Here is a 141,635-nt window from a genome sequence, read left to right on the forward strand (position 1 = left end):
TGTGGGACAAATATAAAGCAGAAAAGCAACTCAATCAGTGGTGCAATAATTGGTCATACACTCATACCACTGGAGGACTGCCTCTTGCACTTGACCTCCCCACCCCCTACCCCCTACCCCTATTCCCTAATATATATAGATACATACATACACAAAATTTGCTTCAAAGTGGGACTGTGGATGCAGCTATCTTCATGCCAATGATTGCTCTAGTTGGAGACTTGTCCCCTTCACACTGTGCATCACTTTGCCCCACACTTCACATGCTGCATCTGCATCCATGTCCATACCCATACCCATACCCATACCCATACCCATACATACATGACATACATATGTATACATAGCCCTTTGCATAATTTCCGGTGTCTATATTGAATGGTCTTGTGGAATTTTCTTTTTCAACTATTTGTAATTAGGTTGATGCCTAAATCCAAATGGCTCTTGAAGTATTTTTTTTTCCTTGTAAGGGCATCCACAATGGATGCCCTAGTGGAAGCCCTAGTGGTTGCCACGTCAGCATGCCCTATCTTTCTGCAATGGTGAAGCCCTAGTGGATGATGCCCTATCTCTTATCCACTTTTCATTTCAATTTTAATGTTATTTTTTTATATTTTCACATATTATAAATAGAAAAATTAAATACTAAATTAAATGAAAATCATGCATTACTTAATTTTAAAAAAAAATTATAAATTATATATTTAATTTTAATTAAATAAAAAATAGCAAAATATAAATACAATATTATAGAACACAATAAATTTAAATAAAACACTTGCATTAATCGAATAAAATGAGTAAAGTATAATAAAGGTCAAAATAAAAAAAGTATGTTGAGTTTGGGACTTGAACACACATTCTCTATAATTTTCCCATATACATTTACCATTTGGCTAAATATAGATTATACTTTGAAATCAAACAAATTTTTACATAAAGCAACAAAAAACTCTCTTTTAAGTGTAAAACTAATTGTCCCACATCGAAATCACAAAGAAATTTGGAGTTGAAAACTTATCTATAAAATTGTCATTTGTCCCACATCGAAGTCACAATGAAAGTTGGAGTTGAAAACTTATCTATAAAAGGTTTACTCAAGTAATGCAAAACTTGCTCATTTAGTGTGAAGGATTATATTCTATAAATATATTCTTTCACTAATTCACGGATCCTTCTTTTAGTATGGATCGTTGTGAAATTATAGTTTTTATTTCAAGTTAAAAAATGATTTTTTAATTTAAAAATTGATTTTTTTGAATTAAAAATCGGTTTTTATAATTAAAAATCAATTTTTAAATTTTTTTTTTTTTAAGATCGGGCTCGGGCGTTTGGTCGCAATGGGCGCCCGATCTCGCGCCCGATCGATCGGGCTCGGGATCGGGCGCGACCGAGGGCTACAATGGATGCCCGACCGCGCCCGAGCCCGATCTCGGCCGATCGGGCGCGCGATCGGGCATCCATTGTGGATGCTCTAATGAGTTGAATGTCATTGCTTTTCGTCTACTTTAAGATTGACAAAATGTTATTACAGTTACACAATCCAAATGAATATGGGTACATCTATGTTTTAGTTAACATTTATATAGTATTTTCTCGCCCAACTTTATGTTTCTATTTGCTTTACTGAAAAAAATTAAAATATTTGCAAATTGATTACATTCGCTTACCTATTTGCATACATTTAGTGGAAGTGGTGGGATTAAAATCCTTTAATATTTGTATATATTTATTAAAAAGTAAAAGAGAAAAGGTAGTACCACATTTGGAAGAGATTAAAAACAAAGTACCCATTTTGGCAAAAAAAAACAAACAAATGAAAAGTAAAATAAAAAAAGAAGAAGAAAATACTACGAATATCAAAGAAAAATATATTATCACTCATGTGACATGTGTGGCAGAGTGCCCAAAGTCAAAGAAAACTTTAATTGAGAAAGTGGGTAGAGCATGTTTGATGTGGCTATGCTTTTGGATTTATTGCATTTATAGTTCAAGTTTGCATTCAAAGAGTGAAGCATCATTTGCGGGCAAACATGGTTTTTTTACGAACAAAAGTTAAGTTGTAATTATTGTTTATTTTCACGGATTTATCCACATATAATGTAGTACTCGCAAATATGTTTACGTTTATAGAGAGTGCACATTTTAATTTGTTGGAACGGAGTTAGAATCAAATTTATAGAGTAGTATTACGTAACATGATGTGTTAATTTTATTCTTCTTGTGAAAAATAATACTAAAACATATATTGAATATTTATTAAATTAATATTCTAGTAAAAGTTTATACTAATAGAAAAAAACGTAAATGGTGAGAGGTCAAATTTTGTTAGTGGTTTGGATTCCTCATTCGTGACAGTGATCGTCGGCACTCGCACCCTAACTATTCCACCGAACAATTTATGCTATCATTATAGTAGTAAAACTAATCATCATTATTATACTATGAATTTGAATCTCAAATATGGAAATAATACATATCAAAACTTAAAGATCTTGCTAATTGACGTCGTACCAACATATTGTATGCATATAATTGAAATTGTTCTGAGTGCTAACAGTAATGAAAATGAGAAAACGATGGTAAGTTTTTTTTTTTTTTTTTTTTTTTTTTTTTTGAGGGACGATGGTAAGTTGTTATTTTTAAACATTAACACAAAGTATTACTACGGGCCTAAGGCTTTCTTTCCTTTTCCATGTGTGTGTGTGTGTGTGTGTGTGTGTGTGTGTTGAGAGAGAGAGAGAGAGAGAGAGCGATGGGTGTGTGACAAAAGAAGGGGCAATAATGAAGACAATTCATGCTTATCTCTTTGCTTTATGATTCACTCATTATTTATTGACTACAATAATGATGATATCAATAACTGCCCAACTGAATCCCAGGTGTTTTTTCTCCTCGAAATTCTATTATCTACTCACTTTTTTAAACTATTTTTTCTAGTATATATTTCTATTTTACGAACGGTATAAGAGTAATATAATGAATAATTTATTAGAAATTGATGAGGTTGCTGTGAGCACGAAAATCAAGCTATTTTTTCTTTTCTCGCGTCCTGATTCTTGAGCACCAACACCATAAATGAATATTGAAGATGTTTTTTTTCATGAACAAATTCATAATAGCAATCTCCAATGCTACATAGACCAGCAATAGGCCAGCAATAGGCTAGTCATTCTCTTTCTTGTCACGTCAGCAGCACTAAAAATCTACCTGCCACATCAGATTTAGGTAAGCCAAATTTCACCGCAATAAAAATAATTCAAAATATACTACATTTACGGAATTAAAATTACGATTAAATTACGGAATTAAATTTACAAGACATATACGGGGAAAATTCATTAATTGCATTTAAAAAGGTACATAGATAAAAAAAAATTACATTTAAAAAGGTACATAATAAAGAAAAAAACTATCGTCGTGCAGTCCTCCGTGCCCACAACTCTTCAATTATATCCTTTTGGAGTTGAATATGAGCATCCACTTGGCGCATGTCGGCAAATTCCTTGAGGCGGCCGGCTTCATCGAGAGGTACCCCACGTCGTACGTTAGGGGTGGCCGTTCCGTGGCTTGGACCGGCTTCATCGTCATTGGCCCAACTAGTCAATTGTACGCCTTCGTCTTCGACGATCATGTTGTGCAGGATAATGCAGGCGTACATTATTTGGGATATGCATGTGACATCCCACAAACGCGTTGGACCCTTAATTGCCGCCCATCGAGACTGGAGCACACCAAATGCGCGCTCCACGTCCTTGCGCGCCGACTCTGTCGTTCTGCAAAGTAGGCCTTCCTTTCATCACTTGCGATTAAAATAATCAAAAGAATAAGAAATTCGAAACTCTTAAACACAAAATAATAATTATATTTGCTTTCTTTAGGAAGAATCTTGGGCGAAAACAAGAAAATTTGTCTAAGTGTAACATCTAGAGTTATACTAACTAAAGCAATTAACTAAAATTGAACTAAAAAAATGAAGTAGACTGGAAATAGGATCCCCATCAAGTCAGTCGATAAATCTTGAAATGAGATATGCCCTACAATAATCAAAGGAAACTAGACACTTTCGTCAAAATGAATTCTTGTTTTGACTAACCAGTTATCGATGACTTTACAACTTCAATTCGACTCAACCAATCCGGTATATTTTCCACGTTCATAGGAGTGTGTCTATGTTTTTGCTTTACGAATATGATATTTTCCACCTAGGGTATATCCCGTCCGCCAAGTAGTAGCCCATATCATGCCGGTTGCGGGTTGGCCACAAACGAGGACAATTTGGACCGACGCATACGACACTTCTCGTTGAAGAGGGGGAGACGAGTTCGGGACGTTGAGGTCGTTGTTCGACCCGGCTACCCAAAATACGCGTGCCAGATCCACAGCCGTGTCGGCTACGGCCTCGAGGATTATCGTGGGATTCTTTGACTTGTAGCCGGTCGTGTAGGCCCCCTTCCGGGCAGTCGGACAGTTCTTCCACTCCCGATGCATACGGTCCTATGCTTTGCCTAACATCCCGGGGAACCCATGCTTCTCCCTGTGCACCGCATCAAATTCGACAATCTTCGGGAGTAGGGCTTCGAAGAGTACCGCTCACCGAAAGCGTTCATCATGCCCTCACGAAATACTTCGGACATTCCAGGGCTGTCGACTCACCGATGTGGAGGTACTCATCCCACATGTCTCGCCGCGCCTCCGTAGGCCAACCGCACTGATTGCCGCCGTGCATTTTTGAATAGGGGTGTGGCCGGGTCTGCAACCGCATCGTGCCCTGAAGCGGAAACACGTATATCGACGCTCTAATGCGCCAACGATACGCATAAATAACTCCCTGCGCATTCTAAAACGCCGCCGGAACATGTGTGCGGGAAACCGCGGGTTCTCCGAAAAGTAGTTGTCGTACAGCCGCTGATGTGCAGCGGCGTGATCCCGATCAATCACTGCTCGGTGGTGGATAACCCGTGGAGGGCGAGGTATCGCCTTTGTTCCACCCTACGCATGTACCGCTCCATCTCGCGGTTCATGTAGGCCTCCATAGCCTCGTTCATCCTCCGTTCGTACTCCTCGGCATCCCCACCACTACCACCACTGCTACCACCCGCGTTACTCATCGCTCGATGATGCTCTTGTACAGAAAGTTAGAGAGAGAGAGAGAGAAAACTCGTTAAAACAAGTGGTGCAAATGAAAATGAAACTAAAATCGCATTTATATATGTTTTAAAAAAAAATATTAAAAATCGGTGCTGGCCGATCGCTGACCGATCGGGCCGCCACAATGGTGGCCAGCGCATCGGCCAGCCACACGCAATCGGCTAGCCTTGGCCGATTTTTTCGCCGAAATTCGGCTAGCCTACTCCAATGGTTCAGCTAGCCGACCGGTTAGCCACGTCAATCGGCTAGCCGGTGGCTAGCCTACCATTGGAGATGCTCTAATACATCCATACGGTTTTTGTATATTAAATACTACTAGTAGTAGTATATTTCAAACTTTAATTAAATGTGTAATAGTAATTTTATATTTAAAATGGAGAAAAGCTTACGTCTCGGTCTAGCTCCTTTTAGGTGCTGAACGATTATTGGCCGCTAACATTTTTTTTTTTTTTGCAAATCAGTTTTGACTAATATCATTGCATCTTTGCTAAAAACGACAGTGTTTGTGTACGAATCAATTCAAGATTCTCAGATATATATAACTAATTTAATAATAATATTTCAAAATTTTATAATTTTGTTATAAAATTATAAATTATCCATAAAAGAAAAAATATTTGAAGGCACTGGGCCCTCCCTCCACTCCACCATGTAGCTCGCGTAATGAGCTTACTAATTATACACTTTATTTGTAAATAAATTTGAATGGAGTATAATTTGGTAGACAAGTAATTATAATTCGTCATTAAGAAGAAAAGGCGGAATGATTATTATAGTTATAATAATAATTATTATTGTTATTATGAGGTTAGCTTTGAAAACATTTTCCTGGACTTGAAAATTATGGCACTCATTCCACAATGGTGGTCGTCGGTTTCTACAAGCTATAACGACTATTAAAACCATTCAAATATGCACACACTAAAGTATATACATCGACTCTTATTTTTGGTTATTTTACATTACAATTTTTTGTTATTTTAAATTTGATCTTTCAACCTGTTCAAATTCGAAAAGCATTTTCTTTTTAGAATTTTATTAGCACACGCAGTTCGTGCATTTACTACTAGGGAAAGGTTATTTGGCCATAAATCATGGTAGTAAATAGTTATATGCCTAATCATACTAAGGACGTATTTGTAATTTTATGAATAAAGTCATGGAGTAATAATGCTAAATGCTAGAGAGAAAAGTGATAAGTATGTTTGAAATTTTAGAAAGACAAATGATTTATTATGGTTTCCAATTATATCGACAAATAGTCAAATAGCACTACTCTACTATTACCATCAATATTTCTATATCGCAAATTTGGCTATCTTTGTGTTCAAGACTAGTCTATACATTTCAAAAAATATGGATAATATTTGTACTTGTGTTCTAAATCCTTTATTTTTTCAATATTATTATTCATCTTGTATAGTTTAGTTTGGAGGCCTAAACGAATTTGCTTTCAAATTGACAACTATCCATATATATTAATAGTAAAAGTCATTTCAGCGTGTTTTGTCCTCACTTACATCACGAGCAGCGATACGGCTCCTAGATCGACGACTATATGCCCACCGATAAATATTGTCCTCATAAATCAACTACTACTAAACACAAGAAATTAGAATTAAGCAATGGTATTAGTAAAAAGGAGAAGAGAGTAGGTGTGTTTAGAATTTAGGTTTGGAAAGCATGAAAAGTGGATTTAAGCAGGGACCCCCAAAATCTTGAAAGAGGGACATGTCTTGGGCTCTTAAAAATTGGGGTTTCACGTGTGATCTTTGTTTGTCAACATGAGTATGTCGGTCAAACCCTCCATTATGCTAATCATCACCACTAAAATTTTCTTAATCCCCCTAAAAATAAAAACCTTAAAAAGATAGCATAATATCACTAAATAAAATATTAAAGTGAAGGATGAGTTTGGTCTACTTCTACACCCTGTCTCCTCTCTCTCCTCCTTTCTACTTCTACCTGCCATTCTTTGGATTAAAATAAGACAGAGTGGGTTGAATCTTTAAAAGACTGTTTTCTCTCTATATATATTATATCATATCCAAAATCATCAATTTTTTCTCTTCAAATTAAATATGGAGCTGGGGTTGAGCTTGGGAGATGCATCAAAATCTCCAGTTTTGCTGAAAGAGAACAACTCCCCAAATCAGAAGCAAAATCAAAGCGGCCTCGATTTCTGCATGTCTTTGGGGCTCACCTCCAAGTCCAACAATCAAGAAAACGACGACGTATCGGCGAGTACTGATGAAACTCCTCTCCAGTTGAATCTCCTACCTCTTGCTCCTCTGCCTCGCCAGATTTCGTCTCGACTTTGGTGTTCCGATAATGGTAGCTTCTAATTTATGGATTAAATTAGTGATTCCTAATTTATATAGGGATTAATTTTGTGGGTCGTGAGAAAGGGAGCTCGGAAAATGGATTTGACGTGAACCGGACGGAGGAGGCCTCGTCGGCAAACAGCAAGCGAGAATTCGAGGCGGACGACGACGACGGCCTCAACGCTCGCAAAAAGCTCAGATTGTCGAAAGAGCAATCCGCTTTTCTCGAAGACAGCTTCAAAGAACACAACACTCTCAATCCTGTAGCTACTTACCAACTGAGTTACGCTTCATCGTCTTTTTTATTTTTGCTGATCTACTTATTTATTTGTGCAGAAACAGAAAGTGGCGCTTGCGAAACAGCTGAATCTACGAGCCCGGCAGGTGGAGGTGTGGTTCCAGAACAGAAGAGCGAGGTGCGAATAATAATTATTATTATTGAAATAAAAAGTCGGACGCAGCTAATGTGTTTGTGGAATTAATTGCAGGACGAAGCTGAAGCAGACGGAGGTAGACTGCGAGTATTTGAAGAAATGCTGCGAAACGCTAACTGTTGAAAACAGAAGATTGCAAAAGGAATTGCAAGACTTGAGAGCGCTCAAAACTTCTAATCCATTCCACGCAGCCACCACTCTCACCATGTGCCCCTCCTGCTCCGCCGCCAAGGTCATTCCGTTTCCGCTAGCCAGGCCCAGGTTTTATCCGTTTCCGACGCATCCGAATCAGCCCGCCGCCTCCTGATTACTTATATTAGTGCTACTTGTAAATATACATGGAAAAAACTAAATTAGCTACCTAGGTCCTTCATGTGTTTGGTTTGATGGTGATGGATTGAGCAAATTTTTCAGCTCTTACTATGTTGATTCTTGATTGTGTAGGAGAATACAATTATACATAAATTAGTTCCGGACAAAATTCCAGTTGATTGATTACTATTGCCTTGCATTGACTTCTGAATGGAAATAAAACTGCTTTCTCATTTCCCTCTTTGACCGTTACTTATTTTCCCCTCACGAGAATTGAATGGCAATTTATTAATGTCATAGGAATAGAATGGCAATTTGAAATTGTGTATTTCATGATGATTGAACACAAATTTAAGTATCGTCTTTAGTGAGTATTATTATTATTGGAGTAGGGACTTTGTTTTCTCAAGTCCACACGGCATTGTGGTTAAAAACTGACAGATCTTTGAACTAAGATTCTCATTTTGGTAGTCAAACCAATAAATAGATTCACACACGTATTCAGTTACTAAAGAATAGATTCACACAAGATTGAATTGACAGGGACTAATTTTACATTATAATGTCCTCATAGTACTATTAGTTATTGACTTAGGACTCGTTTAATAAAAAAAATGGGATATGAGAAGATATGAAAAATAAGATAAGAAATACGAGCTTCGTGTCAAGATATGCAAAGATATGATTTTTTTTGTGTTATTGTTTGATAGAACAGAAATTATCTAAATTCGTATAGTATATTAAATAATATGGCTTAACTTGACAGATTGGTGGGTTACATAAATAATATTAAAGTTATAATTTTGGTAAGATTGGATAGGACTCTTGTCTTATATTGGCCTTTGAGTTAAGCTTAACTATAATATCAAACAATTAGAAATGTTCATATATAATTTTATATCTTGGTATTACTAACTTATCAAACACGCCCATTGTGATGAATCCATCATATAGAATAACATTATAAAGTTCATGTATAATCCAACAAACCGAGGACACTGTAATATTATAAACTCGATGCCATATATTAGTTGTGACAGAACAAATGTGAAGTTTACGACTTATACCATCTTTTCTTAACATATACTCCTCCGTCCCGGATAATTTGGGACACTTTGACTGATACCAATTTTAAGAAATCTAATGAAAGTGAGTTGAAAAAGTTGATGGGATGTGGGTCCTACTTTTAAAGTATTAGTTTTATAATAAAATGTGAGTAAGAATGAGTTAGTGAAATATGAGGTTCACTACCAAAAATGGTAAAAGTGAAGGAGACAAATTATGTGAGACGGCCAAATGGAATACCGTCGAATTATCCGGGATGGAGTACTATCTCCATCCACTAAAATTTGTCCCACTTTGACCCGACACGAGTTTTAAGAAATGTAATGGAAAGTGAGTCTAAACAGTTAGTGGAAAGTCATAACAATCATGCAATCCATTAAACATTTAACCGATCATCATAAGGGTGTCCACTATAGGAGCGCGCCGCACGAAGAGCCGCGAGCCGCGGCTCCCTATAGGATCGAGTGGCAAGCGGCGGGCGGGGGGTTTGGACGTGGGCGCGCCACGATCGTGGCCCTCCTATTGTATTGGTCACGAGCCGGCTCTCCATATTTTTTGATTTTTTTTTTAAATTTCGTAAGTATACACATTTTTTTACCTCATTCCTACACAAATGCTATAAATATACCCGTTTTTAATTAAAATATATACAAAATAAAAAAAAATAAATTATTTGTGGCTTGGGCATGTCCACTATAGTGTAAAACATGGGCGTTTGTGGCCCTACGATTTTATGGCTTGGCCATGTTTTGTGGCTTAGCCCGCAACTATAGTGGACACCCTAAGGTTATAGTCATAATTGAAGAAAATATTGATGAATAGGCATTATAGGTAGGGAAGTGTATGTTGGGATGTCCCGTGGTTCATGGCATGGTTTAGTGTCAGTCCATTGTCTAATTGATTTTAGAATTGATTGATTAAAATTTTAATAATGTGAGCCACGATAATATAGTCTTTTCTATGAAAGTTAGGATTTGGTCGCACACACAAAAGCTTAGTTAAAATTTTGATTTTATAAAATGTAAAGTATGCTAAATTTATTTAACAATAATAAATGTAACTTACTACAGTACTATTAAACTTTTAAAATATCTTGTTAAAAGTCATGTATGTACTTCATATTATGTGTGCATATTGTAAGTAAATGCACAAAATAATGAGATAAAATCGAGTAAACTAACAGTTTTGCAAATTAGTAGTGCATCTTATATACTATCACCACCTCGTAGATAATTGACATGTTAGTTTGGTAGCCACGTCGATATTTTGACTCCAAGAGATTTTTTATGAGAAGTTTTATTTCAAAAATAAAACAATAGATATTAATAGTACTAGTAAATTAAAAATGATAAGGTATTTTCGAGTAAATGCTTCAACCGTTGGGACAAATGCGGCCATTTGTCCAAATCAAGATTGATAATATGAAAGGTAGTTGCTAGTTAGGGACAAAGTTGGCATATTTATAATAATTTATGAATTTGTATACTAAAGTACGTTCCATTAGTATGTTTCTCTTTCATTTTTCCATGACTCCCGCACGTGATTTGACTCACCGCACGTGACATCATTGCTTTAATTACTTATCTCTTAGATCGCTCTTCCTCACCTTTTTATCTATGGAAGTATCTTTCATAACAATGCTCTTCCTTTCCATCGTTGCATTCTAGACTATCATTTTTATCTGTAAAATGAATTTTCTATTTTATTGTAAATTAGATTCACAATAAAAATAAACTTATATTTTAAAAACACAAAATTAAGATACAATTACTTGAGTTGGAAAATTTTAAAAAATCATAACAATTTAGGATGAAATATAAAGCGTCATAAATAAATAATAATAAATTAATTTAATCTTTTATTTTTTAGAACGCTTTCATTTTCCTCTAAATTTAGTTAGGACACTAACAATAAAGATGTTTTTTCAAGTGTTGGTGAAATTTTTGGAGACACAAAAAATTAACGTCCTCAATTGAATTAAAAAATATCCTAAATGTTTTTTCACATTTAAAGGGGTTTAATAATATTACTACAAGTTTTCAATTTGTTGTGAGTGATTCTTCTATATTTTGCACGGATGTAGAGATGAGATTTAGATATATTCATTTAATATCGAAACTGTAAAATTATATGAGGGCTTCGTAAGCCCATTTCTTGAATTGCTTTTGAATTTAACAGATATTAAAATAATCTAAGAGCATAAAATAATCAACATATAGAATCAATAATTGATTATGAATTTAACAGATATTAAAATAGAAATAAGCTAGACAAACGTTCCACGTACATATAAGACTCATGATAGGTTAAAAGTTTAAACCAAACACATCCTAACATGATAGTACAAATTAATGAAAATGTGAATCATTGTTCTGTTCGATCTATATATCGCTTGTAAAAAGGAACCAACATATTTAAACCTATTTATTGAACATAAAAGTGATGCATGAACACCACCACCCTCATTAAAATCAATGCCGATATAATAATATTAATAAGAAAGACGTACATTTCTGTTCCATATTCATTTATGATCTGTGAAAAATGAATAAAGGAAATTAATTCCAGTCACACACATGGAATTGAAGTAGTGAATTTGGATTGTGGTAACTGGTAACGTATTGAAAGGGCAATTTGATTACCCCACCATATTATTCTACCATGATAAGTCATTTTCTCATCCAATTAGTTATATTTCGATTCATAAATACTCCTATAATTGCCAATTGGGACGTTCAAATTTAATTCACGTGAAAGTCAAAGTATATCTAGAATGGAATAGGATCAACCCAAACTTCAACAACAGCTAGCCTAAACAAAATTACTATTTTGCCAAATTCAGAAAAATGTCGATGTTATTGCTAATTAAGCAAATCTGAACAAACCAGATCAACTATAGTATCATGAATCACGAGATTCATGATACTCTCTAGTAGTAACACTTCACTTTTAAATATAATAGTTGAAATTATCAATATCAAATCATGTTTTCCATTTTTTTGTGAAAGATCATTTTTTTCATGTTAAAACTTTATATATATTCACTATATTCAATACTCCAACCTAAACCTTAATGAGGTTCGTTGAGACTTCAAGCCATCATAATTAACTATAGTTAATACTAATAAAGGCAAAGTTTGTGCAGTAAAAAAAATAAAAAAATAATAAAATAACAATAATAATAATAATAATAATAATAATAATAATAATAATTATTATTATTATTATTATTATTATTATTATTATTATTATTATATCAAGCAAACGGATATATTCAGTGCCATATACAAATCAATCACATGCAATTTTCATAATTATGGTATATTGGTGTGTGATCAATGAACATGATACTATATTATGGAGTAAATCACGACGTTAGGTACTCAATCAAGATCTTTCTCTAAGAATAAGATGCCAATTTCCTTATCACCACTAATATATGTAATCAAAATCAAGATAATTTTACATTAAAAAACATATCAATATGACAATATAACATTATTCATTAACTAATGGTGAGAATCGAAAAATGAAAAATATTGAGGTAAAAAAACGGAATACGGAGAGTACTACTAATTAATCGCAGCGGCTGGCTTGTGTAATCTATTATCGATCGATGGCGAGGAGGGTCATAAAAAATACGAGTAGTAGAAAATAAATCAACAAATACGATAGATGATTGACAATTTAATGTTATAAATAAAATAAAATAAATTATCCATAGAAAGATTTTGATGATTAAAAAATGAAGTAATTAACGGACCGCAGGTCCATTTTCATAAGAAATTATGGATGTATAGATAGATATACTAATAGTTATTATCACGTGACCTAATCACCTAACTAAAACTTCAACTGCCAATATTATATGCCACCCAATGATTTGCGCCACGATTTCTTTGTTACATTATCTGTCTATATCTCATTCAATGCCTAGCCATTGATTAGGCAATAAAAATATAACAAGAAGAATATTAATTGAATGTATATCTTAATTTGAGATAATTTTATACACGGAATAGTTCGCCTACAAGATTACTTAGAATATGAATACTACTACCTCCGTCACTTAAAAATATAGTACTCCTTGTTTTTCCAAAACTATTAAAATTTGGAACTAGTCATAAATAAAATGGAACTAACTGCATTATTGAAAAAAAAAGCAGTATTCCACATGCATGACATGACCCAATATAAAGCGAAGAATCAAATCAAGAATCGAAAGTATATGAGATCCCATTTTGAAAGATTTTGAACGTGACAACTTGTGCTTTTACACCAAAAAGAGTTGGTGCCCACTTATTTTGAGTCATTTGGGCGTGTGTATCAACTCATAATAAAACATCTGAAATAATATTATGTAGGAGTATGTCATAAAACATTATCTGTTCGCAAATTTATATACACTTTTTTCATATACAAGTCAAACTCCATAATAGGAAATTAGGGGATTGATGTTTTATGAAATAATAAAGGATGACGTGGAACCCATTTTTAACACAAAGATTAACCAATCAGAAAAGCTATGACTGTATTTTTATCTGTACAACTTTATAGTTAGTGATGAATTAACAATATCGTTATCATACTTTTTGAAGAATTGAAGATAAGGTTGACTTACATCACTTGGGTTATTTGATTTTGGACATGCACACGCAATGTCTGTGTTGTGACATTTAAGAAACAAAAGTCTATCAACCAAATTTTGTACAACCAAAACTGTTCATTTGAGTAAAAGTAATTTATTTATGCTTTTAATTAAAAAGTATAGACATACATATAATATAGGGAACGTGCATAATATTATGGTTTTTGTGTATAATTTCTTAAAAAATTTGAACCATAAAATGTAATTAATGCATACTTTAATTCAAATTTGAAAAGTAATAGAGAAATAATTCAAATATAGAAATAAAAAATTGAAAATTAGGCCAAAAACTAATAAATTGTTTTTAATTTGTTAACTAACTATATTTATTATTTTAATTTATATTTAACACATCAAAATAGCTAATATAATCTTATTTTAGTTGTACAAAATTTGATTGTTTATCATTACTTTTTAAGAAATACTAACATACTAGTTTGAATACTATTGTGCTATTGTCTTTTTATGTGCAATTGTACAGAGGTCATCACAGGATGTACAACAACATGACAAGAATATGAATTAATTATTACTTCAATTTGATGGTCAATTAGAATAGTTAGAAGAGATCATGAATTTTAATTTGTAGATGTTAGTCGTATTACAAAATTATTGTTCTTATATTTAAAATGGAAAAAACTATTAGATTTAATTAATGTGATGTTGCAGCATGCAATTTTGATGTCTTTTTTTATTATGTGTTACTGTTTTTAATATTGTAACTTTATAATGTACGCTTACTTTGAGATCAAATTTAGAAACAGAGGAGTACTATATTTTTGTAGGAAGCACATCTCATAATCTTTAGGCATTTGTACATCCAAAATGTGTTATCCTCATAAAATAATCTAAAGCCATTATTAGCAGAAGTTAAATCATCAGGTCTTCTACATAATTCAATAATTACAATATAATTGCGAAAAATCCGGTGGTAGCTAGTTTTGAATGTCGTCCCTACAGTCTGAGCCCAGGCTCCGTGTGCAGTCCTCTGGAATAGACGAGGCGCCTTTGACGGAAAAGCTTCTCTCCAATCAGGGTGTCTGATCAAGTAGTTCCACTTCCTGGACAACAAATCAGCAGTTACTTTTTCTGCAATTACTAATGCATTGTAGATACAAGTTTGTTTCAAATTCAACTAAATATTAATTCACCATCCAGGGTTTCTCAAATCATTTTTGGAGGCTTTAAGCTATTATACGCTACGTATTTACCTTCTTTCATTATCGACAAAATCAGGACCCTCAGCAGAGGGTGAAGAAGAACAAGAAAGTAGTATTTCTTCATCAGAAAGGTTTTGCAGGGCCAGGGCGATGTTTTTCTGTCGTATGCTCCTGGAAAAGACACTAAATTATTGATATGGACGGTAACATGACTTAATCTACACCAAAGTGCAGGCAAGACAATGAAGTTACCAAGCGCACGGAGCAATAACAAACTGGTCAGTGCTAGTGTCATATGTATCCAGCAGCTTGCCCCTCCAATTAGGATCCTCAAAAGATGCAGTCACTCGAATTCTACGGATAATATCATCAGGGCATCTTGAAGTTCCATCAAAGCTTGCAGGGCTGATGGATCCATTCGAGGTTTCCACCTGCCGATAACAATCTATCATTATACAAAAAAAATAAAGAAAAGAAACAATGAATTATAACCAAAAAGATACTTTTAGGAAGTATTCAAAATGCACGATGAAATTATCCTACAAAGTTTTCTTTACGAACAATCATAAACAGATTTCTGAGAAAATAAGCTTCAGATAAACACATAGGCAAAATGATATAATTATAGATATTCAATAGCTGAGGCTAACCACAAATCCATGGAAAATGGGGTATCCAATCCCTTCAGAGTCCCATTTGGTGTTATGCCCAAGCACATGGAGAGTTTGGATCTGAAATTTCTCACTCCTATTCCTTAGAGCATCGACTATCTTAGCACACAAAGGATAGGAATAGCCTTCTGATTTGATTCGGCGTTTTGCATCAAGATATGATTGCTGCATTAAAGTTTCAAAAAACAATGTAACTAAATCAATAGTAAATAACACAAGAAGAAGGGGACAGTAAAAAACACAGGAAACATGGAAATGTGGCCATACTTGAGATGAGATGTCGTCGAAACCACCCACCAGATGCACCTGCCAAAGCATGACCTTGCAGAAGTTACACCTAGAGAATGACCGATAGTTCAAATATGAATCCGAAATGAGCACGAAAATGGCATACATCCAACGGAGCATCAGAATCCTCATGGTCGGCAACTAAAGATAGCATCTGATTTAGGCCACCATCAACAACTCTTGGGATATCCATATGAGCAACAGATATCCTGCAAATATCACAATTGCAGATGATATCCACAACAGTACTGGATATGCATATCAGAAACTGGCTTCATGTTAGCACTTACATTCCACTTTTGCTGTTTCTTATGGCAATACCTACACAAGTTGTTGCTTCGTCGGTACCAACTAACTTGAGACAAGGAAAAATTGTGAACAAAGATGTGAGAAGCAGATATCAAAGCAAATGAACAATTGGACAGGAAAATAGAAAGATTTCTGAAACTCTTTTAGGTACAAGAAGAGATATAATAACATGAACCAGGTATTCAAATTTGATAAATTTTATCAAGCGGAGGGCAGAAACACATTGACATCTAGATAAGCATCCCTCTCCCTCACTGATTTAGGATAGAAATGCTCTGTGCATTAAGAATACACAAGAACATATCACAACAATACTCTTTAAGCAAAAAGTAAAAATCAAATGGAAAGAAATTGTTCAACAAGTAAGTTATACTAATTCATAGAACAGAGTGGTAGAAATCTGAAGAGAATACTCCCAAAAGGATATAAAAAGTCAGTCCATCACAAAGAATTAACTACTTGATGTTAAAAATTTCTCTGACTCCTTCAAGCGAAGATCAAAGAATAATTATTGATATTAAGTTTTCTGCACAACAGTTCCCACTCAAGACTATTCGACTTTTGAAATTTCAGTCGCATGCATCAATAGCAAGAATCAACAGCAAAGGATAACGCATACAAAACACTATCGTATTTCAAATTTTAACCAGACCAATAAGAACGACATACATCCACAAGCGCTGGGTCAACAGTTGCAAATTCACTTTGGAAGAGGTAGACCCATTTACTGCTTTTTAGCAAGAGTTTTCAGAAAGTGAGATCCTCTTCTCTTGCATAGATCTGAAGGACTCCGATGCAGACACCAAAAGAGGGGGCTCCATTAGAGCAACTAAAGTATCCATACCCTATTTATTGATTCAAAATATCAGAAACTAATAGTCAGCAAAGGTAGAAGTTAAAGTGTAGACAGACCAACAAATACAAGGACATTGTTCTAGAAAGAATATCAGAAGCAGGTTCATCTTTTACATTCGAGCATTCTTATGTATATAGTGTTAGACGTATAGTATAAAATAATCATTCAACAGCAATGCAAAATCCAACTAGTTAGGATTGTCAGAAATAGTAGCTAATTCTAGACATAAGATTACATAATACATACACATACTTCATTTCTCCCCAGCTTCCCAGTAAGCATAAGCTGAGTATCTACGATAAAAGATACGGGATCAAGGCACATTTAATGTAGTTACTTCATCATGAATATTGGCTAACATTTTCAAGATTGAGTTTCAGCAGGAACTTCAAATTTTCCTTGTACAACATCATCCTTTATTCACTCTGCAATCCAGCATTTCCATGACTATCAAATTCCACACCAGTCTAGATCCCCAACATAGGGTTCACAGTCACAGTTGTTTTTTCAAAAGAAGAAAGATTCACAATCACAATCACAAAACGAAGACAAGCATCAATCTTCTTTCTCAGCTTCTCTTGCACATTAAATCAGAGATTCAGCAATTCAGAAACGACCCAAGTGCAGGAAAAACGTGGAAATGAAATTAAAATTCCCTTGCCATAAACAAAACAAACGCACCACATCTGACATCACGATTAAAAAAAGAGTCCATAACACAATGAAAAGACTGAGTTTTTATCAGACAAGGCATCAATTAAGACTGCGGAACTCATCTGCGGCTGAAAACTAGGAGAATCGAAACTTGTTTTCAGACTAGTTGGTTTGTAATTTTATATAAAAAGAAAAAGGAGGTGGAAAGGAGAGTGATGAAGACCTGGGATGAGTCCTCTGGAGCAAAAGGAACTCCGCCCACAACAATCATGGTGATTGTGTTGAAATGCGTTTGCGTTGAACAAGATTTTGAGTCAGGAAGAAGCTAATCATATACTACCTGATTTATGAATTAGAGAATATGTGCGCAACTTGTGTGTATAGTTAGAGCCGGGGAAAAATCTTAAATCTTAAAATCTGATGCTTATCTTATCGAAAAAATATTAAAAATATCGAATTTTCGTATCCGATTTTCGATCGGTATGTATACGCTACGAAAGATTGTAGGATAGCTATGAATTTTCAAATACGCGGTATACTGCGCATAAAATTGGTATATCCGTAAATTAAGGTATATACCGTAAACTAGGTATATACCACAAAAATATAAACACAATTATATATAAAATATATTTCATATATTTTTAAATTATAAAATCTATTGTGAAATATAAATATAATTATGAATAAATTATACTCCTACTATTTAATTCATTTTTAAAATTATAAAATATAAATAATATTCTAAAAACTCTAATTTTCTATTTGAATTGATGTTGAAAGTCGGATTTACCAAAGTAAGATATACAAAACTTTGGTAAGGTAAATGTATGACTTTTATTATACCGTATTCTGATTAGGTATACGGTATGAGTGGTTTCGTAAGGTATACCGTACCTACCCACCCCTATGTATAGTAGTACTACTGCATACATGATGACCGGGTTTCAACTTTTGTAATCGAATACGTATTTGTTAGTATTTCCCATATTTAAATGTGTCTTTAAAAATAAAAATATTTGTATAATACTCTCTTCATATTTTATAAAAATATGAGCAATATTGATATGACACAAAAATTAAGGCAAAATTGATAAGCAAGAGATGATGAGAAAGTAGTTAAAGCAATAGTATTAGTTGATAGTGAGACTCTCATTATTATAAGTGTTTAATAGTGGTATAAGTTATAAATAAGTTGATGTATAAGAAAAATAAATTGAGATGACTTTTCAAAAGTGTGATACAATATTTTTGTAAGATGAACGAAAATAAAAATGCTCATATTTTTATAGGACGGATGAAAGTACACTTTTTGGCCGCTCAATCATAGCCGGAAACACTTGTTATGGGGAATCGCAAAACTTTTAAAATTGAATTTCAAAATTTACCAAAGTTAATAGTAAGAGCATCTCCAAGAGGAGAGGTAAATGGAGAGGTAAAGTTAGATAACTACCATATTTACTTTTTTTGCATAAACAATCATTCTCTAATGGGAGAGGTATTTGAGAAAGTATTATACCTTTTTTCCCATTTTGAATAGGTATCTTTTACCTCTCCATCAATGGAGAAGTAAAATCTTATAATTACCATATTTGCCTACTTTTCATAAAAAATCATTCTCAAGGAGGAAGGTATTTGAGATGGTATTACACTTTATATTTTTTAATGTATTTTGTAGTATTATTTTATTTTTAAAAAATCATTTACCTTCCTATATACCTTTTTCGTTGGAATGAGTTACTTTTGAAAGGATATATTTTACATTTTGGGAAGGTAAATAGATGATATACCTCTTCCATTTATCTTTCCTTGTTGGAGATGTTCTAATAGTATTTCGACCAATACCCCCTTAAACAGATTGGATTAGGTGATGAAATTCATCAAACTACATCAATTCAATCATTGCATTGATTCTTGACCGAAGATGGTCATACCTTCAAACACCCCGGAACAAATTGAGGTCCTTGTTTGACTTCGATTTACCAATTACATATTGACCAAATAAATTACTACTAGTACAAAACAATGTCCGAATCACTAGATGGTGAACATATGAAGACCTGCAACCATATCACATAATGGCCCTCAATTTCATCAGCTTTCACCTAACATTCGAATAATCGCTGGCAACTATGGAAAATAAACGGTTGCATATTTCAACATAACAAACCGTGACAAATCAATAGTTGCATTCTGGAGCACCCCCCTTCACTAGCCAAGCATTCAGATACGATAAGTGGCGAAAACATCATGAAAGCCGCATATAAAAAACCTTATCTATCCTTTGGCTATTTTTCAATAACAGCCCATCATTGTCGTCCAAAATTTTTAAAAAAGCTAAAACTCAACATGAACACAATTTTTTACATGACTACATCTTAATGACAACTGTTAATGAACATATACGCACACTAGCACTATCCAATTAATAAAGAAAACCGACCTGCTATGGCTTTTGCCTAAACTACAATGCAAATGTTAGGAAGCTTAGCTAAATTATGGTTGTAAAACAAAATCCTAACGTCAAAGCGGGAACTTTACCATGTTGATGCATGACAGTTAGAAAAGACCTTTGTCGCCGCAAGCGGGCAATTCACTATATCTCTTTCTATCCATATCTCCAATAATTTCAATGATTTTTTCTTTCCCCTATCCATTCCTTGTGCATGTGCGCCACCCTCATCTGTAGGATATTAGGAAGAAGTAAGGAAGGGGTAAAATTTTAAAAAAAGGGTTAAAAACCAAAACTAAAACCCCCAAAAAGGCACACATGTACTGGCGAAGAGTAAAAAGGTTAAAAACACAACATTGCAAGAATGAATGACAAAATTCCAAACTATGTCCAAAAAAAAAAAACCGCAGCTTTTTTCAAAATTAACAATTTACTTAACATACCACTTTCACCATCAGATAAATCACGGCCTTGCAATTGCCTCGTAAGAGATTGTTCATGCTCCTGTTTTTTAAAAAGATTAGACTACACTTCTTACATACAGAAACAACTAAAATAACAAACAAAGTATCATTCTCAATTCTCAAACCTTGAGCACTTTTTTTCCCCTTCTCTATCTCTACAGGGTCTGGATGATTAGAACAAAAACTCTCCTACCTGCCACAGTTTAATGCTAGTCAATAAACACAGACCACCATAACAGTGGTTAAGTAGACTCAAACATACCTCCTTAATTAAGTATCATGTGAAGCAACTGAATGTCATCGGGTCCCTTCTTTCCGATGCCATTCTGTGAGGGTTTAAGTCCTTCCTGGATTGACCTTTCACCATTGCCCCCTTTTCCCAGCACCTGGAGCACTACCCCGCCCAAGATGTCTATTCGGTCCATGACCTGGTCCCCATAACCCCATGATGAAAATTCCAGGGTCTTCGCCTTCCCACTTTTTCTTCTGGAGAAATCTGCAAAGATAATATCGATAATATATGACTCTCATTCCAGTGTAAAATATCATTCATCATCCTCCAACATGCAATCGGCAAGATTATCAAAGTCATGTTGCACATGCATACATTGGAACATGTCAGTAATAATACAAGTGTACATTACAAAAAAAACCCGTTGAAAATGATACACAATCATCAGAAACCTTGTGGTACAGCAACAAAGGGCAACTGTGTTGCATTTGTTTCATGGAAAAATCATAAACTAAGAGCAGAAACCTATTACTGGCTTGATCAATAACTTGTATAAACTTAAATTTGGGCCCTGAATGCAACAAATTGATGCATAATAAAAAGTGAAGATTCATGGGGTTTTTTCAACAAAATTCATTTTTAAACATCTATCGATTAGGGGTGTTGAAGATGTTCAGCATTCTTTATTTGCTTCCAACATAAAGTAAAAAGTAGTCTTAAATTAAGCTTACTCAAAGAAAAAGTCTATGTAGCCATTTGATTCTTATCAAATTTTTTCAAAGGAAATGAGAAAATACATGTACCGTTATCATAGTATCAGGTTTTAAAATTTTTACACAAGACTTTTTTTAAAACATCAACGCAAACATTTCCCCTGAAACCTATATAAGGAGTATCTGGTTTCAGTTTAATGTGACATTCTTTTCACAGGTTAAAACAAAAAAATGCCAAAAGGGATATTTAAAATAAATATAACTTTCAAACAAAATAACAAAATGTTATATGAAAGAATACAAGGCATGTATCTACCTCAGTAGGTCAACCCACTCTATTGTCTCATGGTAGTACCTAGATGTAAACAAGACAATTGTCCTGAAGAAAGAGCATATGGAGAAAATTGAGAATCAAATAAATTTAAAGGGAGTTCATATACCATTACAGTTAGTATACCTCAATAGGATTATAATTAGTTATAACAGCTTCATAGAAGTTATTATCATCAGGCCATCTAGTTTTGACTTTCCTTCCGATGAATCAAATGATGCTCCTTCTACAGGTTCAGTTCAAGGCCACCAGCAATACGGTTCTAAATTGACCTCTTCCAGCTGGACGGAAGGATACTGCATTTTTATTGAAGATGCACCAGGGGGCATCTGCAAAGTAGAACATGTTACAAACTAAATTAGGAAAAAAAGATGTCTAACATTAGTAGTTTAACTGTGAAACAAAAACTCACTGATTTATGCTTTTTGCCTTTACCCCTCATGGGTCCAGCTTTGCTGCGATGAAGATGGCTGGTTAGCTGCACCCATTGATTGGGGTGGGAAAAAAGGAGTTGGGCCCCCCAAAAGGGCTGAAGGTATTGAGGGAACCCCTCTTCTGCTTCTTTTAAAACTAGATGGTGGGCTAGGTACTGGTTCACGGCTTGCTTGGTAGCATTTGCACAGAAACACCTGCTGTCTCCATTCCCCGATGTTGTTTAAATTTTGGTGGAAACATAAAAGTCATTTCATCAGATTAATTAACTCATCGTTCATTCAGTAAGTAAACAAAACTCTTTCCCGCATAAAACCTTATTCTTAATTTTTTCATCTGCATTAACCCTGTTTAAAGGGCCCTTTCTCTTCATTTGATAATCTTAATTCTTTCCTAAACTCAGTAATTAAACCTTCCTTCTCCCGAAATATAATTTAAATGTCATTTAAACTGATCTAAAAATATATACTCCCTCCCTTCCACGTAATAGGGGTTTTGTTTTGAGCTCTCGTTTTGAAAAATATAATAAATAGTTAAAGTGGAGAAAAGTAAAATAAGGGGGAATAATGTAGTGAAAAGTCTTACCTACAATATTCTCTCTTTCTTTTCTCTTTCTCCACTTTATATTTTTTTTTTCAAAAAAAATTTTTCTCCATTTTTTGGGGGAAAAATTTGAAAAAATATATTTATAAGAATATAGGAAAAAAATTCACTTGGCTTTAAAAGGGTCTTAGAACTGAACTGTATGCTTCCAAGCTGGTGAATTTTTGCTTCCATATCAGTCTCTTCATACATCCTGGTATATGGCATAGAACCAACAGCAGTAGGCCTTCCATTACCAGAAATGCGACCTCCTCTTGACATTCTATTTTGATGTGGTGGGGGAAATCATCATCAGTTCCTGAAGAAACACCAAAATGAAAAGAAGAGAGGACATTCAGATCCCTCAAATCTCATTTCTAAGACTAAGTCCATAAAAATAGTACTGGCCCTTCGAATACTAATCATAACTGTTGCTCTTGATCTACCCCATTACTTAGAATATAGAACTACAAGGTGAGGAATGAGATTGATGATTGATTGTGTGAATTCTCATCAAAAGGAAAGACAACACACTGATTCCATTATGAAAAGAAAAGAAATTTAATTTTAGCAGTCCATAACTAAGGATTGTAAACTAAAAATTAATGATAAACAACTGGGATAGTCTGTCCATTAACTTGCAGATCACCCCAATACAAATATTAAGTAAAGCCAGCATACCGATCACCAATTTTGAGTTAAAGGTGATACGATGATTCATGTCTCACGTCTTACTATATTTCAGCATCGATGATCCCACAGATGACTGACAAACAAGGATCTGGAAACCTAGTTTTCTAAATCAATAATGGCATTTGCATCTGTGATTACATATCTCTGTACCGTACAACAAAAAATATGTAATGAGCAAATAGTTCCGTTTAAAAACCTGTGCTTGAACCTAATTTTTCATAGACATAGGTAAACAAATAATAATTGGCTGCTACATTTAAGGATTTCAATTTGCATTGCACAAATGGCATTGTGGGATGCATATATAGATGGTAGCTCCTAGATAAATCAACGCTGCTCATAAAACTATTCCTGGATGTGCATTTGGCTTGATAATGGACGGTGACATTTTGTTTCAAATGATGGCAACCAGTTACACTCTAAAATGGAAGAAACACAACCCGAAAAGGATAGTGCAGATAGGGGCATTGACATTGGAGGAAAATTGCACTAGAACTATTAGAATTTGTGCCAAGAGCATAAAACACCCCATCATGTTCATAAATTACAATAACTGCTTGAGACTCTTCAAAAAATAAGTTCAGTACTCACACCTGATACTTTTATCAAATATAAACTTGCTGACTGATATATCATCGCAATAAGGCCAAGTCCATCATGTAGCCAGTTAGACAAAACCAAAAGCAAAAAGTGGGCTCAAAATGCTCCTTATGCAAAATGAGTAACATAATCGCCATTTTTGTTTCTGTACTGGCTTACACTTTCAAAATAAAGCATTGCCGAAGCTGAAGTAATAACCTCAGAATCAAAAATATTCAGACTATGCTGCAGTATATATGCATGAATAATCAGCAAGATACCCGATAAATCATTCTACTGTTTAGATGAATAGAAACCAAATGAAACATTCCCAAAATCCATTCTTTAAAGTAAAAATTCAAGAATAACCATTCCCAATGTGCAATTGTACGAGTTGACTAATCCCAGTCGAATTAAAAGATATCCACACAACAATGCACATAACTTCGCAAACCCAAACCCCCCAACTTGATTTACAAATCCCAATAAAACCAAAACTGATTCCCGATAAACACAGATAAAAACGGAAAGGTGAAAATTTCTACTCAATTACTCACCGCTACTGTCGTAAGGCCCATATTCATCCATAAGTAGCTTCTGGAGATCGAGGATTAGCAATTGGTTATAGCTATGAGCTACGAAACCCTAGAAGCAACTCCAATAATTGCAACCGCCGCGCAGAAAAATCTCGAGAATGTTGCTAATTCGGCGAGTTAAAGCAATAAGCGTATACGAGGGATCGAATTCGGGTGTACAATTAGCGAGCTTGAGAGTGAGTGAGTGCGTGTGTTGGGAGGGAGATGTACGCGGACGTCAAATAGGTTATTGTATTCAATAGAGAACAGGGTTTTGAAATCCGTTTCTGGAGTCGTTTCCACGTGTGGTTTCAAGTACGAGAATCATGGAACTTTTTTTTCTTTTTACCTTTCATCTTTTATCATAACACTCATAACAATTAAATTAATAAAGAAAAAAATTGCTACTTAAATCATAATTAAATTTTGGTTAATTGCATAATTATTGAAAGGAGTTAATTAAATCATAATTTTTATACATTTTTTATTGTCATGGTCGTCTACTATAGTCTAACTTACTACTATTATATCATTATCTATATGTACATCATTTACTATGCATGTCGGATGTATTTTATTAATTACTACTCCATATCATTATCATTTACTCGAATTTATTTTGCTCAGTTATTAAAACCAAGTACGAAACATGATTGAATATCTACCTTTCAATACATTCTACATTGTGAATGTTTAAGCATTTAAGATACATAGTGTGTAGGATTAATTGAAGAATAGATCCAAAAAGTAGTATTCAGATATAATCCTGTACAACGCATTCAAGGAATTGGCAAAATCAACATGTTGATGTTAGCCATTTCTCAATACTTTAATGATTTCTATAATGAAATCTAATTCTAAATTTGAATTAATTCAACCATAGCATTTATACTATAAGTGGAGATAAAATCATCAATTTCCATTCATGCTTCTTCATTTGATGTAGAGTTGAAATTCACCCATTGATGTTCGTCCTATCTTTGATTGGATCTTCCATAATTGATGTTATCCCATCTTTGACCTTTAATCTTTAATTTGATTCTTTTGATGGATAAAGAATTAATAACCTTAGATATAATATAGATCTAGAGTTGTGATCAATGTCGAACCAATTTTAAAGACCGAACTAGAGACCAAATCGGGCCATTAGATCTAGTTTTTTTATGAGATGTCTACTGTGAAATTTTTTCTCGCTCATTACTAGCCCATTTTACTTTGTATAGGTTTATTACTTCATTATGTACGTAATACCTTGAAACTACAACACGTTTTTACTTGCTTCCGATAGGTTTTGAAATGATTCAACATATGCTTCATTCAAATTCATTGACGTGGGTTTTTGCTTGATTAACATTTAAATATGCAATTTATTCAAGTAAGTTTAATACTTCATTCAAACGTTATTACTTCATTGGATAAAATTTTACTTCATTCCAGTAGGACTTCAAATGCTTCTACGCATACTTCATTCCAATAATTTATTATATTATTCCATGTGTTTATTAAACCATATTAGCGCCATGGCGGTGGTGATAGATATTGTAGAGAGAAAGAACGGCACGCGACGGCAAAACCACATTTACGTATCGGAATGAAGTAAAAACCTACCGAAATGAAGTAAAAACCTACTAGAATGAAGTAATATATTCGACGAAGTTAAATCTTCGTAACATGTAAGTATGACTTATTTACCTTCGGATGAATAAAAATAGATCGGTGATGAAGGAGAAAATAATTTATAAATTTGTGAATCTCATCCATAAAGAACTAGATCTAAAAACCCTAATTTGATAGGGTTCATGGTCTGGTCTTATATATATATATGGACCGATAGTAACCTTATATATACATGTGTGTATGTGAATGCCTTAATCACATACATGTAATTGCCGTGAGATTCTTATAACATGCAACTACTTTAAACATGTATTCTCACAGATGTATATATACACCTTACATGTGTAACTACTATTATTTTGCATGCATGAGAATGCAATTACCCCTTTATATAAGAAATATATGGTTGTTCATGAATTGACGCGTCTGTTCAAGTTTAATAACTACATGGTAGTTATTAAACTTCTTTTTATTATGTCCAATTCAACCGCCACTTATTTCATTTAGGGTAAACAGACGGCACACACATAAATATATACACATATATTTATTTCATATATTATTAAATAATAAGGTAAGAGAGGAGGGTTATCAATACACCCGATTCTAATTCTTTAATCAAAACCGATCCATCATGGTATCGTCTTTAATTTTAGAACCTCTTTTAGTTTAATATTATGAACTTAAACTTTAATATTAAACCAATTGATACCTAGGTCACATAAGAATATAAATATTATTGATATGACTTTTACTACCATATGCATATGCTATACTCGAACGTAGCATTATGTCTATGTACAAACATCATTTACATTGCATGTCGGAATGTATTCTGTAATTATATTCTTATCATTTTCTTATTACTACCAAGTACAAAACATGTTTAATGTCTGTTATTCCCTTTCACAGCATCTTTTTATTTTATTCAATTCAATATTAATGATAGGTGGGAACTACATAGAAAAATCATTGGATAATGTAATATGGATTTTTACGGCAACTTGTAAAATGTAATGTCATTGGAGGTCTCTTAAAGATGTTTTAAGTTTTAACCCCGGTCCAGCGAGAGTTGCTGTCAATAATGTAAATAATTATTTTTACATTTTATATGCAGGCGTCGAAACAAATTTTCTCGGATGATTTTTTCGGAGTATATGGTTGACAAGAAGAGATCTTTGTCGTCTGCACAACACAATTCTCATTTCTCACAGTTAAATAAAGCGAGGCACACTTGAATACTTTAATCAAGCACCAACTAAAATCGACATAGCAAAACCAAAACTTCCAAGAGATCAAAGCAGAGTGCAAACACCACTCGCTGAATAAATTGAAGGCAACCATGGAAGATGCATAAGTGTCAGGATCATATATTACAAAACAAAATATTCAACACCAGCAACACAACTCCTGCTCTTTTTCCTTGTCTGTATCACTTTCTTGACATATCAATTTCACTTGTGATATCTCATCTTAATTAACTAGAAACCAGCCCATCCAGCAGGCTGGGAATCAAACTTACTGTCTTTGCTCTTCGATTCACCAAATCGCTGAGAATTATTTAATTCACCAACAGGCACATTAACCTTATTAGAGCTAGCAGCAGCTGGAACCCCCACTCTGAAACTATCAGTTCCAAATCCCCAAGAATTTGAACCTGAATTCAGTTCACCTCCTGCCTGCTTGTTCTGCTGACCGTTTCTCGTTCTAACAGACTTTGAAGTATTATATGTTGCTGCGGCCTGTGGTTTGGGAGCCTCTGCAAAGGCCTGCCACTGCTTAGAATCTGGGCTAGGAGAACTCCGATCAAAGAAACCCTCCTGAAGCTCCCAGACTGTACCTTCTATCTTCTCATTCTACTCAAATGAAGAACATGTAAGAGTAAGGCGCTGAAATTCAAACATGAAAGATCATTCAAGACCAACAAAAAAATACCTGTGGAGTGGTAGATGATTGGCCTCCAGGAGAACTTAGGTTTCTCGAGGAATCCGAACTATGTGATGGAGTTCTTGCAGCTAGAGCATGCTTGAGGTCTTGTATCTCTTGTCGCTGTGACTTACAAATTGCCGAGAGCTTTTCATATTTAGAGGTCACTTCTGTTTTCTCTGCACTCACATTCGCAAGCTGCTCCTTCAGCTTTTCAACCTCAGCCTCTAACATGTCTTCTCTCTCTGGTTTCCGATGGTTATTGTTTGGACTTTGTTTACTAACGTCGAATTCAGCCACAAAAGTATTAAACGCATCATTTTGAAAGGAAGGTGTAACTTCAGCTTTGGATGGTTTTAATCTTTCAGAATTATGGTTCAAACTATCAGGAAACAGATTTAAGTCCGCAGATGGGTAATCACCAGGCCTATTGACTGATTCTCCCTGCACATTCTTCTGAAGAGGAGAACGAAAACTTTGCTCTTTTTGTGGAGTTACACGAGAGGCAAGATGCTCATCAGGACGGACCTTTCTTTTCCAGATGATCTACGGTCAGTTAAGTCTTCATCATACTTTGGCTTGGTCTTTTCGTCTGTGGCTTCTGAATCTTTTGCATGCAGAGTGGCCCAGAAAGAACCCAAAGGTCCATCATTTTCACCAATTCTAGAATTAGCTGGAGCTGACGACACATTTCGGGGTGCTTCAGATGATGGGGAGGAGGAGGACTCCTCCTAGGCATTGGACTAGACTTGTTTACAGGCTTGTTTACAGGCTTTGTCGTGCCTGAAGATGTAGGATAATACAATTAAACCCTAAAATCCAAAGAACCACTAGCAGAACATTAAAACAAATTTTGAAATTTCAGAACTATGCACCTCTATACATGTTGATCAGATTCATTCTGGAGTCAACTAACAGATTGATAGGTGTACACCATCACAGTTCTTGTTTATATTTTTACTAAATTACCAAACACTAAATTCTGTACACTTACCTGTGAAGGTATCAGTACTGTTCTGTAGCATTTCCGGAGGCGTATCAGGTAATGATTTCTGCAGTTCATCTGGTAAAAGATCATTCACACGAAACCACACCTGCAAAAAGCAAGCAGATAACGTTATCAGTAATAATACATGCGACTGCAGCCCTCATGATTGGCACGGGCACAAAATCTACAACTAACCTAGGTTCATGGGGATGAATGGCTAATCAAGCAAAATGCTTGCCTGCGTGATATCTGGTCTGTCGTCAGGGGAAGATTGAAGCATGTCCCTGATAAGGTCTATCAGCAATGTATTGTACTTGGGTTGATCTGGGATGCGATAGTTCCCATTCAGAATTTGGAGCTTTGATTCACCATCAAATGCTAACTTCAAGTAACATATGCGGAAAAGGAGACACCCAAGTGCCTACAGAAAACAAAGCTCCATTACTCCATATCAAGCACTTACCGAGTTCGTGAAGATATGTTCCCAAGTTCCTAACTAATTATTTTGCTGGGTCTAAATCATGTAATTCGGAATTCGTCAACTTACCCATATATCAACCTTCTCGTTTATAAGTTCTCTCCGAAACAGATCCCACATCTAAGCCAATCAATGAGGGAGAAGAATCAATAGTTATACCATAGAGAAGTACAAGAATAAGATCGTGACAGAAGGTCCTCCATCTACCTCGGGGCTCGATATGCAGGTGTTGTGTGTTTCCTTATATTGTCTTCCTCAATTCCCATTTCTTCAGGTTTCTCAAAGCGCTTATGGTTGGTAGAAGTGCTACCGAAATCACACAACTTCCACAGGCCATCAGGCCCCAGCAAAAGATTCTCAGCCTTCAAATCTCTATATGACGCAACTCATAATTATTAGCAATCCAAATTACAGAAATCCTTAAACCTCTTCAGCAACGAAGAACAAAAAAAATTATATGTCAAATTGTCAATAAATAATCAGATAATGAAGCATCATATCAAAATTTTGAAAGATTTTCCTAAAACCAAGGAGGTCATAGCAATACACGATTTAAGCATATTCTTCATAATAACCCTTTCTCAATGCCAACACTAACTATCTTAAAATCCTTATCATATTTTAACATAAATATCTTCTATCTCATCCTCCCTAACTTAATGGGCCTCAAGGCACCAACTCACAGTCTCACATGAAAAAATGAGCCAGCAGAAATAAACAGAAAGATATGTGAATATTGGAAGAAAATCTAAAGAGTCGTCTTCCAGAATATACGGTAGATCCCTCTGCATACAAAAAAGTGAAACAGCAATTACCGGTGAGCAATAGGTGGAGTCTGGCAATGCATTGCAAAGACAGCACTGCATATATCCCTGAAAATTGTTAGGACCTGTTTCTCCTCAAAGTATCCTGCTCCTCTGCTCTCCAGCACATTAACAAGGGACTTCTCACAATATTCCATGAGAAGTAAAGCTTCTTTAGTGCGGCCCATATCAAAGACAGCATGAGCGAGAAGAGTAACAACATTGGGGTGGCCTGTGAGTGTTTTCATAACTGAAATTTCCTTTGTCACTAGCTCCTGGGACTCTTCATCATTACATATGATGTGTTTTAATGCATACTGTTTGAAGCCATTTACTGCATCTCGAGCTAAATAAACACAGGAGAATCCACCCTCCGCAATTAGATTGCGAACCTGAACTTTGAGATTGCCTATGTCAATAACACGGCCTTCAAGCCCAGTTTGTTCTTTGTGTGCAAATGGTTTGAATCTCCACATGGCTCCTTATGATTCTTTACAAAAATTAACAGCTGCAAAGGGATATCATTATTATGAATGGGGAAATTCAGTAAAAAATCAACTCGCATTAAATATTAATTGCAGGGTAGGCACATATTTATAAGGAAAATGAGATTTCAAATACAATCTTTAGAAAAATCAGAACTTCCAGGTTGTTTTCGAACTTAGTACTAGGAATTTCACCTCCACCTTGACCTTCACCAACCCACACATTTAAAATAATCGAGTTCAACAAACTGGACTTGAGAAAAGGAATGCCACATCAACAGAAAGGCATACACGCATATCTTAAGAACCTGATGACTCTTTCTTAACATAACGGTTCACTACACAAGGCCATCACCAATGATAAGATTCCCTAAAGTATAAATCAAATCAACATATACAAATACAACCACATCTGTGGCAGCAACGAGCATAACATGATTGCAAGCATTTGCCAAAAGCACATAAGGAATCCTCCTGACCAACAAGGCAAACCAACACATTCTGTATAAACACACAAATACATTCACTTTCCTATATTTGCAGATCTAAACATACACCCAGTTACAGAAAATATTATCTATGGATCCGCACAAATCTATACCAGCCCAAGTAGATTCTACCACCAAAACTAAACCTTGGATTCCCAACAGGCCAAAAACTGAGAGATACATATAGCTTCCGATTCAATAATTTCCTATCTAGTCCGGCGATGAAGTTACAAACACAGTTACGCTTAGTGGGAAAAAGAGCTACGGAGCGAGATTTCAGCTACATAGCTGCTGATTAATTTAGTACCAGGTAAAAATTGCAGTAAAAACACTAAACGAATAAATCCACAAGATCTAGAACGGAAATCAACTGATCACGAATAGCAGCTATACACCATTTTTTCTTTGCGGGAAATCGTAACATCGCGATATACCTTAGCAGAGACAATTCGATCTGAAACAGTCCGATTAATTGGATGCGATGCAATGGGGGGAATGTGATTTGAGAATTCAATCAATGAATTGAGAGGTGTTTTGTGAGTGCAGAGTGAATAGGGCGAAGATGTATACAATTTTGTACGTATATACTATAACGTGGGGTGAAAGCGTTTACTGGTTTGTTCTTCGCTTTCGGCTGCTCCTTTAAGCACAAATTTTTTTTACTGTTTGCTTGTTGATAAAAAAGTTTAATCCCCAAATTAATTTTAAAATGAGATAAATGGTAAGTACATTTTAAAATTGTTCATTGGTTTTTCTCTCTATTTAAGTAAAGAATGTATACAACTTTGAAATGACAAAACATAATGAAAAATCTTTATATTAGTATCCCTCAAGTCTTAAGATTGACTTCCTTTTTGTTTGTCATTAATAATAACCCTTTTTTTTTTGGTAACTTTATCTCTCCAATACACTCAATCACTTTTCTAACACCTATTAAATATTCATCTTTTTTATCTCTACTTTAATACTTTCATCCCCTCTCTCTCAAAAAACTTTTAACAATAACTCTAAAATCTAGCGGCTAAGAATGTGTCATCTTACGAAAAAAGGGGTAATAAATATTAGTATGTCATTTAGCAAAATCGAAAGTGAATCACATAATTAACTGTCATTAGGAAAAGTGAACTCTATGGATACACCCTCCTCCTCTTTGAAAATATTGCATCTATTTCATTTTGTCATTTTCTTAAAATCTGTCATCTTTTACTTTTATCATTTTGTAATGACCCAGTTTCTACTTACCATTTTCATTTTTATTATAAATCTAATATAGGAGTATAAAAAAAGGGTTACACGCCACTAACTTTTTTAATTCATTTTTTATTATATTTTTTAAAATTTGTACAGAGTAAAATTGTGACAAATTATTAAGGACGGAGAGGTAGAAAATATGAATGTAGTATAAATTGTACAGTATGATATACCAAAAAGAAAAAAAATTGTACAGCATAAGGCTTTCGAAACAAAAATGAAAGTAAGAGGTCTTAGGATGGGATATGTCAGGTGTAAATGATAATTAAAAATTTGATTTATGCATAATTAATCACCATTTCATTTGACTTCCCCAATTAGACTTAATTAATATGTTTCCTTTTGTATCATGTTAGTCACACACACGTTTACACTACAATCTTAATCTTTTAAATCGAAAAAGAAATACTCCTAATGTTTTGTCCTTTGAATAATCATGTTAAACAGAAATGAGACAGGCCTTGGGTAGACGCATGAATTATTACATTTTGTTTCAAAAGTAGAGAAGGTGGGCTGCGTATGAATTATCTGGCATTAGTTTGAGATATTTGTAAATGTTCCATTGCTTTTATCGAATCTTGAATTTGGATCGTTATAATATAATTATATCAATTGCTGGATTTTGTTTCTAAATAAGAGATGGGTGGCTGCATACAAATTTTCACATTGCAGTTTGATATCTACATACATAGATGATAAATTTTGTGTCACTTGAAGAGAATTTATAGATTCATTAGTTGCTACCATGTCAACATGAGAAACTTAAGTTAATTCAAATTCCACACTGAAAAGAAAAATAAAGAAAATATAAGCAAATTTAGTATGGAAATAATTATAATAATCAAATAATGGTGGAGTTATTGTTCATAAAGATCAAATAGAAAAAAGCATAGACCTCACCAATTATTTTCAAGAATAGTGAGAGATGTAACAGAGGTCAACTAGTTTTTTTCCTTAGCAAATAAGTAAAATCACATCATAAAATTTTCCCATTGTTCTGAGTGATTTATTTCACCTAATTGATACATTCATATATCTACCACTATTTATAAGTTAGCAAAAACACGGTAGGATAAATTGTTCATATTTTTGTTATTTTTATGTTATACTATTAAAATTATGAACCATTTATACTTATATATGGAGTATTATACAGTATGCATTTGTAGAGAGAGAGCTGATATACTGCATTATATTTGTGAGCAACTTTGGTGAGTAATTAGAGTGGCACAAACGTGTGTTTTCTTTGAAAGAATACTGAAAACAAAAGTAAATCAAAGTAGTACTTTTTCTTATTTTTCCGAATAAAGTCTATGAATCGTAAATTGAGGACTCTAATTAGTCAACATATCTACAATATTGTTGAAGCATTCACGTGCCCCAAAAACCCAACCTCAACCTTATTTTTTAAACTGTCATGTTAGCTTTTTTCATTTCAGCCCAACACTCAGCGATACAATCTGCCCCAATTTCACTTCTCATTCTTTGCATGGTTTTAGTAATTTAAATAATTGAAAGTTAATTGAAAGCTACATTCATTGCGAAAATAAAAAAATGAGTGTATAAATTTGGGTGTGAAAATGATAGAAATGGATGTATTTATAGATGGAATTGAAGTGTTTAAAATGATGAAATAGATAAAAAAGAAAAAGAAAAAAGAAGCTGCGCGGCGGTGGCTGCAATTGAGGACTACCAGCGGCCGGCAATTCAGCTGCGAGGGGGTGGGTAGTCGGGCGGCCGTGAGGTTCCGGGGAGATGCAGAATGCTCTAGCCTCTAAACATGTATCCAATGGAATGAATTTTTGAAAATTATGGAAATAACATATTTTGTTCATAAAGAAAGACTATGAATTTAATTTCGTAAGGTTATTTCTACATTGCGAATGATATTTGCTGAAATAAATTATAAACTGGTAACAAACCACAAAAACAAAAATGATCTAAGAGAGTTCTACTAAATAAAACATGCTTCTTTATGAAGGATCCAACAGCTCGCAACGTGTGAATTAGAAATATACATAAAACATACACATATACAGAATGCATGGAAATATCTAGGCCTAAAATCTATAGGCAGCTATAATTTTTTAAATCTATTAACATTGTTGTTAAATTTCCCAAAATTATTCCTATAAATCAATGTTTAATAATATTAATTATTTTACAATAACAAAACCTATAATTAGTTTTAAATACTATATGGTGTACACTTATTCCTGGACTGTTTCTCTAGACTCTACTTCTTTAGATAGCTCAACTTATTTCCTGATGAAATGATCAAGATTATATATATTATCTCCGTCCCTGAAAATTTATCTCATTTTTCCATTTTCGTTTGTTCCCCAAAATTTGTCCCATTTCATTTTTACCACCATTTTTGGTAGTGGACCTCATATTTCACTAACTCATTCTTACTCACATTTTATTATAAAACTAATATATAAAAGTAGGACTCATAATCCACTAACTTTTTCAACTCACTTTCCATTACATTTCTTAAAACCCGTGTCAGGTAAAAGTGGAACAAATTTTGGGGGACGGAGATAGTAATTAACAAGGCAAAAGGCTAAGTACTAGAGTACTATGGAGTAATACATTACTGATTTAATGAATTACTGTCGATATGTTTTACTGCTAATGATCTATAAATGAATTGATATTGATTTGACAACTATTATTGTATGAAGATTAATACAGAAAAATCGACATGAAAAATATGACGATGTAGTCCATATTCAGGAGTACAATTTACTCTCAATTACTGAATTACAGCTGTTGGTTGGCGTGCCATTATTATTAAGTCAACTATCTCTCTTGAAAAAGTGAGGTCTTCTGTTACTGTATTTCCTTTTTTAGTAAGTGAGGTGAGAAGTGTATGTGTTGAATCAATGGTGGATCCAGAGAAGAAGAAGAGCTTCGTCAGAATTAGTGGTAAGATCCCTTTGATCTTATCGATCTATGAAGTGAATATTAATCAAGTACTCCTACTATTTAATTAGTCCTCCTTTGGGATAGCAGCGGGGATGATGTGTTCGATCTTGTGCTGTGTAAGTGCAGCTTTGGTGGAGAGAAAGAGGCTTAACATTGTGATGTTAAACCAGATGAAGATGAGTATGTATTGCCTGGTTTTCCAGTTTGTTTTATTAGGAGGGATTGAATCCTTTTTGGATAAGAGTGTGAGTGCATACTACAAAACGATCAGTCGTCCGTATCAGTGCAAAAATACGTCGAAACCGGTTTGGGATACATGTGCAGTTGAGTTTGTTGTGGGGAAGATAATTGAGAGAGGAGGCAAGTCAAACTGGATTCAACATAGCTAGAACCAGAGTCGTCTGGACCGGTACTACTGGTTGCTGGCGGGTTTGAGTTTGCTGAATATGGTGCTGTTCGTGTTTGTGGCCTCGTGTTATAGAGACAAGAACCCAAAAGAAGATATGGCAGGCAGGGAAGCGCATGATGCGGGTGCCGCCTGATTACATGGATGTATGTAATGAAGGATGATCATTTTATTGTTGTACTCTATACAGTAGATGTATCACCAAATGTATTAGATGCTCTTTTCCAATCATAATGTCGTGTTCTTGCTTTTGTTAAGACTTGGATCGGTATAAACAACTCCTATGTTGTTTCTTAGCAGCAGTGCTCATATGTATAAGGATATTGTTCTTGAACTTTCAGTCACCATATTTTTCTGTTTAAGTCTACATTTACATTTACAATAGCTAAAGTTTGCAAAAAGAAAGAAAATATAGCATATTTAATTAGTTTGGCATTTAATTTAGTCCTACTATATATACCCAAACATACGGTCATACGGAGCTTACAAAAGTTCGGAATGGAATTAATTAAAAATTAAAAATATTGGTTAGAATGTGAAATCTGGTCCCAGCGGGGCTCGAACCCGCGACCTTCGGCTCATAAGACCAACGCTCTAACCAACTGAGCTACGGGACCATTGATATTTATGCGTTATGCATACTAATTTTGCCTATAAAAATACGTGATGTTCTGCTGCAGTTTAAATTCGATTTTTGATTATACGAGTCAAACGACGAGATTAAGTCTACTAAGGTCATCTTCAATTATTTACCCCAAATTCAAACTCATTTTTGAGTATATATAATATCACACTAAAAAATAATTTCACTCCAACCATTTACATCAAATTTAAGATTTACATCATTTATGGGATTTTATCTCACAAAACTTTTGCAGTAACACCAAATATGATGTTATTCCTATTACTAAGAATAGGATTCATTTGTCTGAAAACATGTCAGGATTCTTAAATTATTTTCATTCATTCAAATAATCTTTTAAATTGAAAAAAATATACAAGATTGTAAAATAATGTATAAACATTAGATTGAGCATTAGCAGAATCATGAATGTTCATAGATATACTACAAGTAGATTAACTCAGGCATCACCTCTAACAATTGCATTATTCGATGAAAACAATTACTCCTATGAAATTACAAAATTGACGCAGTTAAGAAATAGGAGAAGAAAACAATGATGTTTCCCCAAAATTACAAAATTGATGCAGTTAGAAATTGAGAACAGTTTTCTGTCCTGTGATCTAAATTGATGCAGTTACAAAAATGGTGTTTTCACCGCCAACCCAATAGGCGTAAAATGGATTAACAAATGTTTACATCTTAGATAGAGAACGTATTCATGTTTGATTGGCGGGAAAGTAAAGTTGGCAAGGAAAATGATTCCTGGGAAAATGATTCCCGGGAATATGATTCCTAATAACTTTACTTTCCAGTGTTTGGATAATATCAAAATTTTAAATTTATATTTAATTTAAACACCAAACTAAAAATATAGTTATAATTTTTTTATAAATAAAAAAAATATTGTAAAATTTTTAATAAATTTTTAATTATAAATAATAATAAATATATTATTATATTTATTATTACGATGAATAGTTTAAATATGGATTATCTATCATAATATATGCTAATATAATTAATGGGGAGTGTTATATTGCTAACTCAATACCTAGTTGCTAACTACAACTAAATAATAGCCATTAGATATTCAAATTAAGGGCCTAGATCATCAACCACGAAATGTCAATACGATAAAAAAAAACGTCAATAAAGCCATAGGATTAATTCCATAAAATATCAATAGGGGTATTAATGTCAATTAACTACATGTTTAGTTATAACTAACGTTTAAAAGAAATCCCAAAACGTTAAATTCATATAACATATATCAAATTAAAGATAATTTTATAAGGATTCTAACTATATCATACATGCATATGTTCCGACGTCAAAATTTGAAAAAAAATTCAAAATTTTTTCAATTTTTTCGTAAAGCAGAAATGTCAACATACTATTTAAAATATGTCAATATAATACATGTAGAATGTCAATATAAGCAATGGGTTAACATTCTTAAAGCATCGTGTTGACATTCTCAAAGCATTGTGTTGATATTTCCGAAACACTATATTGACATTTTCATCTAAAACCCTAATTTGGCGTTTTTTTTTTATCTTTTTTTATTTTATTAATAAAAACGAAAATTACACATGACAAATTGTAGACCACACGTTTTCTAAAATCCTATGGCCTTAAATTAGTTGTAGTTAGCAATTAAGTGATGAGTTAGCAATTGATCACTCCCCTATAGTTATAATTATAATTATAATTACATGGAGTATTATACTCATTTATTACAATAATAAATATAATTATTATTATACTATAATTATAATATTTACGGATATTATAATTGAATTAATTTTATAAATCAAAATTGCACTATGACTTTATTGATTAATTATTAATTTATAAAATATAATAATTATTATTTATTATATAATTTATAGTATATAATTATATTTTAATTATTAATTATTATTAAATTATTAATTACTATCATGAATTATTATAAAATATAATTATAATTATGATTAATTTAATTATAGTTATTTATTATAATGAAATTAAGTATGATTTATAATTTTAAATTGTTTTAAAATTATTGTAATTAATAATAATAATAATAATAATAATAATCCTATATTGCATAAATATGTAAGAATCCTAAAACTGGGAAAAAGAATACTTAAGAAAAGTTAGGATTCAGAATCCTGAAAAGTTGTACTAACTTTCCTTGTTCTCGGATTCTGATTACTTTCCCAGTTTGATTAAAAACCGAAACAAACACAGGAATTTAAAATTTAAGGAATCAGATTACTTTCCCATACAGAATCCTGGCAACCAAACATGAGGGATGAGAACAATTGCAGAGTACTGAGGGATGAGAACAATTGCAGAGCATTTTGTTTTGCCAATGGTTGACAAATCGAAGAAGGGGAAGAAAGGCACTATCAACGAAGATGATATGGCTGACGTCTTGCAAAGTTCTCAGTTTTCTACAAGAGGTGGATCAAGTCGCCAAAGTGAAGAACGTATATTTATAAAATCCTAAATCTAGGAAAAATAATACCTAGGTTTATATGAGGAAAAAGAATCCTGAAATTTATATATAACTTTCCCTAAATTTTGGAATCAGATTACTTTCCTTATTTTCTTATAATCTCACCAAACACAAGAATTTAACAATAGGGAATCATATTACTTTCCATATTTTAACCAAACACAGGAATTGAATAATTGGAATCAGATTACTTTTCCAGCATAGAATCCGTGTCAAACAAACATGGCCTTTTATGTCAAGTCAAACCAGATCCATACCTTCCTTTTTAGGTATTATTATTCTTTTTACGAAACATATTTAAAAAAATATGAATTTAATTATCACAATAACTTAGAAAAGAATTAGGAAAAACGTACTCCCTCCGTCTCATAAAAGATGTCACACTTGTGGGACAAACTAAAAAGGAAAGTGTGACAGAGACGGAAGGAGTACTTAAAGATAAAATACGACCTCAATTATAGGAAAAAACAATCCTACAAAGTTAATTAAACATGAATATAACAGAATAAATCTGAATTAAAAAAATAAAAATATTAAAGGATAAACATGAACGGGGAAAAATTGCATAGAACATATTTAAATCTAAAAATCAAATAATATCATAATCCTAACAGAATTAGGTGACCTAAGAATCCTCTATAAATCGACACAACCCCATCACATTCACATCACAATATTGAAATCAGATGAAATCAGCCATGGCCGCTAAGAGTATAAATATCTTCTTCTCTCTCATCTTTCCGATCGCCGTCGTCTTCGTGCTTTCTCTCGCGACTCAAACCGAGGGTATGGTGTTGGCAGAGATGGATGCTCATGCTCCACCCTTTGATTCCAAATCTTATCTTCAAAGATACGGTTATCTGGAATACGCCCGTCTTAATCTCAAAATTGGTGCTTCGGAAGAGCAGATTCTGAAATTAGCCATCAAAACGTATCAGGGAAATTTCGGGATCAGCCCTATCGGAAAATTGGACGTTGAGACGTTGTCATTGATGAAGATGCCGCGATGCGGCAATCCCGATATCTACGGTGCCGTCAACACCATGAAACATAGCCGCGTACAATTTGACGAGAACCGTTACGTGAAATCCCATATTCATCTTCATCTCACTTAAGATGATTGTTAGTAATAGTAGTAGTATTTCTTTATTTCGTGTTTGTTGTTAATTATTTCCAGTTTTGTGTCTATTCATTTTTTATACTTTTAATATCCAATTTATCAATAAATCATACAGTTTTGGCAGGTCTTAGAAACCAACACGTTTTAAAGAGTTACGTTTGAGCTGTGCCAATAATCTCCCTATTAGGATATCTTTTGTATCTCATAATAATAAATACCGGTGCATTATATTTAATCAAAATTAATCAAAAAGTGCGTTATATTATTTTTAGTTAGTAGTAGTAGTATTTCTTTATTTCGAGTTTGTTGTTAATTATTTTTAGTTTTGTGTCCATTCATTATTTATACTTTTAATAGTACCCAATTTATCAATAAATCATACAGTTTTGGCAGTCTTAGAAATCAGCATGTTTTAAAGAGTACGTTAATTGTGCTGTGCCAATAATCTCCCTATTAGGCTATTACTATTACTCTTTAGCTTTAGTTTACGATTTGATTTGATCGAATTTAATTAATTTAGTTTGTTTTAGTAGTATATCTTTTGTAGTATCTCATAATAATAAATAGAGGTGCGTTATATTTAATCAAAATTAATCAAAAAGTGCGTTATATTTTTGTATCTCAATATTTAATCAAAATTAAGAATGAAAATTAATTAATTTTATCGAGTATCTCACTCTGCTTCTCATGGTGGAAATATGGGGCATGGTGTGTGATAGAGAGAATTGATCTACTTTGTTGCTTAGTATTATTGTATAAACAGTAAAACAGGTGCAACGGTCCTATACAGGAGTATGTATAGTACTAATAATTCTTTAATTTATGCTTTATGTTGCATTAAGAGACCTTCTTATACACAATACACATAATAAAAATTGAGTCCTACAAATAGGAGAGCCTGGAGTTGATTGGGAAGTAAGAAACTGGAATTGGAGCCGCTGAGGATTTCTTTTCATTCTTGGGCTTCTTACTGGAGATTTGCGAGCTCGTGTCAGATACACGCGAAGACGAAGGAACAAAACACCCTAGAATACTTGACAAGAAACCCATGCTTCAAACACTAACTCTGCTTGATTTATCTCTTTTTGTTGAATTATCAATACTAATGGTTGTGGAATGCGAGGCTGCTCTCTAGAATGGCTATTTATCCTTATAAGTTAAGGAGTGAATAAATGCAATGCTTGGTGAGCAAGGAATGATAATGACATTAAATTACAGAGATGGTTCCATGTGGTTTCTTTTGTTATTTTATATTTTCTTGTTATTAGATAGGCGAATAAGTGTAGGGCAAGTTTCTCAAAATTTCAACATCAGCCAGAGACGTGCTTGGAATCGCCTTGACTGCTCATTTTCTTTGACCGCTACACTTTTTACACCCGTGTGAATGTGATGCCCGAAAATATTTTACTACTACTATATTTAAATGTTAAATTATTGATACACAGTTTATATTAAATTAAAGTTAGAAAGAAATATACGTAGTATAAAAAAACAGTACACATCTAGTCTCATTATATTACTAGTGAAATGTGATCATCAATCAATTACAATGAATTGAGTATGTTGATCCAATAATGGAATAATAAACGCTTGGGATAAAAAATCTTAGGTTCAAGTCGTTATATCACAATTTCAAATTTGATAAAAAGAGACTTCTATTATCGAATGGCGGGAGGACTAGTTTCATTTTTTATTTGACCAACACATTATTAATATTTGTCACGGGAGGACTAGTTTCTTTTTTTATTTGACCAACACATTTTTGAGGATGAGTTGTTGCGTTAAGAGGAGAAGAGAAACAAAATAGTGAGTTTCTTTCTATTATGATTTGGGCCAACTGTATTGGGCTTTCCAGTTTAATGTACTCGGTCTCAAATCAATACGCATATGCCTATATTCATATTATTTTTTACACAATTTCGGCCCATAATACGCAATCCATATATTTTGTAATTTAATTTGTTTCTAACTAATTTAGATTTGAATCTAATAAAGTATTTTAATAATAATTAACAACACTAGGAGATATTTCATCATCCAATATTTCCACAAATGGACAAACAGAATAAACGGGGACTGTTAGTCCCCTGCGAAAAGTACCGTAAAGTAAAAGCTTTTGAACAACATCATCTTCTTCAACACATCAACATGGAAATCAGAGTACATAACAGATCTGAAAAAGCTAAGGAAAAATAACATAAAAAAACACATAAAACTTAATCTACTCCTAAGATCTAAGCTCCGACTACGTAAAAAACAGAAAACTACCTCATATTCATGCATGAAACGAAACAGAAACTACTAGATCTAAACATACTAAGGACTCTTAAACATAAAACATCAGATCTAAGCAAATATAAACAGAATGAAACATTTCTAAGCTAAGACACGAAACAGAAAAGGGAAAGTGAAAACAGATCCGAAATATATGCACAAGACAGAATACCAAAGCTGGAAATGAAAACATACTTCAGATTTAACTACATCAAAACATCAGAATGTCGATAATACCAAAAGTAAACTGGAAATAAATAGAGAAAGCAGTAGATTGTTTCATCACCCCATCTCGGAGTGGAATACAAAACCGAAACTTGAAAATGCAGAAAACTAACACCAAACACCGATTAAACTAAACTAAACTAGAACCAAGTGCGTGCGGGCGAGGAATCAAGAATAAGAAAGTGAAATGAGCTCCGATTTCAACCCTATAAGAGAGCTGAGATCCCTAATCTACTCTAAGAAAGCTTTGGAGACCCCTTAAACTACTGGCTGAGGCTCCCTTGTTCATGTGTTGGACTTCCTTTATATAGAGAGACGTAGGGCTCCGATTCCTAGGGTATCATCCTCTCTAAAATGTCAATGATGCCCTTCACATTTTGTAGGTGGGGTCTCTCACTTATTCTTCCAATGCAAAACTCCAGTTGCTCCAATTGATTTCTGACTTGATTCGCTCAAAGCTGCAGTTTTCGCATTCTTTTCTTGATTCTTGCTTCCGCCCATCTGATTTGTTCTTTCTTCTGCAAATGACGGATTTCACACACACCTGGCTCAAAATTAGACGTTAGTTTATGGATTTGGGTACAGTTTTACTATGGAACGCATACATGAAACGAGCCTCCTCAACCAACAATCAAATATTTAATTTCATTGCCTATTAGCAACATCAAAGCTTTGCATTGATCTATGTATTTCATCTCGAATGTTGTTTTTGCAGTGCAATTACAGAGTGAAATTTGATGTGCTTTCCCTTCGATCTTCGTAGCTTTCGTGTGCATAATGATTCTCTGGATTGTGCTCTCTCTCTTAAATTTCTGTTTGCGTCACTAGAGATCACATGCCAAATGTGAATGGGTTCGTGCAATTTTTTCTTATTCTTCCTAAAATTTTTGTTAGAAAAAATTTATGTGATTTTACTATGTTCGTAGTAGAAATTTAGATAATGGATAGAAAGCCGGAAAGAAAGTGACATACCTAATTTGAATGGACGAGGAATAGAGGAGGACTCCGACGAGGACATCTTATATTAGGTTGACTTTGTATTAAATTGGCTTTATTTCTATAATGAACATTCAAAATTTTATTTTATTAAATTCTCAAATGTGTGTAAAGGTATTAACTTTTATAATCGAGAATAGTTAGTGATATAAACTTTTCTACAACTAATTGTGAATTAATTTATTACACAAACTCCTACAATAAAGTGGATCAGCTGTAGTCTTGTATAAATTTTTATTTTCTTTTCAGGGATGATATCAGTTTGATATAGAATTTTTTTTTATCGTTGAAAGCATATTATAACTGGAATTCCGATAATTAAGACATAATCAAGAAAACTTTGTTATAACTCTAAAATAGTTACGCACTTTTAGCCATTTATTCTATCTACCCTAAAGTTATAAAATCAAATAAAATTGGAGGTGAAAATAGCTTCCTAAGGTTTTAAGAATCATTAAATCTGACTTTGTATTAAAATTTGATATCGATTACTTATGTATTTAAATAAATTTTCCCTTCACATTATGTATTCCAGAATTAATATAAACAATTATATACGTTTATTACTACTAAATATAATTATAATTTTAAACTCATATAATAATTAATTACTTCTATCAAATGTATAATTGTATACGGCGATCGGAAAGATGAGAGAGAAGAAGATATTTATACTCTTAGCGGCCACGGCTGATTTCATCTGATTTCAATATTGTGATGTGAATGTGATGGGGTTGTGTCGATTTATAGAGGATTCTTAGGTCACCTAATTCTGTTAGGATTATGATATTATTTGATTTTTAGATTTAAATAGATTCTATGCAATTTTTCCCCGTTCATGTTGATTTTTTTTTTTAAATTCAGAAATTCTTCTGTTATATCCATATTAAATTTTTTAGTACGTAGTTACCACTCAATTCATTATCAATTTTACTTATTTAGAATTAATTCAATTAAATGATACTATAAATTACTATATTTAAAATTTTAATTATTAAATAGGATTCATTATTATTCTATATATAATCTTAGTATCTACTTAGCAGCTAATATATTTAAAATTTAAATATGGAAAATTAAAATTTCTTAAAATATGTCGATGTAAAATCTATCGTTATCTAAATCCATATAGATGTAGCAGTTAAATTATCCAAATTCATATAGATCTAATCTACGCAGTTACTTATATATAGGAGCTGTGAGAAATCGAAACAGTTCAAAATTCTTGAATCCCAAATACTAGTGAGAGAGAGAGAGAGTTGGCGAATGGCGAAGATGTGGACTCGAGGCAAAACCCTAGGTTCTGGCGGTTTTGGGTTTGTGTCCATGGCCACAACCCACGGCCACAATTCCCATCTTCCGGCAGTTGTGGCCGTCAAATCCGCCGATATCTCGCAGTCCAAGTCCCTGTCTACGGAGAAGGAGCTTCTCCACAAATTCAAATCATGCCCCTGCATCCTCCGCTGCTTCGGCGACCAGATCACCACCGAAAACGGCCGCAACCTATACAACATCATCCTCGAATACGCCCCCGGTGGCTCCCTCGCCGACAAAGTCCTCTCCGGCAAAGGCCTCCCGGAGGAAATCGTCAGCCACCACGCCAAATCCATCGCCACCGCCCTCGTCCACATCCACAAACTCGGCTACGTGCACTGCGACGTGAAGCCGCACAACGTGCTCCTCGTGGGCGAACATTCAAAACTCGCCGATTTCGGAAGCTGCAAGAAAATAGGAGAGGCTGTTCAAGGGTTTAGGGGGACGGTGCTCTACGCGATATCAAGGCTGGACCACTCAGCGGCCGCGGATGTGTGGGCCCTGGGGTGCACCGTGCTGAACATGCTCACCGGAAGAGCGCCTTGACGGCGACGGATGTGTTGATGATGATTGGTGGCAGCGATGAGATTCCCGAGATTCCGAATGTGTTTTCGGAAGAGGCTAAGGATTTTTTGAGGAAGTGCTTTGTGAAGGATCCGGCGCGGAGAGTCTATTACGTCATCCTTTTTTGAAGATGGCCGACCGCCACCACCACGGCCACCACCTCCATTTGTCGTCAAAGCTGCATTCGCTTTTGCCGCAGTGTTTTCACGTCCCAAAAATCCATGCCCATTGATGATTTCTTCATACTACATAGTACTAATATAGTAGTACTATTATTTTCCTTTGTACACCATTAATTATGTGGTAGGGATGGTTCGAATTTTTGTGAACCAGATTTTATCATTAATCAATAGTATATTATTGTGCTTCTACTAGATCCAGATCCAAAACACAATAGTGTAGTTTTTGTTTGCTAAAATCTTGTAAAAGAATCTGCGGATGATTAGCTAGCCCAAGTTATTGGAAAATTAGGCCTCCGATTGGTCTTAAATATATGCCTATAAATTAATTATGTTCATACAGATATAAATACATTGGGAGATTGGTACCAAGTAATTGCTTCATTTCTCAAACTCAATCAATATCAACAGATCGAGCTTGATGAATTTCATTAATTTCTGGTTTGAGGAGAAACTGCAAAAAGGCTTCGAAATTTTTTACACATTAGTTACTCTATTATAATTAACATGTGTTGTCTAAAATTGTTGAAGTTACTAATGTCAAATTGGTAGATACTTCATTGTCCGCGAATTGGACTCCCGTTTAACCATTTTAGTCCGCAAATTAGACTCCCATTTTATTATTTTAGTCCGTCCACAAATAGAAGCTCTGGTTCATTATTACTCTACTATAAATGGTACTCCATGAGCTTCCACTTTTCATTCACGTGATCATTAAAAACTAAAATATGCAAGTATGACTCATTTTAAACTAACTTTCTTCGATCCATTTTAATAGAAGTATTTTTAAAAACTTGTGTTTGAAAGAAATATGTACCTATTATTAGATAGAGATAGAGGGAGTATCACTTAGCTCAAACACGACCATGTGCATTATCACATCACATCATCATCAACCGTACTAGTACCACGACCGTACAAAAGTACTAAGTACTTATTAAGCTAATTAACTGCATATTGAATGATTAGACGTCACATGTTTTTGTTGTGCAGTGGTGTTATATCTATCACAAGATTGCGTCACGGTTCATATGATCGTGCCACTATATATGTATAGCTAGTTCAGTTATTTTCTTACACGATATAAACTGTAGTACTCCATTAACTAAGAATTGACAAGGTTAAGTCCACACATCTGACATCATCCACAAGGTACTAGGTGTCAAGATTGTTACATAAGCCTAATTGGGAAGCTAATAAGAAAAGTTACTTAACTTATTGCATATGCCATTATTTTATCTTCTATGGCATGCAAAATGTTTCAAACCTATGGCATTAACATGTACAGTAGTTTCTTACTTATAATTATCTGCCCAAATTATATAAAATGCCAAACCCAAATCCAATATCACAAGATACATTCCATTAACAATGACAAACTAAAGTATTTCGTATATTAATTCTAAACAAGGAAGTGGCATAGAAAATTATTGTGATAGAGTAGTTTTTTTTATGAACATTGGAACCAAGCGGCGCAAAGACAACATGCACGAAAGCAAATATGGAGAGACTCGAAATCATCCCCAAATTAAACCTCATTACAAAACAAACACCACCTCTCTGTTTCGTAGAAGTGCTCCTTCGAAACCTGAAGTATTCATTTCGTGCGATGCCTTGGCTCCTCAACTATCACCCAAGTGGATATAGACTCTTCCCGGGTAGAAGCACAAGCACCCATTCCAAAAGCCCAAAGCTAGAAACATCGCCTTTGTAATGTGCTGGAAGGAAAAATCTGTTACTCTCCTCACGGGGTAAAGAAGCAACCGTGCTCAGATTCACGCGCGTTTGATCCTTCGAAGCTGGCAAAGAATTATACTTTATTATCAGCCTTAAGCTTCGCCATCAACTTAGTTTTTGGACGTTCAAAGCAACAAAATTACCCCGCAGCTCCTTCAAGGTTTGATCGCACCTATGATCAGCTTGATCACGCCTCTGATTGGACTCGTCGAGCCTCGTGACCAAATCGCCCATGGCTTGCGAATTGTTTCTTCCAACCGCTGAAGATCTCCCGATCGACATTGGATTGACACAGATTTTCGTTTGTACAAACACGCTAGCTTTGAGCTTAATTTTACTTATTTAGAATTAATTCAGTAAATCATATAGTAAATAATATTTCAAATTTAGTGTACAATATATATATATTTAAAATTTAAATATGGAAATTAAATAGTACTAATGGAGTATACCATAAAAATACTACTATATCAAAATAAGTATTAAATCTAAGATATCTGTTAATCTTTCCTAATGTAAATCTAAAATATCTGTTAATCTTTCCTTTCCTAATGTAAATCTACGATATCTGTTAATCTTTCCTATGTAAATCTAAAATATCTGCTAATCTTTCCTAATGTAAATCTAAGATATCTGTTAATCCTAATCTGTAGCGGATCTATGCATGTATATATAGCCGTTGTGGGATGCTTGAGGATCCCTTAATCCAAAATTCAATACTCCTACAATAGAGAGAGCGGCGAAGATGCATTGGAAGAGAGTCAAAACCCTGGGATCTGGAGGGTTTGGCTTTGTGTCTATGGCCACAACCAGCGGCCACAATCATCTTCCGCCGGTTGTGGCCGTCAAATCTGCTGATATCACGCGCTCCAAATCTCTGTCCATGGAGAAGGACCTGCTCCACAAATTCAAATCGTGCCCCTGCATCCTCCGCTGCTTCGGCGACCAAATCACCACCGAAAACGGCCGCAACCTATACAACATCGTCCTCGAATACGCCCCCGGCGGCTCCCTCGCCGACAAAATCCACTCTGGCAAAGGCCTACCGGAGGACATCGTCAGCCACCATGCCAAATCCATCGCCACCGCCCTCGTCCACATCCACAAACTCGGCTACGTGCACTGCGATGTGAAGCCGCACAACGTGCTCCTTGTGGGCGAACATACAAAACTCGCCGATTTCGGAAGCTGCAAGAAAATAGGAGAGGCTGTTCAAGGGTTTAGGGGGACGGTGCTCTACGCGGCCCCCGAGTCGATATCAAGGCTGGACTACTCTGCGGCCGTGGATGTGTGGGCGCTGGGGTGCACCGTGCTGAACATGCTCACCGGAAAAGCGCCGTGGGAGATCAGGAAAGACGCGACGACGACGGATGTGTTGATGATGATCGGTGGCAGCGATGAGATTCCCGAGATTCCGAACGTTTTTTCGGAAGAGGCGAAGGATTTTCTGAGGAAGTGCTTTGTGAAGAATCCGGCGGCGAGGTGTAGAGCGGAAAGTCTGCTCCGTCATCCTTTTTTGAAGATGGCCAACCGCCACCGCCACCACCTCCATTTGTCGTCAAAGCTGCACTCGCTTTTGCCGCAGTGTTTCCACGTCCCAAAAATCCATGTCCATTGATGATTTTTTTTATCGTTTGTACTTAGTTAGTTAGTTATGTGGCGGGGTGGTTCTAATATTTGTGAACCGGATTTTCCATTATAATCAATGAAATTCTATTTTTGTTACTATTGCTCCTACGTACATCCGATTAATTGTGGTATATATATGTGTGCACACTATTGTGTTTCCGGCCGACGTTATTGGAAAATTAGGTTAGATATGTTATATGCCAATACATTAATTTTGTATACAGATATTAGATATACATCGGGAGTAATTCCTTAATTTCTCAAACTCAAAGACTCAATCAATATCAATAGATCGAGCTTGATGAATTTCATTAATTTTTGTTAAGGAGAAACTGTGAAGAAGCTTCTATATTTGTTATTAGTATATTGAAAACTCGTTGGTACTAGTTCTTAATTAGCATGTGTCGTGTAAAATTGCTGAAGTTATTAATATCAAGTTGGTAGCCATCGGCCATCGCTTAGCTCATACACGACCATGTGCATTACACATCATCAACCGTACCACGATCGTACAAAATTATTAATCTAACTGCATATTGGATATGATCATGTGTCACATGTTTTTGTAATGCAATATGGTGTCACGATTTGTATATGAAAGTTATTTTGCTTGCACGATTTGTAGTAATTCACTAAGAATTGACATGGTTAAGTCCACATCAGCCTCAAGGTACTAGGTGTCAAGATTGCTACATAAGCCTAGCTATAATTGGGAAGCAAAGAAGAAACACTAGTTATTTTGACGTTTTAATTTGATGTGTGGATTAGATGATAGGACCGGCCATTATTGGATTGAGTGGTCTGAGGCTGGAATAGATGTTGAGAACAAGGTATACACGGGTCACGGGGTATGATTCTATGCTTCGTTCTTCTGCTCCCGGAAGGAAACTACCGACCTTAGCGCAGTTATTAACCGATAGGTGACTTTTTTGGAGTTGCCTCTTCTCAAATCAAACTGGCTATGATAAACCTAAGCTAACTGTTTTTATAAATTTTATTCAAGGTTATTTTACTTGGTTCTTATGTAGGAGTACTACTATATTTGTATATAAGGAGCTAGTTTTACAGTACTGCTAACAAAACCTTGACTTCTTGTTAGCCTACATGCACTGCACATGATTATATTTTGTGAAGTAGCCTTCGTGCGGTACTCTTTTATTAGCTTCTACTTATGTTTGAGGATTGATTGTGTTTGTTTTTCCATTGGAGATCAGATTTTCAACATATTCAATAGGGACATGGGTGGGGAAGATGTTAAGAAATTATCAGTTTATGAAACAATTAACACCATACAACTTTTATCTTTCTTTCTTTGGCTGGAGCCTAGTCTAACCAAAATAATAGTACTACATGATTTTGTTCAGCTCTTATTTTTTTTGGTAATGAAAAGGTGTACTATTAATTTGGAGTTTACTTTTATTGAAGGAGTAGTAGTAATGTCAGAAAAAAAAAAATTCTAAAAAAAAAGAAAAACCTAGTTTAATTTGGTGTTCAATTTAACCGTCACGACTCGAAGATTCCAAGAACTCAGCTGCTAATTTTCTCGTCTCTCTCACACCTTCTCCTCCACTCAGTTGATTCACCTCCAAACTTTATTAGGGTTTTACTCCAATCGTTATTGCCTCTGCTTTCGCTACATTTACACGGCCTAACGATGGTCCGGTGCCATGGCCTCCGCCTCGCCCGCCGCTCTCTTACATCCCTTCTGCGCCACAATACTTATTCAATTGTACGCTTTTATACTCTCTCTTTCTTGTGTAATTATCGCAGATATCTTTTAATTGATTGTAGCTTTGCGATTCCCTATTGAAGGGAGGATGCAGGGGCGTCGGCGCTGCACCCTGCAGTCAATCCAGGGGCCTTTTCTATTTAAATAATGGATATGGTACTTCGAAAACTCTGGATTGTAGATTGGAATTGCTTACTTTATGATTTCTCTCATTTAATTTTTTGTCTTTGGTGGGATACGCCAGGCAATGGCAGGTATGTGTTAAAGCCAGGCTTTTGGAGTGATAATATAGGCGCCACACGGTCAATCCATGGAACTGGTAATCACTTACTCATTGATTTCTTTTTGTGGGGGTATGAAAGTTGCTTTTTTTTTAAAAAAATTTGGAAGAAGGTTAACATTTGGATAATTAACATATTTATCATGCATTGTATCAATTTCTTTACAGGAGCTATGATTAGTATCTCAGCTAAATGACTTCGAGGATGAATCATTAGAACACAAACGCAAAATAATCAGAATTTTGAAAAAAAAGGAAATTTTCACTTAATTTTAGTGCATCATTATCTTAAGCTGATGACCTTTCTCCCCCTTATAATGAGAAGTGTTTATTTCGGACTGAATTTGGCTAATGTGTTTAATTGGTCAACTATTGCTATTAGTAAAACATAGGAGAGATTGAGGAACAAGGTTTTGTGTTTCTGTTTTCTTTTGCTCACTTACTTGGAACACAACTAGTTGTTTGTGACGTTTCTTATTTCATTAACTTCCATTTATGATCCGATCTGCTTTACAAGTGTGTAGCTAACTGGTTCTTGTTTTCTTTCCTCCTTATCTATTTTCCCTCTCCACCTTTCTAGCACATTTGTCAAGAGATTTCTATGATGTCCTTGGTGTTAATAAAAGTGCATCAGCATCCGAAATCAAAAAAGCTTATTATGGGGTATGATTCTCTCTTCTTTTCTTCTGATCTTGGAAGGAAACTGCAATCCTTATCCTTAGTGTGTTGAAAGGGTTTTGTTCAATGTTTCGTATGATGTGTCTGCAACAGCTTGCAAAGAAGTTGCATCCTGACACTAATAAAAATGACCCGGAAGCTGAAAAGAAATTTCAAGAAGTCCAGAAAGCATACGAGGTATATTTTCCTGGACCTTCAGGTTTACAAGAATTATTTCCCAACTATCTTCTGTCTTTATTGGGTTCATCTTATTTTATTTCCCTATCTTTCTGCAGGTTTTAAAGGATGATGAAAAGCGCCAACAGTATGATCAGGTTTGAAATATTTTATCTGTAATTAATTGGTTTAAGGATATGTTAGGAATTACCGATGATCACTCACCTCCCACATAATCTTGCATATGCTTGTGCATATATGAGTCAGATAAAGGGACTTTCAACCTCAAATCCCCCAGCATATAAGTCTATAAGTTCTGGAAATTTTTAACCTCAAATCCCCCAGCATATGTTAGGAATTACCGATGATCACTCACCTCCCACATAATCTTGCATATGCTTGTGCATATATGAGTCAGATAAAGGGACTTAGCAATAATACACTAAGAAAGCATGGGATTTGATGGAATATTGATGTTTCCATGGATTTCAGCTATACTTCAAATCCCCCAGCATATAAGTCTATAAGTTCTGGAATTATGTTTTGTCATTTTGTTTGTAGTGTCTTACTTTCATCTCAGAAACAGTAGACTTTCATGCATACAAATTCAAATCTTTAGTTCCTCAATTCTGCTAAGGGTGTCTCCGGCGGCGCCCTTCCCACTCGCCCTTCCCATGCCACGTCAGCACTAGCCCCTCCCATTCCACTGCCACATCACTCGCCCTTCCCACTGCACTAGCCCTTCCCACAATTAAATTAAAATGCACGGAATTAAAATTCGACACAAATACGAACGGGAAATACGAATATTTCAAAAAAAAAAAAACATACATCATTCGAAAAAAAAAATTACATAGTAGATAAAAAAAAAAAAAAAAAAAAACTTAAAATGTCGGACGTCCGAGTGGGACGGGCGATCTTCGCCACAGTGGCGCCCGTCCCACTCGCCCGTCGACGGGAGGGGCGAGGCCATCGCAGGGGCACTCGGGACGGGCGTGGGCGCCCTTCCCGCCCACTATGGCGCCCGTCAGGTCGCCCGTCCCCGACGGGCGAACGGGAAGGGCGCCGTTGGAGACACCCTAACAGATATAATTGCTGTATCTTTTGCAACTTTTGAAGCTCTCTTGTCATTTTCTTATAGATATTCTTTGAATAATGCATCACATTCACAATTTGGTTTTTGGGTCTTAACCATTCAGTTGGCATTACTTCATTTTTTGTAACAGGTAGGGCATGAAGCATTTGAACGTGCTGGTACAGGTGAAGGTGGGTTTGATCCATTTGGAGGTGGTGGGGGCTTTAATCCTTTCCAGGACATATTCAGAAATGCTGATGTAAGCCTCTTTTTCATAATGCCTGGTTTCCTATGTTCCATTCCACGTATACCTTCTCCTTTTTTTGGGGTTTTACCTACCTAAACTACTAGTACTTCTGAATCACGTTCACCTATTGGCACAGATAGTACAATAAGATTGGATATTGTTGAAGTGAAATAAGAACACTTAGTTTCCCGAGAACTTAGGATAGATTATGCAATGGGTGCTTACTGATTATAATGCAGCTTTTTCTTCCCACAATGATGATTGGTACGGTGGGGAATAAAGAAACAAAGATGAGTTCACCTATTCCATGTCAAACTGTTCCTTCTACATTTAGTGCTTTTGAAGGACTAATCATAACAACCTAAACTAACTGTTTTTATAGATTTTAGTTTTCTTGTTGTGAAGGTTACATTACTTTGGTTCTCATTTTTATTTGTGGTAACCTTTTACTGATAGCAAAACACTGACTTGTTGTCAGCCTGCACTGCACATGTTTATATTTTGTGAAACAGCCTTTTTGCAATATTCTTTAGCTTCTACATATGTTCGATAATTAATGTGCGATTTTGTGTTTGGTTATTCTCGGAGATCAGATTTTCAACATATTCAATAGGGACATGGGTGGAGAAGATGTTAAGGTAATTATCAGTTTATCAAACAATAGCATCATGCAGCTTGTATCTTTTTTCCTTTCTTGCGAGGGTGAGGGATACGAATGTAGTCTAACTAATTTCAGTATTAACTTTAGGTCGCTGTTGAACTATCCTTTATGGAAGCTGTCCAAGGATGCACCAAGACACTGTCAATCATGACTGATTTAACTTGTGAAACTTGTGGTATGGTCACATTTTTCCCCTTATATATAATCAAAGTGCACATGCTATTCTTTCTTCAAAAGAAAAAAATTTGCCACATACCATTCTTCCCAAGTTCATTACTCAGAATCACATAATTTTCCATTTTAGGCGGAGCTGGTGTTCCTCCTGGAACAAGACCTGAAACTTGTAAACGCTGTAGAGGTTCTGGCATGGTGAGCACCTATATAGAATTACTTCTTGTAGTTGGAAACTTCACTTTAACATCATGGTTATCTTTCACAGATCATCTCACAAAATGGTCCTTTCACACTCCAAGCTACCTGTCCAAATTGTGGGGGAGCTGGAAAAATTGTTTCGGTATGATATTTACATTTCCAAAATGAGTTACTGTATAGTAGATAGTCGGATTTTGTTGCTTTGGGCCTTTGGGTGCACACTTTACTATGCCCTCTGAAGTTATTCATTGAATGTGACTGCATTCACTTATGCTGTGAAAAATAACATTCACTGGATAGGGTTTGTGATTGCTGGAATTTTTCCATTGGATAATGTTGCATGCCATTGTTTCCTCCTGAATTCTTTTTCTTCACAAAATCACTCTGACTATAATGCGTCTCTTGTTTTGTTCATGTAGAAGTGATAGTGTATAAAAGCTGAAAAGGTGCATCAGGATTTTGTATTACTGATTTGAGCTCAAACTTTATTGTATTTCTCTTTGTTTTACCTTCTTTGGCATGCAAAAAGTTTCAATGGCTGAACTCATATGATACATCAGTTATCTGTGAATGAAATAATAGATACATAAGTTTGTTGTGTTCTTACCACAAACCTGTATCAGACATCATTATGACAAGTTTTAGAGACTGTACTTTCAACTATCACAAGACCAATAAATCTGAGGGTCGAAATAGTTTCTGGAAGAAGTATTGCTGTTAACTAAAATAATACTCCTATTTGGACTGGAATAATTAAATGCTACTGTACTCTACTCAAATTGAAATTATGGTGGTTGGTTACTATAGTCTTACTTTTTGTCGTATCTGGAACAGGACTTCTGCAAGTCCTGCAGGGGTAAGCGAGTAGTAAAAGGGCCAAAGACAGTGAAGGTGAATATCATGGCAGGTGAGCTCAGAGAAACTCATAGTCAATACTCCAACATGTTTATTAATCTTACTGTTCTTACTTTGAGTTCTGTTTTGAAAGGACTTCCGATTGGATATTTTGATGTGCATAAATTGTGGTTTCTAAGTAATTACTGCAGATTAGGATGGATACTTATTTATTGCTTTTCCCTTGTAAACTATCTTAGTCTATTGAACTGCCATTGGTTGGGAGACATTGCAGTCTTGCTACATTAGCAACCACATAGCTATACTTCAACAAATATTTGATATCAGACATATGCTTTATTTTATCAATTTTTTGTTAGAAGCTTGAAGCTTCCTTCATGTTTAATATATTATTGTCTAATTTCTGAATTAGGGCCTTGGAAGCAATTTAATTGTTCTCTAGTTAATGAATTTTGGCTATATGATGCTCACTATGATGATGAATGTAGTTACAAAATGACATGTTTCTGCATGGTTCTGTATCTACAGGAGTGGACAATAATGAAACCATTAAAGTCCCCAGAAGTGGTGGATCGGATCCTGATGGAAATCAACCGGGTGATCTTTTTATTGTACTTAAGGTGGCTTGATTTACTTGCTCAGTAGCTGATGTTGCAATTTCTTTTATGGGTTGACATTGTCATACTTGTTAACCATGCTGTATTATTTACAAGGTCAAAGAAGACCCGGTGTTCCGAAGAGAAGGGGCTGATATCCATGTTGATACGGTTTTGAGCATCACTCAGGTATTACATGTCTAGTAAGTTGGAGGTTCAAGATCACAATGAGTTCATAAATTGACCTTCATCCTACTTTGACTTCTTCAATGTAAGCTGTGCATTGATTAATAATCCAGTGATATACAAAAATATTAACCTCAAGAATAAGAAGCTCATGCTTTCCATGTCTTCTTTTTGAGCCTGATTTATCACTCTGGCCAAGTTGATCACATCTTGTGCTCTTTTACAGGCAATTTTGGGAGGAACGATCCAGGTTCCTACACTGTCCGGGGATGTTGTTGTTAAGGTTTGTTAGATATAGCTTATCAGTTAATTTTTTGTTTAGAAGATAATGCAATCACGATTACGTAGTGTGTGCTTGCTGTAGCGTACTCTCAACCCTTAACTGTAGTCTTATCTGATATTCACCTATCATTTCTTATGTGTAGGTTCGCCCCGGCACTCAACCTGGGCAGAAGGTGGTGCTGAGGAAAAAGGGTAGAGTTTACCTGGATATTCACAGTTTCCTTTTCTCTTCGATGTTTGGTTCTATATAATGAATGTTGAATTCATTTCTTGAACTAAGGGATATTCAACTTATTTTGTTTTCTAGGAAACTAATGTTTTGCTGATGTCTTTGTGCAGGAATTAAAGTCCGAAATTCTTTTTCGTTTGGTGATCAATATGTGCACTTCAACGTTAGCATTCCAACGTAAGAAACTATGTTTCTTCTTCTTTAGTTAAAACTTTCCTTCAAAAAGTTTGTCTGCCTATATCCTGCTTAACAGACTAATAATTAACTGATGATAGTGATACTCATTGTTGTTATATTGCCTCGTCTCGAGTGTACCTTTTCCCCTTGATTTACTTCTCATGCCACCTTGTACCAGAAACCTGACACAGAGGCAGCGCCAATTGATTGAAGAGTTCGCTAAAGAAGAACAAAGAGAAGACGATAAAGGTGCGGCTGCAGGAGCATCGGGCTGAATCACATATCGCTCTGTCAGTGAAATCTAGATAGGCAGGAGGAGAGAGTGATTGAACTTTATTTCTTGGCGGAAGATACTTTTTGGCCTAGCAATTTTGGGTGTATCTGTAGTGACCATATTTATTATAGTCCCATAAATGGTAGATTTGGATTTCTTAGAGGCAGACTGTACATAAACCATATTCAAATTCAGATTCATCGACCTCAGGCTTTGTAGCAAAATGATTTAACACTATGAGCCTTGGTTTTAGACTCTTTAGTCATTTAAAATACAATAAAAACAAAATATGCCCACAAGTTTCTAAGTACCGATTTTATGTGTGAAGCGTTGAAAAATTGTCGTTTTGCAACAAAGGAATTATGAGCTCTAGTCTTGAGAAAATAGTGTGTAGATATTGATATACAGTAACATAATGTTTTTATTGTAAAGATTTCAATGTTGCATAATTATGATTTTAATGGTTTAACCAAGCAAAGTTAAAATTTTTACATTTGTGACGTGAGAGAGAATGCTTGAGAATAAGAATAACATAAATAAGATTAATTTTAGAGCATCTCCAACAGCAGACATCGCGAAAGTACTATCTGACGTCCGCCATGTGGAGCAAAAGGTCGGACACGCCCGTCAGATGTCCTCGGATATCCTCGCGACGTCCTACCTGACGTCCGCCATTGTGGAGGTGGTCGGACGTCCGAGTTAAAATGTAAACTAATTTTTTTTTAAAAAAAATTCTATAAATATGGCTCTATATGTACGGCTCGTTAAATTTCGTAAATTTGAAACGTATAAATTGAATAATTGTGATTTTATTTTATTGCGAAAAGTACTAGTGGAAGTCCTATTGTGCAGTGGGATGAGAAGTCCTAGTGAAAAGTCCTAGTGATGTGGCAGGAGGTTTTGTTGGGAAGTCCTAGTGGGGAGGGCGAAAACTGCTAATAAAATGCGTAAATAATATTCCCGCCAAAGCCATTTCGTGAAATATCACTGGGAATCCGTTCCAATCTCAAGAACTCTCTTTCTCTCTCTAAAACTCAGCTATGCAGATCCCGGTGATCGATCTCGCGCCCTACTTGGAATTCTCCAGTAATTCTTCGGGCGCGGAGGCCAATTCGAATCTGAAGAGTCTATGCTCGGAGGTCAGCCGAACCCTAAAAGAGACGGGGGCTCTGCTTGTTAAGGATCCGCGATGCTCCGCCGAAGACAACGATCGCTTTCTCGACATGATGGAGAAGTATTTCGAAATGCCCGATGATTTCAAGCGCCGCCAGGAGCGTCCGCACCTCCATTATCAGGTCGTTTACTTCCTGATTCACTAGTGTGTGTTTTTTACTTCAACTGATTTCGAGTTGGGTATTAACAATTGGAATTAGACACTTATAGGTTTTGGATTGAAGTAAATTCTGGTGTCTCAATTAGGTTTTGTTAAGTGTTTTTGCGTTTGATGGCATTGGTATGTATGCATTTTACATCTCCGCTCCATTACCATAGTCAATTGTGTTTTCTTCAACCAACATCTTTCTTTTGGGAATTTTGTCTCATCTTCAATATAAAATAAACCAAATGTATGATCAATATGGCTTGGTCTGATGATCTCTGCTGGTATTTTGGGTGGAAAAAATAGTGAATTTGATTGCTTGGAGTGGTATTAGAGTAAGTCACAAGAATTAACAGAGTAACCACATACCTCTGTATCAAAGAAGCATATGCTAACGTTCATATTTGGACAAGTTTATTTGTTCCTTAGTGATTACTATCTGTTAATTTGTTCAAATATCATTTCTTAACCCCCTACGGAAAGTTCTTTTTCTTTTTTCTCGTTTGGCTAGGTGCTACTCAAAACATGCACAATCACTTGTTCTCGTCCAATAAAAAATGGAGACTTTTCTAAGTTGTAGCTAAGTATCAGTAGTTCTCTCCTAAAGTTAATTAGGTGGCATAGTCATACATCTGAGATAAGAATAACAATTTGTTCAAAATGTAATTATAAATAACTGATGTTTCCTAATACTATATCATAAACATGTTTATTATTTTTTAGAAGCATTTTTTTACCATACAACAGCTGTCATGCTACTCCCGGTATAAGCATGAAAGGACTGTAAAACAAGAGAAATCTGTGGATTTGTCAACTAGTACTTATACATGTCTCACTTTTGTTTGAACACTTCTTTTGGTCATAGACTTACCTGCACATTACGTGTTAGTAAGTTTTCCTTGAGCTTTGATAAACAGAGTTGAGGTACTGCTAGACATTGAGCTTGTGTTCTATTCTTATGCTCTTCTCTACCTAATCCATTTTGAGTTCAGTTGAGATAATGATGGGATTATATAGTTCATATTATGAACTTCATAATGGCTATATCTTGAATTATTTTTGTTTGGAGTGACTGACTCCCTGTAAGGTTACTTATTTGATTCCTCTACCGCTCAATTCTAATTGCAATGTTGATGTTATGTTTACTCAGGTTGGAGTAACACCTGAAGGAGTCGAAGTACCCCGTAGTTTAGTGGATAAAGAAATGCAAGAGAAACTAAGATCGATGCCAATAGAATCTCAGCCTTCCAGACCCGCTGGACCTGACCCTAAGTGGCGGTATATGTGGAGGGTTGGTCCACGGCCATCAAGTACCCGCTTTAAGGTCAATCTCTTAATGGTGTTCTAGGACTGTTGTTGGTATGGTTCTCATGCCGATACATATATTTTTTGCAGGAACTTAACTCTGAGCCTGTCATACCCGAAGGATTTCCTGCGTGGAAGGACACCATGGATTCATGGGGTTATAAGATGGTGTCTGCGATGGAGGTGAGTGTCAGATTCCCTTTTCTTGTTTTGCATGGTTAGTACTAAATTACTTACTTCTTTCATGTCATGACATTCTTTGTTAGGTTGTTGCTGAAATGGCAGCAGTTGGATTTGGCCTGCAGAAAGATGCATTCACTTCTCTTATGAATCAGGTTAACTCTTTTTAATCCTATTACTTTTTCATCTCATATATTACAAATGCATGACTTCCACAACTGAACATCTACTCAAATGTTGGGTGTGGGTATGTGATCTTTGCTGTGTCAGTATGCAAATCTGTAATACTTGGGTAATTTCGTTACCTCAAACATTCTTTATGTAAAAATATCCGCTTTTCATTTCCAGGGACCACACCTACTTGCTCCAACAGGAAGCAATCTAAAACGTCATGGCCAAATGGGCACTGTATTTGCAGGGTATCATTATGACCTCAACTTTCTTACTATTCACGGTAGGAGTAGGTTCCCGGGACTAAATATATGGCTGAGAAATGGACAAAAAATGGAAGTTAAAGTTCCTGTGGGATGTCTTCTTATTCAAACAGGAAAGCAGGTGATTTCCTAAGTATTAGCATGTCTGAAGATAAATACCTATAGTTTACATGTTTGTGAAATGTTTACTTTTTCATTTTTGTTTTGTTTTGCTACGAAAACTATATTGATTCACTGTTGCTGATGGGACTAATATTGTTACTGTTGAGGATGAAAACGTGCTACCATTATAGAAGTATGATAACTTGATAAGCATTACTATCAAACCTAATGTGTTTCTTACTTTTGCTGTTTAATATATCTCCCAATTAGCTAAGCATTAATTTGAGGTGTGAACTTTGGATCTTTCCTAGTACTTCTCTATATTTTAATGGAGTTTTTGTATGCAGATAGAATGGTTAACTGCTGGAGAATGCATAGCTGGCATGCACGAAGTTGCTGTGACTGATCGCACAATTGAAGCAATGAAAGTAGCTTCAGAGAAAAACCGCAGCCTTTGGAGAGTTTCCTCAACAGTGAGTTGATGCTCTGTGTCATTCCTGCTCTTCTGCTTTGCTACGACCTTGAAATGAAATGACTTGCTAAAATGCATCTTTTTCTTTAATGACCTAGCTTTTTGGGCACATAGCGTCGGATGCAATTTTGAAACCGCTAGGCCATTTTGCGGAGTCACCGCTAGCCTCCAAATACCCTCCTATGTGTGCTGGAGAGTTTGTAGAACTGGAGCTCGCAGTTATCAATCTCAAAGGAAGTAAAGAAGAGGCATCGTAATTTGCGGCTGAAGACTGGTTGATTTATTTCCAAATAGTTGTGTGAATGTTGTGTCGTTGATTACTTGAATCAATTGGTGGATTGGTAATATTATCTTTTGATTTCGGTGAATGAAATGAAACTTTCAAAATTCAATAAAACAAGGCCTATTATATGATTCACGAAAAAAATAATGTTACATACAGAGAACTATCTAGATGAAGGATTAGACTATGATGTTCTACAACAGCTAGAGTTGCTTGCAGTAGGCACAGGTTCCTGTCCAGCAACGACAATCTTGGTACCCTGAAGTAGCGCTTCATTTCCTGCAGATTCTGCTTCGTTAGCAAAGAGCGATTTCTTGCTGATGACACGATAAATCTCAGTCAGGACAGTCAGGAAAGCTGGTTCAACATTTGTTGCCTCAAGTGCTGATGTTTCCATAAAGTATAGGTTTTCCATCTCGGCGAACTCTTTAGCATCTTCAGTTGCTACATCTCTATGTGTTTCCAGGTCAGATTTGTTGCCGACGAGCATAATGACTATATTCCTATCAGCATGTCCCCGCAATTCCTCAAGCCACCTAGCCATATGGTCAAATGATTGACGGTTGGTTATATCGTAAATGAGCATTGCCCCTAAAGCTCCTCTGTAATAGGCACTGGTGACTGCCCTATATCTGATTCATTGAGTGTCAAATACCAAGTGAAAGAATTAGTAAACTGGAATCTGTAAAACTGACTTTCCTCTCTTCCTTATCATCAAAACGAATTACAAGCACAAACCATAATAAACCTTGTTCTAATCTAAACAACTTCCAGTTCATTATTTGGACACTTGAGCTAATAGAAAGAGAGCAAGATAATTCGATGCTAATAATCGCCTCTAGCTAGATAATTCGATGCTAGGAGATCAAAATCCTAAAATAACCTGTTGTTACACTATATTGCATAATTTGCATTAGTTATTAAGTGTGTGAAAACAGAGTAGAATATATAAAAATGAATAGAGAAATAAAAATAGCAACGAAATTAAGTGACCTTTCTTGGCCAGCAGTGTCCCAAATCTGGGCCTTGACAGTTTTGTGATCGATGTCAAGTGTGCGCGTCTGGAACTCAACTCCGATGGTGGACTTGGAGTCCATACTGAATTCGTTCCTCGCAAAACGCGCCAGCAGCTGCGATTTCCCAACCGCAGAATCGCCGATCAACACGGTTTTGAAGACGTAGTCGACTTTGTTGACATCGCTAGCTACAAAAGAAAATATGCACAAAAGGAAGATGGTGGAAATTACGATGACTATTTCGACAACACTCATTTATTGACTCCTCTAATGCCTATTGTTTTCATTTCAAACTAGTACTATTATTTTATTTCTCGAGGCAACAAATTTCCGGATCATGACATTGCAATTTGCATGTTCACAGTTTATTGTTCAATACTTTCAAAATCTAGTTGCTATACGGGTACTTGATTGTAATTTTCGATGTATTATATAGTACTCCCTCCGTCCCACATTTGGAGTCACTTATTGTTATGGCTCGGGTTTTAAGAAAGAGTTGAAGTGTGTAATAAATGAAGTGAGATGGTGGAGTGTGTAATAAATGAAGTGAGATGGTAGAATTGGTTAAAGGTGAGTCCCTTTTGACTTTTGATTTTTGTTTTGGTTTATTTTAATGTAGATAATGACATTTTGATGTAATTTTGATGAATAACGGGATAAAATTGTATGACCAAATATGGAAAATTCTAAAAATGACTTTTAAATTGGGACGGACTTTTATGGGAAAAAGTGACTCTTAATTTGGGACAGATGGAGTATTTATTATTTACGTGCACTAGTATGATACTCAATTGGTCCTATAAAAATAGTCCCTGGATTATGTGTTTATCTCGCCAATGAACTCTGAATTTTAAAAATATCCCCAGACAACCTTGGACTAAGCGTTTATCTCGAAAATGGTCCTTTTTCACTGTTTCGTGATGAAAATACCCTTTTGGGGAGATTTGGGGAGTTTGTGCAATTTGGTCTTTTTACATTTTAAATATGATATTATTTCATTGATGTACTAAATCTGATATTATTTCAAAATTATCATTCTTCTTCCCTTTTGTCATCCTTCACTTTGTTTCTTTATTTTAATATTAGATTTAAATTTATAAAATTAAATTTTAAATTTCGATTTTTAAATATCAATAATTTTTTTTAATTATTAAAATTACTATTAAATAACAAATTAATAGTTTTAATCAATATTTGATAGTGTCTAATATTTAATCAATAATGTACGATGCCGCCTAAGTTTTAATCAATATTTAATAGTTTTAATCATAAATATATCATATAACACAATATATTCCGAAATAAATATGCATCTAATGTATAGGAGAATTTGACTAAAAATATTATGAAGTTGACTAAAAATTTGATACTACTAAAAATTTGATATAGGAGAATTTTTGTTGAAATTTTCTAGTTAATTTTGATTGTTTTCAAATTAACAATAAAAAATTATATTAGTCTTACATTAGATGCATATTTATTTCAGAAAAAATCGTGTCATATGATCTATTTATGATTAAATATTACTCTATCAAATATTGATTAAAACTAAGGCATCATTGTACCTTATTGATTAAACATTAGACACTATCAAATATTGATTAAAACTATTAATTTATTATTTAATAGTAGTAATTTTAATAATTAAATTTTTTTATTTCTAGTTAAAAATTGAAATTTAAAATTTAATTTTATAAAATTAAATCTAATATTGAAAAAAAGAAACAAAGTGAAGGATGGCAAAAGGGAAGAAGAATGATAATTTTGAAATAATATCAGATTTAGTACATCAATGAAATAATATTATATTTAAAATGTAAAAAGACCAAATTGCCCAACCCCCCAAAATTCCCCAAAAGGGTATTTTCGTCACGAAACAGTGAAAAAGGATCATTTTCGAGATAAACGCTTAGTCCAGGGTTGTCTGGGGATATTTTTAAAGTTCAGGGTTCATTGACGAGATAAACGCATAGTCCAGAGACTATTTTTATAGTTCATTCTTAATAAAAAAAAATGAAAGAAATATCATATGGAGTACAAAATATTATTAAAATAATTATGATTAGTAATATACTGTTTGATTACAATTAGGTACCGAGTATAATGAATATATTAATAACAAAATTATTCCAAAATGGCAAAATTGACTTTTAATTGTGCTAATTTTTAAAGTTGGGCTGATCCTAATTCATTGGGTCTTTATACTCTGGACTGCGGCTGGTCCTAAATTTTAAATTTTAATATTCCAGCTCTACTTAGGAGGATCATGCTTATTTATAGATATATGGTACGTATTTTATTTACATATACAATATTATCTTTATATTGACATGGTAGATCATACAAAAATTATTCAAATAATTCTTGTTTAAGTCAAGCAAATTATTATTATCATCATTACTATTACTATTTTATCATAATCTTACTAAGTCTAATGCATCTTGCTAATTTGTTATCCTGCAATAGTTCAATCCAAAGAAAACAATAATCAATTCTTTGATATGAAATTACAATTGCAGCAGGATTAGATTAGACAAGAATAAAGAATCTCCAAGGAACTTTCCATAAAAGATCACAATTATTACTGAATCTAATTCCGTATTCTATACCATCATCTTCCCATCTTTATACATAATGATATCCCACTCCACTTCTCATTGCAATAATTCCATATTATTCTGCTTTTCTAAATAACTTACATAACATCTAACCTGAACTGTATATGCCAATATTATATCAACACCAACAACTAGAACACAATTTCGTAACCAAAACGTAGTCTCTAAAAAGTCTAAGCACCTTAAATATATATACACAAATTATTCATAAAATCAATCTACATATATAGATTAAATCCACGTTGTAGGCTACCAAACATTGACAATGGAAATCACTCCTTCACCTACTGGCCAAAACGAGCACGTATACACGACAGCCTCGACTTAGAAGGCGAGTGGAAGCTAGCTTATGCTACGATTTGGGAGTTGTTTGTTGAGGTCTTTTCAAGCAAACGCACTTGGCCCTCGTCTCCGTGAGCGTCTACACAAGAAAGGAGAATAATAAGGGGAAGATCATGTGAATATCTTGACTACTGAAAGGGACTGATCTCTTCTCTTTAATTACCTCTACTTGACCTTGAAGGTCTTTAATGTATTGAACTGCCAAATCCAACATATCAGCTGTGCTTGTTTGCTGTCATAAGCCAATCCACATTAGCAAAAACATGAAACATGATGTTTTCTTTCTACATTTGGACAAGAAATTAAAGTGAAAACTACCTTGTCCATATTTGGGAAAAGATCTTGCAGCTTCTTCATCTTTTCACTAATTTTGGTGCGTCTCACCTAAGATTAATTAGAAAATCATATAATTATGAATTGCATTTACATGATTGAGATAATGAGGCAACAAACGAGAACAAGAGTTTTTACCCTCTCCGCTATACTTCTTGGATGAGTGGCGCAGCCTCTTTTCGCCCTAATCTGGCAAGGAGTGGTGGTGTCCGGTTGAACTTGCATAAACTTATCCAGTTCGGCCATTTCAGAAGCAGTATTAGGCAAGCTCAAATGGTGAACTAAGCCATGGCTTCTCCTTGGTTCTCCATTCTGATCAAACGGATCAACATCAGCAACGGGCCAAACACAATCAATAACATAGTAAGCTTAAAAGGAGAAGACAATTTTGCATGCATATATACCTGGTTTTCCAATCCATTGAAGCTGGAAAACATCTTCACAGTGTCACCACCTCGACTTCTTTTCAAGCTATTGAAAGGAGTGTCATGATTCCACGAGTCCTGAGGGAAGAGGGCGTCGAACTCTCTGGCATTAGCACTTCCCAACTGGCCATTCTCAGGGCTACGCATGCCAATGCTTTCGTTGACGTTCTCAGGTATGGTAGGCATGAACCTCGAGGATGAAGCGGATGAGAAATTAATATGACTGCTCATGCCAGCAGCTGATGATGGTGATGATGATGGAGTAGCTTTTGAATGGTTTTGAGCTCTGTACTTCTCCACCTCTCCCATCATGCCATATCCTATAAAAAGTTTGTTTCAACCAAATACTATAATTTCTTCAAAATAGTACTCCAACTGTGAAATTAATAAAAAAACATAATACTAGAATAATCATTTTTGTGAAAATAATTTCTCATTCCAACTCCCACATCTCATCCTTATCTCATTTCCCAGATCCAAAAATCAGACTAAATAGAGAGGTATGCAGAAAGTGAAGCAAGCATGAAAATGAGCAGCAAAATTACCATTGAAGAATCCAGCAGGAGAGCTGGTCTGCCTCACAAGATTGGGGCCATTATTGATCCTCGAATTAACCAAATTCTCCATCCCAACGGAATAAGATCCGACGACAGGCCGGGGCTCCGATTCGGCCTCCTGCTTCAGATGATAATGCATCTGATTCCCGCTCTTCTGGTTCGGATCACGCGGTCCATCCATCAGCGCCGACAGCAGAGCTTCCGATTCGTCGCCGCTGCTGCTGTTCTCACCAGTCGAATCCAATAGCGCCGCCAGGAACGAGCTCGGCGCCGATCGGTACCGCGCTAGCCCCTGCTGCTGCTGAAGCTGAGCTTGATTCACATACAAATCGGACCCCATCGGATTTGAGAGAAGAAAGCTGCTGTTTCTGCTCATATCTCTCGTGATCGCCTCTGAGCTAAACATAATACTAATTACTACTAATGGAAGCTCCGAGATGAGTAGATTTTGAGGGGGGTGAGGTGAATGAAAACAAGTCTGTGAAAATCTACAGGAATTTTTGCTTTCTTGCTATTTTTGTATCCATCTGAAACATGATAGAATCACAGAAATAGCAAAATTGGAAATGGCAGAGCAGAAATCATTAAATTGTTACTCCATTCATATTTATTGACCCCACATTTGTGAAGTGCCCTCGCTTTTATCTTTTATTACAAATCGATATCGTTTACCGACATCACCCGGTCGTGTATTTACTAAATAGCCCTTTCTTTATGGGCTAATATCTAAACACCACTCAAAATAATGTCATACCTAACTTCTACTCCCTCCGTCCCGGCTAAGATGACACATTCTTTAGCCGGCACGAGATTTTAGGAGTAGTTGATTAATGTCTTTAATTGGAGAGAGAAAAGATGGATGAAAGTATTAAAATAGATAGAGAAAGAAATGTGAATATTTTAATAGGGATGAGAAAAAATGGTTGAGTGTATTAATTGGAGAGAGAAAGTTTCCAAAAAAAGGAAATGTGTCATCTTGGTTGGGACAAACTAAAAAGGAAAACGTGTCATCTTAAGCGGGACGGAGGGAGTAGTAGGGTTAAGACTAATTAATTACGTAGGATATATATAGCCTTCAAATCTCGATCCGGGCTTGGGGATTTTATCTATTTTCTTCATTAGTCTCTTCTTTGACCTATGACCAGTGGCGGATCCAGGATTCATAAACGGAGGGGGCAAAATATATATTACTATCTCCATCCACTAAATTTGTCTCACTTTGACCCGGCACGAGTTTTGATAAATGTAACGGAAAGCGAGTTGAAAAGGTTAGTGGATTGTGTGTTCTACTTTTATATATTAGTTTTATAATAAAATGTGAGTAGGAATGAGTTAGTGGAAGATGAGGTCCATTACCAAAAATGGTAAAAGTGAAATGGGACAAATTTTGGGGGACAGATAGAAATGGAAAAATTGGACAAATTTTGGTGGACGGGGGTGGTGGTAGATTGGTTTAGGGTGAAAATGACATTTTTTTTTCGATTTTCGGGACGACCTCGGGACAAACGGTGGGGGTCCGGATAAGAAGAAATTAGTCGCACGGAGGGGGCGACCGCCCCTCCTGCCCCTCTAGATCTGCCACTGCCTATGACGGATTCAGAAAACAGAGCCGTGGGGTCATAGATAGTGAAGAATATCGTTGACGTCGGATGGCAGGGGCGGTGCATTGGCTGTTGCTGGCAATGGTGACGATGGACGAAGAACGGAGGTGAATTCCAACCCGGGGTGAAGCTGCTGCATCGATAGCTCTAAAGCACGACCAGAAGTGGACCCCACCTTGTTTTTTCACCACTTGTCATATATTATCGGTTAAGTTAACATCATCCAAACCTTGGAAGCATAAGAAAACTTGGCTTAGGGGAAAAGCAAATGCTTGTTTATATGCATTTAGTTGACCAATACATGTGTGGTTTGGTTTGGTTGCTCCATCATATTTTGACTGTGGAAAGGCAGTAGGCCGGTTGAATCCTGTACCGCTATACTGAATATATAAGCTAGCTCTAATCATAAATTAATGAATTTAGTTATGATATAATAAACTTTTTTGTGAATTAATTAGAATCGTTTATTTTTAGTTTCAATTTTAAACTACACTTATTCTCTATAGTTATATTGGCAAATTAATTTTAAATTTGATACGACAACTACACTTTTCAAGCAATGCACTATACGATATGTGCGTACACATTTTACAGTAAAATATTGTACTTTTTTAAAAGAAATAACTATTAACTATTTACCGTATAATGTACTCCCTCCGTCCCATTAAATATGCAACATTTGGGAATCGGCATGAGATTTTATGCAGAATTGTTTTGTGAGTTAATAAAGAGAGGGTAAAGTAAGAGAGATGAAAAAGTAGAGATAGAGTTATGTCTATTTTAGGAAACGTTTCATTTTAATTAGGACAGTCCAAAAAAAAAAAATATTTCATTTATAATGGAACGAGGGAGAGGAAGTATATTCTTAGTCAAATATATGGTGGAAAGTTAGTGGTTAAAAAGAATAACTATTAACTGAAAAATATTCTGAGTTTAAAAAGGAGAGCCTAAATATAATGGATAGATTTATGGATAGAAGTAGAACATACATGTAATAATGGTGGCTACTGGCTAGTTACCAAAAATAGGATGAATAATGTTTAGGGACAAATGAAATTAACAAATGGATAATGTTTAAAGGGAAGGAGAGAGTATCAATAAATATGAATTTAATGTGCATATATATGTAGAGATAATAAAAGGTTAAAAATACATATTACGTGTTCCAGAAATTAACTTTTATTACATACTACTGTATTAAATTCAACCCGATTAACAAATTGAAGATAAATTTGTCGTCACAGACACATTTGTTAACTGACCCAATATTTACAGATATAAGTGGTGTAATAATATTAATATTAGCTACACGCATTTGTTTAGAAGGCGGCTAATATTTTTTTTCAATCTATATTCTTTTTAATTTAGATATTTTTTCGGATAAGATGCATGTACGGAGACGAGAGGGGCTGCTCCTCGTGAAAACGATGCTTTTTTTTTGTTTTCTCTGTTTATAATATCTCATAATACGTATTAATTAATTGTAATCTATTACTCTGTTCCATAATAATAAAGTTATTTTGTCATTTTAATACATTCCATAATAATAGAGTCATTTTTCTTTTTAATAAAAGTCAATACATTTTTCTAAACCTACTTTACTCTCTCTTACTTTTTTCTCTCTTCATCTCTCTACCTTTTCATTTTCCACTTTATTCTCCCTTTATTTAACTTACCTAACATAAATTTTTTTAATCTCCGTGTCAAAAAGTTTCGCCTCCATTACTATAGAATGGAGGAGTTCTATTTTCGTGTACTTACTTAATAGAACAAAGTTTGTAATTACGTGATCTGATGATCGACATGTCAACATCAACTCATATTACCAATTTTGACGTGCCACTTCTATAAATATTTATTGCACTCGATCTAAATATATTATGAGTCATCACATAACTCATGCATTTGCGAGAAATAAGACTTCATGATATGTTTCCGTCAAAATAAAATAAAAAAAAATTCAATAAATCTGCTGGGGGACAATATATTTAAGTATCAAACGACTCAACACACCTAAATTATTGCAATAATAACAATTCAGCAGCCTTTACTCACCAAAAGTTTAGACTTCTATTATCTATTTTAATTTTATTTTAATTTTAATTTTAATAGTCAACTTCAAGGAGTCAACGGTAACCATATTTCAAAGTTTGCAACTTGCAAGGTTTGAAATTAGTATTACATTATGAAAAATGAATCTTCCGTCTATTGTTTTTTTTTCGTCGGTGAAAAGTTTTTGACTTGTTATTTATTTTCCTTGTAGCAAAAAAGGTGATGCGGTCACCCTGGTCCCCACATCTCGGTCCGACAGTTTGTGAGGGGGTTCAATCAGGGTACACAGCGGCCCGTTAGAGAGGAGGCCTTCAACCCACTGTCCTGACAGGAGCCCATCTCCCAAGGCCTCACACTTGTGCCTGAGAGATGGAAGCTCCCACACACCAGTAGTGGGACTCGAACCCAGCTCCTTGTAGCAATATCTGCTCTCCGGAACCAACTGCGCTAAGCCCCTGGGCAAGTTCTTTATTTTCCTTAGTTTAGGGAAAGAGAGTTGAGTTGGCAAAAAAAGTGTATATGAAATAAATCTTCAGTGAGCAAAACGACGTTGTTTAAATGACAATCATACGTATATAAGTTAAGTTAGTATGTACGCTTAATAACTAAAATGACTAATGAGATCTTATGAAATAGCGAAACCCAAAATTTTACGCAATTTGGTAGGTTGGTTAAAGTTACTGGATGAATGTTATGATAAAATATAAAGAAGCATACGTATTGCAATAATTAATTAATTAGGTCTATATTAGTAATTAAAAAAAGTCAAACCTTTGCAATTTAGAAAAATCTCTGAAATTAACAATTTAGTTATGCTTTTGTCAACTGGGCGAAATTATGGTACGTCAACTTATTAGTTGGAGATATAGGTAGTTAATCTTACAATTGTAATTTTTGATGAATTGTGCGTGTGAGTTAATGAAAATCCGAAACAAATGAGGCTTGACCCGGAAAACTAGAAATGTCAACTCCTATTAATCTATGATGCTAGAATTCATTTGCATCAACTTGTACAATCTCTAGCACATTAATCTTTATTTGACGTTATGGAGTATTATTAAAACGATCTTAAAACGTGTAATTGAAATATTGTTCTTTAATTTGTTGAAAATGGAACATTTTTAACATAATATAATGGTGTTTTAGCAGGCACGTCAAACAATTTTACTAGAAAAAAAATTAAAATTTGATATTGTAATGTTGGAGTATGGAGCTTGAAAGTTAGTAAATCAGTTTATGGTGAAAGTGTAGATTTTTGTATAATACTTATATATTTAGCCTTGATCTAATTCTTATTATGACCAGAATCAGGGTTAAAAATTCTATAGTAATTTTTAATTTAACCTCACATCGAGACATAGATACATATACTGAGATTTAGATACATAATGTACTGAACTAGATAAACAATTCATGTGTGTCTATTATGCTCAACAAATAACTTTTAAACTTGCACAATTTATAAATTCGGATAGTTACAGACTACATTATTGTTTATTCTTCTAAATTATTTAACCATAATTCTTACTCCATTAGTTGGGCAAGACTTGGAGAGTATTTGATGTAGTCTATTTTACAGCATGCCTACAATTATGCGTCGACAATGACGGCATCCAGTGACCATCAAAATGCTTGAATAAGACTCCAGTTGAAAATTCATATGCTGCCAAAATTATGTGTTTCTTCCTGATCAAATTCAGACTTGATTGAATACAATTTTAACCAGCATTGGTGATTGGGATCAAATGAAAAAGTTAAAAAAATGTTGAGAAATGCTTGAAAATAAGACTCCAGTTGAAAATTCATATATTGCCAAAAAAATTTGTTTCTTCCTAATCAAATTCAGAGTTATAACATGATTGAATAACGATTTAACAAGCATTATAGTGAATGGGATAAAATGAAAACGTTAAAAAATTGTTGAGCAAAACATCAATTCGTATAAACAACTAGAACCAAATAAAAATGTTAAATTCATTTTGAATTTGTAGATATTTCAAATTTTGTCAAATTTTTGGATCGGTTCAGATAATCTAAAATATGAATGTTTACCCCTATACCCAACACTGTAAGCTATCCGTAAGCTATTATGCTTGATCACAAAAGAAATACGAGCAACAATAAACGACACGTTTGAAAAAATGTTTAACTTTACGTAGAAAATGAGTGAAAAAAATTAGTGAAATGTGAGTCATACGAAGTACTATTTTATACTTATTTCATAATTTTATAAGTAAAATGTGGATTTAATAAGTTAGTGGATTGAGAATGGAGTACTTACTAAAAGTGTAAAAAAGATATATGTATCTTTAAATGACAGATAACCTAAAATGACAAAATGTGTCAGATTTCGGCGGATGGATTAAGTAATTAGCAAGGAGAGTTCGGACCGGGTTAAGGCCGTGGGGTTTAGTCGGCCATGGTTCGTCCGCGATCGAGGTGGGCACACAAAATATTTTTCTTCCTTTCAATAATAAAAAACTGAATTAACAAAGTTACGGAAACCGCCATTCAAAAGTTGTTGCCTAGGCATTAGGCAATTGAAATCAATGCATAATTAATATAAGTTGGACCATCTTTTTTTAAAAAAATTACTATAAATTAAATTGAATTAACTGATTATTGTTTTTATGATTTTGTATTTTTGGTCCTATAGTTATAGATACTATACCGATTAAATTAAGATGCTTTTGGCATGAACGTCACGAATATATATAAAGAATATGAATACGGATTAAGAAAAGGAATGTTATCGCTTATCAACATATATCCCATTGTAATATTCTTCATACAAAGCAAGAATAAGAATTTTCAGATTTAGTTTTACCATCCTATTCTGATAAGTAAGTCGGCGTAGACATTTGAATACACAATAAAGCTTAATTATGCCTGAGAATTTACACTGCATGTTATTCTTTAAATTATTCTATATCTTAGAATTAAGTTTTGTACTTTTATACAAACACAACAAGAATGGTACTTGGTGGTTAATGTGATATTGTGTAAAATAGTGTGTCGTGGGTTGCACATGAAAAACACATTTGTTTAATAGTAATAGATTTTGTTTTTATTAGTAATTCTTTACGTTTTTATTATAGTATAAATTAACTTGTTAATCTATAGTAAGATCGAACCACTTAATTATAATCGGTTGGAATCAACCATATGGATTATTGTTTGGTTGATGAGATATTTTTGTATTCATCAACACTTCACTAACTCAACGTAAAAAAATTTAATTTTGTTTTGAGTAAAAAATAGTTGTAGTAATCAAAAAATAAAATGTACTATTAAATGAAAAGTAAAAAGAAATGAATAAAAATATTATTGACTTTATTGAAAAGTCAAATATATATACTTTCTCATTTTGGCTATGTAGGTTTTTCAATATAATTAGAACTTCAATTAAGTCTGGATACGTCATTTTTCTATCAACCATTAAAGTGACTAAATAATTAAAATTTGAACCTTAAATATGCTATCCATCAAATAGTTCCATTAGACCAATATAAGCACATAGAGATGATACTATTTTTTATAATTGTAACATCAAACTTTAAAGAATGTCACTTTTTGTTTTCAGCATGCATGTTATTCAAATGTCGATTTTGCCCTCTAGAAAGTAATAGAAAAAAAGAACAATTTTATTTTGGCAATAAAGATCTCATTCTTTTTCTTAAATACAAAAAATTAAATAAAAAAGTTTATTTGAAGGTCATAAGAAGAACAAAATGAGTCTTGTCAAAAGATATGCATTCCAAAAAGGCAGAGATATATAAAAAGTCAGCTATATTACCTAAAAAGAAAAGTAAGCTATAGCAATAGCAGCATTATGAACAGTGATAATGTATTTATTGATAAAATCATAATTGTTTTCCCTTAATTCAAATGCTATATCCATTTATATTCTTAATTCCCCAACTAGAGTTACCACTCCCACTACAAAAAAATCACTGTTTCCCGACCGAAAATAGAGAGCACCTATATGGTGCTCGGAACTATTAGTAATTAATAATATTGATATTATATGTTCAAAATAAATTTTAATATTTATGGAGAATGATCCACAAATTTTTATATATGTTGCTAAAAATATATGCATTAATAAAAGATATTGACATGTTTTAAATTGGTATTGTTCTTGAATATTTTTTTTTAATTCCTGAGCACATGCACGGTGCTCGGCATTTTCCAAGCACCTATATGGTGCTCGGAACTATTACTTAATAATATTGATATTATATGTTCAAAATAAATTTTAATATTTACGGTGAATGATTCACAAATTTTTATATATGTTGCTAAAAAAGTATTATGTATTAATAAAAAAAATAAAAAATATTGACATGTTTTAAATTGTTATTGTTCTTGAATATTTTTTTTTATAATTCCCGAGCACATACACGGTGCTCGGCATTTTGCAAGCACGTATATGGTGCTCGGAACTATCACTTAATAATACTGATATTATATGTTCAAAATAAATTTTAATATTTATGGTGAATGATCCACAAATTTTTATATATGTTGCTAAAAAAATATTACTGTATTAAGAAAAAAATAAAAATATTGACATGTTTTAAATTGTTAGTGTTCTTGAATAATTTTTTTTTTATAATTCCCAAAGTGCTCGGAAAATACCGAGCACTTGATATGTGCTCGGAAATTTTCGAGCACAACCTGGTGCTCGAAATGAGCGAGCACACTAATTGCTCGCATAAAAGTTCCGACGAAGCAAATACCGAGCACTCTCGTGCTAGGAAAGTGCTCGGTATATCTCAATTTTCCAAGCATTTTGCCTTACATTTGGCCCTATATTGGATCCACCAAATTATGTAAATCTTTGGCCACGTAAAAGAAATAATGAAAGCAAAGTCAGACTTGGATTTTAATGGACTTAAACATAACTATTTTAATTTCTCTAAAAATACTAAATATCCGAATAATTAAGAGTTTTGTTATAATTTAAATAAGCTTAAAATATTTCGGCGAGACGGAAAGTTGGACGACTCGAATTTCAAATGAATGAACCTCATTTTTTCTCATCTCCTAAATAATCATAGTTGAATGCAATTATTTATTTGAGCAATTATAGATGTGATGTCCATGATTTCGTTTGTTTGTTTGTTTCTAATATCCTTTATTAGTTTGTTTCACCATCGAGTTGCCGGTGACAATCATATCCATTATGGGTCCGCGGATACTATGTTGTCTATTGTCCAAACACAAGCTTATCCATAGATACGACTTTAAATCCAAAAATTCTATGCGAGCGCCCTTGTATGAGTATTTATTATGTTATGGGTACTATCTCCGTCCATAAAAAATAGACAAACTTATAGATAACACATATTGTAATGCACAATTAAGTGGAAAAAAGAAAAAAAAAAAGTGAAAATAATATTAGTGGATTGAGAAATCTACATTATTAAAAGCATTATTAGTGTTTAAAACTTTTCATTTTTAGATACAGTCTAATTTTGATAGACAGCTTAAAATAATAAAACTATTTTTTTTATGGTAACAGTATTATAAAATCTAAACATTGCAAGATTAAAAATTATTAAGGCAAATTTCAACATTGATGCCACTTCCACATCGTTATAGAGGATCATTGCACCTAAACTAATAACATTAAAACCAGAAATCTTAAAGGAAAACCAACTGTCAATGCAAGCTTGCTATAATTTTGTTATCAGTAACATATTCGTAAGATCATAGTAAAAGAAACTCATATTTTTGTAGCATTAAAAGATAAGTACAATGGAATTTGAAAAACATTTGTAAATGTACATAATTTAACAAAATTAACTGGGTGACAAAGGAAACAGTCATGACGAACACAAAATATACAAAGATCAGAGTTGGGATATCATGGCACGAATTTGTCATCGTATTTGTTCGATACCAAGGGGAATTTTTCAACAGGAATTATCATTTATTGGAGCAGAAACTTTGATCAAGTCATCAGTAATATGCCTTCCTAGGATTGTTCTGCAAACGCAAAAGTTGCAAAAAGGAGAAGGCATTAGATACTTGTGACGACCACGTAGATGTAGATGGGATGCAAATAATAAAGAATGCCAAGCGCACATACCAGAGGATTCGGTCTGTGACGATAGCCAAGCATCATGCGCTTCTTATACTGCTCGTAAATGTCATCATCAGGGGCCACTTCCCCAGGAGCGTGTGCACCGACACCCAAGTTATCCTTTTTCACATCTCCTGCCATAACAGGAGTTGCAATCCCACTTCTCGAGCTACCCAGGCCCTCACCTGCACACATGTTTTAAGTGTCTTAAATAATCGCAATCACTACTTCAGAGTGCAACAGTTTATACCTATAACTATCAGAGCACAATGCTGACAAACTAGGAATATATTCCCTGTTCTAGTTTCAGTGGTAATCAACACCTGATTCTATTCTCAAAAAGATTAGGTTTCATTTCAACATTTACATATACTATTCTATGATCAGCTATTACCTTCCTTCCAACCCATTTTAGATAAGAGCCGATGGCCTACATTATCAGCCTGAATTTTCATCCTATCTGCATACTCTTTGGCAACTTTCTGGGCAGCTGCATCATTACATGTTGCCAGAAACTTTTCGAGCTCCTCTGGAGGAATATAATCACCCATGTGATGACCTTTCTTTGAAGCTGCATATAAAGAACGTTACATATGAATGGGACTTAAAATTACGCCAAAACTCATACGGGCTACTAAACAAAATGGTACTACTTGACAATGAAATTAAAATGCTTATTTGCTGGCAGTTATTTTCTGGGGTTTCTGAGGGGGGAGAGGGGGAGGAAGATAGCCTTCTATATACTAAATCTCAACCTTGTAAGGATGCCGGAGGGGGCATCTCATCCTTTGAGTGTTTAGGAGGTCTAAGCTTCTCTTCTGCTGCAGCTTTCTTCATGTAGTACTCCATCATTGCTATAGGATCTGAGCCAGATGGGGCACTTGATTCACCTATCAGTAATTGCAAACACCGGATACCAAATATCATAAGCAACAGAACATGACCAAAAGTGCAGAGAGAATTAAGGGAAATCCATTTCACAATATCAATCAATGTATACACACTTCATAAATTGACCTTTTAAAATATACAAGTCTAACAAGAAAATACTTATTTTGTACTTAATCCACTAATATTTATTGAAGATCCAACAATGGACCAAAACTACACCACTTTTCTGATTTTATTTACTCATACAAGTTGCTTGATATCAGATCATTACAAAATGTTATCTTATCTATTTTATTTAAAGAAATTTATTCAATGAAAGCCCTTAAAGAATGCATCTATTAATTACTAGAACTCTTACATTGTATTCCCAATAAACTCTGAGAGCAAGTTTTTCAAAAGCTTTCTAAATCATTTGAAGCTGAACCATCGATGGAACAGAACATACAGATTTATGTTAAACTTAGATCATTACACACCTTAACCTGCTGAAAAAAAAATTAGTAAAAAAACAGAACAAGATACCATATCTTCCAATTGTTTGTGATGATTCATGGGATGATCCTTTGTGATCTGTGGTTTCATATAATGCTGAAGGTGGAATTTGATACTTAGAATGCTGATGTTGCGTTATCTGGGTACTTGGCCGACTGGCGACTTGATTGGGAGGTGCATTACCTATATCATCATGAGGGGAACGATGAAAAAGGGAAAAAATAGATATGTATGTTTGCAAATTTGTATAGTTAATGGAGTTACAGAAAGAAATCCAGCTTGGCACATCCAATTGAATATAATTGGCAAGTCACAGATGTACGTGAACAAAGATTCAAAGCTAGTACAAAACTATGCCGTTCATCAATCAGCAATATAAAGCATTAACAGAAGATCTTCTTATCCAAAAGAAATGATGGTTGTTTGGAATATGACATTTCCAACCAAAAACGAAGGTAAAAGTTTCAGCAGAAACCAACCACTTTCTGATGTCTGGGAATCTCTGGTTTGGGACAATGCATTTTCCTCTTCATTGAGTCTATATTCATAGTACTTGTAATCTGGACAACTTTCATCGAACAAAAATCTGATTGAACAAAAATAATGAAGATATTGAGGATATAAGCAAGTAAAAACTAATAACATAGTGAACTTAACCTACCCTCGAGATAAGCAGCAACTATCATCAAATAGAGGGCTATGAAACAAATTATCCAGTAATATATACTCCATGAGCCATGCATAAGCAGATGATGGACTCACAAATGTTAAAACAAATAAATACAAAGAACACTACCAACTAAAGGCTGATGTTGCTCATCAGTCTAGTAATTAATTATCAAGAAAGACGTCTCATTTAAGAAATATTAGTAGATAAAAAAAATCAGCAACACATAAGTTGCGGTATCTTAGAAATTCCTGACCATTCTAGATACAGTGTCTTTTTTGAAACTACGCAATGCAAAACATTTTAAGTGAATGATACGAAAAACATAACTAACAAAGTATTTCAGATATTACAGAAAAAACGCAGTGAGTGCAGTAATTGATCCAGCCATTTTAATTCAATAAATACAAAGAGAAAAGCCAAAGAAACTAAGTACATACTTGAAGGGAGTATCTCCAGGATTTTTCTGCTTAGTTACATGCTCAAATTGCCTTCCATTCTTGGCCACAAAACTTGCAAGCTTGTCTGCAACTTTCCTTACTGTAGGATCACTTGGAGGAGGTGGTGCTGCAATTCACTTAAATAACTGATCAATACCAAGAGCATGAACATGTGAAAATAAATTACTCTTGTAGCAGACGTGCTACATATTCCAAATCGTTCAGTGAACATCTCTTTCCGTCGAAGTTGATAGGCTTATGCATAAGCTGCATTCATCAAATAAAAAGTAATTCCAAGAATGTTTTTCCTTTATTCTACCAGCTTGCGCAGAAAATGTCAAGTTCTATAGAGAAGGACAAGGCACAAAAGCACAAGCAGCAGTTTGACACCAATTTTGCAAAATGAAGGTCTAACTTAATAGTTATAGAAAGCAATGGCACTATGACTCATTTCCTAGTAAAGAACTAAAGATGTTTCAGGCAGAGGCTGGAAGACTAGAAGGAAGGGCAAGTATCCAAGGGAAAAAAGAAGCACAATTCTGTGCAGATAAAAAAAAAGGGACTTAAGGGAATCAGCAAAGATCATAAGAAATTCGTGGCTACTCCATAAGAGTTGTAAAAGTTCTTAGGACCATGAAACATACAAAGGAAAGAAGACAGCTAACAGTTATAACTACAATGTAATGGGCACAATGAAATCACTGCTAAAAAGATCATTACTAAAGGGGCTTGAAAAAAAATATACTCTGCAATTATGAACAAGACCACTGTGAAATGGAAAATAAGGTGACAATCCACACCCATTGCTTGTACATACAGGGCATGGACAGGAAGCCATAGACCACAGATACAGTAAAAGTGAAACAGTGCAAGAAGCATATTATAATATCCTGAGAAGCTGCTTCCAGGCGGAGCCGTGACCAACAAAAAAACAAAACCCTGCTTGATTTCCTTGCCAAGTGTAAGTTAGATGAACAAAAGAAGTAATTACCAACATCAATTTGTTTAGATGACTGTTCAGAAATATCAAGCTGGCTCAACTTCTGCCGCTTTATTGGCCCATTATCTGAGGAATTTCCAGCATCATTATCATCTTCATCTCCATCTTCCTCAAACTTAACAGGGGGTGTGATGAGTTTTGATTTTTGCTTCAAGCTGAATGCAAGTTTTCCAGTTGAAGGAATTTGGTTTGGCTTCCGAGAGCCATTAGCCTTAAACTCTATGGATGTTTTACTAATAACAGTCTTTGGACTAGATGTCACAAGTGTACTAGAGCCTGATCGAGATTTATCCAATATTTCAGATTTCTTCTCCTTCTCCTTCTCCTTCTCCTTCTCCTGTTGAAGCTGTCTGAACCTCTCCATGAAAGATCCATCATTAACAAATAAGCTAGGATTGGTTGCTTTATCCATTGCCTGAACACCGAGTCCGGCTCAATGCTTACAGTTAGCCACTGATTGACAAGCAAGCTCAAATTCGATTTAGTAATAGAGTTAAAAAAAATGTTATTTTGCTATCAGTTAAAAAGACAGCAGTTTAATGCTTCTAATAAGTAGTTGCACTCTTGGAAATAATAAGTAGCATAATAAACCAAAAGAAGTTGCATATCATGGTCAGCAAGAAGTAGGACCTTAAGTGATTAAAATAAGAAATTGATGAAACAAAAAATCTACGGAGTACAGTGATCAATGATAATAGTGACATATATGTATCTGTTTTCATAATTAAAAACGACGCACAATGATGGAAGGCGCAATCTGGAAAATTCTACAAGCACTGAACTAAGTTGAGAAAAGAAGAAAATACAGCGAAAACTCTATTTACTTTGAATAGATCAGACACCTAAAAAGACAATCAGTGACTGTTAAGTTATGCAACAACAGAATAAAAATTTTCCTATCATGGCAATGAGTGGTATGTGTACAAGAAATATATGAATGTGTTTCCAACACGAAGACTAGCTAAAACAAATGAAACATGTCAAAATAACCCTTCTTGAAATAACTCTATTGGTCATTGTAGCTAGAAAGTAGAAAGGAATAAGCAAATCTTCAAGGACCAAGAAGACCCTTATAGGTGCGGAAATGGCAAAGTTTAGATTTTGTTGGGGGTATTAAGTCACAATTAATTCAATGTTTTTGTAATCTCTCTTTCAGGTATCATACATTGGAGCTGTATCTTTCAATGTTTAATCAATTTCAAGAACTCATTATATATTTGTATTTTATCTAATCAAATTGATTTTGTATGCTATCATTTTTCAGGGGATGATAACAACAACTCATCCTTTTCTTCATAAAATATCTTGTTTTATCAAAAGAGTAACTCATACATTTTTAACAACAAATAGCAGGAATAAATATACTGAAAAGTACTTTCGTAAACCTAAAAGCAAGGCGAATAGGATCTGCAAAATCATAGTACTATGTTTCTATTGGATTGCAAACATACTTCTATCTACAGAAAATCTGAACAACATGAAGCCAAAGACGATACAATTGCTCCTAAAACATCATTCAACCAACAGTTGAGCTAAATCAAAATCCTTTTAACAACGAAGTATAACAATTCGCCCTCATCCCCCACCAATTTCGAAAAAAGTGAATTGCGATTAACAATTAAAATAAAGGCCAAAAATGAGAAGATAAGATTCCAGAAACAGGAGCAGAATTCAGATATCACATGCTATTGAGTACCTAATGAACAATGAAGAGAAAGAGTAGCCGGAGTGCAGGCGATCGAGAGTGGAAAATTAATCGGAACCCTAATCAGAAATTGGCGGAGTCTGTATATCTGTGTATTTAGAAAGGGGCAGGGAAACCCAATTCGTCACCGGTCGAGTGGTTGAATACATCACGATTTACTATTTTAAATTTTTTATTAGTGAAATTATGTCGGTGCATCCGAGCCACCCAAAAAAGGCTCCACGGATTGGCTATTTTGCCCCTCCACTTTGTGCTTTAGGATGTCTCCAACGGCGCCCTTCCCACTCGCCCGTCGGCGACGTCCGACCGGACGGGCGCCATAGTGGGCGGGAAGGGCGCCCACGCTCGTCCCGAGTGCCCCTGCGATGGCCTCGCCCCTCCCGTCGACGTCCGATTCGGACGGGCGCCACCGTCACGATTTAGGTCGCCCGTCCCGGCTCGGACGTCCGACATTTCAAATTTTTTTTTTTTTTAAAAAAACTCTATAAATAGGGCTCCTCCAACATCATTTCATTCACACCACTTGTGTTGACAAGTTTCTCTCTCTAACCTCTTTTTTTCAATCTATAATGGCGAGTAGTCGTGCTGGTGGTAGTGGCGGAGGCGCTAGTGATAGTGATGGCTTTAGCGATGATGAACTGGATCTCGTTGTGCAGTGCGGCGATTGATCGACGGATCCTGGCAGGCAGCAGCGGCGGCAGCAGGCGGCGGCGGTCGTGCCTCGGCCGATCCATCGCCGACGGCATGTACCCGGGACCACATTGCTTGCACATCAGCGGTTGTATGAGGACTACTTTGCTCCGCAGCCGCGTTTTGGGGATGCCTTATTCCGCCCGACGTTTTAGGATGCATCGTCCTCTGTTTATGCATATCGTTGGTGCATTAGAGAGAAGGTACGAGTTTTTCAGGATCAGGGAGGATGCGGCTGGCAAACCCGGACACACGTCAATACAGAAGTGCACTGCCGCAATCAGGCAACTGGCGTACGGAGGCCCGGCCGACATGTTCGACGAGTACCTCCACATTGGGGAGTCTTCAGCCGTCGAGTGTCTGCTTGGATTTTTGCGCGGGCGTTAGAGCGATATTCGGGGATCGCTATCTTCGGCGTCCGAGCCCTGAAGACTGCCAGCGGCTGATTAATATGCACGGGTCGGTGCACGGGTTCCCTGGGATGTTGGGCAGCATCGATTGTATGCATTGGAAGTGGAGGAACTGCCCCGCCGCTTGGAAGGGGATACACACTTCCGGCTTCAAAGCCAAGCATCCCACGTTGATACTTGAAGCTGTAGGCTGACTACCGGCTATGGATATTGCATGCTTATTTTGGAGTGGTCGAGGTCGAACAACGACATCAACGTCCTCCAGTCGTCGCCCCTGTTCAACGATCAGTGCAATGGCGTTGGTCCCGCCATCAGTTTCGTCGCCAACGGCAACCAAGACAAAGACATGGGATACTATTTGGCGGATGGGATATACCCAAACTGGCCCGTCTTTGTGAAGACGATCAAGCATGCGATCGGGCCAAAGAAGTCCTACTTTGCGACCCTAACAGGAGGAGCAGCAGCGCAAGACAAGGATGTTGAGCGCGCATTTGGTGCGCTCCAGAGTCGATGGGCGATGGTGAGGGGTCCGGCACGGCAGTGGTATATTCCCAACATCGGCGACATCATGTACGCGTGTATCATTTTGCACAACATGATTGTCGAAAGTGAAGGGGACGAACTGACTTAGTGGACCAGCGAAGATGACACGGGTGCCGGTCCAAGCCACGGCATGGCCACCGCGAATGTGAACATGGGGGTACCTCATGGAGAGGTTGAGCGGTTGCGCGCATTTGCCGACATGCGGCAAAGAAATGCCCATATTCGACTTCAGGAGGATATCATCGAAGAGGTTTGGACGCGGAGGGGTGGACACTGATGTGGTTGTTTTTTTTTCTATCTACTATGTAATTTTTTTTTCGAATGATATATGTTTTTTTTTTATCGAAATATTCGTATTTCCCGTTCGTATTTGTGTCGAATTTTAATTCCGTAAATTTTAATTTAATTGTGAATTAATTTAATTGTGGGAAGGGCTAGTGGGAGGGGCGAGTGGGAAGGGCTAGTGCAGTGGGAAGGACTAGTGATGTGGCAGTGGAATGAGAGGGGCTAGTGCTGACGTGGCATGGGAAGGGCGAGTGGGAGTGGGAGGAGCGCCACCGGAGACACCCTTAGATTATTCTTCGATACTTGTGATTTAAAATTATAAAATAAGATAATGATTAAATTCATAAATGGAATTGATTTGTTTGTGATTTAATGTTTAAAAGTATGCATATCATAAGTGCTAAAAATTTATATTATACAATTATACGAATGTTGGATTAATATTCAAGTTTGTGGGGAGTCTTCTCATTGCTCTAAATGTTTGTCCTTATTCCTTAAGCATATAAAGATTTTTACTTTTCGATAATTCACAATCTAAAAAAGAGTTACGCCGATGTTGAACTAGATAAACTCACATACATAGAATGTGTATTTAATGATAAGATTTAACCATGTACTAGTATTGTTTTTTATTCCTTTTTTTTTTAGTGGAAATTAAAACTATCTAATTTGTTAAGTTCAAGTGATAAGATTAAACAAGTCTTTATTGGAACAAATCTTATGATGATTTTTTACTTTTCAGCTTTTGCATTAACTCTACGGCTACTCCAAATTTGGTAAGCCACAAATTGGATTTGTGGCTTCATTTTCATTTTGTGATTTAAATTCTATATTCCCGATTACTTTGTATTTCAAATTACACGTGCAAATATTGTGATTTGTGATCATTTAACGCCGAAGTCTGATCCCCTAGTCCTAACGATTTTTCTGCAGCAACATTACAAAGGGACGACCACAAAATGTGTAAATATGATAATACAAAAATCAACATTCATACACATTATTTTTCTTATGTGGGTAGGTTGAGGAGGCACCGTTTCTCCCCAAGTTATGGGGCTATTAAGTCATATAGTAGGATATACAAAAACTAGGTTTGCAAAGGATCTCACAAATAAGTACTCCCTTCGAGAACCAATAGTTCATTATCTAATGGATCTTTCCGTTCTAATACTCTATCCAAAAGTTATCAGTATTTATCAACTTTGTTCCTGTCTAACAGAACATTATTGGATCAAATGACAAAGACATTGTTAAGAAAAAGATTGCTTTTCCCCGATGAAATGAAAATTGGATTCATGTAACAAGAGAAAGATTTCCCATTCCTTAGCCGGAAAGATATGCGGCTATGAAAGAGGGATTAAGTGCCCGCAAAAGATGTCACACTTGTGGGATACCACAAGATTTTAGGAGGTTTTGTTTTGTGTGTTAAATAGAAAGAGAAAATATAAATTATAGTATAATATTTAGATTAATGTGAGAAAACTTTTTCCAAAAATGAAAATGTGACATCTTTAGTGGGACAAACTAAAAAAATGTGAGATATCTTTATGTAACGGAAAGAGTAGTACAGTACATGATAAAAATTAGGAATGATAACAGTTTCTATCATTGTGTGTAGGTGTTCTACAATTCTTACTTGGTGGCCACTGCTCAGTTTTAGGTGGCAACTCAAGCTTCTTATTTGTTAGTTCACATTTGTATGCAAATTCAGTATTTAACTCAGAAAACTACATTTCAGATTCAAATCCGATATTCCAAAATCCTTCAGGAGTCGAAGGAGGAGCATACCTATATCGATGCCTAGATGCTCCATTGCGGTGTTCACAGCGGCTGCTTTCCTTATCAGTACCAGGGAGAACAGCATCATAGAATTTCTTGCATTGTTTGCATTCAAAACCTTTCAGATTTTCGCGATCAGATTTCTTTCGCACTGGTTCCACGTACTTAAAACCTGACGTTCCAGCTCTCGGAGGCGACTTGTGCACCTTATTTGATTTAGCATCAGCACCAATGTCCTGTGTTTGATCATCAGAGTCATCAAGGTGACTGCTAACCACATTCAGCTTAGTAGAATCTGGACTAGCCACCTTCATGGCCTTCCCTAAATTATCTCTAACATTCTCCAGAGGAGTATCAAGGAAATCATCATGGGGATCAGGTCCCACACGGCTCTGATGAGACCTTGTGTCCCTCCATAGAGAATGAGGGCGTTTCATACCAACTGAGGGACAAGGTTTTGAACTACTCGGGCGCTTTGGAGCAATGAGAATACGGGAAGTTGTAGGAGCGGCGGGACTGGTCCTCTGAACCGGTACAGCCTCCTTTTTGTCGATATCTGAAGAAGCGGTGAAATGAAAATAAGAAGCTGCATTCTAAATGAATATATTATGCTAACCACAATTTGTGTGCAAATTTTGAGTTCAAAAGAAGAAAAGGGAAGATTAAAGGATACTAATTTTGCAAGCTATTAATGTAGTGTGATGGAATGGAGGCTATTTTTTCAAGACAATGATCAGGCTATGCTCAAGGACGCAGCTAAGCAAACCAGGATTGTTTTACAGAATGACCAATTACATCTGATAATCAAGCTGAAAAAATGAAATGTGATAAGAAAAAATACACAAATATAGAGCTTACCATATGATGGCCCTGGAGTCTGCTTGTGTCCCATCACTTCATTTTCACCTTCAAGAGGTAGCATAGTTTCTTCAGTAAGATTGCATTTTTCGCGGAGACTTAGGTGCTGAGACTTCAGACTCTTATATTTATCAATACCAGCTTGCACTTTCATCTTTTCAGAATACAATTCAGAATCTTTTGCTTCAATCTGTTGCAACAGCTTCCTGCGCAGCTCCTTCCCATCCAAACACTCTCTTGTTGTCTTAGAGAGATCTTCCTGAAGCTTATCAACTCTTTCTCCTAAGAGTTTCTGTTTATCCAGAAGCCTTTTCTTCTCCTCCTGAAGCAATTCCAATGCTTGCCCTCTCTTGACTATTTCTAGATTGGAAGACTCAGTTTGTCTTAGTAACTGATCTTGCACTTTACTGACCTTCTCGAGTTCAGAAGTCTTTTGTTCAAGTTCCTTTTGGATTTCATTAACACGATCAACCAAACACGTTACTTTTGATGCAAGAAGCCTATTCTCCTTCTCTTTGTCATTCAATGCTTGTTCATTATCCATTATTTCTGCAGCTTGAAACTCAATCTTCTTAAGCAAATTCCCTTGCAATTCCTTCCCCTTTTCAACTTCTTCAGTCTTCTGTCTGAGTTCAGACAGCAGCTCATTAATTTTACTCTCCATTTTTTCAAGTTTGCAATGGAGTCTGTTAGTTTTCTCTTCATACTCCTTCAATTGGTTTTCTTTCTGCAGAACTGAAGACGATTTCGATTGATTCACCTGGAGGAGCTTATGTTGCAACTCCATTGTATCATCAAGTTCCTTAGACTTCTTGGTTAGGTCTTGCTGCAGGCCCTCGGTATCAAGCTCCAACTTCTTTTGCATTTTCAGACGCATTTTATTTTTCTCTTCAAGCTCCTGTATTGTCTTTTCAAAGCTATGCACGAGGAATGATTTTGATTCGAGAAGCTTCTGCAGATTTTGTTGAACCTCCCTCCTTTCATTTGCTTCTAGTGTTTGCTGATTCAACTCTTCCTGGAGTTCATTAAAGCGGTTACGGGACTCATTCTCCCTGTTGGCAAGTTGTGCCTTCTCCATCTCGAGCAATCTATTATTTTCAAGAAGCTGCTGGTTTTGACACTGGAGCTTCTTAATCTGGAGCAGCAGGTCTTTTTCCTTTTCTTTGTATGCATCTTCTGCAGCTTCCCTTGCTTCTGAATATATCATATCAAGGCTTTGAGTATTCAACTGAAACTTGGGAAATAGTTGACTGCAGAAGATGTATTCTATCTGAGAAATCCTATCTTTGGTTTCCTGTATCGTAGCAACCAGAATGGTACTGAGCCCAGAAACATATTTTTGATCAGAATGAAAAGCAGGATGCCCTGGGTTGGGAGACTTTTGCAGATGGCATTCCATTTTCAGCAGATGTGACTAATAAACTGGCCACCTATGATAACAACTACAAAATATGAGTTCCTTTCTCACGCATGAACACTGAAATAGCACGAACATGTATAGAGTAAAGTGCAGCCATGTTTTGGTTGTTTCAATCCTATAAATACATGTATAACCTAGATTTTTTTTCTCAGTCATTTCTTTTCACCACTTACTTTCATCAATAAACATGCATAAATCCCAGTCAAATTCAGAAACATCGCAGAGCTTCCACCAACATACACAAAATCTATTAGTCAATTAAAAAAACCTAACAATTTCGACATGAGGATTCAATATCTCACAAATCTTATTGTTCCAATTTTTAGATCTACAAGTTCCGATTCAGGAAAAATGAGCAAAATTGCAGATCTCACTACAAAATCCGACAAAGAGTGGACTGATACGGGAGGAAGAAGATACAACATCGGTGAAAAAGAAGTTGACCTGGCGAGCAACTATGATTAAGGCTTGATGTTTGTTGACAGCTGAGACTGAGAAAGCGCGGCGAGCACAAGGCCACGGAGGCAGCGGCGGGGAACTGTCGTGCTGTTCGGTCGGCTGAGAATAACGAAGAAAAGAGGGCTGAGACAGCGGTAGTGGTGGTAGATTGGTGAATTTGGCCGGAAATTTCGAGAAGGAATGAAAAGAGAGGGATGAAGAGTATGAAGGACGCATGAGATGGCTTAGGCGGGAAATTATTTATTCAATTAATTTTTTATTTATTCATTGGGCCCAGATTTGGTTTATTATTTTGTTGGGCTTTTCGAAGATATGCGGGATAAAATTTTTTCAATTTCTCATGTTTCGCCGGAGAAGGATAAGTCACCAGTCACCACCGTCATTTTCTTGTACTATTAGGGGGTATTCGGTTTGCAAGATAGTATCCGCGATTAAATTTGTAATGTGTTTGGTTCATGAGATTCAACCACACAACTCAATGCCAGATGAATAATCATGCAATAATTAGTCATAGCTAACCCCCTGTGACTAAAATAATCACACAACTCAATCCTAGATTGTATCTTGCTATTATTTTATCTTGGAAACCGAACACTACCTAGCTCTATCAATCTAGTGCAGCGAGTTAGTGGGGTAGAAAACATCACTTTTATCGACATTTTTAAGCTTGCTGCGTTAGTTGTGTGGGAAACATCACTTCATCGACTTTATTAAGCTCGGTCCGGTGGTGGGATCAGTACTGTAAACATCACTTCATCGACTTTATTAAGCTCGGTCCGGTGGTGGGATCAGTACTGTATGGATACGGATTCCAGAAGATGGAACGAAGAAAGATTAGTTTCTTTAGAATACTTGCCTAATTATTCTAATTTATAGACTGAAAGTTTAGTCATCGTAATGTTGAATATTCTAATCAATAGACAAGAATCAAGATAGTCCGAGCCGTCATAATCACAAGGGCAATTAGCAGTGTGCAGGGGAAGTGCACAATGTAATGTTTTAATGGGATCTTATGATTCTTAAGAAGTTTGTCAACATAACAAACAGATAGCCAACACAAACAAAAAACACAGTGAATGCATTCCAAATGTCGCACAAATGTAGCCCAAAACATTCCAAATGTCGTACAAATGTAGCACAAAACAGATTGAATTGATTAAGAGTCAAACATAAAGATCCTAGAGTAAGGCAAAATTGAAACATAGCAAGTGCCTATATCATAAAAAAAGTTTACTCTTCCTCCTCAATGACTGAGGTGCCCAATCCCTTCAAGCCCCCTTCTGGAATTTCGGCAACAGTCACCAAAGAGTAGAGCTCCTCCTTGGCATCCTCGTCATCGTTCCTCTTTCTAGCAATTCGGACACGAATCCTTCTCGGAACACTGCGGATGCCACGGCTCCAGATATGCTTGTTCAGCTTGACATCAACTCTCACATCTGTAGTTCCCATGGCTTTCTGGGCAAACTTTCTGATTTCCTTAATAGCATTTGGAGCCTTCTTCTTGAAGGTGCTGTGCACCGAATACATAACCAAGTCAATCATAGTGTAGGTAAACAATAAGGCACACAATTAAGAACATAAGTATGATATCGCAAATGGAAAAAATCTGAAAACACTGTAAAAACATATATTCAAACCAAATCACAAGCAAACAAATCTGCACCAACAATCAAATCAAGTGAACACAGTTCTAATTTCTAGTGACTGCTGAGATTTCAAAGAAAAAGCAAGGCAACAAAAGTTCACAGCCATGTTTTCAGAGAGGAGCAATAGTGATACAAGTATCTTCCTGTACATTAAAGAATCAGTATAATTCTAAAATTGCATCGAAATTGCAGATTGATGCAAGCTAACTATGTTAAGGTTGATCCAACTGTTTACACCACATTGGTATAAGAACAATAAAGATATATGCTTGAAATCCTGATGTTATTTGATATGTGTAAATCTTTCAATTTTATGTGAGGCATTAACAACTCAAGCTTCTATATTACAGTTTCACACAGCAGGACTTGATGCTAGAATTAAAATTTTCTACGAATACTTTTAGGGATAAAACAAGAGACTCTATATGAACCAGATCCAAAATCGAACAAAAGGGATTACATAGCCACATAAACTCCAAAAAATCTCAAATCTTCGACAGATCAGTTCACAGCCCGAAGCCCGGCAATCGAAATACACATCGAATAGAGAGATTACGAAAGCAACAATTTAATCCAGTAATCTTACAAAATCAATATCAAATTAAAGTTTATAGCGTATGAGAGAGAGAGTACCATCCGTGGAGGCGCTTGTGGAGGTTGATGGTGTACTCCCTGGAGACGACCTCCTCCTTCCTCACCTTGCTACCTTTCTCCACCATTTTGGATTTGGCTGCTGCTGCCTGTAAACCGCACTGCTTTTGCTTCCCTGGAGATTAGGATGGTGGAGAAACCCTAATTTGATTGAACACGGTTTATATAGAACACCAAATACCCAAATATAAAGAAGCCCACTTCGAATAAACTTGTAAATTTAACCTACTAGATTAATAGGCCCAATATTAACATCTTCAATGGGCCTATCTTGAATCACGTATATAAATTGATAATTTCATTAATCAGTTTTTATTTTGGCAATTTATTTTTTAATAAGAAGAATGCTCAAACAATGTCAAATAGATAAGCAATTTGTTTTTAGTAAAACATATAAAGGTTGAGTTTAAGTGACAACCAACAAAAGCCAAATAGATCCTAGCACAACGTGAATCACAACCACTATAGACTATACAAACCTAGGTGGCAATCAACATACCGGGATTCATGGTCTCATAGTTTCCCATCTCTTTTGAAGTCTCTAATCTCGTTCAATTCCTAGTATCGCTTAAGTTATCAATCACTAATCCCTACAACAATGAGAACTTAGGACACCAACCTCTAGTCTAATTACTCTGGCATGAAAATAAATGTTTCTTCTATTACTCCATCCGTATCTTGTTAATTGAATCGTTTTTCTATTTTGAAAAGTTTCAAGATTATTGAGTCATTTCTAGTAACACTACTCAGTTTTACTTTATTATCTCTTCATCTCTCTTACTTTATTCACCATACCATCCATTTTAACACACTATTCTTAATCTTCATGTTTAAAAGAAATGTCTCAATTAAAAAAAACGGAAGGAAATATTGTCTTATTGTAAATATGAAATATAAACCATATTATCACGTAGAACGAACGTAGAGCGTGAAAGTCTTCTCCAAAATGTTCCTGGTACAATTCTTATTAGACTTTTTTAGCATAGAATTTGACCAATTTAGGAAGCACGCAAATAGAAATATTCTAATACTCCTCCTGTCTTTGCAAAACACAAACGTGTCATCTTCAATTTTTGATGTAATATTATTTATACAATATTAATAAAAAAAAGTGATTTATGTTTTTTTTCATATTTTTTTTGTCATTGCCAAAATTCCACAGTATTTCTATACTGCACAGTAAAAATATTACTCCCTTCGTTGCATAAAATATGTACACTTATTTCCATTTGTTCCAACAAAATATGCGGATTTTTATTTATGAAATATTGTCCTCAACTCATTATCCATATACATCAATTTATTTACAACTCATATCATTATGACTCATAATTACAAACCATTAAACACTAATAACAATGTGGGTCTCACTATCCAGTGTCCACTAACATTACTTTAACTACCCTTCTTCTTATCTTTTTTTACCAATTGTGCATTATTTCTCGTGTCATTTCAAATGCGCATATTTTTATGTGTCACATAAACTTTTTAATTAATTGGGACATTACAATATTCTCTTCGTCTCATAACATGTGACACATTTTTTGGGCACAAATATTTGGTAGTGATGTATAGTGATTAAATGAAGAGGAAATAAAGTAGGAGTAAGAAAAAAATAGAGAGAAAAAATAAAAGAGAGGAAAAAATAAGAAAGAGGATAGAGCGTTATTTTTTCCATAAAAAAAATTATCTCAGTTATGGAGGGAGTGCTATAAAGAGGTGCATACCAAAGTTTCCATAATCATGGTCGAACGAAATAAAATAGGTCCAAAGCTAATAAATTATGGAAATTTAATTTATCCTCCCTTTGCTTTATCTTCCCCTTTTTTTTATCAGTTTTATCTTTAGACTAAAGCTACTTTTATACTAGGACAAATTTGTTTATTTTATTTCCTAAATTTCGATCTACGCAAGAATTAATCATATATATGTTCTTTTTTACATTTTTTTTCACTTATTTATATATTTAGTTTTTAATTTTAAAAATTATTTTAACGGTGTGTGGCATGAATTGCATATCTGATGTGTAAAAATACGATCTTTATATGTCACTCAATATTATGATTAAGATTTGATTGCAAAGTTGTCTGTCTTTAGCTGAAAAAACTTACTATACCTATTCTCAATCAGTGAGCTTCCTTTCATTTTCAATTTTTGAGATAATCATATCATTAATTTCCAATTAATAAATTACAAAAACAGAACTTCAAATAATTTGTCCACGTAGTAATCAAAAATCAAACCACCCCATATTAATATATCCACATAAAATAGAACTACGGTAAATTAAAAAAGGGCTAGTCATATTCTTGATTTGGAAATGTTGTCTGAATCTACACCTGTTAGTAAAAATAGATAAAATAAAATAGAGGACTAATAGCAATTTAAATTATAAAGTTTGGAAATTTTAGTTTGTCCCATGAGCTTTGAAATTGAACTACTAAATCACGAAGTTTTTATTTTCTTCAATTGTCTCATCCATGCACAAAATGTCATCTTTTGGCTATATTCAAAACGACGTGTTTCATCAATATAAATAATTTTTCTTTTATATTCCTTTATTTTCTCATTTCTCTTCTTATATTATACTACTATTGAATTGTCATTCTTAGCATCACAAAAAGATGTCGATTTGTGCATGAATGGGAGAATTAAGAAAAAAAAAATGAAACTTTATGGTTTAATATTTTAGTTTCAAAATTCATAGGACAAATCATAATTTAACCAAACTTCATAATTTGACCAGATACACAAACATAGTAAAATTGAGAGTCATTTTCATCCTTTTCAACTAAGTCACAAGTAATTGTAATTGGCTCGCCAGAATTATCTAATTATTAATAGCTTATATGAGTTATATGCATGTGATCACTACTTTTGATTAAATTATATACTCCATATCATACAACACCTATTAATGCATATAGATATAGTGTCAACCATTTTATTAAAATCTGTATTGTCCATATAGTATTAACTTCTGTAAATGTTATTTGTAATTATTCAAACCAAATCATTGCATGTGTTTTCCTAGTTTTAACCTATTCATAATAATGTTATGTCTATCTGAAATACTATAGTATATCATCTTTTATCTCTACCTCGGACTCCACTAACTCTGAAGCTAGTCAACGATATTGAAATATCATAGTACTCATAATTATTGCTCATCGCAATAATATATAAGCAATCACATGCAAAAATATGAATGAAAATAACATAGTTGAAAACAAGTACAGAAATGCAGGCTAGATTGTAGATACGTTGTCATTGAGATACTACAAATCCTTTTAGTCAAAGCTTTTGAAAAAGACAATATCACGCGATTGATCATGTTACGAATTAACTGCTGAATTATTAATTTTATAAGTATATAAATAAATTACAACAAAATAATCTGAATTGTAAATTTAAAATCTCTTTAAACACATGCACTCGATTCAAGAAGTAGTCAAACTAGGAAGGGTGTAACGACGTGGTAGGAAATTAATGGGATACATGTCGACTCCTCTTATATCTAAAGAAATTAAAGTATTTGATTGGTGCAGTCAAAGATATTGAAATCATCTTACTTAATCAATAATTGCTCCTCCCAATAATATATATATATATATACACAATCACATGCAAAATTCGTGTGAAAAGCAAAATCGTTGAAAACAAGTATATAATGCAAGAAGCCATTCCTTAATGCTAACCTTGAATTGTAAAATTTGTAAGAAACTTTACTTGCTTTTTCTCTTGTTTCTGATATTTGAGCATCTTTATTGTTTTAGTCATTTATATGATCCCTACTTTATTAAGTGGAAATATCATAACTCTGATTTGCTTGATTTATAGTACTAGTATTAAATTGTTCTGTGTTGAACCGATTCAAATGAACGTTGCAATATCTCAACTCTTAGAAATTAATCTAACTAAGAACTTTTTTTAGCAGAAGAATAGCTGCAGTATGATACTAATTAAGTTATAATGGTGATTGGCAGTTGAAAAGGATGGCAAATATGGAGAGTGCTCCGTCTTCATCGATATTCTCAGTTGCCGATTCTACAGACAAAGTTCTGATGTTGGTAGGCACAGTTGGTGCCATTGGCCATGGACTGTCAGTGCCTCTCATGGCTCTGATTTTTGGAAGCTTAGTGAATGCTTTCGAGCAATCTCATACGAAGAACACCGTGCCAATGGTGTCTGAGGTATGTTCCACCTCACCACTTTCTCACATTTCAATTTTGCATCTCATCACATTGGATCAAACCACAGGTTTCACTTGAATTTGTGTACTTGGCTCTCGGGTGTGGACTTGCTTCTTTTCTTCGTAAGTAATTGAAAGCTCGTGTCATATAATCGAGTTCATATTTTTGCTTTTGTACTACAAATCAACACTTGATTTTTACAGAAGTGTCGTGTTGGACGATCACTGGGGAGAGGCAGTCTTCTCGAATTAGGAGGCTATATTTGCAGGCTGTACTGCGACAAGATATTGCTTACTTTGATGAGAAAGTAAGCACCGGAGAAATAATTGAAAAGATGTCTAGTGATACAAATCTTATTCACGATGCCATTGGAGAGAAGGTGAGAGGGTATTCATTCCTCTTTCTGTTTCTTAATGATGTTTATGATTGTGTCTCATTGATTGTGTAAGCATAGGCGGGGAAGTTTGTCCAAGTTGTAACGACGTTACTTGGAGGCTTTGTGGTTGCCTTTGCAAAAGGGTGGCTTCTTGCACTAGTCATGTTTTCAGCACTTCCTTTGACAGTCGTGTCCTCTGTCGTCGTCTACTCTCTCAGTTTCAAGATGAATTCTCAGGCTCAGAAAGCGCGCAATGATGCTGCCAACGTAGTGCATCAAACAATCGGCTGTATCAGAACTGTGAGTGAATATAATAGTTTTGGTACGAAACAATATTGAGATATAATGGTTTTGAACTGTGTTTAGGTTGCATCATTCAATGGTGAGAAACAAGCTGTGGCTAGCTACAAGAAGTTTCTTGCTAGCTCCTACAAATTCGACATGTTTGCAGTTTTGAGTGGCGGATCAGAATTCGGATTCCACATGTTTACCATGTTCTGCACTTATGCTATGGCTGTTTGGTTTGGTGCCAAAATGATCATACATAATGGTTATACTGGAGGGGAAGTGTATACAGTGCTCCTCACAATGATAATGGGATCTTCGTAAGTTTCTTCTCGAGTTCTAGTCGATAATCCAACTTTTGTCTTGACAGCTCCGGAACTTTTCTTTTTGCAGTTCTCTGGGCCATGTGTTGCGTCCACTAGCTGCATTTGCAGCAGGCAAAGCAGCAGCTTTAAGTATGTTTGAGACGATAAATAGGACACCGAGCATTGATGCGTATGACACAAGAGGAAAAATATTGAACGACATTCGTGGAGACATAGAGTTGAAGTTTGTCACTTTCAGCTATCCGACAAGACCAAAAGAGCTAATATTAGATTCGTTTTCTCTGTTTATTCCCAATGGAACGACTGTAGCTTTGGTCGGGCAGAGTGGAAGCGGGAAGTCTACTATTATTAGTCTAATAGAGCGGTTTTATGATCCAGTTTCGGGTGAGGTATTGATTGATGGAACTGATCTACGAGAATTCAAGCTCAAGTGGATTAGATCAAAGATAGGCCTAGTTAGCCAGGAGCCACTACTTTTCAATGCCAGCATCAAGGAAAATATTGCGTATGGCAAAGACGAAGCGACTTCAGACCAGATTAGAGCAGCAGCAGAGTTGGCAAACGCAAAAGATTTCATTGATAAGCTTCCTCAGGCATTTTTCTATTTAATTTTCCATGATCATCATCACCTTATATGTAGAATTGTAATTTCCTTACATTTTCTTCCCTTTTTCTAGGGGATGGATACCGTGGTTGGGGAGCGTGGCGTGCAGCTTTCTGGTGGTCAGAAACAAAGAGTTGCAATAGCTAGAGCAATCATAAAGGATCCCAGAATTCTACTTCTAGATGAGGCAACGAGCGCGCTAGATGCAGACTCTGAAAGAGTCGTACAAGAGGCGTTGGAAAAAGTCATGATGAATCGAACGACTGTCATTGTTGCACATCGCTTGAGCACTATTAGAAATGCTAATTTAATTGTTGTTCTTCACCAAGGAAAACTGGCTGAGAAAGGTAAACACACCTTCGTGATTCGTTCTTGTTGGTTGAATTTAAAATCTTTGTGAAAATTGCTGGTATCTTTTAATCAGTTGTTAATGATTTCAACTTTCAGGTACACATGCCGAACTACTCAAGGATCCTCGCGGGATGTATTCTACTCTGATACGCTCTCAAGACGTAAACAACAAATTGGAGCAAAACATTGATGACAGATACATAACAGGTGCCACAAAATATGGCTTAGAGAGTTCGCGATCATTGGGAATGGGAAGCAACAGCCCTGGTTCATTGTCAATTAGTTCCTCGAAAACTGCATTTGATGTTAAGTCCTCCTTCTCTACTGATACATCAGAATACCATCCGGAAGTCTCACTTTATCGCCTTGCTCATCTCAACAAGCCAGAGGCACTAGTGCTAATAGCAGGAGCTGTAGTTGCTGTCATAACTGGGGCAATACTGCCCGTTTTTGGCTTACTAACCGCTATCATGATCAAGACATTTTTCGAGTTGCCTGATAAAATGAGGAAGGATTCAGAATTCTGGGCTTTGATGTTTCTCATTCTTGGAATAGTAGCACTGGTTGCATATTCATTAAGGTCATACTTGTTTGGCGTGGCTGGGAATAAGCTGATTAAGCGAATCAGAGAAATGTGCTTCGAGAAGCTGGTTAGCATGGAGATAGAATGGTTTGATATGGCTAAGAACTCCAGCGGCGTGATCAGTGCAAGGCTCTCGACTGATGCAGCTATGATCCGTGCTCTCGTTGGAGATGCATTGGCGCAGATTGTGCAAGAAATCGCCTCACTTCTAGTTGGGTTCGCTATAGCTTTTGAAGCATGTTGGCAGTTGGCACTTATAGTTGGTGCAATGATGCCTCTCTTAGGACTTAACACCTATGTACAGATGAAGTCTGCAAAAGGATTCATCAAGGAAGCAAAGGTAGCCAAATCAATAATTTCAAATTTCAATTTTAACCGGATCAAAGATTCTTTGCTTATAGAGATTTTTATATCTTTCTATTGTAGTTGATGAATGAGAAAGCGAGTCAAGTAGCGAATGATGCTGTTGGTAATATGAGAACGGTAGCTTCGTTTTGTGCTCAAGAAAAGATCATGGAGATTTACAAGGAGAAATGTGAAGGGCCAGCTTCAAGTGGGACAAAATCAGGATTAATTGGTGGAATTGGATTTGGTTCATCTATGTGCTTTCTATACTTGGTTTATGCAGGCAGCTTCTATGCAGGTGCTCGGCTCGTTGAGGATGGGAAAACGACCACGGCTAATGTATTTTGTGTACGTTTACATGGCTCTGTCTCATTACATTGCGCTCATTTGCATAATGTAGTTCTTGCAAACACGCAGGTTTTCTTCGTTCTATCAATGGTGGCCACAGCAATATCCACTTGGAGTGCCATGGCTCCGGATTCAGGCAAAGCAAAGGCTGCAGCCGCCTCCATATTTGCCATTCTTGATGGCAAATCCAAGCTTGATCCTAGAGACGAGTCAGGGATCACTCTCGAAAATATTGACGGAGAAATTGAATTCAGACATGTTTACTTCAGCTATCCAAGTAGGCCAGACATTCAGATTTTAAATGATCTTTCTTTGACGGTCAGCAGTCGCAAGGTGGTTGTTTTACCACAATTCAACTTAAACATAGATACTTTGTTGTTTTGGTTTCAAATATGGTAACTTGTAATTTTTTAATGAGTTCAGATAGTTGGTCTAGTTGGGGAGAGTGGAAGTGGTAAATCAACTGTGATCTCATTGCTCCAAAGATTTTATGAATATGACTCTGGTCACATCACACTTGATGGGATTGAGATACATAAGCTCCAGCTGAAATGGCTAAGGCAGCAGATGGGGCTGGTGAACCAAGAGCCGGTCTTGTTCAACGACACAATCAGAGCAAACATCGCTTATGGCAAAGGAGAGTCCCCGACCGAGGCTGAGATCATAGCTGCAGCAAAATCAGCCAATGCACATGAATTTATCAGTGGGCTGAACCGGGTCAGTATTCTTGAAAAACTAGGAACTTTTTCTTATTTTAGTAGACATTATTAGTGCTTGAACATGTTGCAAAAAAATACAGGGATACGACACGGTAGTAGGAGAGAGAGGGGTTCAGCTATCGGGCGGGCAGAAGCAGCGCGTGGCAATTGCAAGAGCGATAATCAAGAAGCCCAAGATACTTCTACTAGATGAGGCAACGAGCGCGTTGGATGCAGAGTCCGAGAAGATAGTTCAAGAGGCTCTGGATAGAGTGATGGTGAATAGAAGCACAATTGTAGTAGCACATAGGCTATCTACAATCAGGGGAGCAGACTCCATTGCGGTGTTCAAGAATGGATGCATTGTGGAGAAAGGAAATCACCAAAGCTTGATCAATATCAAAGATGGCTATTACTCCTCTCTTGTAAAACTTCACCATGCTGCATTGCCTTAAAAATCATTTTCTTGGGTGTAAGAAATTCTTTTCCTATGTCTGTAGATTGTTCACTTGCGCATTAATTTGTTCACCCTATTTCTTGTGCCACAGTTTAGATTTTTCGAAGATGTCAATAAGAAAATTAACGGGCCCCGCTTTCCAAGTGACATCCAACTTGCACGAATTATTAATGGGCCCCACCGTATTCAGATTATCCACTGACAAATTTCAATACAACTTTCCAAGTAAAATAACTTGATTGCAATCTTTCCACTGAAACAAAGAATAAATCTGCATACAAACAAATTTAGAAATTAATCAGCACACACAGCAACGCACGGCGCATATAATGATTTCACAGTAATTTCCGTTTCTATTTTTTAAATAAAAAACGAAAAGTAAAAGTTGAATTTCCCATCGTTTCGCCCTAATTCTTCCGGTGATTCCTTCACCGTAGCATCGATCTTCATATGCTAAGCATGTGGCGAAATTGATCTGATTGGTATTTCCCTTTCCCTTTGCTTCAAACATCAGATTTTAACGATTTTTGCGGCTTTGACCACCGGATTCCCCCTCGCGATCGCTTCCCGGCCGGCCGATTTGTAATCATAGCTGCAGTCGTGCCGATCGGAGTATCGATGATCGGCGCAGAAAAGGTCTCCGCACCGGCATCGGAATCCGGTCAGACCTACCTTCTTCCGACAACCGGAGCACCGATTAACTTCTCTCTTCATCGGAATCGCAGCTACGGAGGTCTCTCTCTTCAGATCTCGGCTCGCCGCAGCAGAAGCGAGCCTCCTCTCCGGCAGAAACGAGCTAGATCTGAAGGATTTCTCCAACAAAACGTGATTCAACGGCTTCGCCACGGCACCGACGGAGGTTGATGCCGCTGCGGTTGCGTTGAAACACTTCTGACAGAGATTATTAGCGGCGGAGGAGTTTCCGGCCACGCCGCACTTGACGCACAGCGACATGGTCTCAGGTACGACCTTGAACTCCGTCTCCTCCTTCTCCGTCCTCTGCGCCATTTTTTACTGAAAAAATTAAAATCTGAAAAACAAAGAACCAATGAATCTGGACAGAAACGTTGGCGGATTGATCTCTAGAGAGAGAGAGACAGGGGCGTGTGGAGGGAGTTGCGGGCTGGCTTTGGGAAGGGAGGAGGTGGGATTTGAAGGGGTCGAGAGGTCGGTAATGGTGAGGAGTTATGGACGATAATGCCCTCGTCATTTTTTACTTGTTTTGTGCTGGAAAATCTAATTACTTATCTTACTTTATTACGAGTATTTATATAATCCCACTTGTTTCAATACTTTAAGTTATCCTTTTCAGTCACGGTTTCGGCTGGACAGCTAAAAAAAGTAGTATACTACTTCCCCAGTCTTAAAATAATTGAGACGTACAATTTCTTTTTTAACATAAAATTTAAGAAGTTAATGAAATAAAGATTTAAAATGGATAAAATAGAAAAAGATAAATGGAAAGAGAAGAAAGTATGAGAGCAGATATATTTTTTGTCAAAAGCGAAAATTCAATTATCTTGAGGTAATCCATAAAGAAATACGACTTATTTTATACTCCCTTCGTATTAAAAAAAATAAGAAATATTTGAAACGATATCTTGAGGTAAAATCATGAGAAGAATTGGTAAAGTAAAAAAGCAAAAAAGGAAAACTGAGTAAAATAAGGGAGAGAAAGAGAAAAAGGAGTGAAAATAGAATTAGTGGATTGTAGAGTTCATATTCTAAAATAAAAAGATTCTATATTTTTAAGGAACAATACAAAATAAAATTAGTTCCTGTTTTTTTTTAAAAAATGATGGAGTAACATACTCTGTATTACTCCCCCTGTCCCATTAGATATACAACGTTTTTCTTTTTGGATCGTCCCAATAAAAATGAAACGTTTTCTAAAACTAAAACAATCTCATCTCTACTTTTTCTTCTCTCTTACTTTACTCTCTCCTCATTGACTCACAAAATAACACTACATAAAATCTTGTATCGAAAACCAAATGTTGTATATTTATTGGGACGGAGAGAATATTACATAAAGATCACTATGCACCAATAGTATTTATATATCAATATCTTAAAGACTTAAACCAAGTTGCACCATGATTTGCATCCAGTTGGTACAAGAGTATAGATCAAGCAATAGCACAAAAAAAGTGAGGGCTCTTTCCTAAGAAAAAGAAATTTAATAAAGTCATTTCCGTGGTCATCATAAAAGGGGTACAATAGACAATTCAGTGAATATGATAAAAGGCAAAGCAAAAAGGCATTGTCACAGCTCCAGCTTTTCAGCCGCCCACTCTGACCGCCTCTCTCCTTTTAATTCATGTCGCTTTCACCACTTTTGCCTCGTGCCGCACACGTGCCGCTCCAAAGCGCGTGGCCTCTGTCGCAGTCGCTCATCCAACGTGTCTTCTCTTCATTGGTTCAGGTCGAGACCTGCTGTTGACTTCTTCTCCACTGGCCCCACGATGCATCCGGCCGCACCGAGAGGCCTATTCCACACGTGGTGACGACGTGAGCTAGGTGATGCTGCCGTCATGCGTAGAGGATCAACAAAGATATATGGTGATTTTTATCCATTTCAATTAGGAGTACTTTATTGGGTTTTCAACTTGAGTAATCATACACAATCAAATTTTGTACAACTAAAATAAAATATTATTAATATTTGATATATTAATTATATATTAAAATTTTTTGTATAACTAAAATAAAGTATTATTAATATTTAATGTATTAATTATATATTAAAATTATAAATATAGTAAGTGGATAAGTTAAAAAGATTTATTAGCCTTTAACCTCATTTTTACTTTTATATTTAATTTTTTTTTCTATTATTTTTAAATTTTAAATTAAAATATGCACTAAATAAAATTAATAATTCCAAAAAATAAAAAAAAATATACATAAATCATAAATATATATATGACCATAATATTATACACTTTCCATGTATGCATCCATATATTTTAATAAAATGCATAAATAAACCTACTTTCGTGCAAATAAGTTAGTTTTTGGTTGTACAAAATTTGGTTACTTGTTTCGACTTCTCATGGTTTTTAATAAGTCAACAAAGATGGGCAAATCATTAGGGAGTCAACTAAATTCAGTTTTAGAAACACGGGTTAACCCTTTGAAGTTTGATCAATTGTCACGAGTTACGACTCAAATTAAGTCAAACAATAAAAATCAGGTAATTATATTCATTCATTGCCACTTCCTCCTTATTCATAGACACCGAAAAGAGGAGTTAATTAAAAAAGGCAGAAGGATAGAGCAAATTATGGAGACGCAAAAATCAATGAGAACTAGATTATAACAATCCAGCTACAAAATCAACAACATCCATACAATTGAGATGATCATGTCACCAAAGATAACCACAATGCATGTGCTCTTCACATGCACATCATCGTATCAAATATCAATACTGGCCTCCTATTTCTGTAATTAAGAGTATTAAATGTAAATGGAACAATAATAATTTTATGAATTATTTAATCGAATAGGTGGGTGATAAGTTCCATTGATCATAAAAATTTTAAACTGTTCCAGAGTTCTTGCAATATAGATCTGCACGTTGAAATTTCCCAATGCCGCAAAACTGACCCAAACAAACTAGAGATGTTATTGCCAGACCAGTTCAGAATAAAGTCGAATACATAAGACTAGCTGAAATAACAATCATATCAGACCCTACACAAAGACAAGCAAGAAGAGATAAAATTACTGCAGGTCGGAGGGATGCCCAAACGACGCATTTGGCTACTCGGCCACAAAAGGGTACACCTATCATGTTGATTGCGAACCGATTCACCTATTGTTAGGAGATGAAAACAAATGCATCCATATTCAAGAAAGCCATACTTTGCATTCTATATCTTGTCAATCTTATCTGCCTTCACAACTGGGTTGGCTTTGGCTATAGCCTCCTGACCAGAAGAACGGTAGTCGAAGGAGCACTCATGTTTGTCCGAGTAACGGTGCATAGAACAGAACATGCTGCCACATCGACAATTAAAACCTGTTAAACCAACCCGCTTCCTGCACACACCACACCTTTTTGGACCTTCTTTCACTTCCTCAGCATGCCCACTTGCAGGAGGTACAGATGATGACTGAGGTGATTCCACCATGTCTGATGGGGCAATCTGTGTTTCACTAATTACAGCAGCATCTGAATCCTGTCCACCAACAGAGGAACTCCCGTTAACGATACTCTGGATTGAGGAAGCAGCAAGCTTTGCTTGCTCTTGCTCCAAAACCAGGTCCTTGTAACACTTGGAGCACATATTCATGGTAGCTGCTGTCCCAAAGAATCCACAGTTATTTGCACACATGATAGGAGCTTGAGGAGTTTGGCATCCAGTCTCATTCTGTTCCATCTTAGCTTTTTCCTGCAATAAAGCATAAACCCTCAAGACAAGCTGTAGTCACGTTGTTAACTAAATATCCACAGAATCTGAGTTGGACTCAAAATAAATCCTGCAGCCTATGATGCCATCACATAATTTTTCCAGCTTCATCGATTAATGAAATCACATATTGTAGCATACACTCCTTGTTAATTTGGGAAAAAAATGCTTGCACAGTTTCAACAAAGCTGACATAAATTAATATGTAATGCAAAACAAAATCCAAATTGCAAGCCAGGACCATAAGTCCATAACCTTACATTTCAAGAGTAACTCACAATATCAAGCATGTTCTTATGCCCTAAATATCTACAATATCTCATTTCCAAACCTGTAACTGGATAGATTTTGCCAATTATTTTCATCTAATTATGTTTCCGTAAGAACGATGAATACATGTAAACAATATAATCCTAACGAAATATCACGTGTAGTTTAATTGCACAGTAATACAGGGTTGGTTATAACAGTAATACTGCCACATCTAGTACATAAAACAAAAGGCACCAGCATAACATTATCAAGAGATATTAAGAAAAAAAAATACCTATAACGGCAACAGATTGACAAAATCTAGAAAACATAGCTAACTATAGAGATAGGTCGATAATACATAACAGAAAATTAGAAAAAAACTAATTTTTGGTAGGAATGCAATACCCATCAAATATTCCAAAGTAACATAATAGGTGTCTGTTCTCAATCTAACAATATGTCATAAGAACAGATAAAATATTCGTAAAACTGTTCGTTGTCAAACAATAATGCACAATACTTGAAAATCAAAACAACAACATGCTCCTCAATCAAGAGCTGGTATAACCTGTCCAAACAGACCCCACTTCCATGGAATGGAAGTTAGAGAAGATCTAGAAAACATTGTAGAAGCAATAGGGAATACATTAGCTAATAGAAGCCTCAGACCAATCATAACTTCTTGTATAACCTTTTAAACAGCACCTAGTCACTACCATAACTTCTTTTAAAGGAGTAGTATCTTTCAAAACTGAGCTCGATGGCTTTAACTAACTAGACAGAAAAGATGGATCCAAATATTCAATCAAAGCAGTAGAACACTGAACCCTAGCTGGTTGCAGGTCGTCATCATTTAAACCCATAAGCATACTGAATCAACTTCATACAACACCTTAATCATCGATTACAATAGGCTCATTAAATTAATAAAAATATCACAAACGCGAAACATTACAATATGCGACTTGATATATTTAATCACCCAACCAATTAATTGCATTCGAATCGATAAAAGCTGACAAATATATACAATTAATCAAGCACAAAAAGAGTGTTAACGAAATAAAACAAAATTAGTCATTAGACAGACCTGTTCGCCGAGGAGACAAGAGAATATTTTTGTCAGCTTCTAATCCCTGCGACTAATCAGAAGAAGATGGATTACAAACATAAATATACATAATTAACAGAGTCGAGAGACTACCGGTGAACAAATTTTTTGCAATTGATACTCATATTAATCTGGATTAAATCAAAGACAGAAACGCAACGTCAACAGCAGCGAGAGATAGGGAAACCTACCCCAAAAGCGAGCAGGAAACGTGGACAAGGAGAATCGCAATTGAAATCGGGGGAAGATGATGTTTATATATATATAAATAAATATACTCCGTATAAAATACATGAAGTTTGTGGTGTAGGTACACCGGCGACAGCTGTCGCGTAGTTAGTGGTTGTAGGCTTTTAGCAATAGCCAGTTCACAAATTAATGTTTTCTACTCCATACTTTAAGAGTATAAGTATAATTAATTAATTTTAATGTAGATATAGATGGAAATATCAAATATGCATAATTGAATGGAATTAATTGAAATATTCAAAGTGACATTTGCGGACCGTTGGATATTCAAAATTATTGCCAGTGATATGAAATTATTCGAATTAAATCCAAATCATTCAAGTTATCTTTCACTGATAAGGCCCACTGGGCCGGGTTGTAGGATCTCGCAGCCTCAACATGTTAAAGCCCAAGCATGTGTTCTTGAGTAATTGATTTGGGATGCGATTGTGCTTAGTGAAGTTAAAGTTGAGTATGCATGCATATTATTTTGCTTCTTACAGGATTCACTTTCTAGAATTAGTTGGTTGTTTTGATTTTATTTGGAGTTTATAATTAATATTAATCTTTGCTAGTAGTTTGTAATAAGAATGAAGTTCATTTCATTTTAATACATTGCTCTAATTGATAGGAGCTTGCAGTTTTTGGGTGCATATATTAATATGTGCGAAAATTTGGAAAATATATAACTGAAATGCTTAAAATTGCGGCTGATTTGGTATAAGTACAAATATGTACTATGACATATGTTCGGAGTATATTAGTAGTATATTTTTTTCAAAAAGAACAATTAAAGATACATAGGATGGACATCAAATCACATTTTATCCCCAGTTTTTAGCCAACCCCTACAATGGTTTCTCCCTTATTTCTCCCTTATTTCTCCCTAACTCAACATTTCATTTTTACATCATCACTAATTTAATTGTTTTATTTTTATATATAATAAAGCTAGCTTATTTAATTTATAAAGATAAATCAAATAAATAGTAATAAAGTTCGTTGTATTAAACACGGGTACACATTACAACGAAGAAAATTAAAAAAAAAAAAAAAAAGTACACGAATGGAAAAAAAAAATCAAAAAAAAAAATTCAAAGAAAAAAAAATTCAAGGGCGGTGGGCGCGGTTTCTATTTGCCCACAATTCTTCGATGATATCGTGTTGTAGTGCTTGATGGGCCTCCTTCTGGTGTATGTCCATGAACGCCTGGAACCGTTCATGTTCGTTGTGCGGTACACCCTGGCGGGCGGACTCGGTTGAGACACCGTGACTCGATGATGCAACACTTGGGTCGTTGGTGACGTCGAGGACGCCTTCGTGTTCATCTTCGATGATCATGTTATGCATGATGATGCACGCATACATGATATCGGCAATATCCCCCTGGTAGAAAAAGCGCGTCGGACCCTTTACCAGTGCAAATCGCGATTGGAGCACCCCAAATGCCCTCTCCACATCCTTGCGCGCAGACTCTTGCGCTCGGGCAAAATACCTTCTTCTATCTCCGAGTGGGCATCTGATCGTCTTCAGAAACACGGGCCATTGCGGATAGATGCCGTCAGCCAGGTAGTACCCCATGTTATGCACATTGCCATTGGCCGTGAATTCGATGGAGGGGCCTAATCCGTTGATCCGCTCGTTGAAAAGGGGCGAGGAATTGAGAACATTTAGGTCGTTGTTCGACCCGGCTATACCAAAATAAGCATGCCAAATCCAAAGCCGTTGGTCGGCAACGGCTTCAAGAATGATGGTGGGATGCGTACCTTTGTAGCCGGTAGTAAACTGGCCTCGCCACGCGGTTGGGCGTTCTTCCACTGCCAGTGCATACGTCGATGCTTTGCCGAGCATCCCCGGAAAGCCGTGGGTCCTCCAGTGCCAATCCAGTAGGAACCTGGCAGTCAGCTGCGTCCGGCGAGCGAAGGTAGTGCTCCCCAAATATCTCTCGCACGCCCTGACAGAAATTCTTCAGGCACTCGTTGCAGTCGTCTCGCCGCATTGCAGATACTCATCGAACATGTCGGCGGACCCTCCATATGCCAAGCTGCCGGATGGCAACAAGTGCATTTCTGCAGGGGCGATAGTCCGGGCTTCCCTGCTGCGTCTGGAGCCGGAACTCGGGGTAACGCGCGGACAACGCATTAACAATGCGCAGGAAGAGGGAGCGGCGCATTCTGAACCGGCGACGAAATACATCTGCCGGATAACGTGGTTCCTCCGCGAAATAATCGGCGAACAGCCGATCGTGCGCACCAGTGTGGTTGCGAGGGATGTATCGGCGCCGCCGGCGGATTGGCCGTTGGGGGGGTGGCTGCTGCATTCGAGCGATCTCGCTTTGTATGCAGCGGGAGATATAGTTGTTGATTGGGTTGTTGGCGAAACCCGCTACATCCCATCCGGTGGGAGCGGGAGGTACCTCTTCTTCGGAAGAAGAATGTGATATTTCCTCGTCGGACTGAGCACGAGACGATGAATCAGAACTCATTTAATAAAGATGGAGAGAAAAAAGATTGAAAATTTGTGTGAATGAAGTTTGTGGGTGATGAATGGAGGAAGAGGATGAAATATTTATAGGGGTGGGATAAAATAGCCGTTCGGCCAAAAAAAAAAAAAAAATTTTAAAAATCGCCGATTATCGCCGAGCGTCGCCCACAGTGGCCGGCGATCGCTCGGCGATAATCCGGCGATAAATCGCCACTCGGCGAAGCATTTGGAAAATATATAACTGAAATGCTTAAAATTGCGGCTGATTTGGTATAAGTACAAATATGTACTATGACATATGTTCGGAGTATATTAGTAGTATATTTTTTTCAAAAAGAACAATTAAAGATACATAGGATGGATGTCAAATGACAATGCAAACTTTAATCAATCTTGAAATACACAAAAAGATTGGGTGTGAGTACCCGGTTTTAAAATGGACATATTGGGATAGTCGGTTCAGAACATCAAATGTCAACAAATCGAAAAAAAAATTCATAAAACCATTACATGATTAGTATGCATCAAGCAACTAAAACAATATGTTTAGTCCACAGCATCTAATGTCAGCAAAAATAAAATTTCATAATAGGAGTAAGTAGTAAGTACGTATTTAATAAGCTCACAACAACTTCTAATAAAATAAATCCACTCCGAGTCATATTCAATAATTTCAAGTTTGAACATGTAATAAAAATTTTACTCCAATTTCACCAAATAATAGAACTTGATTAATTTATTGAACCTTGAAATAAAAAAGTACTCAGCATAACAAATAATGATCGATAATTTTCACTTTGCAGAAGTTGTTGACAAAAGTAACAGTAATAAGCAATAATTAAAGTTTTAATAATTTCCGAGCTCCAAATTTTATAGTTTTATTCAATTTAATTAGAAATAGTTAACCAAATCTACACATATTGAATCTATAAAAGCAAAATGCAAGAGCGTAGTATATCACCCTTTTATTACATTCGGATAAAAAAATGGAAAACAAATAAAATTAGTGATATAAACAATTATTATCCCACCAAAATGCATGCTTAGTTCATGTAGATAGCGAAGAAAGACACGATGGAGGCTCCAACCAAGGCGCTTATGGCTGGTAAGACCGCGATGGCGATGTCACTGTCTGGGCTGGGTGCTGGCGAATCATCGTGCGGATCATCCTTGGCCACGACCGCGCTCATGGATGCGGCCGCGATAATGGTTGCATATGCGATCTTCCTCATGTCCATGTTGGCTTGAAAAGGTTTTTTATGATTATTTTTTGTGATTGTTGTGTGTTTAAATTTTTATAACGATTGAATGGCTACTTTTGGAAATGATTCGACCAAATATTTCTCTCCTTGCTATTTTTAGAGGGATTTTGAGCGTTGGACATTGGGTGGACTTGCGTCGAACATAAGCTGATAGCAGTCTCACTTTAATTTGTGTATGTAATTATGTATAATTGTGAATTGTACTTACTACTTTAATAATTGGTTGTGTTTGTAGTGAAAAGTCTTATTTTGTTATAATAACAACTATTTTATTTTCTTAAATAACTATTTATAATCTATGTCATTTATAAATATACTTCAATAGTTCGTTATTATATAGTATTCAATATCGATGTTTTGAGATTTCAATTTCAATTTCAATTTCAATTTACGTCATTTCAATTTATGTATAAAATTAATATGTAAATAAATATGAGTATTTTTATTAACTTTTTCCATGTATAATTTTCAAAGTTTCATCAAATTAAAGTGAAATATTTAATCCCGAATAGATAGAGTACGTAGTAGTTACTAAGCACCCTATAATTAAATAGTTAAAGATAGTTAGAATAATGATATGGATCTACCTATATGTCGGCCGATTAAAAATAGATTTTTCAAAATTTTAGTTCAGACTAATTCATGCCGTCCAATTTTTAACTTAGTTGCCGTTCCTTTATTAATAGCATTGAGGAAATAGTCAAAACTAACCTATCAACTATTTTGCCTCTAAAAAGAAAATTAACTTTTAAGAACGCGTTACTTAAGATGAGACTTAAAGAAAAACTTGGGACTTTATATTGTGCTTACCAATTAAAATGGATCCGTGACATACAAAACTTAAGAGAGCATCCAATCAAAAACAAATAAACGATCACAAAAAGTTTTCTATTGCGTATAAATCTAATTAGAAAATAGATCCTCAAAAAAAGAAAATAAAAATAGGTTGTAAAACCGACATAAATAGAAACGAGGATTAAAGAATGCTAAAATTTTCAAGAATAAAAATCCTATGCGGATTCGTTCAACATTACAAAATTCGAATAATAATTATGATTTGGCTGCACAAACAGGTTTCAAATCAACATCCCATGTGAATGCCGGATCAAAACCTATCTAGTTCCGTTCCCCACCATTGATTTAGGTGACGTTTATTAAGATTTATTTTATTAACAATTAGATTTTTTTATTTGATCTCTTCAATTTCCTTTCACATTTTTTGTAGTATATCCTTCAAAATATTAGTAGTATATAATCTGATAATAAAAATCAAACCTAACCATTAACTATTAACTAAAACTGAAGTTTGAAGCTAGAAAAAAAAACCCCAGAAACCCTAACTAATGATATAATAAACCACAATTAAGGAAATTAAGAAAGAAAATACTCCATAATTAAGACATAAAAGTGTAAACCGACCACGATGCCTTAGCTTTGAAATCAAGAAAAAATAGTAGTAGTAATTAGGTAAACAACCCTCTTCCTTTTCAAAAAAATCAAAACCTACAATTAAACCAGCCATGATGTGTCCAAATTAACCCCCTCCTCCCACACACCATGTGTCACCCCTCCCTACCCACAACACTTGTTTTGTGAATGAGAAATTCTTCAGTTAAATAGTCTCTAACAAATAATTTAAGAAAAGAGTTTGAATTGTTCACATAATAATTAAATAAAATGATTTATCATGACAGCTGCTATTATTAGCCTATCAAGTGACAAGGCTAAATGAATTGTTAGTGCCTTTGTAAACTGGTTTACTTCTTCAACTTTTCAAACATGGGCATGTCTCCTTCGCCATGTGTCCACGCTCTTCCCGGCCCCACACGTTATTACTCTCTCCTCTTTTCTCTCTCTAGACTAAGATGTGTATATATAGCCATACGACCTTTGAGAGTTGAGACAGTGTCGAGAGTTTGAAGTTAAACAAGAAGAGAGTTAGTTGGTATATATATTGAGAAAAGAATGGCAGTTTCTAAGGCTATAGTGATGTTGATGTTTGTGGCGGTCATGTCTGCTCTCTCCGCTGCGTTTGCGCAGGTGGATCCCCCTGCGCCGTCGCCTGACGCCGGTGCTGGTACCTCTCTGCCGTTCTCCGCCGCCGCCGTCGCTTCTTCCTTGGTGGCGTCGCTCGTGGTGGTGCTACTCAACAACTGATTTTATTATTTTTATTATTGTGTGTTGGAGGGATATGATATTCTTTTTTATTACTTGAGAGATTCATAATATGATATTGTTACACACATTTACATATCGTTTATTTGTTATTATGTGTAGTTTTTGTAGGTTGTATTACATTTACACCGGTTTTATATATTTATTACTTGTATATTCATTTGTTTTTTCATGACTATTTTTTTATGAAACTAGCTTACGAAAATAGTAACCAGTTTTGTTCATTCACCTTTACAAAATCAGATATAGGGAGGCGTTTAATAAGTTCACGTACAAGTAATTAAAATAAGCAATAAACTAATGAATAAAGATAGCTGCATCATTCAACAATTAAACACATAATGGTGAATTGTAAAGAATTCATGAATATTGCATATGATACACAAATCATGAGAGTAGCATATGTTACAACACCAGTTTTCAACAGTAAGCTATTACAAGAGCTACCAAAATGAAGGGAGTAATGCATACATGTTCCAAGTAAGCCCACTCTCTTGGAGTATCAAAACCTTTTTTGGGACAGAACAATGGTCAAAAACCAAAACACCTCACTCTTGGTATAGTTAATAGATATACATCATTTTCACTTTTCAATATACTCCAGCTTAACTATCATAACATGGAATCACTGCTCCAACTGAAATAATAGCTGTATCTGAAATTGATCAAGGAAAATGAGATCAGCATATTTCAGAATATAGATAAACCTACATCTCAAACTTATTTCAACATCACACACATGAATTGAGTCCATAATTATATAGTGAACCATTTTAGCTTACTTGCCCAAAAGCAGGCTTGTTCCATAGGTTGTCGAAATGTTAGTTGAACGGCACGCGAGATTATCTCATGCACCAAATTCCTTGTGTAAGCTCCTTATTTTTAGTAACAACATGGAGATGGAGATGCACATCAATTGCCATCAAAACTGTTTGATCATCTTATCTGCAAGTTAAGGATTATAACCGCAGGTAAGAACATAAATCAAACAGAACAAGTAATATAATAGGTATCCATTAACCAATGCCTTCCAATGACCTTATGTCTTTGGCAATGACTGTATCTCCGTCATCACCTCCAACATGGCGTACAACAACTTCCTCAAGATGACCATCGTGAAATGCATGCTGTAAAATTAGAGTCCACACAAATATTTGGGTGTTAGTGGGCATTCATGCAACAAAAACTGATACAAAGGAAAGCATCAGAAAAATGGCCATCAAAATTATAAATGAGTTGGGAGTAGAGAGTGTTTCAATGCGCCTAGTATCTTGTTCCGTCTAACAAATTTACATCCTACACATCAAATAAACATTCAAGTCTATCGAATAAAATCTCGTAGAAACTGTAGAGGAAGTTAGGCAGTTAGAATAGTCCATGTATAGAGAGAAGATTCCATAAACAAAGATGAAGCATGAAAGTGTGTTTAGAGTAGAATCAACATACCCTGTAGAAGCAACTTGTCCCAAATGGACAAGTCCCATTCCCAAAGTCAAAGTGCTTGCAGTCGATAAACCTGAAACAGAGCAAAAGCATTGTTTCATGAGAGAGGGGAGTGGGAAGAGTGAGAGCCTAAGTTGTACCTCAGTTTTGTCTTATAGCTCTGAACAATTTCTTGTTTTTCCTCACTCGAGGAATACCAAACGACACTAGGAATGACAAAGTATGAAAGTCTTCGACATATAGGGCAAGCTCTTATAGCAGAATTAACATGAATCCCAGAGCTCGGAGAGCTACTACGCCAATTTCTGATACACGATATGCAAAATGAATGGTCGCACTCTGATAGAATCCCGAATTTCCTTTCCGCTGATGTAGGCTTCGAGAGGACAGCCTCCAGGCACACACTACACTCTATATCTTGACTACACCTCAGTGCTTCTAAATGTTTACGCCTTTTCTCACAAGACCTCAAGTGCTCTTCTCTTTCTTGAGGCCTAAAGGGATGCAAGCATTGTTTCTCACAGATTGGACATACATCCCCATGAATGTGAGGGCAGTCTTCCCCTCGCGGGCAATCACCAACAGCAGCAAAAGAACACATAGCATGACCAGATGGACCAGCATCGTTGGAATGGCCCATATAACTATCCTCATTTGGCATATCATTTCGTGCCAAATCTGTGGCAGTTCCAGAAACAACGGGGAGGGGAGTATCCGATGAAGAAGGAGAAAGTTTGACATGTTCGTATCTGCATCGACTACCATATGTGCAAATCCCCTTTTGATAGAAGGTACATATCTGCAATATGCGGATAGAGCAAGTTAGAAGAAATGCACATAAAAGTATTGGTAATCCAAGCAGATTGACAGAATGATACATTGTTAGTTGGGGCCTTCCAATCATGCGCAAACTCACAGTGCTCCCCTTTCAAGCAAGCGCCATGGACAAAAAATTTACATATAACCCTGTTTTCAAAACAATTATTGCTACATATTTTTCACCCACAAATAAACATGTTCCAGAAAGAAATTGCCAAAAACAATAACAATTTGTGAAATTTACAAGAATGAATTTTAATTCTCCCCCCTTCCGGAACATTTCATCATTACGCCAAACAAATGAAATGATTTGCAGCATTTGTAGAATTGTGGAGAGGTGAGAGAGGATGAATACCGCTTAGACATGGCGTTCGTGAGAATCCGTGTGGAAACTCACGAATTCGCTTGCTTGAGTATAACGAAAAGAAGGCTCGCAAGTGAAGAATGATGAATTGAATAAATTAGGAAGAAATTTGAGAGCGTATATAGGGGATGATGCAAGAGTCCTCAACTTTCAAGGATCACGCCTCGTTTAGCCATTGCTCAATATAGTAATCTTCAAATAATTACTCATAACAATTCTATTTCCATATTTTTTTTGAATAAAATCCACCCGCCATCGCTTTTTGAAAGAGGAGAAAAACAGAACACAGAAATTGGATATTGACATCTATGATTAATGTAAATGAAAAGCATGAAATTAATTAATCACTTTGTCAGGAGCTCTCCAGTGTGTATAGGACTGTATTATTTCATTTCTTACAATTAATCTTGGAGAGGTGGGAACATTAGTACATGGTGAAACCATCATCGTAGGATACATGGGGGCCTCGTTGGCAGGGAGGGGCGTTCTCGTCGTACTCAGCGCAGCAGCTCCATCGCTTCTTCCAGTTGGGCCGGCCGGTGTTGGGGCGCTCATCCTTGTCGTTCCATCTATAGACGATTACACCGGAGAGGTCGCTCCACTCTCCATCAATGCCTTGGTGAGGTGGGGCATATGCAAATAGCCCCTTCTCCCCTGTTTATATGAAGAATGGTGGTGGTCAAGTAAGTAGATAATATAGTAGGAGTATGTCTTCTGAGACAAGACAAACTAATATGACAAGAATTTCATCTAACGTTAACAGTAGGAAGATCCGTGCACAATAATCCCCATTACAAGCTGAGTTGATGCACTTTGCAAGGATGAAGTTACAGAAGTTCAAGCTTTAATAAGTCTATTGAAGCAACCAAGATTAGCTGTGTACAAGCTTCTCAACACACTAAAGAGTGCATTAGCCACCATACAAGCCTCTTAACACACAGGCATATGCGTATACCATGAAGCTAATTGCATCTTTCACACAGACTACTGTGTCATTTGTTGCCTACTTTTAATTTCTCCATTCTCTATAAAGATGGAAATGGCCAACTACTTTGGCTACTTCAGGGGGACCAAAAAGGCTGAAAACCTTCATCTGTCATCCACATTCATGAGCCCATCAAGGACAATATGTCTTCCTTTATTGAAGATTAAGACAAGTTTTCAAACAGCAAGACACAAAAGTAAGGTTCAAAGATTATGCCACATTAGGTGCTTGTATTAAAGATCTACCTAAAAGACGACATCAACGTTAAGTTCTCACAGATTTAAATTGTGTGCAGACATTTTCCAAGTTAAGCAATTTAGTGTTAGATCATTAGTATCTGATCCAATAAAGACCCCTTTTCCTTTTGGATAAACATTCTCAATATGATATCCCTCCAACTGAGGATACATTTTCTAACCTGATTCACTGAAAGAGAGTGTATATCCAAGATCTTGATTACAAATTCCCATGAAATATGTCAATTCCTACATCTATCCATGCTGGTTTATGTAAATAACAGTCTCCACATAAGTTCAACATATTCATCCAAATAGGACCATCTCCTATTCACCAGTCAATCAGTCATCAATATCACCAATCATCTAACAAAACATGGGACTGTTTACCATTTAAGATTAAGCTACCGTATTTTCATTAACCGATAAACCCTAGTTGGAAATGAAGCAGAAAGCCCCAATTCAGACCAATTCCATACATTGAGTAGTTTGAATTTACACATGTAAGATGCCAAAGATAAAAAACAACCACGCAGACTCCCATACTTTTTATGAGATTGCACAAAGAAAGCTCTGCCCTCCCAAGCTGAGAGAGAGAGAGAGAGAGAGAATTGGGGAATTGACACAGTCATCAAGAATGTTGCACATGTCAAACCATACACTGGAATAGTAAAGGAGGAGTATAAAGTTGTAAACTTTATGAACAAAAGTTTAAATGGGATTACACTTTAAAGCTTACAATAAACTTGGAGGTTTATGAAGAAGGGGTGGATAGACAATACCAGTGGCGTGGCCATGGAAAGAGCAAGCAGATGGGGAGTTGTGGGAGTCGTCATAAAAGGTGTTGCACCTCAAACACCTTTTCTGGGCGCTCAAAATCTTTAATTTTGGGGATGCTCTGCTCTTCACTCTTGATGATCTTGTTGCATTGGGTTGGAATTGGAATAGTGGTGAAGAAGAACGCCCATATGCCAAATTCATCTTCCACAACATTTTCTTGATAATACTCCCAATTTATGTCCACGTGTGAGTTAGTAATAAATTCCAATTTATGAATATTAGAATGAATGTCAGTATGATTTTAAAATAGTTGTTGAGTAGTAAAAATAAAAATTTGAATATTTTAATAAAAAGAAAAAAAATAAATTTATTCTAATAAAAATGAAATCTGTTACTCCTATCTATTTTCTTTTTCTTTTTTTCACAGTAAATTTTCGAGGTCGAAAATATGAAGACAAACGCGGGCCCACTATGACGTATTTTATTTTACTTTATTTGTTGCACATATTTTCTGGCATCTTCCTGGATCCCATGTTCTATGCTTTAGATTGTGGTCTAAATTCCCCCCTGTTTTCACATTCCGTATTCTTTTAATCATCATGAAAATTTGTACTGCTGCAACTACATTTTGTAAGAATTATTTTTGTGCATAAAATGATTCCAATCGAGGTTCCTCTAAACCCGGTGCATGCTTTTCTATCCGGAAGTCTTTAATCTTTATCATATGCTTTTTGACAAACTTTTTTCCCCATATTTATCAATTGTTAATAATACTCCCTTTGAATAGTATAGTTACAGTTTCTATGATCATTAAAGCTGTGGTCTCGAATCTCTCCCAATCATAAAATTATTCATCATTTTTCACAAAAGTAAAATTGCTAAATTTAAGCATAAATCTTGTGCATTACAAGAAAAAGGAATAAGGTATCCACTACATAAATATACATGTAAGATAAAATCACAGTATACAAAAGAAGAGAGGTTATCTCTAACTATTAATGGGGCTGGGGTCTTTTATTTATCGACCTAGTAACTAACAATTTATTTCATTGCAACAGAAAATGCAGTAACACTTTTTTGCGCACTAAAAAAATAATCTTTTCTTTGGACAAGGGTCATACAACAAGCAGTATTTGAAATTGATTAACCCACGCTGTCTGAGACCACTTCCACAGTCCACCCCCACCCATCTCTCTGTTTCTTTGTAGTCTTCTCCCATCAGTGAGTTTTTTCTGCCCAAATTCCTGCTAATTTCCGCCCTTTTACTGCTCTTCTATGAACATTCTTGGTGTCTCTCTCTCTCACTTCAGTTCTTTGGCTTGTGTTGTGTGTGCATTGTGTTTATGCTTGGGCCTTGGCTAGTGTAATTTTGAACTTGCATTTACTGCCCTTGTGAAATTATAGCATAAAGATTTAGTTTTTAACCTGTTCAGAAAGATTCCTAGTTAACAATAATGTGGTTTTGCTACCAGCTATTTCTTTAAGGCGGGATTTTCCACTAGATTAGCCATTCTTTGTTTCTATATTTGTTAAGTTGTGATCTAGAGAACAATATTTATATGTAGTCTTCTATTATTATATACTTCAATCTTTCTTCGAGAAAGTTTAAAACTTGTACATGGGTCTGAGATCTGTGGAATGAGCCTTAACAAGATAGTTTGGACATAATTATGCAGGTTAAGACATCTGATGGTTTAATTTAAGCTGTTTTACAGCTGTGGTTTCTCACTAGGATTGTGTATGGATAATGTGACGGCATGAGGTTGTATATATATATAGGGTTATGTATCAGCAGACCTCTTGCCTGATGATGGTTTTATTTTTTCTTCTCATTTCAGAGTTATTCACAGCATATGCATTCCTTTGTTGGATTGGATCTCTTTATATAGTAACTCGAGTTGGGTTTTCGCTGCATTCTCACTCATAGTAGTTCTGGATTCTCATACGGGCAAAACCCCGAATTGATTTATGCATGTGCTAATGTGTCTACAAAGTCCATTTGCTTGCATTTATGTTGTATGTTAGTTCAAAATTGACATACTTGAGTTCACATATTTCATGGATTTGTCTTGCTTACCACAAATACTCGGCGTATGCATTCAAAGGCTTTCTATACATATTTATAAGCTCAATTTGTATATTACTTAGTTCCCAGATTATTGATGCAGGTTTGCCCTTTGTCAATTACTAGGTCATTTGTTTGTATAAAAGGCAGAGGACCTATTTCCTAAGTTTTCAACATATTTAGTCTTCTGAGGGGTAAAACTTGCTGGTTTTCCTTTGCCAACAGCGACATTATCAAAGGACAGCGTTTCAGTTGAAGGAACGTTGAAGCTAAAAGCTCTATAGTTCTTGCTGATGATGCTCCGAATATGGCTTAACGCGGTCCTGCTAATATGTGGTCTTTTCTGCAATGCTACTGGTGAGTCTGCGAAATTCAAGCATCCTTTGATGTATATATGCTGGTCAATATTTCGGGATACCTGTCCAAGTTCACTAGATGTCAGATAAATCTTCTGGATGAACTCCAATTATTAGTATGGTGTCCTTTTGAAGATAATGTTGGACCAAACTACATTTGATTATCGTATAGACGTATACGACATCTTTAACTTTGATACTAGAGAAGTATGATCCAAATAAGGACAGTGACACCTATAGTATAGTTGTGGAAATTTCCTAATCAAATAATGTGATAGGGCTAATTGATGGCTTAGTTTCTTAGCTTGGAAATTAACATTGTTCAAGTTTCTTTTATTTATAACAAAATGTACTGAAATTTCGTGCAGGGGCGTTCGTGGGTGTCAACATTGGAACTGATGTTTCTAACATGCCATCGGCTCCTGATATAGTTGCGATTCTCAGAGCTCATCAAATAACTCATGTGCGTCTCTATGACGCGGACGCGCACATGCTGAACGCTCTTGCAAACACCGGCATCGAAGTCATGGTCAGTGTTACAAATAAGGAGGTCCTAGGAATCGGAGAACTGGCTTCAACAGCAGCAGCTTGGGTTAATAAAAACGTCGCCGCTTATGCTCCTTCAACCAATATTACCGCAATTTCTGTGGGAAGCGAAGTCCTCACTACTCTCCCACATGCCGCGCCTATTTTAGTCTCTGCTATGAGCAACCTGCACAAAGCCCTGGTTGCTTCAAATCTCAACTACCAAGTTAAAGTGTCGACGCCTAATTCAATGGACGTCATTTCTCGGTCTTTCCCTCCTTCCACGGCCACGTTCAACACAGAGTTGAACTCTACCATGATTCAGATCCTTCAGTTCTTGAGGAACACAAAGTCCTTTTACATGCTGAATGCTTATCCTTATTACGAATATGTAAAGAGCAATGGCATTTTCCCTCTCGACTACGCGCTTTTCAAGCCACTCTCGCCCGTTAAACAGATTGTCGACCCAAACACCTTGTTTCACTACAACAGCATGTTTGATGCATTGATCGATGCCACTTACAACTCCATAGCCGACCTCAACTTCTCGGGTATCCCTGTCGTTGTAACGGAAACTGGATGGCCGTGGTTCGGTGGTAGCCACGAGCCTGATGCAACTTCAGGAAATGCTGAGGTGTATATCAATAATTTGATAAGGCGCGTGTCGAATGATTCTGGTCCACCTAGCCAGCCTGCGGTCCCTATCAACACGTACATCTACGAACTTTTCAACGAAGACAAGAGGCCTGGGCCAATTTCTGAGAAAAATTGGGGGATAGTTTTCACTAATGGCACTTCTGTGTACGACCTTGGTTTGGCTGATGCAGAGATCAGTACCGGTGCAAATTCTTCACGCTCGTTTTGTATTGCTCGACCAAGTGCAGATGAGAAGTCGCTGCAAGACGGACTTAATTGGGCTTGCGGGCATGGCCAGGCTAACTGTGCAGCGGTTCAGAAAGGGCAGCCTTGCTATAGCCCGGATACGTTGCAAAACCATGCTTCTTATGCGTATAATGACTACTATCAGAAGATGCGCGGTTCTGGTGGAACTTGTGATTTTGGTGGCACAGCTACAACAACTACAGTCGATCCTAGTAAGTTTTTCGTATCTTTATTCCTTCTCCGCTAACATATAGGTAGTAGCCTATTGCATTAATAATCAGCAGTCTCTATTCTTCAAAAATATCATCAGACGTCTTTGGACATTGATATAATATCGCTAGAATAACTTTTGCACTTTTAAAGACTTTTTATGACCAAAATACCCTCAAGCTATTTATCAGCTTACATATAGTTAGAAGCCTGATGCCACATTTGTTATAATTTGTTAAACCAGATTAATACATCTATAAAGATAGGAAACTAAACTGATATCTCACACCGACTTGGTAAATGATTTTGTTTACATATTAAACTTATTGGGAAGATCGATGTACCTAATTATGTTCATCTTTCGCCTGCATTTCTAACAACCTTGGTGTCTCCGTTTTGCGTGGCAGGCTATGGATCTTGTAGGTTTACAGGAAGGTGAGCCCCAGATTTATTAGACCTGTTAAATATGGTGTGTGTATGGTAGTTTCATGATTTGTATTAATTGGGTGCAGTTCGAACTCGACCCTGGGAGGGTTGCTTCCATCTTCAGCACTAGGACCGGTCGGCCAGTCTTCGGATAGCACAAGGACCGCGGTGGGCCTTCATTTTGGCACTATGGTTGCAGCAGCAGCTGTCTGTTTGGTCATATGAATTTGAGAAGCTTTTTTGTAGCATAGGGGTTTACATGTCTCGTGTTTCCACTTATTTTGAAGCAATTCTCACACTCATTCCATCCATATTTTGCTCAAATGGTGTTTATGTTGTGTTGATTTTAGCAAATCAACAATTGTATCTTTGCATATTTAAACTTGTTACTAATTGGAGTGTGATACGTTACTGGGCATTGCTTTCCATATTGTCGTCATTGAATTTATTAGTAATATTATTTTCAAATACTCATTACTATAAAATTTCCACACAATGACAATTGAGATATATGGACATTTAGATTTGGATATCTCCATGCGTTTGACTGTTAAAGAATAAACAATACATTTTTTTATACTTACGCGTTATGTGATATTTCGGTCTATTTTGGGATAATTACACAAGGCATACAAATATTTAACCAATGTTTCAATTTAGTACAAAAAGTTTTAAGTTTACATTTTTCATTTAAAAACTTTACTTAATGTTCCAAAATCCTAATTAATACATTCAGTAAAATCTCATCTAACATCGTTACCTTTTTTTTTCATTTGCTTCTTACTTCTCTTCTGTTTTTTATTTGCTTTCTACTTGTTTTTTTTATCGATGAAATTCAATAAAAAGATAGTACACCGTGATTTTGTTGCTTAGATTGGTTGCATGTAGTTAGATACTGGTAAATTTATTCCTCATTTCTTGATAAGATGTTTCCATCAGAAATTTTGAGATGAACAACATTTAATTTATATTTATAATTGTAGTTGGAACCGAAAATAATTTTGTATCAGTGATTATTATAAAGAAATTAAGTTTGTATAAATGATTTATATATGTAAATAATATTAAGTTTTTAACATTTTATAATATAATTTGGAAGTGAATATGATGGAAAAAAAGAAGAGAAATAATGGTGTTAGATGAGATTTGACTGAATGTATTAATTTGAAACACTAAGTAAACCTTTTGTACTCCCTTCATCCTCCAATAATTGTCCACTTTGATTTCGGCACGAGTTTTAAGAAATACTCTCCCCGTCCCGCTTTAGCAGTCCCATTGACTTTTCTGCACTCGTTTTGTAAAAATGATAATAAATAGTTAAAGTGGAGAAATAATAAAGTAAAAGAGAGAATAATATAGAGAAGAGTCTTATCTACATTATTCTCTTTTTTACTTTATTATTTCTCCACTTTAACTATTTATTATCATTTTTACAAACAAGTGCAGAAAAGTCAATGAGACTGCTAAAGCGGGACATAGGGAGTACTATAAATGAAAGTGTGTTAAAAAAGTTAGTGGAATATGAGTTCCACCTTTATATATAAGTTTTATAATAAAATGTGAGTTTAATAAGTTAGGGGAATATATGGCCTACTTATCATTTATAGTAAAAGTATAAGTGGACAATTAATTGGGTGCGGATGAAAATGACAAAAGGAGACAATTAATGAGATAAATAGGAAAAGTATGAAATATATAAACTTGAAACTTTTTATATTAAATTGAAACATTAATGAAATATTTTATATATATCATGTAATTACCTCGTCTATTTCACGTTTTCAGAACAGTGTCTCCAAAAAACAATCAAAAAAGTTTAAGCGGAGAAGAGTGTTATTTGAATATTTCATTCATCCATACAAAAAATCTGAAGGATGTGGCATGAATTTTTAATATAAGTTTAATTTAATGAGTTAATTAACAAATTAATCCTCGGTTGTTCCCAAACACATTATCAATTTATTGAACTCAAAGCATTCTGACATTCCAACTCGAGAAACATGTTTAACTAAAAAAAAAAACATGTTTAACTGGCGATCATATTATACACAATTTATGCCAAAACTCTTGACACGTGACAAACACGTATATTTCCTTATTTCTGAAGCCAAGATGATGTTAAATTAATCTTTTAGGAAATTGTGTATTGATCTTTAATTTGAGCTTTTATTTTATTTTAGTTTTAGTTTTAGTTTTTTAGCCCAGTTAGAGCCATAGAGTCAAACTGATATAGTACTAAATTAAAAGTCAAACAATTAAATATGGAGGCTACTATCTAGGAGTACTTGTAAAGGTGAAAAGCAAATTTTGCAATTGGGCTTTGCGTAAGCTTAGCTAATTAAATTAAATTCCTAGAAACCGTTGGAAAACCTATTTTTCTTTCGATAAGAAAATTACAAAGTATTTTATTAAACCGATCGATAAGAAATTTTCTTTCGCTATTACAAAGTACGTTATGTATCCAGGGGGATAAAAAGAATAAAACTCTTGTGGAAACCACACTGTCTAGCTAAATCTACTTTGAGAATATAGTGTTCAAACAATTCCATCCATTGAAGGGACTTATACCAAAGTAATTTACTGTATTTTATTCGTACTAATTAACATAAATTTTCGATATTTTATATAAATTGTTATGCAAAGTTCCTACGATCACAACGAAACATAGAAATAAGAATGTGCTCAAATTTTATGTGATCAAGAATTTTATGGAAAGCATACACAACTCCAATTTTGTACTACTATAGTTATTATAAATTTTCTTTTCTATGTAAAATTATGAACTGTTTTTGTTGGCAAAATTCAAATTTGGAGTGATTTTAGAAAAAAAAAACATGTCAATGCTTTTGGCGTGTTCAAATTTAACTTTTTAGTTTATTTTACGTTTAAATGAAACTGGTTAATAGAGTTGGCATTAATATGCCAATAACATTTATATATTTCTATTTAAACACGCCAGTAGCATTGACATGTTTCTCTTCCAATGGAATAAAAAAAATGTTCTCATCAGGTGACTTTTTTCCTAAAAAATCCAAAACTAGAATCTTGGCTGTTTTTTTTACACATAATAATAATGCTTGTTTCATCTATATATAAACGTTACACATAGTCTTCTACGTATAAATACTCCATTATACTACTAATTACTAGTAGTGATCATCCGGTGATCTCAACGAACTCTTGAGCTTGCTCAAACATACACACAACGTTAAATGTGTGGCTCAGACACTGCATACCATTTAGTACAAAAAGTGAAAATCAATGGCAAGATTGAAAACCTTGATACATCACACCAACAACAACACAAACAGCAATCCATGCCATTTACAATTAATTTCACAACTGTGGAGAATAGGAAGAGCCTAATTATAATTACTAGTAATAGGAAAAAAAAAAGAAGAAAAAAAATCTTGCAGCACAGTATAACTACACTGCAAGCCAAAATCAACCTCCCAAACACAGCACATTCCATATTTAAACAGAAAACCTATAATATAATAATTATAGAAAAAAGAAAAACAAAACAAAACTAGAAGTGGTTGTTGTGAGGAAAATGATCATCCCCAGCCTGCTCAATCTCTGAGGTGGAGTCATTATCCTCGTCGTCGAGATCGGCTGGAATTCCGTGGGCGCCATGGCCGCGGCCGAAGGCCTTGATGTGGTCCTTGAGCGACCTCTTGTGCTTGAAGTCGGAGCCGCAGAAGCAGTACCATATCTTGCCGCAGTTCTTCTCGTGCGTGCGCCAGTCGCCCTTCACGGCGAACGGCTTGGCGCACTTGCGGCACATGAACGGCTTGCTGCCGTGCTTCCGCTTGTAGTGCGTCTGAAGGGTCCGGAAATCCTTCAGGGGCCGCGCGCGCGGGTGCTCGATGTTGTGCTTGCACCCCGCTGCGCAGCAGTAGCACGGCAGCCGCAGCATCGCCGTCGGCTGCGTGCCTCGTAGGGATTCCGGGCCCTTTCTGTACTGCGATCCGTGGCCCCACATGTGCATCTGATCAAGAGAGAAAGAAAGAGAGATTAGCACCTTAACCTAATAGGGAACATTGACCTAATACAAAAATTAGGAGTTTCGCATATAAATGAATAATCATTATTGATATTATTACTCACATCATCACTTTGACCTAAGTTGGTTTTTTTCTTTATTTTATCTTTTATTTTTGGATGGAAAAATGAATTACATTTCTCTCAAAAATAAATAATCGAAGTAATTCTTCAAGCTAAACAAAAAATTGTTTTATGGTTACAAAATATTCAAATCTAAATATAAAAACTAAGTAAACTCTAAACATTATGGGAAAGTGGTGAGACATGACAGTAATCAAGAAGGATTGAATTGAATGTATGTATACTGAAAAACATATTGATATAAATGGGGTGAGACAGATGAGCAGCCATTGGGTGTTTGTAAGCATTTAGAGCAGTGGATGAGTATGTATTTTGCCGTTGAACAAAGTGATGAGAAGCAAACATCTGAAACAACTATTACCTTTGCATCTTGTCAGTTTTTATTTTCAACCACACATCATTTTTAGCTCAGCTAACAGTGTTCATGCACATATTTCAAAGGTTCAACACATCTTAGCTCAGATCAGCTCAGGCCCCCCATCTCCCAGTTTCAAAACAATATACCAAACGAGCAAAAAAAATAGAGAGAGAGAAAGAGAGAGTCTAATAAGGTATTATAGGACTAACCAAGACAAGATGAACCGTAAAAAGAGGAAGAAAATGGATATACCTAATTTAGTCATATCTTACTCTATTTAATTTAACAGATCCATCAAAATGTGTAGTGACATTGTTTGGTTAAATAAAATTGAACCCAGATCTGTGTAATAGCTAAATAAGAAAGGGAGAAGTAAATTACAGTTACAAAAGGCAACATAGTTTTATCTTTCTTTTCAAGATTTGATTGAAAAGAGCAAACATAGGAGGGACTGATTGACACAACAAGTCCTAGCTGTTGATTGAATCTCAAACTAACTTTTGTTTTCCTTGACAAGACAACAATAATAAAGAACCAATCCCAAATCCATTCAACCATGGTTTTAGAAAAAGAGAGCCTAGATTTTACTTTACATTTCATGAAATGTATCAAATCAAGAAAAGATAGTTCATGTGACCCAATCAAAAGATCAATTAACAGAATTTTTTAAACACAAGTGTTTTCACTCTCTCTCTTTCTCCTCAACACACACCAAAAACACACACATACCACGAAAATTGAAACACCACTAGGTAAAATCAAAGCCATACCTGGAGATTATTGTATCTGTTGAAAGTCTTGCAACAAAGGTGACATGAAAACTGAGTAGGTCCGATGAGGATTTGGGAAGGGGTGGGAATCCAGTACTGCCCCATGTTGAGCCTGTTCAAGGGCAGCCCGGAGAGGATGTCGACGCCCTCTTTCTCCGGAGCCTCAGAGGAGCCCGAGCCTGGGTCAGAATTAGGGCTTGGAAGCCCTATCTGTAGGGCTATCGTCACATCCTCGCCGTCACAATCGCAATGCTCCTCGGGCTTGATGGGGCCACCATCGCATGATTCTTGGGAGGAGTTGAGGGTGTTGAGGAGAGGGAGGGCTTCTCGAGGAGGAGGAGAGGAAGAAGAAGGAGAAGGAGAAGGAGGGTTGATGGTATGATGAGGGTTTGGTGATGATGAAGATGAAGAAGTGGAGGATGAATAGTAGTGGGAGTGGAGATGGGAACTGAAGTTGAACCAGAAATTGTAGTAGGGCTCAGTCATGATTATTAGAGTAGGGAGAATTGAATGGAGTTGATTAATTCATTAGGGTGTTGCAGGGATTAGCTGACACAGAGGTGATGAGTTTGTGTGTCTATATATACACTGCACTGGATGAGAGAGAGAGAGAGAGGTGGCAATGGTGGGAGAGATGGAAATGAAGAAATATTGAAGCCTTGTAAAGCTGCAAAATAAAGGAAAAATACAGACAATTGGGAGTGGGGAATGAGGGAGTAAAAGGAGCAAGTTAATGCAGTATGATTTTTACCCCTTAAAAAAGCAGCAACCTTTATTCAGAAACTACATTTTTTGTGACTTGAGGAATTTTTCCATGACAGGCCAACAGTGGAATGTGTTATGAAATTTAACTTTTTCTAAGTAATACACATTTTAACAACCAAAAAGTCATTTCTTTTGGTCGCCTTTACCTTTTTTGTGTTTATCTTTGTACCTTGGCTGGAATTCATTTATGAACATAGATAAATTGGTACTTATCCTTAATAAATACCCCAATTATTCATTATAAGAAATTTCTTTATATGTATACATCTAACCTAACTAGTATAAGTTCACTAAAAAAATGTATAAGAGAACATTTTAATTCCATTAAAGATACTAAATTTGTGTTTCTAAATACAAAAACATCATCAATCTTAATATTCCAATTAAAAATAAGGGACGCAGATGAAGGTGTCCCAGAAAAAAAAAAAAAAAAAAAGAAGATTAAGGCCTAATGATGGACAACTGTATCCTTAACTTAAGAACAATTTTTTTGAGCTTTCAATTTTTGTCATTTTTCAAAATTTTCCAATACAAGTAATTGTTCACCTAATTTTGTGTTCAGATAAGTTTATTGAAATGAAGGAGTAATATTTTGAAAATAGTAGTAGTAGTTAATTATCTAAGTAGATAGTGTTGGAAAATTAGCAAACTCAAGTATCATGTAACTCATTAGCTATGCACCAATAACATCAAAGATATCATACACATGTAATTAAGTAATGTGCACTGATGCTATAACATTGGATTAATTAGTTTAGACATACAATGTTCAGACAATTTATATTATTAAAATTATTTCAATGTAATTTTATTTCAACTGATCCAGCATTTGCTATGAAGATTGTGCAGGCTGTTTCTTAAATACGTGCACATTAATTTATTCATCAAAGAAACTTTAAACTTAGACTGCTGGGAATAAACAACAGTCAAAAGTCAATTCCCATAGAATTTTCTCACCGTACTGTTTTCGAGGCCTAGGTCACATTTCCACATTACACATTACACAACATTATATAAATATATCTTTAATTATATTTTATGATCACGTCCCTTTTCAATTTTGATTATGTAGCCTAATACTAATACTATTGGAATGTGAGTTAACAAATGTAGATAACGATAAAAGACTTTTAAACAGTCGAAACTAGCAACAATCAGCCGACATATACATAGGTATATTTTATTTGTTTTTCAAGTAATATAAAATACACACAGCATAACGAGAGCCAGTCCATCCAACCAAATAAATGCACGAATATTTGAATTCGTCTGATTTTTTAAGTAGAAATTTTAGAATTATTAGTTACTAAATGTATGAATGTTGAATAATTAATTCTAATCAGAAGATTGTGTACTAGTATAAATTCTTGTAAACATTCTGATCATTGTAATTAATCATCATGTTATAAAAATATAATTAGAAAGTAAGATGCCATCACCCGACCTAGGCATGCACACGGTTCAAAAACCGCCGGTTCCGGTTCGGAACCGGCGGTTCACAGTTCAAAAAAATCATGAACCTGAACCGGCCCGCCAAGGGTTTAGGCGGTTCCGGTTCCGGGCCGGTTCGGCGATTCATTTTTTTTTCTTTATTTATCTATGGATAAAATTCAAAAAATCACGAAGAAAATTGCAATTTTATTAATATAAATTTAAACAAGGCTACAAGTTACAACAATTACAAATCACAAAACACTTGAAGTCTTAAACAATAAATTTAAATACTTGTTCTTTTTTAATCGTCTATTTTTATCATTATTACACAAATTATATTAATTGTTGCTTTTTTGCACATTTTAATCAATACATTGAGAAAAATGAGTAACATAACTACATTTAAATCCAATTATTTGAACATGTCCACATTCTATAAATATATAAATTATGAGCAACATGCCACATTCAAATCTAATTAAACTATTCTAGTTGATGCTATTATTAACTATAAATTTGTCTTATAAAAGGAATTATGACAAAAATAAATATAAAAATAGTAAATAATAAAATATAAAAAATAAAAAAAGTTTTGTCTTCTACGTTGAAAAAAAATTAATGAATGATCTAAACATATAATTATAAAAGAAAATACTTCAACATATTCTGTCCCACATCGAAAAGTGAAAGATAAAATATTCAAGGATGTCTCTATAAAAGAGAAACAACCAAGAATGGTTTCTTAGAATTCAGAGGCCCAACAAATAAATATGAGCTATTATGAAATTCTTGTATATATTTACTCGTGAAAATTAATTTTTAAATATAAAATTAATTTTTATAAATAATAAATATATTTTTTTAATTTTATGTGAACCGTCGGTTCGAACCGTTGAACCGCCGGTTCCGGTTTCTGAAAATCGTGAACCTGAACCGGCCCGCTAGAACCGCCGAACCGTCTGCCGGTTCGAACCGCCGCCGCCGGTTCCGGTTCGGTTCGTGAACCGGTGGTTCCAAACCGCCGGTTAACCGGCGATTCGTTCGGTTCGATTTGTGCATGCCTAACCCGACCTGATAGCAGAGGCCATGAAATCACTATTAGGTCAAAAGAAACTCATGTAACTTGGTCCACTATTAAATTTCAAAATGTGGGTGCATTTAATTTTATTGTAAAGTACTAAATCGTAGTGGTATTTAATTTTGTCTGGTTTAAATATCATGAATCTTACTCTTACATGTATTTATAATATTAAAAAACATACTCCCTCTGTCCCATAGAAAAAGGCTATATTTCCTTTTCGTTCGTTCTATAGAAATAGTCCATATCCATTTATGGTACTCCTTCCGTCCCGGCTAAGATGACACATTGCTAGCCGACACGGGATTTTATGAGTTATTGGTTAAAGTGTTTAATTAGAGAGAGAAGGTGGGTGTAGGTATTAAAGTAGAGAGATGAAAATAGATGAATATTTTAATAGGAGTGAGAAAAAGTGATTTAGTGTATTAATTGGAGAGAGAAAGTTACCAAAAAAGGAAATGTGTCATCTTAGTTGGGACAAACTAAAAAGGAAAACGTGTCATCTTAAGTGGGACAGAGGGAGTAACATTTTTCTCCTTTTATTTTCCTTTATCATTTATAGGCTCCATCACCACTACACAATTTCAACTATTTTTTCTCCTTGTCTCTAATGTTACCAATTACGCATTAAAACTCGTGTCAATCCTAAATGACTTATTTCTATAAGACGGATGAAGTATAAAATTATTACAAATCTTGTACTTTATAGCGATATGCCTCGTAGTCACTTGTCAAGTGTCAACCACCAAATGCCCCTTCCCAACTCCCCAAATACATAGCATTATATGTAACCATGTTCGGTTTACTAGATTAGATATTCTTATATTTTATGGAACTATGAGGTTATCATGTTTTTTTTTTATATTAAAGCATGTCTAATATTATCTTTTGTTTGATTGCTTATATTTTTCTCAAAAGTTCATCCCGTGATAATATATATTGACTCATCTCCATAGTACAAAAATTACATTATATCTCATGATTATTCATATTACCTTAACTCGTATAGCTAATTTAATAGTAATATACAAACTTTATTAATTTTATCTCATATTGTATCACCCTATTATTTTGTCTAACGAACCGAGCACTATCTGCGAATATTGTTTGGTTGGATGTATCGTCATAATATTTAATATCATGGCAGTGTCACGTACATAGATTATTAATTATGGGGTTATAAGTATTCATCTTCTCTTTAAAAAAAATTAATTTCAACAAATTCAACATCGGGCAATCTCATGTTGAATTAATCTTAAGCTATTGAAACCCCCCTATACTACTATATTAGGAAGGAAATCTCCTGTTTGAAATCAGCTTGAGTTTGATTTCATGGAAATTTTATAGTTTCTTCAAAGTGTAACGGCTTATTATTAGTATTTATTTATTCGAGAGCTCAACGACTCAAACCTCCACTTGCAAATTAGAGGTGAAGTGTCTAACGACTAAAAATAGTAGTAGTAGTAGTACTGGTACTTAGAATGATTTATATATAGTTCCTCTCAGAAAGAATTAAATCACATACTACTACATTATATGAATAAAACTATATGTGAAGCAACATAATGGCATGCCATACAAAGTTATTTTAGTAAATATTCATATAAAATAATAAATTATAAATGCCACCAAACTTGAGAATATATAACTTTGCAAGTAGCAAGTAATCATAAATAACTGAACTTGACCCGTATTACAATAATTAAATTGATTGTACATATAGTCAATCTTCTACTATATAAATTTTGGTAATTGTAGCTATAAGTGAACTATTAAGCCGAAGTAAAATAATCCCAAATTTGAAAATCAGTGTCCATGCTTTGACTGGTAGCCATGATACTGATGTTTCCAAGAGTGCACGAGTGTGTGTCTGTGTGTTTCAATGCATTTTTAAGATGTCCACATTTATCTTTGATCATCTCCATACAATCTGTGCCTTCCAATTTAGCAATTCTAGATGGACCACTTCATCAATTATATAATCTTTAATATCTGCTTTGTTTTCCAACTAATTCTTCATTTTTTCCCTCTTTGAAAATTGTTCTATTTGGAAAACCAATGCTTCAATGAGGACTAACTAACTAATAATCAATTAATGATTTTATTTTTATACAATTTTGATGTGTATAGAAGTTAAAATACTTTGTTTCAACTTGTTGTTTGCCGTTGTTCTTAACTACTCTATACCTTATTAGTTATGATATGATAGTTTGGATATATATTCTCCTCACTGAAATTGATTTATCATTCGAGTGCGTATTGTAGGTCAATTTGACTTAATATCGACCTAATTTAGAATGATGCATAAATATGGATTACCATATATAAACACATTAAGTCTCATGCTTAAGAAATTCGCGGAAAAAACACTTGAGTTCGAATCTTATTTCTGGATTTCTTAATTATGTATTGGATTTATTACGTTTATATATGCACATGTAATTTGTATTTATGCGGAATTCTTAATCCTCACGTTAAATACAATTCTCATTGGTTATCATTCCTACACATGTGTATCTATATATAATTATTAGTATGAGAAAAGAGAATCATTAATAATCAGTAATTCAACTATGATGATCTATAGAAAATGAATCTCCTATATAGTTGAATGGATGAAGTAACATAGTGGAGTAGGAGTATTTTTTTTATTGAATACAATAAAACTAAAATATGGAGTATAAAAAATTGTTTAGCAAGAAACTCGTTTTTTGGATCAATGTTTTTTAGTTAGACACATTAAATAATCAACCATAAAATTATTTTTACATACTCCATACGGATACACACATAACTTTGATTATTTTGGTAAATTGTTAATTTTTCTTGTACAAACCAAACAAAATTAACTTAACAGTTAAAAAAAACTACAACTCCTATTTCTACTACTAATAATGAATTATTCAAACTATTTACTTAAACTTTTTCATATTCTTGAATGGAATATTCACTGTCACCTCCTAAACATAAAACTCATGTTTGTTTTGAGCAGCCAGGGTTTTTTTCTTTAATGTTTTGGTGGGTGGGGCTAAAATTTTGATTATTAGAGCTGTAGATAATTTGTTGGAGGTGCATTTCTTAATCAATACAGAGATAAATATTCAAGTCTACAGTCTTTTGAACTTTAATTCAAATATTCAATGGTTCTGATCCATTTAGTTACTGCACAGCCTAATAATTACTATTGACTCTCTATTTATTGATTTAACTAGCATCTATCTTATCGAATCTCTCTGAAATGATGTTTCTATGCCATCTTTTCACATAAAGAACTAGGAATTTAGTACAAGTACAAAGGACGTATAATATATCACCAGAAGAAATTAATTTCATTTTCAAGAAAAAATTAAAATTGTAATGTTAAAAAATTGACCCTTTTCAGTGTCACCAAAAATGATACTGGTAAATTATGGAAGGACAATATTTTTTCTAGTTATTCATTGGAAAGTAATTAATGTTTCATAGTCTTTTTGACCCAGTACTATACTGTAGTATGTATGTACTATCGCAATATTTCCCTATAGTCTTTAATTTGTGACACAATAATAATATATAAATAGCATGCATAGAAAATAAAATAGAGATGGAGAAAGTATTGAATGGGAGTAGACAAGCTGGATCCCACTAGCATGTTGTGAAGAGGAGGAAAAACCTTGATGGATGAGTTCGGTTGCAGAGAAAATAACAAGGGAATTGGTGGGAGAGAGAGGTGGAGATGTGGACTTATGAGACCTTCATTTTTTTCACTTACAAAAGTAAACTTGAACATTACATTGAAATCTCAAAATGAAAATTGAATTGAAGTATTTTGCAATGATTAGATGTAACTGTTGAGATAGAAGGATGATGTCATTCATACTTTATTGGCATTTGCTTCTTTGCCTTCTGCTACCTGCCTGAACGATAGTGATATTTTGCCCCATCCTTCTTCTACCATTTTTACCCTTGCACATACATACATAATTTTTGTATATATGTATTTTCACTAGTCTTATGTAAATAGGGTTGCCGCGGCCAAAGGAGGAACCTAAACCCGCCGACAAAGAAAGTGACGGTTACAGTTCCGAATTGGAATTGGCAGTTCACTAGTCTTATGTAAATAGGGTTGCCGCGGCCAAAGGAGGAACCTAAACCTGCCGACAAAGAAAGTGACGGTTACAGTTCTGAATCGGAATTGGCAGTTCAGTTTCGGTTCAAAACTGCCGACTTTTTGTCATTTCAACCAATTTTTTTTTTCTTTCAGTTTTTAACGTTTTAAGTTGAAATCAACAGTTAGTTCAAAAAGGTTTTACTCCCTCCGTCCCATTGAAGATGACCCACTTTCCTTTTTAGTTTGTCCCAACCAAGATGACTCATTACTTAAAATGGAAACACTTTTATCTCTACTTTATTCCCTCTCTCTTACTTTACTCTCTCCTCTCAACACACAAAATAAAGTTGCATAAAATCCCGTGCCGCCCAAGAAAGGGGTCATCTTCCTTGGGACGGAGGGAGTACTATATCGGTTTTGATTCAGCCCATAAAAGACAGGCATGATTCGATAAGTGAAAACAACGATTTTCGATTAATTTAACCATGCTTCCTATATATAATTAAATATACATTAATTTGTTCATTTTCCCCGACAATTTTTATGCATGTGCTATACATGTTGATATGTACTATTGACCTACGAATTAATAATGTCAAATTTAGTGATGGATATTGTAATATGCATTGATTATTAACTTATGTAGTTATGTGTGTGTTAGATGCACTCTAGGTGTGTACGTGCCATTGAGGAATATATATGTTCATATATACTATTTGCCATAAAATTCACATAGCGGCTTGCCTCAATTGAGAAACAGATATTAATGATATAGCCTATATATGAATATTTTATAATTCCATAAATTTCTCTTGCAGAACTTAAACTGTGGCAAGAGAAAGTGTAACTGTTGGAGCTTTATCATCTTTAGAGTATACTCAGTATTTTATTTGCTCTAAGTATATTAATCGATGCACCTTTTCTTAACCGCAAATGAGCGGTGTAACGATAGTATTAATGTATAATAAGAAAAGATTAAAAAAGATTTCACACATTAGGGCTTTGGACAACAACAATTGTAATAATAAATATTTGTGAACAAGAAGAGATTAAAAGATCTCTTATTTATGTAGTTGTATTTCTTTTTCGATCATAATAAGAAAATCAGTCGTAGTTAGATTTCTATATTTATTTAGTAGGTGTTTATCTCATACCTTTTCAATTCACCCCACTCCTCAAATAATGAAAGTTAGGTTCACAATGATCACTTCTCTAACAAATTAATCATTGTTTTTTTAATTTGAAACCTTTTGCGACATCGTGTAAATGAAAACAAATGAAGGAAGAGAATGCAATGGCCTAATTTCCATTATGGTCACAAATAATCAACGACATTTTCCATTAATTAAATACCACAAATTACATTAATTTTAAAATCTAAATTAAACTTTAATTGTTACGTGCCCAATTATTTTGGATCAGATCTTGTTGAGATTCATAAAGAATGAGAGAAATGAAGGAAAAATATACGTGAATGCGGGTGTTACGTATGCCGGATGTGCTGCAATAAGACCGGAAGATCCAAACACTCGATCCAAAAAGTGGCAAGTTTGTGACAAAAGATGTAGACCTCACTAGCAAGAGAGAAAAGGCAAAACCCTAGATATATAAATAGCACTAAATATTTTGACGATTATTTGATCAATTGAGATTAGAATTGCTCAATCGAACATGTGTACTCGTACAATGCACAATCGGGTCCAGCGGTAAATTAATATCCATAAATTTGGTAATACATCATGATAAAGTAATTTATTATTATTTTATCTTTATGTTATACTCTTTTTAATGGTTAAGCTAGCATGATCGACAAAGAATTAAAAGAACCTTACTTAAGATATATAGCCTAATTCATTGAAATTAGTTAGTATCAACTATTTTCCCAAACAGAAACTATGTCATTGATGACTTCACGATGGGGATTTCAGTGAACTAAATTTAATTTGGTCGATTTTTCTCCCAAATAAATCCTTGATTAATGTATGCACGCATAGGATTGGGAAAAATTCCTACATCGACGACCCTGCTATCAGCCTATCACGTACGTAAATAATGAAAAATCCCCCACTTATAAATGGCTAATTTTGTCCCTATTTCCAAAAATGTATTGGAGTCATCCAATGACCAAAAAATAAACTGAAAAGCTTTGGTGACACATGACCCGTCACTTCATTTTCTGCACCAATATCCAAGTCCACATTAAAAACTCCTAAATTTGGTTCAAATGCATTTTCCTAATACAGAAAATTTACCCTGCCCTAAAATGGCATCATGCCTGCCTCCTCCATATACACATCCCAAAACCTGAAAATAAAAATTGTGCGTGGTCAATCTCGTATGAATTAACGTGTACTAATTTGTTTTATTCTTTTGCTTTTCAGAAACTCGGAATATCAGAAGTGTCTAATTTTCTCCTATAGTCGGTTGGAAACACAATGACTTCCCTCAATATGCATGTCCTTTATGAATATGTCAAATGTTGTTGTTTTTATAGAGTACTCCATCCGTCCGCGAATAAGAGTCTCATTTTTTTCATTTTAGTCCGTCCACGAATAGGATTCCCTGTTCATTTTTACTATAAATGGTAATAGAGTCACACATTGCACTAACTCATTTCACTCGCATTTCATTTAAAATAATATATGCAAGTGAGACTCATATTCCACTCACTTTTTTCCATCCACTTTTATTAACAATTCTTAAAACCCGTGCCGCCAGAGACTGTGACTCCTAATGGCGGACGGATGGAGTATCTTACAAAACTTATATTTTGAAATTACAATTAAACCCTCAATTAAATTAGAAAAAAAAAAAACATTTCCCTCTCGTGTTCAATCATTTTACTTCAGGCAACAAACAATGGATCCACCACGAAAATTATGTTATGGATCTGCCATTACTGGTCGAACATGTATGAAGGCGAGGAGGCATATGGGTAATGTTGAATTAAACCCATATGGCAAAGTCATGGCCTTGTTTAGTTGTTTAGGATAAACGATCAGTCGAGAAAATCAGCAAGAATCCATAGCCACTCATGCATGAGAGTTGATGCAAATTCGAGAGGGAGTGAATTAAATACTAAGTGTCCCCACTCATCATAATTCTTAGAGGAATATCATATATATCCAATTCCCACACACAATTACATAAAAATGGAAAAGAGGGTCCCTTTGTTTGTGTAGCTAAGAGTGTTAATTAATGGGCATTTAACAAGAAACAGAAGGGGGTGTACTTAAAAGGCACTGACATCATGTAGGAGACATGTGAATTATGGAAGAAGAGAGTGCACAAAGAATCCAAATAAAAATAATAATAAAAAAAAAAGAGAGGGGGGCCGAAGCAGCAACTGCAGTCGTGAAGAAACAAAGAGCAATTCTCACAAAAGTGAGTGAGGCAAGAAATAGACCACTCAACCAGCATGGGGCTCGTCATCGACAGCGACCCCTTCTGCTACCTTCGAGGCTCCCATCCATACATCCATCCCCATTTCAGCATTTTCTTAATTATCTTAATTACTACTACTACTAAAAAATTAATTACTTCTTGTTGACTTGGCAAAACTCGTTGAAGCAGTCCCATTAGATAACGCTGAAAACGTCACCCTAGGCTTGTGAAACGGGGTGACTTGAAATTTGCCATGACGTATGATGAAATTTGGCCATTTGAGCGCATTTAAGGGGTGAAATCGTCATTTTATTTTATAGGAGTTTCTATTAATTTGTGTAAGTTTGTTTTATTTTCTTTTAGTTTCTAGGGTTTTTGATCTATTTAAAAGAATGAGTGTCATGTTTTGTAGTCAATTGTTTTTTAGTAGTATTATTTTTGTAATTTTCGATTTTCAAATTTTTTGTGTTTCTCTAATATATGTGCAGTTTGTCATTCCTGTGGCACGTTTGCATCTTTAGTCCATTTGGCATCAAAATGGGCAACCAGTTCTTTTTTAAGATAAAAAATAATTTCATAAAAAATCTAGCTATTCATCATTTAAAAATAACAATTAATTTTATTTTTGTCCGTTTTTTAAAATTGCGCACTTTCTATTTAAGAAATTATGATCTCAAATGAAATAAGACACATTCTCCACAAATAGTATTTCAATAAAATTTTCCCACTATCTCTCTTATTTTAATATTTGTACATTAAGGATGTCTCCGGTGGCGCCCCTCCCACTAGGACCTCCACTAGCCCTTCCCACAAAAACTGTCTGCCACGTCAGCACTAGCCCTTCCCATTCCACTGCCACATCACTAGCCCTTCCCACTGCACTAGGACTTCCCACTAGGACTTCCACTAGCCCTTCCCACAATTAAATTAATTCACAATTAAAATTAAAATTCAAGGAATTAAAATTCGACACGAATACGAACGAGAAATACGAATATTTCATTAAAAAAACATACATCATTCGGAAAAAAAAATTACATAGTAGATAGGAAAAAAAAACAACCACATCAACGTCCACCCCTCCGCGTCCAAACCTCTTCGATGATATCCTCCTGAAGTCGAATATGGGCATTTCTTTGCCGCATGTCGGCAAATGCGCGCAACCACTCAACCTCTCCATGAGGTACCCCCATGTTCACATTCGCGGTGGCCACGCCGTGGCTTGGACCGGCATCCGTGTCATCTTCGCTGGTCCACTGAGTCAGTTCGTCCCTTTCACTTTCGACAATCATGTTGTGCAAAATGATACACGCGTACATGATGTCGCCGATGTTGGGAATATACCACTGCCGTGCCGGACCCCTCACCATCGCCCATCGACTCTGGAGCACACCAAATGCGCGCTCAACATCCTTGCGCGCTGCCTCCTGCCGGGTCGCAAAGTAGGACTTCTTTGGCCCGATCGCATGCTTGATCGTCTTCACAAAGACGGGCCAGTTTGGGTATATCCCATCCGCCAAATAGTATCCCATGTTGTGTTGGTTGCCGTTGGCGACGAAACTGATGGCGGGACCAACGCCATTGCACTGATCGTTGAACAGGGGAGACGACTGGAGGACGTTGATGTCATTGTTCAACCCGGCCACTCCAAAATAAGCATGCCATATCCACAGCCGGTAGTCAGCTACAGCTTCAAGGATCATCGTGGGATCGCCTCCGCCACTACCACCCGCACGACTACTCGCCATTATAGATAATTGAAAAAAGAGGTTAGAGAGAGAAACTTGTCAACACAAGTGATGTGAATGAAATGAAGTTGGGGGAGCCCTATTTATAGAGTTTTTTTTTTTTTTTTTTTTTTTAAATTAAAAATTTGCGTGACGTCCGCCATTGGAGACATCCTAAAATCCATTACATTCCAAACAATACTAGTACTACTTTTTAAGATCGGAGTGAGTACTACTATTGAAACTTAGATTAGGGTTTTGTCCAAACCAATGTAAAGAAGTTATTTTCTTATTAAAAATCCTTCTTTGTAACATTTCAGAACCAAGATTATGATAAAAATCATATTTGATTTTTTTATAATATAAAAAAATATGCATGGATGGCCATGTGGACCGATTTGGGCAAACTACACTTGTACCTACGGTTTTGTCGCCTATTATTTATGGGGGTGTCAGATCATGATATAAAAACTGAATATTTTGATATCTTAAAATACATGTGAGTAATAATTTTCCATATATATACATTAATACCGACTAATTAAAAAAACCAAAAAGAGATCGAAAACCCCACAAAGCAAGAACAGTTAGTTATACATAAATCTGTGGCACATCGTATTTTGAGGACAAATGGATGAGTACAGAAACACCCTCGAAGTAGCATAGTGTCTGCATACATTTTGGCCCCTCCACACCCTTCACTTGCTAATATCCCGCAAATCCTGCAAAGAAATCGACATAACCTCTTCTTTTTTTTTCATTAAAGCCACAATTTTAGACTTTACAAATGAAATGTTTTTTTTTTCTTCTTTTTTCTTTGGTAAGTAATAAAGCTACTACAAACTATTGCAGATAAGGTACCTGAGAAATTTAACAGCAGTGGAAAACGTTAAAAGCTGAATACCATATTTTCAGCTAGTCTTTTTCGTGGAAAAGTGGAGGGTTTTTTTGTTTTGATGAAAATGGGTGGGAAAGGGTTATCAATTTTGTAAAAAGTGCATTTATTTTATTACTATGTTGATGAGGAAAGGGACTCGGATTATCCTGAGATGATGGACCAGTTCTTGTGCAATCTGCATCAGATGAGATAACACATGGCACATGTATCTCTTTCACTCTCTTAATGGAACTGCATTGTTCAATGAATGAGTTTGGATGGATGAGATATGAACAAAACTGTTTATTTATATTATAAATGTGCAAACTTGTAGTTTGGTATTGGTTATATTCAGTTATAATGTTTAATGTTGTTTGCCAGTGGCAAAATCAGTTAAAGTTTTCCTTGCATTTGTTTGTGAAAATCACTTTTTTTTTTTTTGTCAATTTCAGTAGGACATTACTTTTAAACAATGATATGAAGAGAGGAGCTTCATGGTAAAAGGGAAATTCCCTTGTATCATGCTTGAAATAGTTGAATCAATCACTTGTATTTTTTGGTTAAAATATTTCCTTCTTTTTATAGACAGTAGGCTAATTCCTTTGTAAGGGATGCTGTAATATAAGAAAACACACTATACCTTTCAACCCTAAATATTGTGTCTATAATAGTAATTAACATGATATCATAATAACTAACGATTGATAATACAAAACCAAGCTTTCGTACTCAGAATTAGATTCATTATCGTTTGCATGACCTCCAGACCCCAATCGGATAAACCAGGGAAACAAATTTTCCTCCAATTACTATGGCCTTTTTGTTTCAAAACCAATAGCTATTCCATATGCTGATTTGTAGGCTTCTCGCTAGATGAACAACTATAGCCCATAAGACTAACCCCTAACCATTTAGTTAAGGATGGATCTCATGCCACTCGACCACACCTTAGGATTAACGTAGTTACATTTTAATTGATCATGTATCAAGTAGTCCTCCATAAAGGAGGCCATATGCATTTTTACTTATTCTGCGGGTTAAGAAATAAGTATATTTTCTAATAAAATAAGAGAAGATATGTTGAAATTAATTGAATGTATATCTGTTCGTATTAGAGAATTTGTGACACATTAAAAGTAGTTAATTTCTATTTTAGTTTATGAAAAATGAAAAAAGATGGCCAATTAATTTGGGCAGATGGAGTATCTATCAAATATCAATAGTGGGGGCATCGGTAAGTCTATAACTCGCATATTTGAAATTGTGGTTAAATACATCCAACAAAAAAGTTATTAATAGGACAGGTTTAATAGTAGTACTCCATTTAAATACAAGATCATATTTGATTTGACAAATGATAGAACTAATTCGGTTTAAGTCATTCACTGCTCTAGTCACTATACAAATCCCAAAAATGATCAAATATTAGTATTTAGTCGGGTTGACCCAATGCGGTGTATGAAATTGGGTTGGGTGAGCCCAATGTTTGATATGTCTACGTCAGGCCCATTTAAATAACCCCGTCAACGGGCCTATATATTGGGTCGGCCCGATTGTTGGTCGTGCTACCAACCATTTAATTTGGACATATGCTGAATAATTCTTATATGCGGAACAATTCATCTAGTAATTGTCTTGCCATACCAAGTTTTCTCGAGGATAAATTCTTAAACTTTGGCAAAATTTTGATTTTTTATAAATTTTTGCATGTCACCTTGAAAGAATAGGGCATGTCTAATACAAACTCAAAACTTTAATTCTAGCCATTAATTATAATAGATTTGTGGTTAATATTGCATAGAATTTTCATCTCAACAAGATGATGTATTTTGTCAACAGAGGGTATTTTTGTAAGTTAAGTTTCTGAACGGTTCTTACGTTCCTAATTTCTCTCCCACCTTCCAAAACTGAAAATATTTACATCTTCGATTCAACAAAAAACAACACATATTTTAGAATCAACATAGAATCAATACGGTTTCAACAACATATTCAACATCGGCAGAACAAAAGAAATAACACAAAAAATCACCAACAGCAGAACAAAAGAATCAACCAAATTTCAGCGCAAAAAATTAACACAGATTTCAGAATTCAACAAAAAATCAACACGATCGATTCAACACAAATTCAACAAAAAATCTACAAAAAATCAACACATATTTTAGAATCAATATGATTTCAACAAAATATTCAACATCAGCAGAACAAAAGAATCAACGCAATTCCAACTCGAAAATTCACCAACAGCAGAACAAGAGAATCAACGAAATTTCAACGCAAAGAATCAACACAGATTTCAGAATTCAACAAAAAAGCAACACGATCGATTCAACAAAAAATCTTCATAAAATTAACACAGATTTTAGAATCAACACGGTTTCAACACAAAATTCAACATCAACAAAGAATCAACGCAATTTCACTACAAAATTCAAGCAATTTTTTGAGAAAAGGTGAAAAGTTGGAATGAGGGGGAGTAATTGAAATGGTTTAATTAACGTGAATAGTGGAAGAGAGAGAACGACGAAATCGGGATTACACAATTATTCTATAATTAAATGATTCACCGTATTATGAAAGTGTCTAATATACCATCTGTTGATAGATTCATAGAAATTTTAATCTGGAAACAAAATAAGCGTTGATCCGTAATAATTAGTGGCTAGGATTAAAGTTTTGAGTTTGTATTAGATATATGGTTTTCAGTATAGAGTCCTATTAACCACAAATTCACCTTTAAAGACCGAACTAGAGACCAAATTAGGGCCACTCATTTTTCTTAATCTTATGGTTATGATTAATTTATAATTAATTTAATATTTTATTCAATAAAAACGTTTTTTTTAATTTTTTTTAAATTTTTTTTATTTTTTTTATTCGATAAAAACTTGCTAGAGTAAATAATAAACTATATTCACTACATAATGAACTAAATGAATGTATGTTATGAACTTATTACTTCATTCAGTCGTGCTATTACTTTATTCCGTTAGTTTATTACTTAATTTATTCATTCTATTACTTCATTATGTTAGTTTATTACTTCATTCCATTAGTTTATTACTTCATTCAGTCATGCTATTACTGTTAGAGTTTGTATAC

The 141,635-nt window shown here is 35.3% G+C and overlaps 19 protein-coding genes, 1 long non-coding RNA gene, 1 other non-coding gene and 3 pseudogenes across 28 annotated transcripts in view; 10 read left to right on the forward strand and 14 right to left on the reverse strand.

Moving 5' to 3' along the window:
• LOC125193286 (LON peptidase N-terminal domain and RING finger protein 1-like) overlaps nt 1-591 on the forward strand; it is a 3,624-nt gene extending 3,033 nt beyond the window's left edge. The window contains exon 2 of the mRNA XM_048091055.1: nt 1-591. This exon is cut by the window's left edge and continues 89 nt beyond it. The gene's annotated coding sequence lies outside the window, so the exon portion shown is untranslated.
• A 6,485-nt stretch (nt 592-7,076) lies between these two features.
• LOC125193007 (homeobox-leucine zipper protein HAT14-like) lies at nt 7,077-8,454 on the forward strand. The gene is made up of 4 exons (XM_048090707.1): nt 7,077-7,485; nt 7,560-7,738; nt 7,812-7,891; nt 7,964-8,454. Exons 1-4 carry the CDS (start codon nt 7,233-7,235, stop codon nt 8,214-8,216), a joined length of 765 nt encoding a protein of 254 aa, XP_047946664.1. The 5' UTR covers nt 7,077-7,232; the 3' UTR covers nt 8,217-8,454.
• A 6,316-nt stretch (nt 8,455-14,770) lies between these two features.
• On the reverse strand, nt 14,771-18,221 carry LOC125195322 (annotated as a pseudogene).
• Nucleotides 18,222-21,054: 2,833 nt separating this feature from the next.
• LOC125195323 lies at nt 21,055-25,181 on the reverse strand (annotated as a pseudogene).
• Nucleotides 25,182-27,834: 2,653 nt separating this feature from the next.
• On the reverse strand, nt 27,835-32,240 carry LOC125191678 (probable serine/threonine-protein kinase DDB_G0276461). Its single transcript, XM_048089082.1, is given in 10 exon segments — nt 27,835-28,398; nt 28,478-28,996; nt 28,999-29,183; nt 29,186-29,251; nt 29,463-29,562; nt 29,695-29,877; nt 30,004-30,056; nt 30,143-30,306; nt 30,750-31,245; nt 32,145-32,240. Coding segments are annotated over 9 exon segments (2,109 nt in total). The 5' UTR covers nt 31,214-31,245; nt 32,145-32,240; the 3' UTR covers nt 27,835-28,023.
• Nucleotides 32,241-35,808: 3,568 nt separating this feature from the next.
• On the forward strand, nt 35,809-36,660 carry LOC125192076. The gene is made up of 2 exons (XR_007171301.1): nt 35,809-35,892; nt 35,980-36,660. It is a non-coding gene; the product is annotated as an uncharacterized LOC125192076 (long non-coding RNA).
• A 181-nt stretch (nt 36,661-36,841) lies between these two features.
• TRNAI-UAU lies at nt 36,842-36,915 on the reverse strand. The gene has a single exon. It is a non-coding gene; the product is annotated as a tRNA-Ile (tRNA).
• Nucleotides 36,916-40,127: 3,212 nt separating this feature from the next.
• On the forward strand, nt 40,128-40,544 carry LOC125195324 (metalloendoproteinase 2-MMP-like). The gene has a single exon (XM_048093489.1). The coding sequence runs from the start codon at nt 40,128-40,130 to the stop codon at nt 40,542-40,544; it is 417 nt and encodes a 138-aa protein (XP_047949446.1).
• Nucleotides 40,545-45,310: 4,766 nt separating this feature from the next.
• Nucleotides 45,311-46,050, forward strand: LOC125195325 (annotated as a pseudogene).
• Nucleotides 46,051-48,583: 2,533 nt separating this feature from the next.
• Nucleotides 48,584-49,456, forward strand: LOC125195326 (mitogen-activated protein kinase kinase kinase 20-like). The gene has a single exon (XM_048093490.1). It carries the CDS (start codon nt 48,584-48,586, stop codon nt 49,454-49,456), a length of 873 nt encoding a protein of 290 aa, XP_047949447.1.
• Nucleotides 49,457-50,923: 1,467 nt separating this feature from the next.
• On the forward strand, nt 50,924-57,424 carry LOC125196002 (chaperone protein dnaJ GFA2, mitochondrial-like). The gene is made up of 18 exons (XM_048094336.1): nt 50,924-51,196; nt 51,280-51,352; nt 51,441-51,515; nt 52,057-52,139; nt 52,248-52,331; nt 52,430-52,468; nt 53,537-53,644; nt 54,226-54,270; nt 54,381-54,468; nt 54,598-54,662; nt 54,733-54,807; nt 55,500-55,572; nt 56,049-56,140; nt 56,234-56,305; nt 56,529-56,585; nt 56,728-56,776; nt 56,924-56,990; nt 57,169-57,424. The coding sequence occupies exons 1-18, from the start codon at nt 51,122-51,124 to the stop codon at nt 57,263-57,265; spliced, it is 1,317 nt and encodes a 438-aa protein (XP_047950293.1). The 5' UTR covers nt 50,924-51,121; the 3' UTR covers nt 57,266-57,424.
• An 829-nt stretch (nt 57,425-58,253) lies between these two features.
• On the forward strand, nt 58,254-61,336 carry LOC125193112. The gene is made up of 7 exons (XM_048090855.1): nt 58,254-58,559; nt 59,733-59,906; nt 59,978-60,070; nt 60,154-60,222; nt 60,416-60,622; nt 60,951-61,076; nt 61,174-61,336. Exons 1-7 carry the CDS (start codon nt 58,305-58,307, stop codon nt 61,330-61,332), a joined length of 1,083 nt encoding a protein of 360 aa, XP_047946812.1. The 5' UTR covers nt 58,254-58,304; the 3' UTR covers nt 61,333-61,336.
• A 126-nt stretch (nt 61,337-61,462) lies between these two features.
• LOC125193113 (ras-related protein RABA4c-like) lies at nt 61,463-62,656 on the reverse strand. The gene is made up of 2 exons (XM_048090856.1): nt 62,352-62,656; nt 61,463-61,990 (listed from the first exon to the last, which is right to left on the reverse strand). Exons 1-2 carry the CDS (start codon nt 62,627-62,629, stop codon nt 61,543-61,545), a joined length of 726 nt encoding a protein of 241 aa, XP_047946813.1. The 5' UTR covers nt 62,630-62,656; the 3' UTR covers nt 61,463-61,542.
• Nucleotides 62,657-65,110: 2,454 nt separating this feature from the next.
• LOC125193110 (transcription factor bHLH130-like) lies at nt 65,111-67,227 on the reverse strand. Its single transcript, XM_048090854.1, has 6 exons — nt 66,638-67,227; nt 66,072-66,412; nt 65,806-65,979; nt 65,653-65,718; nt 65,498-65,566; nt 65,111-65,413 (listed from the first exon to the last, which is right to left on the reverse strand). Exons 1-6 carry the CDS (start codon nt 67,053-67,055, stop codon nt 65,345-65,347), a joined length of 1,137 nt encoding a protein of 378 aa, XP_047946811.1. The 5' UTR covers nt 67,056-67,227; the 3' UTR covers nt 65,111-65,344.
• An 8,796-nt stretch (nt 67,228-76,023) lies between these two features.
• On the reverse strand, nt 76,024-81,735 carry LOC125192945 (SURP and G-patch domain-containing protein 1-like protein). 2 transcript variants are annotated; one of them, XM_048090626.1, is made up of 9 exons: nt 81,580-81,735; nt 79,875-80,336; nt 78,884-79,010; nt 78,256-78,362; nt 77,807-77,959; nt 77,149-77,283; nt 76,788-76,964; nt 76,400-76,578; nt 76,024-76,296 (listed from the first exon to the last, which is right to left on the reverse strand). In XM_048090626.1, exons 2-9 carry the CDS (start codon nt 80,293-80,295, stop codon nt 76,270-76,272), a joined length of 1,326 nt encoding a protein of 441 aa, XP_047946583.1. In that variant the 5' UTR covers nt 80,296-80,336; nt 81,580-81,735; the 3' UTR covers nt 76,024-76,269. The 2 variants fall into 2 exon arrangements, with proteins under 2 accessions (XP_047946583.1, XP_047946584.1); XM_048090627.1 differs by lacking the exon at nt 81,580-81,735 and having other exon boundaries at nt 79,875-81,551.
• Nucleotides 81,736-85,039: 3,304 nt separating this feature from the next.
• On the reverse strand, nt 85,040-88,228 carry LOC125193287 (protein gamma response 1-like). Its single transcript, XM_048091057.1, has 3 exons — nt 88,018-88,228; nt 86,154-87,583; nt 85,040-85,851 (listed from the first exon to the last, which is right to left on the reverse strand). Exons 2-3 carry the CDS (start codon nt 87,550-87,552, stop codon nt 85,244-85,246), a joined length of 2,007 nt encoding a protein of 668 aa, XP_047947014.1. The 5' UTR covers nt 87,553-87,583; nt 88,018-88,228; the 3' UTR covers nt 85,040-85,243.
• Nucleotides 88,229-89,091: 863 nt separating this feature from the next.
• LOC125197306 (60S ribosomal protein L31) lies at nt 89,092-90,476 on the reverse strand. Its single transcript, XM_048096033.1, has 2 exons — nt 90,312-90,476; nt 89,092-89,542 (listed from the first exon to the last, which is right to left on the reverse strand). Exons 1-2 carry the CDS (start codon nt 90,395-90,397, stop codon nt 89,263-89,265), a joined length of 366 nt encoding a protein of 121 aa, XP_047951990.1. The 5' UTR covers nt 90,398-90,476; the 3' UTR covers nt 89,092-89,262.
• Nucleotides 90,477-94,296: 3,820 nt separating this feature from the next.
• LOC125193839 (ABC transporter B family member 11-like) lies at nt 94,297-100,206 on the forward strand. Of its 3 annotated transcripts, XM_048091753.1 has the most exons (12): nt 94,298-94,522; nt 94,590-94,644; nt 94,726-94,901; nt 94,977-95,198; nt 95,265-95,503; nt 95,577-96,102; nt 96,187-96,460; nt 96,561-97,387; nt 97,474-97,740; nt 97,810-98,073; nt 98,164-98,457; nt 98,540-100,206. In XM_048091753.1, exons 1-12 carry the CDS (start codon nt 94,325-94,327, stop codon nt 98,891-98,893), a joined length of 3,696 nt encoding a protein of 1,231 aa, XP_047947710.1. In that variant the 5' UTR covers nt 94,298-94,324; the 3' UTR covers nt 98,894-100,206. The 3 variants fall into 3 exon arrangements, with proteins under 3 accessions (XP_047947711.1, XP_047947710.1, XP_047947709.1); XM_048091754.1 differs by lacking the exon at nt 98,540-100,206 and having other exon boundaries at nt 94,297-94,522; nt 97,793-98,073; nt 98,164-98,305; XM_048091752.1 differs by having other exon boundaries at nt 97,474-98,073.
• Nucleotides 99,122-99,903, reverse strand: LOC125193840 (zinc finger A20 and AN1 domain-containing stress-associated protein 5-like). The gene has a single exon (XM_048091755.1). It carries the CDS (start codon nt 99,901-99,903, stop codon nt 99,406-99,408), a length of 498 nt encoding a protein of 165 aa, XP_047947712.1. The 3' UTR covers nt 99,122-99,405.
• Nucleotides 100,207-102,503: 2,297 nt separating the features above from the next.
• Nucleotides 102,504-104,928, reverse strand: LOC125196376 (zinc finger A20 and AN1 domain-containing stress-associated protein 4-like). 2 transcript variants are annotated; one of them, XM_048094867.1, is made up of 3 exons: nt 104,871-104,928; nt 104,659-104,710; nt 102,504-103,295 (listed from the first exon to the last, which is right to left on the reverse strand). In XM_048094867.1, the coding sequence occupies exon 3, from the start codon at nt 103,281-103,283 to the stop codon at nt 102,774-102,776; it is 510 nt and encodes a 169-aa protein (XP_047950824.1). In that variant the 5' UTR covers nt 103,284-103,295; nt 104,659-104,710; nt 104,871-104,928; the 3' UTR covers nt 102,504-102,773. The 2 variants fall into 2 exon arrangements, with proteins under 2 accessions (XP_047950824.1, XP_047950825.1); XM_048094868.1 differs by having other exon boundaries at nt 104,659-104,704; nt 104,871-104,906.
• On the reverse strand, nt 104,116-106,488 carry LOC125195327. The gene is made up of 2 exons (XM_048093491.1): nt 106,052-106,488; nt 104,116-104,182 (listed from the first exon to the last, which is right to left on the reverse strand). The coding sequence occupies exons 1-2, from the start codon at nt 106,486-106,488 to the stop codon at nt 104,116-104,118; spliced, it is 504 nt and encodes a 167-aa protein (XP_047949448.1).
• A 4,670-nt stretch (nt 106,489-111,158) lies between these two features.
• LOC125191610 (putative RING-type E3 ubiquitin transferase C3H69) lies at nt 111,159-115,723 on the reverse strand. Of its 2 annotated transcripts, none has more exons than XM_048089001.1 (7): nt 115,458-115,723; nt 113,854-114,108; nt 112,412-113,070; nt 112,275-112,344; nt 111,867-111,955; nt 111,611-111,773; nt 111,159-111,483 (listed from the first exon to the last, which is right to left on the reverse strand). In XM_048089001.1, exons 2-6 carry the CDS (start codon nt 114,007-114,009, stop codon nt 111,770-111,772), a joined length of 978 nt encoding a protein of 325 aa, XP_047944958.1. In that variant the 5' UTR covers nt 114,010-114,108; nt 115,458-115,723; the 3' UTR covers nt 111,159-111,483; nt 111,611-111,769. The 2 variants fall into 2 exon arrangements, with proteins under 2 accessions (XP_047944958.1, XP_047944961.1); XM_048089004.1 differs by lacking the exon at nt 115,458-115,723 and adding an exon at nt 113,150-113,237 and having other exon boundaries at nt 113,446-113,996.
• An 819-nt stretch (nt 115,724-116,542) lies between these two features.
• LOC125192524 (glucan endo-1,3-beta-glucosidase 4-like) lies at nt 116,543-120,358 on the forward strand. 3 transcript variants are annotated; one of them, XM_048090125.1, is made up of 5 exons: nt 116,543-116,676; nt 117,746-117,877; nt 118,245-119,495; nt 119,901-119,928; nt 120,006-120,358. In XM_048090125.1, exons 2-5 carry the CDS (start codon nt 117,814-117,816, stop codon nt 120,142-120,144), a joined length of 1,482 nt encoding a protein of 493 aa, XP_047946082.1. In that variant the 5' UTR covers nt 116,543-116,676; nt 117,746-117,813; the 3' UTR covers nt 120,145-120,358. The 3 variants fall into 3 exon arrangements, with proteins under 3 accessions (XP_047946082.1, XP_047946081.1, XP_047946080.1); XM_048090124.1 differs by having other exon boundaries at nt 116,570-116,676; nt 117,647-117,877; XM_048090123.1 differs by having other exon boundaries at nt 116,594-116,676; nt 117,624-117,877.
• Nucleotides 120,359-123,183: 2,825 nt separating this feature from the next.
• On the reverse strand, nt 123,184-125,847 carry LOC125193519 (zinc finger protein WIP2-like). Its single transcript, XM_048091333.1, has 2 exons — nt 125,176-125,847; nt 123,184-123,910 (listed from the first exon to the last, which is right to left on the reverse strand). The coding sequence occupies exons 1-2, from the start codon at nt 125,659-125,661 to the stop codon at nt 123,449-123,451; spliced, it is 948 nt and encodes a 315-aa protein (XP_047947290.1). The 5' UTR covers nt 125,662-125,847; the 3' UTR covers nt 123,184-123,448.
• Between the last annotated feature and the right edge of the window lie 15,788 nt (nt 125,848-141,635).

The sequence above is a fragment of the Salvia hispanica genome, chromosome 6 (assembly GCF_023119035.1).
Source record: "Salvia hispanica cultivar TCC Black 2014 chromosome 6, UniMelb_Shisp_WGS_1.0, whole genome shotgun sequence".
NCBI lineage: Eukaryota > Viridiplantae > Streptophyta > Magnoliopsida > Lamiales > Lamiaceae > Salvia > Salvia hispanica.

Bases quoted from the DNA above. Each gene is read 5' to 3' on its own strand.
- LOC125193112 (XM_048090855.1), top strand. From the start codon at position 58,305: ATGCAGATCCCGGTGATCGATCTCGCGCCCTACTTGGAATTCTCCAGT. The intron at 60,223-60,415 runs GTTAACTCTTTT...TTTCATTTCCAG, and splicing joins TCACTTCTCTTATGAATCAG to GGACCACACCTACTTGCTCC. The intron at 61,077-61,173 runs GTGAGTTGATGC...TTAATGACCTAG, and splicing joins TTTGGAGAGTTTCCTCAACA to CTTTTTGGGCACATAGCGTC.
- LOC125193839 (XM_048091752.1), top strand. From the start codon at position 94,325: ATGGCAAATATGGAGAGTGCTCCGTCTTCATCGATATTCTCAGTTGCC. The intron at 95,199-95,264 runs GTGAGTGAATAT...AACTGTGTTTAG, and splicing joins CAATCGGCTGTATCAGAACT to GTTGCATCATTCAATGGTGA. The intron at 98,074-98,163 runs GTGGTTGTTTTA...TAATGAGTTCAG, and splicing joins TGACGGTCAGCAGTCGCAAG to ATAGTTGGTCTAGTTGGGGA.
- LOC125193110 (XM_048090854.1), bottom strand. From the start codon at position 67,055: ATGTTTAGCTCAGAGGCGATCACGAGAGATATGAGCAGAAACAGCAGC. The intron at 66,413-66,637 runs GTAATTTTGCTG...AACTTTTTATAG, and splicing joins TCCTGCTGGATTCTTCAATG to GATATGGCATGATGGGAGAG. The intron at 65,414-65,497 runs GTAATTAAAGAG...TTTCTTGTGTAG, and splicing joins ACCTTCAAGGTCAAGTAGAG to ACGCTCACGGAGACGAGGGC.
- LOC125197306 (XM_048096033.1), bottom strand. From the start codon at position 90,397: ATGGTGGAGAAAGGTAGCAAGGTGAGGAAGGAGGAGGTCGTCTCCAGG. The intron at 89,543-90,311 runs GTACTCTCTCTC...TTCGGTGCACAG, and splicing joins CACAAGCGCCTCCACGGATG to CACCTTCAAGAAGAAGGCTC.
- LOC125195324 (XM_048093489.1), top strand. From the start codon at position 40,128: ATGGCCGCTAAGAGTATAAATATCTTCTTCTCTCTCATCTTTCCGATC.
- LOC125192524 (XM_048090125.1), top strand. From the start codon at position 117,814: ATGATGCTCCGAATATGGCTTAACGCGGTCCTGCTAATATGTGGTCTT. The intron at 119,496-119,900 runs GTAAGTTTTTCG...TTTGCGTGGCAG, and splicing joins AACAACTACAGTCGATCCTA to GCTATGGATCTTGTAGGTTT. The intron at 119,929-120,005 runs GTGAGCCCCAGA...AATTGGGTGCAG, and splicing joins TCTTGTAGGTTTACAGGAAG to TTCGAACTCGACCCTGGGAG.
- LOC125193113 (XM_048090856.1), bottom strand. From the start codon at position 62,629: ATGAGTGTTGTCGAAATAGTCATCGTAATTTCCACCATCTTCCTTTTG. The intron at 61,991-62,351 runs GTCACTTAATTT...TCAATGAATCAG, and splicing joins GACACTGCTGGCCAAGAAAG to ATATAGGGCAGTCACCAGTG.
- LOC125195326 (XM_048093490.1), top strand. From the start codon at position 48,584: ATGCATTGGAAGAGAGTCAAAACCCTGGGATCTGGAGGGTTTGGCTTT.
- LOC125192945 (XM_048090626.1), bottom strand. From the start codon at position 80,295: ATGGATAAAGCAACCAATCCTAGCTTATTTGTTAATGATGGATCTTTC. The intron at 79,011-79,874 runs GTAATTACTTCT...AGTGAATTGCAG, and splicing joins ATCTAAACAAATTGATGTTG to CACCACCTCCTCCAAGTGAT. The intron at 78,363-78,883 runs GTATGTACTTAG...TTGTTCAATCAG, and splicing joins CCTGGAGATACTCCCTTCAA to ATTTTTGTTCGATGAAAGTT.
- LOC125196376 (XM_048094867.1), bottom strand. From the start codon at position 103,283: ATGGAACAGAATGAGACTGGATGCCAAACTCCTCAAGCTCCTATCATG.
- LOC125193007 (XM_048090707.1), top strand. From the start codon at position 7,233: ATGGAGCTGGGGTTGAGCTTGGGAGATGCATCAAAATCTCCAGTTTTG. The intron at 7,486-7,559 runs GTAGCTTCTAAT...GTCGTGAGAAAG, and splicing joins ACTTTGGTGTTCCGATAATG to GGAGCTCGGAAAATGGATTT. The intron at 7,892-7,963 runs GTGCGAATAATA...AATTAATTGCAG, and splicing joins TTCCAGAACAGAAGAGCGAG to GACGAAGCTGAAGCAGACGG.
- LOC125193840 (XM_048091755.1), bottom strand. From the start codon at position 99,903: ATGGCGCAGAGGACGGAGAAGGAGGAGACGGAGTTCAAGGTCGTACCT.
- LOC125196002 (XM_048094336.1), top strand. From the start codon at position 51,122: ATGGTCCGGTGCCATGGCCTCCGCCTCGCCCGCCGCTCTCTTACATCC. The intron at 52,469-53,536 runs GTTTGAAATATT...TTTTTGTAACAG, and splicing joins AGCGCCAACAGTATGATCAG to GTAGGGCATGAAGCATTTGA. The intron at 54,808-55,499 runs GTATGATATTTA...TATCTGGAACAG, and splicing joins GAGCTGGAAAAATTGTTTCG to GACTTCTGCAAGTCCTGCAG.
- LOC125195327 (XM_048093491.1), bottom strand. From the start codon at position 106,488: ATGGGGTACTACCTGGCTGACGGCATCTATCCGCAATGGCCCGTGTTT. The intron at 104,183-106,051 runs GTGGGCAAATAG...AATGTTTTCTAG, and splicing joins CACGATATCATCGAAGAATT to ATCTTCTCTAACTTCCATTC.
- LOC125193519 (XM_048091333.1), bottom strand. From the start codon at position 125,661: ATGACTGAGCCCTACTACAATTTCTGGTTCAACTTCAGTTCCCATCTC. The intron at 123,911-125,175 runs GTATGGCTTTGA...TCTCTTGATCAG, and splicing joins ACAGATACAATAATCTCCAG to ATGCACATGTGGGGCCACGG.
- LOC125191610 (XM_048089001.1), bottom strand. From the start codon at position 114,009: ATGAGCGCCCCAACACCGGCCGGCCCAACTGGAAGAAGCGATGGAGCT. The intron at 113,071-113,853 runs GTAAGAAATGAA...CGCATATTGCAG, and splicing joins CCACCTCTCCAAGATTAATT to ATATGTACCTTCTATCAAAA. The intron at 112,345-112,411 runs GTACAACTTAGG...GCTCTGTTTCAG, and splicing joins AGCTATAAGACAAAACTGAG to GTTTATCGACTGCAAGCACT.
- LOC125193287 (XM_048091057.1), bottom strand. From the start codon at position 87,552: ATGGAATGCCATCTGCAAAAGTCTCCCAACCCAGGGCATCCTGCTTTT. The intron at 85,852-86,153 runs GTAAGCTCTATA...CCGCTTCTTCAG, and splicing joins GACTCCAGGGCCATCATATG to ATATCGACAAAAAGGAGGCT.